This window comes from Diadema setosum, chromosome 17 (assembly GCF_964275005.1).
Source record: "Diadema setosum chromosome 17, eeDiaSeto1, whole genome shotgun sequence".
Taxonomy (NCBI): Eukaryota; Metazoa; Echinodermata; class Echinoidea; order Diadematoida; family Diadematidae; genus Diadema; species Diadema setosum.
In genome coordinates, this window is record NC_092701.1 from 2,118,846 (window position 1) to 2,235,589 (window position 116,744).

The window sequence follows — 116,744 nt, forward strand, 5'->3', positions numbered from 1 at the left end:
ACTCGTCTGTGTGCCTGCGGAGGAGAGTTAGGTATAAAGGTGGTCTTACTATCATAAAAGTTTTCATTTTTGAAGTGTTTCGAGCATACCAGCTCAGATTAGGACACGTCTGAATTTTTCTCCTTGTTCCTAGTTTACCCGCCAATAACATATATTGAACTGGCAACGTCGTGGTGCCTTCCCAAAACTATCTTGTATAACTCCCTAAACCCACTGTAGAAATTGGAACATATCACACTAAAACTGTATTCATTTGCAAAAACGTATCCTCCCAGCAAGGAGGTTTTATACATGGAGTTCCAACTGGCTGTAATTATTCAAACAGTTGTCAGATTTCTATTGATGTACAAAAGAATTCCACAGGTGCACTTGTGCCTTTGATGATCGATGTTCCAAGCCGCCGTCTTGCTGAGCAATCTGAAGATTCATTTTGAACTTATCATAATGTTGGCCATATTTTGCTTATTTATTTATTAAATGAAATGAAATTTCACTTAATAATAAAGCATGTAAAACAAAAGTCAATTCCGTTCAGAAATTTGCGCAAAAGTTTAAATCAGAGCTGTATTATGTGAAAATGTTTAAAACTGTACCATCCTGGAAAGCTGGTTTTATCACTTTTCCACTTAATTTGCCCAAATGAAACTAATATGTAATAATCTTCAAGTATAATTCTTTATTGATAGATATATCAGATTAGTGCCCGCGTATGCCCAGTCGAGTAATTTTCATCTTCATTTCAGCATTTTTTCCTCAATTTCTGTTCGCGCATCCTCTTGTCTGTACTACCTACCTTTTATAAGAAGGGATAGCGAAAAGTAATTACCTCACAAAGACATTATCTTCCTTTAAAAGTGGCTGGTGATTATGCAATGAGACACGAGTCAATTGTCTTCGTATCGGCGCGGCAGATCCTGTTTGCACATGCTTCAAATATTTTTGTGCGGCGGCTTCGAACATAGATCAAAGGGAATTTGACCCCGTTTACAGTGCGGGGCCGGGCTGGGCCGCGGCTCGGCCGCGGCCGAGCCTCGCAATAAGCCAGTTCGGGGTTAGCTCATGGGCACATCGGTACAAATGACCTTTCTTCTTTCTCAGTTGATTAGGCACTCCACGAGTTTTCGAGCGAGAGAAGGTATTTTAGCTTACCCCACGCAACAATTTATGGAATTCATCAGTCATGTTCAAACACTAAGAATGAACTTGCGTAGACCAGGTGACCAGAATGATCCATCATTTAGCACTTTGGAAAGCATCCATTTCATTATTTTGCATTGAATGCATCAACAATCTTTTTCTATTGATATTGTCAAATACCACTTTTGCTGTCAGGTGGATGTGCTGGCAAGCACCACTCATAATGATCACTTGAATAATCATTACATCACAGATGCTTATCTCGGTGAATAAAAAACCAACATGCTCTGCGGGTACAGATGACCTTTTTCTGCTCATGCTCAAAGTGGAACCCCGAACTGGCTTATTTTGTCCGTTTACACTGCTGGGCTCGGCTGCGCTTTTAATTCAAACCTTTCAATATTTTGTCGTAGTGGCGCTCTGCTTGTAAACAAACGCAATTTCGTATAGTCTGGTTTTCAGACCCTTTGCCAACTGGATTCCGTTGCGACGAAGCCGCCGTTCGGGCAAAGGCCTTTGCCGAAGTAAAAATCCTTTGCCGGACAAAACCATCTTAGACTATACTAGTTTTCCACGTTCAGGGGGTTAATATCGTGAATAGCGAAATAGTACGGGCAGAGGGTCTGGAAGCCAGACTAAAATTGGCCGCGCATTTGGCCCAGTTTGCGTTTACACTAAGACCCCGTTTACAGTGCGAGGCTCGGCCGCGGCTCGGCCGCGGCCTTGCCCAGCCCCGCTTCAGTGTAAACGCGCAAAAGGCCAAATGCGAGGCCAAAATTGGCCTCGCATTTGGCCTCGCTCTGGAGGTGGTCTCGGCCGCGGCCGAGCCGCGGCCGAGCCGCGGCCGAGCCCGGCCTTTTCTTGGTGTAAACGCAAACTGGGCCAAATGCGCGGCCAATTGCGCGGCCACTTTTAGTCTGGCTTCCAAACCCTCTGCTTGTATATTTCGCTAATCAGGATATTAACCCCCTCAACGTCGAAAACTAGCATAGTTTAAGGTGGTTTTGTCCTGCAAAGGATGTTTTCCTTCGGCAAAGGCATTTGCCCGTACGGCGACTCTGTCGGCACGGAATTCAGTTGGCAAAGGGTCTGAAAACCAGACAATACGAAATTGCGTTTGTTTACAAGCAGAGCGCCACTACGACAAGATATTGAAAGGTTTGAATCAAAAGCGCGGCCGAGCCCAGCAGTGTAAACGGACAAAATTGCGAGGCTCGGCCGCGGCCGAGCCGCGGCCGAGCCCGGCCCCGCACTGTAAACGGGGTCTTAGAAGAGGCCGGGCTCGGCCGCGGCCGAGCCTCGCACTGTAAACGGGGTCTAACTCTGTTGTTACTCCATCTCTTCAATTTCCTTGCTCCCAGTAACATCTTTCATGTGCGATTTCGCATGGATAGATAGTTGTACACATTAGCTCTGTCGATGCATGCAAGCTGTGCAGCTGTTTCCTTGTTATGACTTCTGCATACATTACCATTAATTAGATCTGAAACCGACAAACATAGCAGTTTTAGAAAGCGGTCTCAAACTGCTATGTTTGTCATGTTATTTCATCATAATTATATAAGTGGAAGACGAATGTTTTATACCATGTATACCGGAGAGTTTATCTTTCGAAAGAACTGAAACAGTTTGAAATTACGTTTATACTTCAAATCCCTCTTTAACCTAGCGATGTTGTAATGGAATTACATTTCTGAAATATGTGAGCCTCCTATGTCATCATCCTTGTTCAGTGTGATTTGTTTTTGGATTTCAGAGTATTGTTTTTTATGCTAAAGGATAACAATAAATTCCACAAATCTATACATAGAGTTGTCAATTTATGTTGTACATTATAGTGGGATTCACACAAATAGCGGGACACAAATCTCGATATTTGCGTCGCAAAAAGAAAAAAAAAATCTCACCTATCAGCATCGCAACACAAATCCCGAGAAATATTGCGCTTGTCTCTGAATTATCGGGGTAATTCGTCCAGCGGTAACCGCGTGAACGCTGGATCAAATAATTTCGAGATTTTACATCCATGATTCAAAGCGCACATCACAACACCGTGTGCCGCACCACGCCACTGTGACACGCAAGAACAAAGGGCAAAGAGAAGCGTGTGTCCGTGTGAACGCTTTCATAAAAAAATAAAAAATAAAAAAAAATAAAAAAAAATCGAGATATGGATCATGATCGATACGCCGCCATTTTGTACTTGTGAATGCAACTGATGTGAAATTTTGAAAATTATCAATATACTTAATATATGTCAGTAAGAAGTATAAAGAATGTGTCCTTTTAAAAGAATGACATTTTGGGAATTGTCCTTTATATAGAGGCACCTTTTCATTTCTTGAAAATTCTTTGCACACTCTTCACTTTCAACTCTTTTTGGAAGAAAACGCTACTGCTTTGAAAATTTGTATTAATCATGGACAGAATGTGTCGACAGAGCATGTTTAATTTCAACATAATCTGATAACCGCTTTATTGTTATTGCTCCTGTGGTTTAATCCTGCTTTTTGTCCCATCCATCGCACAGTATGTGCGGCTTGTTAAAGATTAAGCGCTTGAATAGACCCTGTACTTCAGATCCTCTTTTCTAAGTTCACACTTTTCCAGAGTGTGTGCTTTCTTTCAAATGTTTAGATAGGTTAGAAGAGTCCATTTGTATTAAGTTATGCCTCATTTTGAAGCTTACAGTCTTTTTTTCAGAATCTGCACTTAACTAAAAAAAACCATGTGTGGTGACTTTTTTGTTGGTTTCGTGATGAACGGTCACATAATCGTATATATTATACATATTTACATATGATAGGGCGTATGAGTATATAGATGTCTGTTGTATGGTCAAAAGAGTAAATGAAATGGCCACTTCATTTCTTGTAAAAGCGAAAACACCACTGGATACAATGACATTAAGTAATGTAGCTGCCTCCGGATTTTGAGCTCAATCTTTAAGTACTGCGATTACATTTATTCTTTTTAATTTGTTTCCTCAAAGGTAATCTTAGCATTTCATTTCATTTCATTTATTTGGCAGAATATAAAACAATGTACAATATGCAACAAGAAACAAATACATGCCAGGACTCCTAAGAAGCAAATTTATGCTTGTGGCTGGAGCCCTCAATCCAAAAAGGATAAAATACTGTACATACAATCAACCAACACTTTTTTTTTTATATGGACCAATACACAGAGAAGATTGGTCCAAATTGAAATAACACAATGTGTACTTAAGTCATCTGTTATTGACACAAACACATATCTTTGCATTAATTTGTTGGCAGACATAGTACACACACGCACACGCACACACTCGCACATTCATCCTTAGTATACAGAGAAAAAGAGATGAGAAAAAGAAAGGTAGAGGAAGAAAGGAGGTCTAGTCAGTGATGGATACCATCTGTCTAAATACACTCTGTTTAGGAAGAAAGATTTGCGGTGACACCATGTGTATGTAGTCCTTAACCGGATCGTAGTTTGGAAGAAGAGCTTAGAAAGAGGAGAAACGAAGAGGGAAGCGACATATGGGGGTTGTGAGACAGCAAACTCATCACATCCATCAAAAACTGGAACACACGACGCATCAGAGAAGCCATAGAAATTCACACACACGACACTGTTACACAGGATACTGGACTCCACATCAACAACATCTGGCTTCCTCTCATCAACAAACAATCAAACAGCAACAATGACAACAACAACACACTCTCTCCACAGCACATTCCCCCCTCTACTTCTTCCTCTCATAACTCTTCCCCCACCTCTTCACAACAGCGCCCACGACGTCAACCGCGCCTTCCACTCACGACCACACCCATCGCGGCTGGTTCCAGAAGACACCCTCACCGACACAATTCATTCACACCACCGGCGTCCACCCCATCTACTAACCCGCACTCCAATCTCCGGCCACGACCTACTAACAGCCAAGTTAGCCCTCACAGATGTACTCCGCCACTAACACACTCCAAGAACAATAGAACGCATCAACGACCACAGCACTCCACCAACAGCCGACGCTCAGCCCGCCTGCGAGCCCGCCTCGACCGACCTCTTCCATCTAGGTCCGCATTCTCCATATATAGCCCGCCTCCTCTCAGATCACGCTTCACTTCTGACGAAGGACAGTCAACCTGCCCGAAACGTCAAGTTCCTCGGTTCTCCTAGTTATTCTTATAACTAGACTTCTTGCTCTACTTTCACTAGCTGTGTACTTTTACTCAGTGTTTCATTTCTCTTTTCTCTCTCTCTCTTACACTTTTGTCTGTTTCTACACTACTTATCTTTTCTTTTCTTTCTGTTCTGTTCTCTTCTTTCTTCTTTTCTTTTTTATTTCTTCCTTCCATACAACCCAACGGTCCTTTTCAGGACCACTACTTTTAATTTACACATTTCTTTACAGGTTATTTCTCTTGTCTTCTCTCCTCAGGTCTACACTTTCACCTTATCTTAATTTCTCATTTTTGCATTTCTCCCACAGGAACCTTTTCAGGATTTAACTGTCATCAATTTCCTCTCCATTTATTTTTCTTTTCCGCAGCAGCATTTAATTCTAGGATCTACACTAGCTCCCTCTAATCTACGTCTTGAATTTCAATTTGTTCTTTTCTTCTTCTTTTCATTGCCCCCCCCCCCTCTCTCTCTCTCACCTCTCCTCTACTTACCCCTCCTTATTTCTGTTAATCGTCCTTTCTCCATTCATTCGCATTCCATAGCCACACTGTTCGCCGACTTCGTTCTCCTCTTGGTTTCATGAATCTTCACTGCTCTCCCCTATCTCCATGATTCTCCAACATTCAACTCCTTCCTCTTCCTCTTCCCTTCTATTTCAACTTTCCTCTTCTAACGATGTCCGAACATCTTACTTGATTCTCACACTATTCTTCCTTACCACTTTCTGTGTTCCTTTCTCTACTGTCTCCACTAGTGCAACTTCAACTTCCAACCCATTACTGTCTCCCACTCTTCACTTTTTGCCCTCCTCACAACCCCCATATGTCGCTTCCCTCTTCGTTTCTCCTCTTTCTAAGCTCTTCTTCCAAACTACGATCCGGTTAAGGACTACATACACATGGTGTCACCGCAAATCTTTCTTCCTAATTAACTTCACCATGCAAACCTTCAAACAACACATACACTCTGTTTATATAATACTTTAAATCTGGAAACTGTAGTGCTAGATTTAAGGTCACCATCAATAGAATTCCATTCCTTGACACCTGTAAAACGTATGGATTGATAGCAGTTCGAACAAGTCAGAGGGTCCCTTTCTCGCCATTCCTGCGGATGCTCAAATGAGGGGCAAAAACCCTGTTTGGCCATAAAGCAAGTGAGTTTCTGAACTGCATTCTATTTTTTTTTTTGTCTTATCAATGAATGTGCACAAAAAAAAATGTAAGTGAAATAAAATTCCGTCTGAAGGAAAAAAAATATCTCAACTCTGATCTAGTATAAAAGAATGTTCAGATAATCTGTATGATTTTTATACAACAAAAATTGTTTAGCCATTAAAAAGGTCTTTACTATCGATTTGCCATCTTGATTATTATTTCCTCTTTTTCTGAAACATAAATTGCGATCAAAGGTAGACCTCAGCGCAACATTTTAAAGTTTGCATTTCATCTGGTACCTTATGGGGAAATACAATTGTGGACTCAGCCAATCGTGCTACTACTTCAGAACAACGTTCCTAGTCCAAAGGTCAAGGTCAAGTGGAAATACCCTCTGCATGACTTACTACACTTGTTTGATTACATATACGCGGACTCAAAGTATATGTTTTACGAACGAAAGGTAGAAATATTAATTAAACATAGTACCTTTTTGGACACAATAGTTCAGAGGTAGTGAATTTTTCTCAACGGGGTATATCTAGTTTGTACAATATGTTCTCTTTTAAATCACTTCGGCAGGAGTTGAAAAATTTTTACCGCTGGGAATAGAACTCGGGATATATATATATATATATATATATATATATATATATATGAAGACTTTGTTTGCAAAAACCGATAAGTCCATATTTGCCGAATAGAGATATTTGCGATTAAAGGTCAAGAAAAATAAAGAGAATACGTAAGAAAATTTTTGCTTCTTTTGACCATAACTTCAAAAATATTCCTTTATATGTAGTGACCAATATATCATTTAAAAAGTATTATTTTGTACTTTATGGCAGAGACCGTACTTCAAAATCTTCAAAAATGGACTTATCGGTTTTTGCGAACAAACTCTTCATATATATATATATATATATATATATATATATATATATATACATAAAGTATGTGACATCGAGGAAATTTGTTGTCACTAGAAAACTTTAAAATCTATTTTCTCGGTTTGTTTGTTTGTTTGTTTGTTTGTTGTTTTTACAGTTCTATGTTTGTATGTATGTGTGAGCGTTCTTCTTCTCACTTTTCCTTTGAATAAAAATGGAGTACTGCTGATGTCATACATCTCATTAACCCCTGTTTGCAGGAACCTTAAAGACATTAATCACTTTGTTTTGACTATTGCAGAAGGCTGTATAAAAACAATAGTGACCATGCGAATGAAAAGGTGCAAATACTGTTCTAGTAGATGTGTGGAATCAGAATGTAGATGATATAATAAATCATTATGTGTAGAAAGTTTCTTGTTACGTGGCAACGTGCAGCACAAGGCAATTACTTCAATCGTAAACTCTAGCCAGAGGGGAAGCCAAGGGTGATTTTTTTTTCTATAATTTCGATGTTTGTATATTATAGTTTACTCTTTTCAAGCACCACACTCGCCTTGATATTCGCCATATTTCCCATAATATTCAGTAAATATTTAAACATATTTTCAACCAAACTGTATGGCGCAAATATTAGGATTAGCAACTCAAATAGACACAATGAACATGCATTTCACGCCAGGCAATGAACAACATACTCGATATATATATACGTACGAGAAGTACGATAAAGTCATCTTCTCAATACTAAATGTTTCAAATCGAATTTTTAAACAATGTATGTAATTCATTTTTTTTCTTATTCTGAAAAAGATTCGCTCCTTCAAAGTCCTGATAAAAATAAACTCGATTATAAAATCATGACAAAGCATACATTTAGTTATGCTAACCCTAACTCTCTCAAACACACACACACACACACACACACACACACCAGATGTTACTGCATTGTAGACGTTGGATGAATGAAAATACCCCGCCTTACTGCTGAATCCTTCTTTTTTTCTCCATTTCTAATGTAGTTTAAGATGAACTGAACTGGCATATAATCTATGTAAGTATTAGGCTCATATATGTATCTACTAATCCCAATGCTTACGTCCTTCTACAAGATGTTTTTACCCACCATCTCCCTCTCGACCCTGGTGTATTATTGGGTACCTGGAAAAGCTGGGGTAATGATAATGGCAGAATATTCTAGAAGATCAGTGCATGGCAACATTGAAGATGCTACCCTGGATGAAGGAGACTTAGGTATTATTCTATTATTGTTATTATTATCATTATTATTATTATTATTATTATTATCTACTTATTTTGAATGCCTTCTCAATTTGATTGCCAATGGTAACGATGAATGAGAAAATAACATGTAAGAACGTGTCTTCTTGAAGGAGATTGCGCATGCGCCTGGTTTGCCTTATCGTATATTTGGATTTTCGTATTTCTTTCCTTGGTTGCTTTACTTGAGTTTTCTTTATCTTTTTTATGTGTGTGTGTGTGTGCCCTGAGTATGAATGTGGCGACTTGAAAGAAGAGTCTGACTTACCTATCACCATGCGAAGTGTTTGTGAGTTGCAGTTTAGCTGCTGTCAGGCTACGGTTGACTCCATACCATGACTTAATGTACAAGGCTTTCTCCATGTCCACTTCCCGGTTGTGCATCGTGCGCACGCCGACCACTTCTTCTCGAATGGTTTTTCCTCGACGCATGATCCTTCTAATTATCTTCACCTTCCTTGTGCTCAATGTTTCATTACGGCTTTCCTGCCCCTTGCTTTCTGGTAACTTGGCATGATTTCTTTTCAGAAAAGCACCATCTGGTGATTGGTTGTTTTTAGCGTGGGTCTGATTGGAATCTATTCCAGTTAAAGTATGATTCGCGGTATGTTCAAACAGTTGGGAATCATTGATTCCTAAAGTCAGCACTTTTCTTTCACTGTCCCGCTCTTTGTCAGACGGATTTTCGCGTGATACTCTGTTCTTCACATTGTTTTGGCTTCCCCTGTGTCTAGCTTCAACACCATCAACTGAGATTGCATGATATTCAGACACGTCCATCTCGTCACTATGGCATGAGCAAACAACATAACTTAAACATCATTAATGTTGCAAAAGCGGTACTTGGACATGGCACATACAGCGAACGCAAAAATGTATCTAATAGTAATTACACTCAAGTTCTATAACAGGCACGCAATGTGATACAAAGAACATGTCACATAGTAGAATACGAAGAAATAATTATGTGTAACAACGCTCTGTCAGGTACTCCTATTTTCAGCGAATCTTTATCATTATCATACGTGCATGTAGGCTATGATAATCAATAAATGCAAAGAGTAAATCAGGTGTTATTACAATATTGCTGTAACTATCGATGAGTAATCATTAGATATCATATATATTATTATTCATGTTCAAAAATCATTATAGAACAAGGAATTTTTCTTCCATGTTTGCTTGCAATTATTGAAAGTTGCAGAGTAAGCCTAACTGACCATCTCCTCATTGATGCAATGTGTTCGAATGAACCTGCAAGTAATTTCTTGTCCGAAGGACGACCATTGTGTTTTCACGTTACATGAAGTGTAAGTTACAGTTCGTTATTCCGAAGGTTCGTTAGTCTCTCAATAAAATAGGTTTCATGTCTCCTAAAATTAAGTGGGTTTTCTTATTCCAAAAATCTGTCAGTCCGAAAATAAAAATGAAGGTATTTTAATCCGAAGGTTCATCGAACTGAAAATGAAAGGGTTATTGTGATTCCGAATGTTCGTTGATCAGGAATTGAAATAAGATTCATGATTCCGAAAATGGCATTTCTTTTCATTTCAAAATACGATGTTGTAGTAAAGAAAAAAAATGATAGGATATTACACAATGAAAAGTGGAAATGATGTCATGGGAGGATGATACAAAATCCGAACAAAGTGCGTGATGCGGAAAGAAGTGGCGTAGATCAAAAATCTTTTCATGCCTGAATAGATTTAGATATTGACAAAATACATATACTAGTGATAAAGTCTGCTGATGAAAAGCAGTGTAGGGGCTGATAGTGATCCGAACCGTGGTATGGGTTTGAAGACTTCTTCACGCGCCGCTGGCGTCTTGATCGTCTGACGATTGTGTCTCCAGAATTTGGAATGCCTTGCGGCAGCAAACTCACTTGGCGTATTAACGTTCATCCATTGTATCATAGTAATCAGCAATGACAGAAGGACAACCAAGCAGCAGTACTTCACCAGTGATACGCGTCGCAGTAGAAAAAGCCCCTTCAGTTTAGAACCTAAATCAACAGCAAAGGTCATGATATACAACCAAAACAATGGAGGCAAACTTTCTTTATCAAAAAACAACAACATACAAACACTGCTATCATCTTATCACGTACTACAGGACAATATGAATTTCTATCTATGCCCTTTGAGTTTTCAGCAAGTGCCATGCAGCTTTTTAATATGCCAGAGGCAGATCAATATTAAAATTATGAAAAGAAGATAACAAGTGCCACTAAATGATTTCTGAACAGACAAAATAGGGAACATGGCACACTCATAACTAACTATTGGAATAGACGATAGAGTTAATGTAGGTCCTAGTCAAGCTTCAAAAATCGATTACACACAGACAGATTTCTCGCAGTATTTAGGCATGTCAAATAATAATTCATTATTTTTCAAACCAACAGATTTTAGTGAGATCCTTGATATTACACATTCTTTAAAATCAAGTTATACAATAATTGGGGGTGATGAAATGAGCACGTCTCTTTCAAAACAAATTTTTTTGGGTATATTGACACCTTTAGCACATGATGACTCCTCTCTTGTCCTATTTGTATTCTTCCTAGTCTTTCTAAAGTCATAGAAAGGCTTGTTTATGACAGACTTTATGATTTTTTGATACAAAATGAAATACTGAATCAAGACCAATATGGTTTCAGGAAATTTCATTCTACATATATGGCACTGGCCTAATTGTACGACAGAGTGTCGACTGCCTTAGCTGAACAAAAACATGTCATCGGTGTGTTCATGGACTAAGAAAGGCATTCGACACTCTTGACCACATTATCCTTTTATGCAAATAACATAGTTATGGAGTTCGTGGCATTCCACTGGAATGCAACTGATTGACAAATTGCCCTACATCGACGTAAATAAGCACTGAATCGATCAGTTTTTTAGTAGTAGCCATGATAAAAAAAAAAATCATTGGCGTACATACTCGAGCAGGATTTGAACCTACGACCTCCTGATCACCGGACAGACGTCATCTCTACTAGACCACCGAGCTTTCGCCCGACAGCAAGTGTTGGTTCTAATCCTTATAGCATGCAGTGGGTACGGCTTTATTATTCAAATTCATGAAAATTCTTCCGTCGAGTTTGAGTTTGAGTTTATTTATTCTACCACGGTAAAAAGCTTACTATCAGCTAAAGGCTGTTTTTCAGCAAGGCCGTGAAATGATAACAAAAATATAGAAATCATACAATGAAGAGAAATATAAAAAAGCCATAATAATTACAAACGAACGCAAAAAAGGAAAGTGAAAAAAGTCACAAAGTATGCAAAGTGTAACATAAAAATTATATACAATTAACACAAGAAATCAAAATGAGAATTGAGGAAAAGAAATTATACAGAAATACACAAAGGTTTGAAGAAATTGACAATCATAACATCACATTGCAAACACATTCAAACGTTTGAAAATAACAGACGAGCTTCTAACGAAAGGGGGGGGGCAAATGAATTGACACACCTGTTCTGTGAGCAAATATTTGATTATACAAAATTAACACTTGGATATAAGTTGAATATAAATTGCTTCAATTATGCAAATCTTTTCTTTATTTCTGTTATAAATAATTTGATGTCATTAATTGTCCTGAGACTCAAAGGGAGATCGTTAAAGACCTTAGAAGCTGAATATAGTGCGCTTTTTCTTAAAAATTGGTTCGTGGTTTTGGGAGAACAACAGTGGTGTTATCGTTTCGGAGATTGTAATAAGACTGAGATCTAAACTGAATCCTGGAAGACAGTGAATCAGGGGCGAGGTTATGGAGCAATTTAAAGACGATCGTCAAAGCCTGAATCTCCCGTCGATTTTTCAATGGTTTAACATCGGTGATACTATACAGAGCTTCCCTATTGAAACGACCATCAACTCTTAGGATTAAGCGGAGACACCTGTTTTGTAAAGTTTGAAGCTTTGCAAGTTGGGAAGCATGACCATTCATCCAAACCATACTACAATAGTCCAGCTGTGGCTGAATCAATGTTTGGTAAAGTATTAATGAGGTTCTCTGGTCGAAGTATTGACGGACACGTTTTACCGCGTGAAATGTTTTCAAAGTCTTTTTCTTCACTTCTTAACTATTTGGGGTGTCCACGTTAAACTGCTGTCAAGGATAACGCCAAGATATTTGCACTTGGAAACTCTTTGCAATTTACTGTTTTGAATGGAAAGATGAACATTTTGAAACTTGCGTAACAATCCCTTTGAACCGACCAACATAAAATGACATTTTTCTATATTAAGGAGGAAATGATTATCTAAGAACCATTTTGACATCGACTTTAAATCATAATTCATAACCTTTTCTAATACTCTTGGGTCTTTGGCGGCAAAATATAAACAAATGTCGTCCGCGTAGAGTGAAAGGGAACAATTCTTAACAGATTTATATATGTCATTTAGTGTAAGGATGAACAACAACGGCCCGAGAATGCTGCCCTGGGGCACGCCACTGAGAACTGCTTGGCTGGTAGAGTTATTGCCATTTAGCACAGTCAGTTGCTCTCTTTTATAGAAATAATTTTCGAACCAATTCACAACAGTGGAGTCAAATCCAAAGAAAGTCAACTTTTCTAAGAGTATGTCAAAGGATATCAGGTCAAACGCCTTTTGTAAATCGAGTGTGACAATCGCTACGACATAACCTTTATCCACATATTTCGAAATGTCATCGGTCAATGAAAGAAGTGCAGTTTGAGTGGAATGGCCTGGGCGAAATCCGTGCTGATGTTTATTTAGGAGGTTATTCTCAGAGAGATAAGCATATACTTGATTGAAAACAACTTTCTCCATAACTTTAGAGAGAACAGGTAGGACGGAGATAGGTCTGTAATTAGATGGGTTTGAGGTATCTCCACCTTTATGTAATGGGGTGACACGAGCTCGTTTCCAAATATTTGGGATTTTGCCTGCCTTCAGCGACAGGTTGATGATATGGGTGATAGGTTCGACAATGTACTCTATTGAATCTTTCAAAATACCAGTTGGGATCTCGTTCAGACCAGTCGCTTTGTTTCTAGGAATACCGTTAACACACTTGTAAACATCGTCTTGTGATATTTCCTTAAAGCAAAACGTCGATTTAACCCGGGACAAGTATTTCTTCATATTGTTGCCAAATTTTCTACTTTCCTTATATTTCGTAGCTAAACTGACAAAATGATTGTTGAGACTTGATGCTATGTTTGTTAAACCTGTGATTTCATTTCCATCAATGATTAATTTTTTAATAGAGCTTGCATGAACTTTCTTTGGTAAGATACGTCTTATGGATTTCCACATTGCATTCGAATTTCTTTTATTAGACGAAATGTTTTCTGATACATACAAACGTTTTGCTTTTCGTACCGCATCCGTGACACAATTTCTCATTTTTGTGTACAATTTCCAATCATCTTCAGATGTATTCAATGCAACTGATTGACAAATTGCCCTACATCGACGTAAATAAGCACTGGAATGGTTTGAAGATTACTTTATCAAATAGAAAGCAGAAGGTATACTATGAATCTGTAAACTCTGAAGTTTTACTTATACAATGTGGCGTCCCACAAGGGTCTATATTAATACCGCTTCTATTTCTAGTGTATATAAATGATATTACAAATTCCTCTATAAGTTACTGCAATATATTCTGTTTCCCGATGACAACAATGTATTTTGTTCCAATTCTGATTTTCAATCGCTTCTAAGAACTCTAATACTGAATTACCGAAATTATCTATATGGTTTAAGAGCAATAGATTATCACTCAACTTTCATAATAAAGACACGTTTCATTTATTTTCATAATAGGAAACATAAAAATGAAACGCACCATTTAAATTTTATGGTGGATGATATATTATTGGAACAAACAGAAAGTGTCAATTTTTTTTGAATATATGTAAATGAAAATGTGAAATGGAACTCTCATGTGCAATACATCTCTGATTAAGTGTCTCGTAACGTTGGTATACTCCATAAGCTTAAAGGGATAGTACAGTATTGGTAGAGATGAGAATTGGGCTTTTAATTTTTTGGGAGATACCAAGAGAACACTTATGATATAGTACAGAGCATACCATTTTAAGAGGAATTCGAAGTTTATTTGATGAAAATCGTGTTTGGAATGACTGATGCATCCAAAAACAAAGTAAAACAAAGCGATCGTAATAAAGTGTGGGTCCCACACTTTATCAAAATCGCTCTCATTTGGATTTCTCAGCCATTTCAAAACCAATTTTCATCAAATAAACGTTGAATTCCTCATAGAATTACATGTTCTTTCATATTTCATAAGAAGTTTCTCATTATCTCACCAAAAAATGTTAGAGACCTGAAATTAGGTCTCAACCAAAACTATACGATCCCTATTATGTCTCAAAGAGTGTTTTATGCATGCTTTATAACTCGGTGATATTATCGTACATCTCATATTGTAACATTCTTTGGGCAACTTCAAAAAGTCACATTGGCAGTTTATTGCTTCTACAAAAAAGGCTATATATTCCAGGCTAGAAGGCACCCAACATTGTTTTTTTTTTATATATACAATGTTTTTTGATGGTTTCTTGTCAATTCGAGGGTGCTGATTCCAAATCCGATTGATGCCACTCGCGTAACCTTGAGCATTTTCGGCAAAATGCAAAAATTTAAAATGGCCGCCAGATACGCTAATTCGGCCGTGATAAACACAATAATGTGCATTATATGACCATTATTCCACCAAACTTTGTACATTTCTGTTCCTAGAGTTACTCCATCTGCATTTGCAAGAGAATTTTCATTTCATATAGGTTTATTCAGTATTTAAAGCTCATTTATCATTCAAAATGGTCGCCTGTCCTATGCTTATGTACTATGTGAATGGCAAAACATATGCATGGAAATATAGAACAAATTTACTGTATTTCCAGTTCCGTACCTATGCTGTCATGAAGTGTTGCATGTGTAATACAAATATGTTGGGTGTCACTTACAATATAGAGGGCCTAAATGTATATTTGAGCATTTAATATTCATAAACCTTACGATGTTAACACAATTTCTTATATATTTCATTTTGTCTCAACAACGAATATAGTACGTTCACTAAACGTCTCGCAAGAAATCAATATACCATCATATTCTACATGCAGGTTGAGTATAAAAATGTAATACTAACACAATATATCAAGAAGCCTAGATGCATGGTATTTATCAGACAATGTTGAAAATCGAGAGGAAGCTAGAAAGCGAAGCTTCTAATATGCATTCCCCTTGAACCATATTAACAAAATACAGCAAAATCCTATACAGTAAGTGCAAAGATACATGGTTGCAGACAAAAACACATCAGACATTGATGACACAACTAAAAACCCTTTATATTGTAGTTTTTTTTTTTCCAGCAAGGAGTTGGGGGGGGGGGGGGCGGGAAGGAGGAGTCCTGAAGCGAGTTTGAAATGGATCATAACCTCCACCACTTTGATATGATATAATTTAGAAGTACCGCCTTGATATTATCGAGCAAACTTGATTTTCTTCTTCAATTAAAGCAACAACAAAAACTGGCGAAGGATAAACGAAACTGTCCAAACGCAATACCATACAAACTATTCATTAAACATTAACCAAGGAGCAGTGTGAGATACCTCTTTCAGTTCTCTCACAGTTCCCAGGTGTTGATAATATACACTTGGACATCATGATCTCATACAGTCTTGTCTTAAAACTAAAACTGTCATTTCTATTGTCTTTAAAGAACCCTTTAATTGGATGTTTGGCAGCAGGCGACGTCACCCCCAAATTTGCAGAATTCTCAGGCTAAAGATGCATATTAGTCCTGCAATTGCTTTAATTGCAACCACATCTGGTGATGTTCAGCACTTCCTCAGGGGACAGAGGCGATTATTTGCCATAGAAACAGAATGAAGACATGAAGACTTGCTTGATCACCACCCGTTGAAGCCCTATGGCTTTGTTGCCAGGCCAGAGACAGTGTTGTAGGTAATTTGGGTGGTATCAGAGATGACATCAGACCAGCATCTGCACCAACCTGTTTTGGGGTCAAAGCTTTCAAGTTACGGGAGGGAAATCTAGACAAAATGCTTCATGAAATGCCCCCATGCTATCGTGTTTGGATTGTCAGGGTATGCATTGACGGCACTGGTGACACTTGCCATCCTTTCCTTCCAGCGTGAGGGAGAGTAATCGAGTGCCAGTGGAGGAGGGTAGAGTTCCTTAGCCTATGCTTGGAAGGCTTGCCACAGAGGGCTACCTTGAACATAGCTTTGGCAAGATGGTTACTAAGATGGAAGGTATGGGTGTGATGATAATCTTATAAAGGTTGGGGCAAAGTCTCCAGAAGGTGAATTACTCCTCTATTGTCTTGAGATGGGTCAATACTCGGCTCATGTCATCCAAGGACTTTCTATGAGACGTAAAGGCAAGATCGTCTGCAAACTTCCTACGAGAAGTGAATGTTATGTCACCATGTATATGTTAAAAAGACCTCTAGTGGAGTTAGTTTACAGCCACCCTTAAGGAGGCCATCATTCAGAGTCGTAACACAGCTGGTCAGGTTACCTAGAGCAATCCTGAATCTGCTAGTGCTGATGATTAAAGACAAGCTGTGTGAAATTGTTATAACACTGCTTTCAGAATGAGGCAGCACTGTACAGATCTCAGAATCTCCCTAAACATCATATACGCAAACACATTCACTCCGAAAAAACAAAGAAACTGGTGGTAAAATAATCATCTACCATATATAATTCATCTGGGTTAATATGTCACAAATGTACACACAAGTAGTTATGTACATGTATCGAGGCTGTATGCATGGTTGTTTTAATGTGTATGTACACGGGGTGACCAGATTAATGGAGTACATTCTGTGTGATATATATAGATATAGTACATACAGGCTGACCAGATCAGTGGAGAATTTTCTACGTGGTATACAATGTAGCTACAGTACCAGGTACATGCATGTGACAGGAAATACATTATAGCTCACTCAATCTAGAATGATTTAACCTATTCCAGAAAATTCTAGGAAGTGCTTACATATTTAGATGAGTGAGGCACTGTCCCTGTAGCCCAATGTGATTGGTAGTTAATTTTGGCAATGATGTTATGCACATAGTTAGGCAGTGAGTCATCCAGGATTCCTGGAATTTGGATTTGCTAGTATGTTCAGGTATGTAGCCCCAGGTTGGAGAAAATTACAGAATGTACTAGAAAGGGGTGAATGGATAGTATATAAGCCGGAGAAATTCTGAGGTAGGCAGAGTACCCAACACCTCTGCTCTGAGAGTTACGTCACTTCTAGCTCTGAAGCGACTTGTTATAGTCAGTCCTATGTTACCTGCTGACCTGCTATACAACCTGTGTTTGTGGAGATAAGGCCTGGGAGACATTTTTGCCTGCAGAGAATTAATTTGCCTACGTTGGAGATATACTCCATATTTTAGTGTCAACGGACATTATTACGACAAAGCTGTGACGGGCTGGATTCCTTGCTGGACATTATAAAGTGAATCATCATTCAACGCATTAACTGGACGTGGTCGTCATAACGTTTGGATTTTGCACGTTTCGCCGTGGACATATATCGTGGACTTTACCCCGGATTTATAACGTGGATTATTGCAACCAGCGCCTCTGGATTTACGTCGGAGGAATCGTTCATCGGTGCGTCGCGGATCATTCATCTGTGCATCGAACACCGTATCTGGACACTACCAGGGAACTGTAGGGACTTTGTTCTTTAAGATTTGGAGGCATGTAAGTGATTCCATGACCGATTTGTCATTGTTTCTATTGATCATTATTGTACTGATGTGAGAACCGATTACGAGTCTGTACCCACAATATCACTGTTAATAAACCGCCTGAACATTAGTTGATTGTTTCTTTTGTGCGATCATTCTCAGAGTGATTTTGGTCGTAACAAATATGAAAAACTTTTGGGCATTGTTTTCCTTACAGAGATTTGACGACAGGAAGTGAGGTGGTCCCTTGTTTTCCACTTTCCCCTGCCTCATGTTCTTTCTCGGATGAGGGGACTAAAAAGTTTGTATACTATAACTTTTAGATAATGTAGAACAGGACAGGTAATTGAAAATTTCATTTGTGTCATCATCTAGAATTCAGCCTTTTAATTTGGTAAATCAAAGTGAATATAATGATGTTGAACATCTCAAGGCAAGTAAGCATTAAATGTCCATATAAACGATCTTGATGTTGGCGTCAATTCAAGCTTGGGTGGATTTTTCCAAATTCCTAGGGAAAAATTCAGATTGACCTAGCAAATTTGGATGTTTGCATAAAAAAATAAAACAGCTTTTGTTACTGACTACCTTCTGATTTATAATCAGCACACAAATTGATAAACAGTGTACCTGAGTGACCGAAAAAAATAGAAATTTTGCTTATTTCCATGTACACTTTACCGTTCGTATTGAGCAGGGGTATATGAGTGGCATCCTTTTTGAAGTTTTGTATTAAGAAGAATCATAATAGGCCTAAAACAATAAATTTTCTGTTTGTTTGCTTGTTTTGCTGGTGGCACTCATCAGATTTGCATTGCACATGCAAAACTTGATAGAAGCGTAGGTATGTGACTGAAAATTCGTCTTCTATTTCTATGCATATTTTTTGCTATTCATATAGTACATGAGTATAGGAGTGGCGGTCATTTTGAATTGAAAATAAGCTTAAAATACTAAATGTACCTCTTCAAATGAAAAATTTCTTGCATGTGCAAGTAGAATCACTCAAGGAACAAAAATTTAAAAAATTTGGATGGAATAATTGGTCATAAAATTGACATAACTGGGATTATCATGGCCAAATTAGCATATCTGGCGGCCATTTTGGATTTTTGCATTTTGCCGAAAATGCTCAAGGTTACGCGAGTAGCATCAATCGGATTTGGAATCAGCACCCTTGAATTGACAAGAAACCATCAAAAAACATTGTATATATCAAACTAGAAATGTCGCTTCAAATGGCGACTGGTATGCCTCCGCCATAATGCATGATTTTCCCAATAGGTCTAGATAGTACATGTGGACACTGTGTGATTACATTTCCACAAAATTGGCAAAATATTGGAATGACAAGTTTGTCACAAATGTGTTGAATGTTCACCTTCCTTGACGTAGGTTTAATTGGATGAATAAGAGAGCATGTATCTAGGGATTTAAGGACTTTAACTTGACTTTGACCCATTCATACATTTAGGCATTTGAGTAATTTTCAAGGTACAGGTGTGGAGAAAAAGTGCAATTTCTGAATTGAATAGTAAATTGTTACCATTTTCATCTGGCCCTTGACCCTAAAATTCATAAGATAATTACTTTCAGGTAGAACATGCATAATATGTACTAAGTTTCAAGGTAACTTGAGCCACTTCCGAGATATGGAGGAAAAAGTTAGTTCAGCACTTTCACTTGATCTTTGACCTTTTGACCTTTGAGGCAAAAAGAGAAAAAAAAAACTTTGCAGAGAATTTCTATTAGGTTACACACGCATACACCAAGTGTAAAAAAATAACCCTGCTGGCATTGCATAAATATGAGGGTAATAGTAAAATTTTGAAGTCTTGCACTTGACCTTTGACCCCTGACCTTTGACCCCATGAACCCTACATTCTCTAGATAATCACTTCCAGTCAGTACATGTATATACTATGTTCCATCAAGATACCTTGAACAATTTTCCAAGGTACGGAGAAAGAAAAGAAGTTTTAATATTTTTACTTGACCGTTTGACCTTTTGAACTTTTGACCTTTGACCTTTGACCTCATGACCCAAACTTTCACCAGAGAATCTTAATTGGGTAATACATGTATACACTAAGTTTCAAGAAAATATCTTCAGGCATTCAATAGATATGATGGAAATAGTGAAATTTTATGTATTTGACCCTGACCTTTTGACCTTTGACCTTTGACCTCATGACCCAAACTTTCACCAGAGAATCTTTATTGGGTAATACATGTATACACTAAGTTTCAAGAAAATATCTTCAGGCATTCAATAGATATGGTGGAAATAGTGAAATTTTATGTATTTGACCTTGACCTTTTGACCTTTGACCTTGAGCATGTGCACCCAAAAGTTGATAGGCACGACTTCACCCCCTAATACACATACATGCCAAGTTTCATTAGGATACCTCAACAGGTTTCGATAGTTACCTTGTCCACAAAATTCATTACGGACGGACGGACGGACGGACGGACGGACAACCCGAAAACATAATGCCTCCGGCACCACTTCGTGGCGGAGGCATAAAAACAAGGTTAGGTGCACTTTCTATGGAGCCTAGCCTGGACTATATACGTATATGCACCAACTCAGGTTATCGGGGCCATTCAGATCCTTTGTTTGCAGAATTAAAAACACTCAAGGTAAACGACATTATTATTCTTTCTTTTTTTTGGGGGGGGGGGGGCAAAACTCACTCTTTATGTTTCGCTTATATAACGATCAGTTGCCATCTTCTTTTTTTCTCATTATTTCAGGTAAACAAGGACATACATTCTTATCCCACAAGACAATCTGATAAATTTCATTTACATAATCCTAAATCTGTGATGGCTCTGAAATCTGTCAGACACACCGGACCCGGTATTTGAAAATCTCTATCTTCTGAAATTCGAACTTTAAAGTCCATGTATTCTTTTAAGAAAGCTGTAAAAACAATGCTGCTCTCTGGATATCAGTGATCTCAGAATGTCATTGTACTTGTATTGTATATGAAATTCCCTCGTTAAGATATCCCTGTTCTTAATTTATTACATAATGTTATGTAACCGACCATGCCCTATAACCGTTCACCTGATACCTCGGTGAGAAATACTTTGTCATGCTTTACTGATCAGCGATCCAGGTGATCTAACTTTGTGGTCATACCCCTCCCTTCTATTTTTCCTATATGCTATGTATTATCTACGAGGGCTGCATGCAAATCAAGCAACGCTTAAGCTGTAGCCCTCCTTAGTCCAAGAGCATTAGGGTTTAACCTGGACATTTTTGGTAACAAGCTGATTTTTTCAGGAAAGGTCCAGGAATGTGTGTAAAATAACATACTAAAAGTCCTCATAAATCCTCCTTGAGCGTTTTCCGCAATCCAAGATGGCGTCCAAAATGGCCGCCATTTCATGTTTTTCTCATAACTTTGCAAGTAGGTTTCCCAAAAACACACTTTAGATGTCTAATTATATGTTTTGAAGTACAAGGAACTCAATAGAATACATTATAAGAGATGTAGAAGCACACAAGTACCAATATATCCGCTTGAGCTCTTCCGCAATCCAAGATGGCGTCCAAAATGACCGTCATATCATGTTTTTCTCATAACTTTGTTCTAGGTTTCCTAAAAACACACTTTAAATGTCTAAACATTATGTTTTGAAGTATCCCTAGGAACTCATTAGAATACATGTTAAGAGACGTTGAAGCACGCAAGTACCAATAAGACCGCTTGAGCTCTCCCAAAAATCCAAAATGGCGTCCAAAATGGCCGACATTTCCTCTTTTTCTCATAACTTTGCTAGTAGGTTTACCTATAACACATTTTAAATGTCTAAACATATGTTTTGAAGCATAAGGAACTAAATACAATACATATCGGAAGATTTTGAAACACACAAAAACAAATAAAACTGCTTAAGCTCTTTAAAATGGCGTCTGAAATTGTTGCCGTTTCTGTTTTTACACCAAGGTACTACAACACGCACTTTAAATGTCTTAATATATGTTTTGCGACTCAATGAAATGAATCATATACTTATTGGGAATTTTTCAAAAACACGCATTTACCAATAAAACCACTTGAGGTAATCCTGAGATTCAAAATGGCGCCCGAAATGCCCCTTTCTCTATTGTTGTTTTCTCATAACCCTGCAACAAAGTAACCCAATTATGCACACTAAAATGTCTTTATGTTATGGGAGTCAAGGAATCTAGATAAATTCTTATTCGCAAATTTGAGACATGCATATCTATACCAATAAAACCACTTGAACTCGTCCCAAAATCCCAAATGGCGCCAAAGATGGTTGCAATTTCCTGTTTTTCTCATGACCCTGCGACTAAGTTACCTCAATATGCACTTTAAATCTCTAAATATATTATGTCTTGAGAAAGACACTATGGAACATTTTAATGTGTAATTCTTGCGACAAACAGCATAGATTCGTAGTGGTGTTGCATTCTGAAACATCTCATGGAAGCCATCACCACGTTCTAAACTTGACATCACAAGTGTCCTCCGCCCCTTCTCCCCAATTTCAACTGTAGCAGGTGATGTTTCTTTGCAAATGATGCAAACCACATCCATTATCTGTAATAACAGAAATATGTCATGGACATTGTTTTCTTTTTGAATGTGAAACGTACTTCACATAGCTGCTTGGAAATGATTCATGGACATGATTCAGCAATTTCAATAACACATCACAATCACAGTACTGTAGCATGTTTACATATTGATACCTGTGAAGTTAAATTACGGATGAATCAACTCATTGCGGGGTGCCAGAATGTCTGGTAGGAATTGTATTGGGCAGAGAAAATCTCGCAAGGAAACCCGAGAGGAAAATGATGATGATAGCGGCTACTCCACAGAAATTCACTGTCATGTAATATGTGACTTGAAGACTTACTTATTTTGTTATCCCTAGATGTGCACTGCACTTGTACTGTCGCAGCCTGGTGATATATTTTATCTCCTATGACAACCAGGGACGACATCTCATAGCACTTTGTATCCAATGGAAAAAGCACTATGAAATGTCCACCATTATTAATAATGAATGTATACTAGCATATCACAACATAGGAATGACATGATACACAATAAATGCATCTTTTATACAAATACAGCATACATGTACCAATAGGTACGAGTGTCATACACTCTCTGATTTCTATTATACTATAATTCATTTCATCTACATGAAACAAATAAAATGATGCAATACAATGTTTTAGGTATAACGATAGACTACTCCACAGAAATTCCCTGTCAAGTGATATTACACAGTGCTGTGTAGTACACAAATTTTGATCATGTATTTAGTATGTGTACCAAAAATAATAGTTTTACTTCCTTAATGATAACTGAATGTTTCAAATAGAACTCACCTCATGGTAGACATCAACTGCATCCTGTTGGTAAAAAAGGCTAGCACAAAGTTTTCAATTTCCGAGCTTTAGGTGACGAAAATGGACCATATGGCAAAATATGTCGCACTGTCTGTTTCGCATTAAACTGATGGTAAAATGTTTCCCTCGTAATGTCATAAGCGATTATAAGGACACACTTTTAGACTTTAACATTCAAATTGATTTGAATACTGTATGGACAGCAACCACATTTTTAATTGAAATGTTTGTTGAATATTTTCAGGATGACATATCACGGTTTATTAATGAATTATATATTTTTAAACAATTTTGAGATAAAATTGTTAATGACGGCCATTTTGGACACCATTTTGGATTTTTGGAAGAGCTCAAGCAGTTTTATTGGTACTTGCGTGCTTCAACATCTCTTAAAATGTATTCTATCGAGTTTCTTATACTTCAAAACATATATATATTTAGACATTTAATGTGTGGTTTGGGGAAACCTACTTGCAAAGTTATAAGAAAAAACAGGAAATGGCCGCCATTTTGGACGCCATTTTGGATTTTTGGAAGAGCTCAAGCGGTTTTATTGGTACTTGCATGCTTCAACATCTCTTGAGATGTATTCTAATGAGTTCCTCATACTTCAAAACATATGTTTAGACATTTAAAGTGTGTTTGGGGGAAACCTACTTGCAAAGTTATAAGAAAAAAACAGGAAATGGCGGCCATTTTGGACGCCATTTTGGATTTTTGGAAGAGCTCAAGCGGTCTTATTGGTACTTGCATGCTTTAACATCTCTTAAGATGTATTCTAGTGAGTTCCTCATACTTCAAAACATATGTGTAGACTTTTAAAGTGTGTTTTGGGGAAACCTATACTTGCAAATATATGAGAAAAACATGAAATGGCGGCCATTTTGGACGCCATTTTGGATTTTTGGAAGAACTCAAGCGGTCTTATTGGTACTTGCGTGCTTCAGCATCTCTTAAGATGTATTCTAATGAGTTCCTCATACTTCAAAACATATGTGTAGACATTTAAAGTGTGTTTTGGGGAAACCTACTTGCAAAGTTATGAGAAAAACAGAAGAGGCGGCCATTTTGGACGCCATCTTGGATTGCGGAAAACGCTCAAGGAGGATTTATGAGAACTTTTAGTATGTTATTCTAGACATATTCCTGGACCTATCCTGAAAAAATCAGCTTGTTACCAAAAATGTCCAGGTTAAGGCCTATTTTGACCTAATGCTCTTGGACTACCTCTTTTATTCATTGTATCGTTTTGTTGTACATTGTAAAGGCAATGAAGAAATATACTTTGTTAACAAGTAATGTTTATGTATATGTATGGCACCAAAAATATATACAGTACATGACTTGTGTACGTATCTGCATATTATGCAATGATAATGCAGAAACCAATAAATCAAATCAAATCAAATCAAATCAAATCAAAATAGTACTATCAAACGTCCCTTTAAAATCCTATATGTTCATTATAGACATGTATGAATAGCCTGATAATTATGATTTGTGAATTCAAACCGCAGATATGATAACTGCCCTATAATGTCATGACTTCCCTGATGGTCACCTGTTTGCGCAAGATGTTTGATATTGATATTTGATTATATTACTGAGCATTGCCTATATACCTTTCCAGATTAATATTGTAATTCAAGCCACAGTATTATCTTGATATTGCGAGAAACTATTACCACCAGAACGCACTTGAGCAAGGTAGTACAGGAAATCAGTTTGATACACGAATTCTAAATATACTTTTGGAATATCTAGACACGGAATCCTAATAAAGAAGGGTCACCTCGCCAATATGGGTTTGGGCACCGTGGGTTCCATAGTATCATAAAAAATAATGCGACTACTATTTTTTTTTTCATTGGTTACCTATACAGACGAAATGAAACTTTTACCTTTCCATTGCTGTCACAGTCAATCAGGTTATGATTTTTAGAACACTTCTTTTACACAATATTTTTTTTCTAAATACAGCGTGCTTCCAAAAGATTCAAAAAAGATATCATAAGGAATTAATTATTCAAAGGCCACTTGACTACAAAACCTTTGGACTTTGTCGTCTCTGAAATTGTCTCTCTACATCAAGGGCCCCTTTGAGTTGCACCTTTTTATTACGTGTTGACTTAGTTTTTACGATTTGTAAATGCTCTCCGTTCCCCCGCTTGTCCAGTTTCTGAGTAAGTACACGCCCATGGAACACAATATAGATATTGCTAAGTTCAGGAAAAACATTGACTTTACACAAACAGCTGTCTTCATTACTTTGAAACCTCTGATCAGGGGGTTTTACTCTCCGCACGCAACAGAAAAAAAAAAAGAATAAAACTGCTGAACAAGGATTTTAACGATGCATGAACAGCCAGAAATTGCCTACCAGTGATCAGGATGTTTTCATTTTGTATCAGGAGAGTAGAAACCCCTTACTATCATGTAATGCACAATGCAAAACAAAATTCCTAATGATCAACCGTTTTAACTCTGCACTAGCAAACACATTCCTCTACTGATTACTGGTTTCTAATCTGCAAGCACAATGTAAAACCACTAATTATTATAGGTTTTCCCGGCCAATTTCGCACTTTTGTCAGTCCATTTGATAAAAGATTCATTCAATTTAGCGAAAATCCTCGTCACTGCACATTCTGTCATTCAAAATTGCAACTTGTTCGTTCAATTTAGCATTTCGGTCAATGAAATTCGCACATGTGCCTTTCGAATTCGTAAAACGGGCATTCAAATTGGCACGTGCTCTTCAGTCATTCAAATTCGCCAGCACTGGCGGAAAATGGTATTTCAGTCATTCAATTTCGCGTATGGGCAGTCAAATTCCAAACATGTTCATTCAAATTGGCGTAATCGTAATGTTATTTCTGTTTTGAAAAGGTGAGAACCGTGATTTATGCGTATTTAAATGTGAATTTTTGTTTCATCCACACACTGTTAAGTATATATAAAGGTATCTTTGACCCTAAATAACTCAAGTTTGTTGTTTTGTAACTCCCCTCTTCTTCCATCAGAACTATACATGCCATGCTTGCACCAGTACCATAGATTCACTTCACTTTCTTATGTCCAGTCATGGCAGCACGAGTTAGATACAGGCGTATCTCTCAAGAAAACAGGGAAAGAATCATAGATGCATTTGAGGGTAATAACCTTGACTTATTGATGGCTAGAGCTGATCCAAGAACTTTCATTTATTCCTAATGATAATTAACGCAATCTAGCACCCACCAAATGAAAATAATGAAACAAAGAAATAATCATGTAAATTGAAACCTCCTTCTCCCAATTATTGACAAAACAAACTTAAGATCAATGTATCTGTGAATGAAATAATGCTATCGAACATAATAAACACATACACTTATTTTGAAAGTACTGTTGCAAAGGTGATATCAAAATAAAAGCATAAACGTGTCTGCTAAATTGACTGCAGTAAATGCGAAATTGGATGCCCAAGAATGAATTCGAATGAACGAGCGCAGCGTTTACGTGATCACGTGACTATATCGTGCTAAATTGAACGAACGATTTGCGAAATGGTGCTTGTCTTACGAATTTAAACTGAAAAAGTGCTGATTCGAATGATGTAAAAGGTAATTTGAATGCTCCAAAATGAATTTGAATGTAAAGATTATAAAATTGAAATACCGAACATGCCGTCTAGGCTAAATTGTGCTAAATTGAATGCAGCAATTAGGAATTGGACTGAAAAAAGTGCGATATTAGCCGGGAAAACCTATACTACTTTTTAAAGGGTGTGTACAGTTCTGGTTGAGGTGAGGATTTATAGCTTTTAAAGGACAAGTTCACCTTCATTAACATAAGGATTGAGAGAATGCAGCAATATTAGTAGAACACATCATTGAAAGTTTGAGGAAAATCGGACAATCCGTTCAAAAGTTATGAATTTTTGAAGTCTTTGTGCAGTCACCGCTGGATGAGAAGACTACTGCAGTGTATGATGTCACATGCGTACAACAATATATGGAAAATATAAAGAGAATTTCACAAAATTTCATCTTTTGAAAAAAGTACACATTCCCTTGACTCATTACTGACATATGTTATGGGTAATATTATTCCCATTGCCTTTAGAAAGAGGCAAGTCAGGTGCCCTTTATTGTGCGAAAAAGGTGAAAATATGTTGAATTTTCTTTACATTTTCTTTATACTGTTGTACTCATATGACATCATGAGCCTTAGTAGTCTTCTCATCCAGCGGTTCCAACACAAAAAATTTAAAAATTCGTAACTTTTGCATCGATTGTCCAATTTTCCTCAAACTTTCACTGATGTGTTCTACTAATATTGCTGCATTCTCTCAATCCTTATGTTTATGAAGGTGAACTTGTCCTTTAACGCTTTGCGAGATATTCAGAAACCACTCCATGAGATGTCAAAGAGCATGCAATTCTAAGGGGTATCAAAAGTTTATTTGATGAAAATCGGTTTTGAAATGGCTGAGATATCCAAAAACAAGGTGAAACAAAGAGATCCTAATAAAAGGCATGGCCTGTCGCCTTTTATTATCATCACTTTTTTGGATATCTCAGCTATTTGAAAACCAATTTTCATCAAATGTTGAATCCTTCTTAAAATTACATGCTCTTTCATATTTCATAAGAGGTTTCTCATTATCTCACTTAGGAATGTACAGTACAGTACTGTACAGTCCCTTTAAGCTGCACAGAAAATAAACAAACAAACTCCAATTAAAATAACTCTAGTAAATCGAGTAAAACAAAGTCACGTTTCTTCAGGTTGAACGAGAGCTATCATTCTAATCTTTATGCTTTACAATCTCTAGAGACTGAAAGTCACCGATAAAAAAAAAAAAAATCACTTTCCTTTTTCGAAGGTGATATTTTCAGCTGAAGGCACGTGTATGTAGCGCGTACGGAATGAGCACAGTCGTTAGGCGATCATTGTATATAGTTAAAGAAAAAGAAGACACGAGAGGGAAAGCAAATCAAAACAATTCATCGTCTTTTAAGGCAACAGCGACTGTATTTTGTAAAGGACGGCCCGTTTGATTGATTATGACTTTGATTATGAAGGTAAGAAATTCCAATGTAGCCGTGTTTGATAGGAACATATCGTGCAGATAAAGACGAAATGATAATTCCTTACCAGTTTAGGAATCTATATTTCTGAAGATCTCGAAACAAAAAAAAAATGCATGTATATTATGCAGAGCAAGGAGGTTCAAGAGAATGGAGTCACAACCGTCTTATTTCATTTGCTAGATGTTCGATGCCCCCACTCGAAAATGTTTGAAGCATGAGCCAAACTGGATCTGCCGAGCAGATAGGAAGACAACCCTAAATTTTGATTGTAAGACAGTATGCTTAGTGGATGCGTCGTGTAATGTTATTTATGTATGTATTCGTTTGTTATGTGTGACTCTGATTAAAAAAAAAAAAACAGTAATAAAACCAAACCAAACCAAACCAAACAACTGACTCGTGTCTTATTGCAAAATCACCAGCCACTTTCTAAGGAAGATATGTCTTTGTGATGGTTATTACTTTTCGCTATCCCTTCTTATAAAAGGTAGGTGAAATATAATGGTAAAGACACGGGGATGCGCGAATAGAAATTGCTCAACAAAAAATGATGAAATAAAAACAAAAATTACTCAACTTGGGATGCCCGGGCAGTAATCTTTATGTATCAATAAAGAATTATACTTGAAGATTATTCCATATCAGGTTTATTTGCGGGCATTAAGTGGAAAAATGATTAAACCGGCTTTCCAGGATGGAACAGCTTTAAACACTTTCACATGATACAGCTCTGGTATACACTTTTGCACAATTTTCTGGACGAGATTGACTTATGTGATACATGTAGGCCTTTATGCTTTGTCACTATGCTAGATTTCATCTCATTTTAGTAAATAAACAAGCAAAATATAGCCAACATTATGTTAAAGGGATCGTACAGTTTTGGTTGAGGCCTAACTTCAGGTTTCTAACATTTTTTGGGTGAGATAATGAGAAACCTCTTATGAAATATGAAGGAGTACGTAATTCCATGAGAAATTCAACGTTCATTTGATGAAAATTTGTTTTGAAATGGCTGATATACCCAAAACAGAGCAATACTAATCAAAGGTGGAACCCACCTTTTATTCTGACTGCTTTGCGTTACTTTGTTTTGGATGTCTCGGCCATTCCAAAACAGATTTTCATCAAATAAACTTTTAATTCCTCTTAGAATGGTATGCTCTGTACTATTTCACGAATGGTTTCTTAATATCTCGCATAAAGTTAAAAGCCATTTCTCATCTTCACCAATACTATACCATCCCTTTAACGTTCAAAATGAATCTTCAGATTGCTCAGCAAGACGGCGGAATTGAACATCCATCATCGACGGCACATGATGCACCTGTGGAATTCTTTTGTACACCAATAGTAAACTGACAACCGTTTGATAATTACGGCTGGTTTGAACGACCAACGCAAAGTGTGTTGAAAGCGGCGTACACGAATGGCGCGTCAAATAAACAATGCGAGAGGCGTGCCTAGTAACGAAGCGGGGATTGCAGTTTGTAACAGGCATGAGGAAATGACATTTTCTGTACCCGAATGTCAATAGAGTACCGAAGTGTGACGTCGTAGCTATTCATCACCATGGAAACTGGTTCTACACATCCCCACACAGCCAACGAGTCTGTGGACTCAACGGTTGCTAACAATAAACGTACCCAGTTCCAGTCCGTCGCCTGAACCCTTGTGCAACACGTGCAAGGAGCTCTTGTGTAGAACACTTCGGTACTCTATACTGCTACAGGCGACAAATGTTGATTTATTCCGTGCAACAGTTTTCTATGGCATGAATTGTAATAATGTACAGCGCAGCTTACATCTATTGTTCGCTTATAATTAAAAAAAAAAAACCACCAAAAGAACCAAACAAAAAAACATGAACACACTAATTCGGGTATACGATACGGAACGTTGGATATTGCTGGCAAACTAAGGTCGTGCAGCAAGAGATGACGCCAGTGCGACTGTGATTATCAGCTCCAGCCTACTAACATTAACCAGTGATTTAAGAATCGCTGCCTTTGAAAACAAGATTGAGCGACCAACGCAAAGTGTGTTGAAAGCGGCGTACACGAATGGTGCGTTAAATAATGCGAGAGGCGTTCCTATATAGTAACGAAGCGGGGATTGCAGTGTGCAACAGGCATGAGGAAGTGACATTTTCTGTACCCGAATGTCAATACCGCAGGCGACAAAGGTTGATTTATTCCGTGCAACAGTTTTCTGTGGCATGAATTGTAATTGGAACGTTGGATATTGCTGGCAAACTAAGGTCGTGCAGCAAGAGATGACGCCATAGTCCAGTCAATCTAGCGCTTTTTAGGGGGTAACCCACCACTAATTGCAACAGTAGGAATTTCACTGCAGTGCAAGTCGTTGAGGCCTCCTGAACACCATGCTAAAAAAAAAAATCCAGTGGGGCAAAATAGTAAAATTTGCATAATATGCAAATTAGCATCTGTAATGAGAGAAAATTGACAGATCTCAGCTTCCCGTTATCCATTTATTATTTCAAAGATTTAAATGTATAAACTTATATTTTGTAGGCCAATGAACACAATGGATGCCTTTCCGAATTGGTCATACAGCAATAATTTACATAAAATGCAAATTAGAGGTAACTGTAAGAGTACGTTCATAACAACAGTACTCACGTTGGCATAGTGCACGTTTTGCATAGGACGCGGGATTGAGGGGGTAACTTTGGGAGCCTCCCAAGGGGCCGCTTTAAATGTGCACCCCATTTTACTATATAAGTATTATAAAGCAATGTCTCCTGTATTGATTACATTGCATTACTTCAAAAGTACCCTTGCTATAAGGCACGATCGAATTTTGACAGCATGTACTTTTGGAACATATATATTCGCGTTATATGATATTACATGAAGAGTTTGTTTGCAAAAACCGATAAGTCCATTTTTGAAGATTTTGCAGTACAATCTCTGTCATAAAGTACAAAATAATACCTTTTAAATAATATATTGGTCACCACATATAAAGGTACATTTTTGAAGTTATGGTCAAAAGAAGCCAATTTTTCTTATTATTCTCTTTATTGTTCTTGACCTTTAATCGCAAATATCTCCATTTGGCAAATATGGACTTATCGGTTTTTGCAAACAAACTCTTCATATGTTTTCTATATTGCCGAAAGGATAAAGGGCATTTTGGGGGCACACGCAACAGGATCGCCCTCCAATAACCACCCTCTTTATTGTGTAGATCTTGCAAAGCAAATCTTCTTCTATTATTTTCATGACTTTTTATTTATATAGGAGTGTATTTGCTGTGTTGCCGGACCTACTTTTAAAACCATTCACGCTAGAACAACTGTATTTGCGTTGCTAATATCTGTATTTTGTAGTAAAGGGCGTGAGCGTAAGTGTAGATTTAGACACCTCCCCAGAGATTACCTTTGAATGTTCACCTTTTTGACAATGTAGTTATTGTAGAGCAATGTTCCTTTGTTAATTAGTTACATTTTTGGGAAGCAAAAGTGCCTTTGCTATACGGCAAGATGGAATTTTGAAAACATGTACGTTTGGAACATATATATATTCGCGTTATATGATATTATATGTTTTCTATATTGCCGTGAGGGTGGAATATTCTTTGGCACATCCCACAGGGTTGCCATTTAATGTGCATCCTCTTCACTGTATATATCTGGTAAAGTTAAGCCTCTTCTATCATTTCCATGACTTTCCATTGAAAAAAAAAAAAAAGGTGTATTTGCTGTATTGCCGGGACTACCTTTAAAACCATCCGAGAACAACGGTGTTTTCGTTGCTAATATCTGTGTTTTGTCTTAAGGGGGCGTGAGCGTAGGTCTAACTTTGGATCATTCCCAAGGGAATGTCTTGGTGTTTACCCTTTTGACAATATGAATATTATAGAGCGATGTCTCTTCTATTAACTACAATGTATTTTTGAAAACAAAAGTGCCCTTGATGTATGGCACGATCGAAGTTTGAAAGCATGTACGTTTGGAACATATAGTATATTCGCGCGTTAATGATATTCAATGTTTTCTATATTTCCAAGGTTGGTGTACTTTGGGGCACATCCCACAGGATTGACATTTAATGTGCGTCCTCTCACTGAATAGATATTGTGAAGTGAAGAACGACATTCATTGATATAAAAGTGTGTAGCTGTATTGCCGGAACTACTTCTAAAACCGTGCACGAAAGAACGTCGGTATTTGCGTTTATATATAGTATCCGTGTGTTGTAATTACGGGGCTTGAGCGGAGGTGTAATTTTGAAGACTTCCTAGGGGATTGCTTTTGAATGTTCACCCTTTTGACAATATAGTTAATGTAAAGCAATATTTCTTCTTGTAATTATATTGCATTTCTTGAACACAAAAGGGCAATTGCTGTACAACCGTAACAACTATGACTATTGTGAAGGCATGGAAAATTGGAACATATTCGTGCTAAAAGGTAGTGCATGTTTCCTATATTGCCCTGGGGGTTGGATGATTTTGAACACATCCCGCTCGGTTGCCTTTGAATGTGCACCCCTTTGACTATAATGATTATTGTAAAGCAGTGTCTCTACCATTTAAAATCATGAAAAGTAATGTGTCTTTATTCACCACCCGGCAAAACCACTTTCTACGTGCATGTGCAACTGAATTTGCTTTGGCATACAATGCATGTTTTGTTAAGTTGTTTTGGGACCACGACAGTCAGGGTAGGGGTGATCTTGGCACTTCCCATGGGCTTGTCTTTGAATATCAACCTTTTTGACAAGATAGATATTGTAAAGGAATGACTCGTATATTACCTTAATTGCATTTTACGAAAATTAAAGCGTATGTGCTAGACAGGCGGAAGAACTTTGCAGAGGCATGTACCAAATGAACATTTTTCGCGGTTGTATTATACTGCATGTCTCTCATTGCCTTTAGGATGCATGGGGTTATTTCGAGCACCTCCCACAAGGTGGTCTCTGCAAGTGAACCATTTGGACTGCATAGATATTGTAAATCAATGTTGTTATTTTATCTCTGTCCCGGCAAATTTTATAGAAAAAAAAGGTGTCTTGATATGGGAGGAATCCAATTCAAGTCATTTTTTATTTCATTTTTCGACAAGAACAGATAGACATCACTTTTTTTTGTAACAAAAAATAAGGTGCGTAAAACTATGTGGGATGAAAAGAATGCACAATGATTGTAGCACCTTACGATAATACATAGTCATAAAACTCAAGTGATAGTCATAAAACTCAAGGAACGACCTTTTTTGAGACATGCACTTTTGTAACGACTGTAATTGCGTTGGTATTTGCGTTATAAGGGTCATGTTCCCATATACTGTATACGCCGAATATTCCGTGAGGTTATATGCCAATGTAAGTCAGAATTGCAGAGCAATACTATAATTATCTTCTGTTAACCCCATTAAATTTCATTGAAGTTTCTTTGCTAGAGGACCAGAAGGACTGTATAAAGGCATGTACCCATAGAACAGAATTACATATTTGCGTTGGTACATGATTATTGCATGTCTTAGACTGCCTTTGGGTGGGGTAATTTTGGGCATCCTCCACGTAGTTGCCTTCGTATAATTCTTCTATAACTTCCACTGAATTTCAATGGAAATGAAACGAAAAGGACATTATATATAGAGGTGTTTTTGTTTTGTTTTGTTTTGTTTTGTTTTTAATAATAATAAACCATTTTTATAGAGCGCAAATTACATTCAAGTCTCTAAGCGCTTTTAGAAATGAGAAAAGACAGATTTTGTCTTGTTTTTTGTTTTGTTTTTGTTTGTTTGTTTGTTTGTTTGTTTGTTTGTTTGTTGTTGTTGTTGTTTGTGTTTTTTTTTTGTTTGTTTTTTTTTTTTTTTTGGGGGGGGGGGGCTTCAAACAGCTTTATTCACAGCATAAATTCGGGTACCTCCCTGCGAGTCACTTTCACTGTGCACCACTTTTTAAAGATATAAACATTGTAGAAAAATGTCTCCGCTGTCAATGTCAATTCTATTTCACGGAAATAAAAGAGTCTTTGCTAGACGGCCAAACGACTTTAAAAAAACACACACCTTGTACGTTTAGAACAATGGAAATCGCGTTGGATGATGCATGTTTTGTAAATGGTCGTGGGATAATATAATCGATAGGGGTAACTTTGAGCACTACCCACAGGGTTTCCTTTGACTGTGCCATATGCAATATCTCAACACCCTCAAGGATGCAAGAGCTGAATCGTCCAGATTCGAATAAACCACCCTCCAAATAGAGTTCATTCATTACAAAATTGGACAAGTTATAGATGTTGACACTTGTTTAATTTCGTACTTTGATTCTACGTAATCAATGGATATAAGTTATCATTATCTATCGATCTGATAACAAACTCTAATTTGCATAATATTATTCATGTTAGGTTACTAATGCTGTAAAGTTTGTTTTTGGTGAAGAGAAACTGAAATATCATATTTGAACACTCTTGGTATGCTCATATCGTGCAATTTGATGCATTTGAATATTCCGTTGGATCGGTACCTTTGCATATTATGCAAATGAGGCCCATATTGTGTACATAGAAATGTTTCCATCGCACTAACTGACATTGTAAACATAGGTTTCACTACTTTCGGTGTTCAAATCTGAAACCTAGAAACCTATCGTTTTCCTGGAAACACTATCATCATGACAGCTAACTTGCATATTATGCAAATTTAGCCACTTTGCCCCCACTGGATTTCTTGGGACTTTTAGTATGGTGTTTAGGAGCCCATAACAAGTTGAAATGCAGTGGAATTCCTACTGTTGCAATTAGTGGTGGGTCAAACCCTATTTTGACTGGACTACCAGTGCGACTGTGATATCATCTCCAGCCTACTAACATTAACCAGTGATTTAAGAATCGCTGGAACATGGAAATGTTTGCATCGCACTAACTGACATTTTAAACATAGGTTTCAACACTTTTGGTGTTCCAATCTGAAACCTAGAAGCCTAGATTTCATGGAAACATTGTATTTTTATCGTTTTGGCAGCTAATTTGCATATTATGCAAATGAGACCCAGATTATGTACATTGAAATATTTGCATCGCACTAACTGACATTTTAAACATAGGTTTCAACACTTTTCGTGTTCCAATCTGAAACCTAGAAGCCTAGTTTTCATGGAAACACTGTATTTTTATCATTATGGCAGCTAATTTGCATATTATGCAAATTTAGCCACTTTGCCCCACTGGATTTCTTGGGACTTTTAGCATGGTGTTTAGGAGCCCATAACAAGTTGAAATGCAGTGGAATTCCTACTGTTGCAATTAGTGGTGGGTCAAACCCTATTTTGACTGGACTACCAGTGCGACTGTGATATCAGCTCCAGCCTACTAACATTAACCAGTGATTTAAGAATCGCTGCCTTTTAAGACAAGATTGAGCGACCAACGCAAAGTGTGTTGAAAGCCCCCTGCGGCGTACATGAATGGTGCGTCAAATAAACAATGAGAGAGGCGTGCCTAGTAACGAAGCAGGGATTGCAGTTTGTAACAGTTTTCTATGGCATGAATTGTAATAATGTACAGCGCAGCTTACATCTATTGTTCGCTTATTAAAAAAAAAAAAAAAAAAAAAAAAAAAACACCAAAAGAACCAAACAAAAAAACATGAACACATTAATCCGGGTATACGATACGGAACGTTGGATATTGCTGGCAAACTAAGGTCGTGCAGCAAGAGATGACGCCAGTGCGACTGTGATTATCAGCTCCAGCCTACTAACATTTACCAGTGATTTAAGAATCGCTGCCTTTTAAAATTGCTAATGAACTGTGATACATGTATCTGCCTATCAATGTCAAGCAATATCCCCTTTCCCTTATTTTTGAAGGATTTTCAACGCCCTACTCATCATACTGGTGACAATTGGCAAAACTGCTCGCAGACGAAGTACTTCTGTCACACATGAAAAATAGATTAATAAATATATAAATAAAAAACTTTTTCTATCATGTAGAATACAGAATTTTGCCTATTGCATTTTATACTCTCGCAGAGAGCAGACGCGTTATTACTAATCCTATCCACATAGCCTCTCTTTGACAGCGCGGACTACAAGGACAGGTTTAAAGAAATTCGGGACCTCACCAAGGATTCAGTTAGGTCTTGTCCTAAATTAAGTTATCTGATTCGACCAATATCTGTACTTCGCAGCTAGCAGGCCTACATGCGTTTATCGATGTGTTTGTACGGCTCTAACTTTCATCAAGCGACCTTTTATTATCTCATGACAGTCTCTAGACAGACTTAAATAATCATCCGTATCAAGATTTCAGATACTAGCGTAGAAAATAGTTAATAGGTGCCGCCACTCTGTTTCTTATACTTTTGTTACTCTATTTTTTTTTTGGGGGGGGGGGGATTGATGGAAAATTGAATACGTGATTTTATCATTATAATCATGCATTCATGATATACACGTTAGTTTAAGCAGAGCAAGTTTGTGTTACAAAGAAAGCTGAAAAGCAGAGAGAAATCAAAGTAATCTTGCAGTCTGGGATTTCGGCGCAGAGAGACGGAATTTTGTATGGTTTAAGGTGCGATCACACATCGCCGGTTTAGATGGCGGTTCATGGCGGTTCTCAAACCGCCGTGAACCGTGTCCCAATGATGGCGGAAAGCACTTTGACTACGTTCTCAACACGTTTTGAACACGGAGCAAACGCGGATTGACGCGGTAGTAACACGTATCGTCCCGGAAGGTGGAGGAGTCCATACCAAGCCCATGTAGTTGGATGCAATCAGAGCCCTTTCACTTGTCCTCAATGGGTTTCAACAAGGAGCGTTTTGCTTTATTAGGTATATAAACACAATTTGAGTGATGCAACAAGCAATTATCTTCAAGTTTCAACGTGACTTTTCTCTTTCTCTTTTAATTTTTAAAATATCCGTATTAACTGTCATTAAAAAGACATACATATCAAAGCAGAATCCAAAATATTTTCCAAAGTTTCCTGATCATTTGTAGGTTTATTTATCAAGTGATGTACAAGTACTTGCTTGTTTCAACATCTCTCTTTTTTTAATTCTTTCTTAATCAAGTTTTCACATAATTATTTCGCGTGTTGAATTTAAGATCTTGTTGCTTGTTTATCCATGTTTTCACAAAATTGCTCCTTCTTATCTTTCACAGCTTCTTGTGAAATATGAGCCTAGGAGAGTTCCTAAATTGTAAGGGGAATCTTTATGTGATACCCTCGATCCATTACGACAAACTAATATGGCAAACGTGGTCTATGCCGCCCCAGAACTGTGGACAGCATCCCAAGTGATAGAACATGCAAGTTCCATCAATAAGTCAAAAATGTTTTTAAATACTTAACTGTTAAAATAGTAACATAGTGATTGTAGATGATGATTTATGCAGCATGTTACTGTTTCTGAAATTACCTTTTCCTGTTTATCTTTTTGTTCCCCCTCTAAAGCGCATAGAGACCATGCCAAAGGTATTATGCGCTATATAAGAACGGTAATGATGATAATATAATAATAATATCTTTAATAACAGTCAATAAAAAGACATATTATGTACATTATACATTATCAAAGAAGCATATATAGTATTATGTGTATAGTTTCCTCTTTACTTACAGGTTCATGTAACATAATAATGGTGTTTTTTTTTTTCAAGTTTCAACATTGCTTTTCCCTCTACTCTCTTAAGTTTCAACATATCTGTATCAACATGCAGTCTTACAAAAATGGCATACATAATCACGAAAGCAGAACCCAACATATTTACATAAGTCTTCTGTGTGTAACACGTTGCTGGCCATCTTAAAAGCTGTTAAGTTTTGACTGAACTTACCTTTTAATGTAAATGATGTACTATTCAACATACCTAACAACTTTTTGAACATTAAACTTTATTTGTTACTGTATAAGTGTTAAAGAAGTAAGGAAACTGTAGCATTCAATATATTTGCCCGATCTTGCATTATGGGTTCATCTTTGCGTTTATCTCCATTTTTTATTGCTCCGCCACGAAGTGTCGCCGGAGCCATTATTCTCTTTTAAGTTCATTGTTTCTTTTCGCTTGAAAATTATGGCGGTGTTAACACGGTATTATCACGGATCTTGCGGTGCAAAGACGGAGGATGCCGTTCTTAACACGATGAACGGCGATGTGAACACGGTCCATTTCAAACCGCCTAGACCGCCACGAAAAATTAAACATGTTTAATTTTTCTGGCGGTTCCCCGCGGTTCCCGGCGGTTCTCGGGGTTCATGGCGGATGGGTGACGGATGACCACGGTTTGTGTACGGTGTAAACACGGTCTTTGGCGGAGCACGGCGATTTGCTGAACCGCCATGAACCGCCATCTAAACCGGCGATGTGTGATTGCACCTTTACCGAACAATGAAATCCAAAAGTTGCAGAGAATACAAAACTCTGCTGCTAGGTTGGTTACACGTGCTCGACTCAATGAACAATCCAATCCAACAAGTCCAATCTTAAGACAACTGCACTGGCTGCCAGTAAAGCAACGGATTGACTTCAAGATCTTAATCATGGTATTTATGTGTTTGCAAGAACTAGACCCTATTTATCTTCAACAGCTCATAACAAAATATCGCCCAGTAAGAAATATTCGCTCTCAGTCCAAACTTCTGTTGTACACCCCCACAATATCAACACAGTTTTATGGCGCAAGATCTTTTCAACTGGCAGCAGCAGAGTAATTTATGGAACAAATTACCCACGTATCTCAAGCAAACCAAACAAATTACCCACGTATCTCAAGCAAACCAATTACACAGTAGATTATTATTTCAGCATTTGTTGAAAACATATCTCTTTAACATGTCCGTGGATAAGGTTTAATACTATACAATGTTTGTCACAGCTCTGTCACTTTTCATCTTGTTTTGCCTCCTCTCACTCTCTCTCTCTCATGTCTATTTTCCTATTTTCTGTTAGTTTCTTCCTTCAATGTGCATAGAGACATTACTCTATTTTTGTGATATGCGCTATATAAATACGGTTTATTATTATTATTATTAATAGCTGGCGTATTTTTCGATGTGGACGAGCGCACATATCTTCCTTAATACTCTACTATACCTGTATACAATTCAATTTCAATGCAATTCAAACTTAACGCTATTTCACTTTTCGAAAAGAACCTAAACATTTCACTTTCTTTGGTAACAGAGAATAAGGTTGCATAATCAAAACAAAGTAAATTGAGAAAAATGTAACTGTAGAACCTTGGAGTTACAAATACGTTGTCATGAAAATTGACTGAAGTGATATAGACAATATAACAATACGCAAACATCGAAAAATGGAGGGACCCACTAAAAAGACAAAGCTTGTAGAATGTGGGTCCCTCAGGTACAGAATGTTTAAGAGAAAAAATAATAAACTGATGCAAAAAGAGGAAAAAGGCTGGGGAAAAAAGTCAGAAACAAAATCTGGAAGCCCACTAAGAAGACAGAGTTACAAACAGATGCACACACACACACGAATAAACATTAAACGAGACTGGGACGACAAAACTGATAAAGGAAGACTAAAAAACAAGACAGAATGAGACAAGACTAAACATAACACGAAGAAAATACAACGGACAGAAAGACATAACAGATCCAGCGATCCTCGACAGAATTATAGGGGAAAATGGGATGGGTGAAAAGGATACAGAATTATAGAGAAATACATGCACTGTAGGGAGAAATAGATGCAGAAGTAATAAAATCAAATCTACTCTGTGAGTGTCTCAGGACAACAAGGACGAAAAAATACATAACAGTATAGTAATCCAAGTTCTTCGAAAAGGAATTACAATAAGCCACCAAGCTAATTCAATTCTGTGGGATCATTGAATTGTAATAGAAAGGACCTTAATCTCCTTTTAAATGAATATATAGAGGGGGCATTTTTTATATCATTCAGAAAATAAGTTGGGCTAGTATATATTAGTGTGTTCTTAACAAAAATCGTTCGTAAAAGAAGTAAATGAAATTCATTGGGACGTCTAATGGGATACTCATGGAATGACTGATTTCTTAGAAACGTAGAATCGAAAACAGACGTAGTGAGTTGTTGCTGTACATATACATAGATTTCCCAAAATTAAATAAAAACAAATCTTTCATTTTTAGCATCTTGTTAGAGGCAAATAATAAATTTGAGTGGGATTTGAGTACTAACGCACTTAATAAAAAAATCCATAACTAAATTACGATTTGAAATAATATGGTGAGCAGTGGGGAAGTCATCGCGACAAATGTTCGAACAACTTGTGTCATTTGTCGCTATTGGTATGTAGCATTGGAATTGTGGAGGCCATAGTAATCCTTTCCTTTTCATGGTCTTCATGTCAAAACACAATATCAAAACCTGTTCTTGAGTTTTACATTCTAGCTTTACACTCACACCGTGACATCCTTCATTCATTAAACTTGTTCTTGTGTGTATTATTGCTCGCTGATTTTATATTCGCTATCAAAACCTGTAAATGCCTCTTTGCTTCTTTGTTTGTTTTTCATTTGCAGAAAAATCACTCGTAAATATTCACTATTCAAGAGAAATATTCCAAATAATATTGTGGAACTAAACTCACGTCCTTAAGGTTACTCAATATAGGTTTGAAGTTTTCACAGATCTTCAAGCTGCATTTCCGGAACGCCATATTGGATTAGGTGCCTCATCAATCAGAGAAACCCTGCTTGATTTGTGCAACTGTACACTGCTGCATGCTAGCCAGTTGCTTAACCATCAGAAAAATTTACACAATGTCTACAGGGAAAATTCCTGTACTTACCCATATTTATTTAAGTTCTTCGAAAGAGCTTGCTTCCAGTACCTCCTTAATTTCTGATAACGGAATGACGAATAACGAATCTATTGGTGAAATTTACTTCCTATCTACATGCCTCTTCACGATTGACTCTCTTGAGCGTTTAGTTGCTGGTGCAATCGTTACGAAAATTAATCTGTGTGAAGAGTATCCTCGGTTCTAGTCGTTTTGCATTGTTTCAACATTTCGGGATGATAAGCTTCTGCTGAAGCCGAGCGACTCATACTGTCGAGGACGCCTGTTAAGGTCGTGTACTGCGACCTTTTTTTAACATCAAAGCTTCTGAAAGTAGACTTCAGACGTGCGCGTCGATTACGTTCGCCATTTGACGAGTATTGCTACGCACGCACGCTGGCAATGCTGTTACCTCTTGTTGTCGCCAGTCACTGGCAAGATACAGGTATTGTCAATTCGATTTCATGTCAGCATCTTTTGGCTAAAATTCCACTTTTCCAAATTTGGAAATCAAACGCCAGAATCTCTGGTTCCATCACGTGACTAGTCAATCGGGGTTTTCTTTTGCCCATATCCATTCAACAACAACAACAGCAACGACGACGACAACTACAATAACAACAACAAAAATCATACTTGATATCTTGTATAAGATTATATCTAGTAATGTCTAGTTATGTCAGTGTTTTTATTAGTTTTGTTTTCTTTTGTTTTCTTTTGTTTTGTTTTTGTTTGTTTGTTTGTTTGTTTGTTTGTTTGTGTGTTTTTTTTTATTTTTGTTTTTTTTGTTTTTTTTTTTTGTTTTTTTTTTTTTTTTTTGGGGGGGGGGCTCTGCGTGTGAGACCATGCAAGCCATTCTGTTAATTCAATATCACTAAACTTAAAGTAAAGAGCATTCATGACTCGTGCCAGTTACTCAGTATTTCATATTCCACTAATGCAGTTATTTTATACACCAAAATTTTCTTTGAATAACGTGAATAAACTGTTTGCTGCAATTTTTGACTAACATGGGTTTTAGTGCCAATCTCTGTGGAGTATAAATGGGTCTAGCTGATTAGTACATGCAGATTTATGTATACGCATGTATATCACACAAGGCTTTACGCTACTTTGTGTGTGTGTGTGTGTGCGTGTGTGTGTACCCGCATCATAAAGGAAATAATTAAAAAAATAAGGACAATTAAATGTAATTTCAACATAGTGCAATGAAACATGCTTATTATGTAAAAAAATTGTCAGGTATGATAAAATGCTTAAATTACCACGTGTACTGTAAACTAAAAAGTATATTGAGCGCTTCCATAATTTTACAGCGGTATGAATAGGACAATGACGGTTGCAACTGAGTATATGAGGGGGCTAATTGGAATGCCTTCTGAATCATTTCAGCGCGCAATATCCCGTCGTATGTTTGCAGCCTTGATAGGCTCCAGTGAAATCCTACTCAAAGCTAAAAACTCACATTTTGGTAATAATCATTAGTTAATCAAACATTTATTTTGCAACATGGGCCTGCCAGAAAGCGTTAATTGCACACGTCCTGAGGAAGTATAGCTGTGCTCTATTTTCACATAGATAAAATTTGGTCTTGGCAAATTCATTGTTCAGCCGAATTTGGCCGTAAAGACTAGTGGCTATCAACTGGCAACCCTGGTTGCGGCAGCTATGAAATGCATGCAGTTTGCAACACTGGTATCAAGCCATGAGTTATTCTTCCCTTTTCTAAATGAGGATATAGGTATACAAAAATTACACGCACGTACAAACTTTTCGAGTGGGGCCATCGAAACATTATATTTCTTAAAAAACTTGTGGCCGACATCTATACCTGGTTGCACCAAGCAAATGGACCACCGTTATTATCGAGCTTTGTATGTACAGCGGTATGCATGTATGAATGTATGTAATACATAAATATGATTTATTGTCCATGCAGGTTCATGGCGTCAATTCATGCAAGCAATTAGATACCACTTCAAATAAAACTGAAGCTCAAAATTATGATTCTCTGTTTCAGTCTTACTTGGAACTAGCCAACATTGGCTTCTGTCTTGTAAATATTGTTCGCTTAACTGATTTTAATTCCACGATTGGCGATTGCATTCGAAAGTTGTATCCTTTGATTTAAAATGTTGGGTTTTTTTTTCCAACTTAGAAAATTATCGTAATAATAATCATGAAAAAAAAATCAATTTTCATGGGCCCTGTAATGACAACTTTTGTTTGATCATATACACATAGAACAATGAGAATTTGTTTCGGTTCTAATAGATGTGTTAGTTAGCTAAGTTTTACCATTTATACGGCAACTGGCAGTAAGTTATAAATTCCCGTCAGATCTGCAGCATTATTGTCCAATAAGTCTTGTGAACACGGAATATAACCGAAATGATGAAAGATTATCTTACCACAGTGTTGACAAATTACAAGCTAGTGATCAATAGCAGCTTTGCTGTGCTTCTCAGAATAAGGGCCAATCCGCAAATATTAGACCATCGGCCTTGTAAGGAGTATTGGGGGGGGGGGGGGGGTTGGAGGCAAAATATGTTCAATATTTTGGGAACATGCAAGTGAGGTAGCGCGGCGACCGAGTGGGGCGGCAGGGAATGTAAAATGGGTATCCCCCACTCACACGAGTAGGGAGGTTCCGCACCTTTAGGACTGATATTCTACGATCTAGCGTTTAGTTTTAGGTGGCATGTTTGGAAGATTGTGAATTAGAAAATACGAGAATTGAATATTCAAGGGCAATGTGAATTGCTTCATTGTGGTATCTGTCGCTTGCTTTTCCGAGTCTTCTGAGACTTCACTGTGTACTAGATCTATGACTATAGACATTCCCCCCTTCTACATGAGTGAGCTTTCCCATTTCTTGAGCTGAAATTCAATGATGTGGAACACTTTTAGGAGAAAATTGGGAGAAGTACAAAAAAAAATGATAATAATTGTGACCGTGCATCACAAAACCAACAAAAGTCGCACGCCTGGATTTTACGTTAGGACTAGTCAATCTGGAATTTTTCACATTTTCTGAAAGGGCGATCCTCCTTCATTATTCTTAATGTTCTGACAATAAAACAAATAGGAAATTATGTTTGTATCAGGGTTTTTTTCTGCAACACTTCTCTTTTGTAGAATAGTGTGATTAGGTATGTCTTAGAGGACCCTTGAAAATCCATTACACATTCTTTACTTTCAATTCCAATAACTTTTGAGGATGACGCTACTGCTTGAAAAGTTAGTATTGGTAATAGGTAGAGCGTGTTGATATTATAGCACGCTTGATCTCAGCTTAGTCTGATAATCCCTTCATTGTTGTTGCTATGGTGTTAAACATATCTTCTTCTTTTTTTCATTCATTGCACAGCTAGCACGGCGTGGTATTATAAGGCATTTGAATACACCAATACTTCGGAGCCTCTTTTCACTTGTACAGAGTGTATGCTTTGTTTCCAATATTTAGGTAGGTTAGGAGAGTCCATTTGAATTGAGTTATATATAATAGCTTGAAGTCTGCTCTTTCATAATCTGCTTTTAACCCAAAATCTATCCCTAGAGACTTTTTGGTTGGTTTTGCGATGCAGGATCACAATTAATATGTAAAGGGCATTGTGAATTTCTAAATAAATGCATCTGTTACCTCCTTTTCTGCGTGTGCGTCTCCACTGCGTATTAAAGTCTATGGAAATGGAGGATGGGGGATTCTCAATCCCACACGAGGAAACCTTCGCATTTTGAGATTTGAAATTCAATGATCTTGCTGCACACATGGGGAATAATATCAATATTTTATTTAAATGAAACATAAATATTCGTAACAATGTGATGGCGAAATAGTGGTATTTCTGAGTGTGCGTCTTTCACTGTGTAAGTTCATGGAAGTGGAACGAGCAGGGGTAAGGTATTCCCCACGCACACGAGGGAGCGTTTGCATTTTTTAGAATTGAAATTCAGTGATCTGGTGCACACCTTTGAGAGAATATCAAGAAAATTTACGAAAGAAAAGTGAGGAACAATTTGAACGCCTAAATCATGGTATTTGTGACACTTTATTTTTGTTCTTGATTTTGTCTTTGTTTTGGTTTGTTTTTCGCGTGCTTGTCTTCACTAAAGATTATGTACGTGTATAGCAATCGCCGGCAATGACATTATGAAGAGCCCTGAATAAGATGGTCACAGATGATTATCACGATGTGACCACAAAAAAAAAAAACTAACAAACAACAAAACAAAAACAAAACAAAACATAATATAACAAAAACAAAAACTGTGAGTATGACGACATTGATAATGTTCTTTTGAAAAATATTGGAATTATATTGTTGATACGCTGGTACATGTGTTCTAACTATCCTCAAGTAATGGTATTGTCTCGTTGGTAATCTATGTTTTCAAGGTAATTCCAGTTGATGATAAAGAAGATAGGGAAATTAACATTATTAATACCCCAGTATTGCCAGGTACCCTTTTATACACCTTGGTCGAGAGGGACATTGTGGGCAAAAACATCTTGTCCAAGGACGTAAGCACTGGACAGGATTCGAACTCGGGTCCTCCGATTGGGAGTTGAGAGTCTTATCCACTATGCCACAGCGCCCCCACTATTATGCCATTATAGGTTCTCTAAGAAATACATATGTAATCATTATACTCATGACTTATTTCAATATCTATTTTTTTTTCTTATCAGACGCATCCATCTATAGAAATCCTTACCTTAACCATGAGTGAAAGGAAGTGCTGCGGGAAGTACATCTTTTGTGGTATATTCAGCATGAAAACGTCCCTACATAATTAGATTCCTGTCCGTGCAGGTGCTGAAATTGTGGACATTCTTCACCTCGGCACTCTTCCTTCATTCATGGGGTGATTCTACTAGCTTCCCTTTCAAAAACATGTGGGGGGCAATTTTGCTGGAATCCCTTCCAAAAACCCTGAAATAGGAGGGTAATCTTGATGGCTTCCCTCCCAAATAGGGAACAAAATCCTAACCCTTTTTCCATTCTTAAAGGAGGTATCTCTAGGAATCTGGGACAACCTAGATGGTTGACCGCCTGAGTGTGTGTGTGTGTGGGGGGGGGGATATGTTTCACAGACCACATACAATCAATGATAATTATCTCAATCACTGGCATCGAGTCCATCAGAACTGCTACAGTTTCTGTTGATAGCAAGGGCACAACTACAAGTATCTCATTAGTCCTACTTAAAACCATGCCTTCGTACTAACGTTTGTTTGGTCTTCTTGTTTTTCGTTTCTCTTCGTCACTGCAAAGAAAATTAATGTAGTTTAATGAAACTTCCTTAATCAATTGAAAGTTTAATGAATTTTAAGACAAAGTATTTTGTAACTTTCATTGCCACATTACTTCGACATTATCTATCTTCCAATATTTTTACAAGTAAATGTGAGCAGTTATGTCTTTCATATCAGAACAAATCCAACAAACAGTATTTAAGGGCAGTAAACTTTCGCAATTTCAGGTTTATATTGCATTGTCCCATTCTTGTTACATTACACATTTTATTGATACGAAACTTGAAACATCAGGTCTATGATGGAGTATCGATTATAGCAAGGTTAATTGTCGGCCCGGTCTACCTCGCTTTAGTGGGTTTCCCCCCTATATTATATAATTTTTCTTTCCCAGCCATATCATGAGGTAATCTCGGCTGTCCCGACGACCTCCCTAAAAGTGATTTCTTAAATAGAATCTATTATTTCGGAAAGAAAATTATCAGCTGTTAAATAAATCTGCAACATTTTTGAGGATCACACATACGGTGTAAAATTCGTATATTATACTAATATCATATCTAACTTATATGAAGAGTTTGAATCTGATTTATTTTTAATAAGGGATAAAATCTTGTCAATGATACTGCAAGAAATCAACAAGAAATTCTTTTAAGATATCAAAATTACAATGCGTCATACTACGAATTGATTATTTCCTGTTTTCAGCGGATTAAATATCTCAAATTTAGCTCTTTATGTGCCACGTCCACACACCTGATTCATTCAACGGCATGCCAAGTTCGCATATTCTGCTCAAACGCACAAACCCACCCAAACCGATCGATAAATCACCAAATGCCACAGTAAAACGAAAGGACGATTCCATCCTCCTGTCACAGGTAGCTTGATCTCAGTGTGGTGATTGACTATCAATTAGTGTTCGCTACTGGATTTACAAGTAAATTGTAAGTTTCCGTCTCTGTTTTGTGTGAAAAAGTAATGCCTCTAATTAGAATTTAGAATTAGAATTTAGAATTTAGATTTAGACCATTAGAATTTGATTTGTAGATATAGACATAGATATGTCATACTATGTACATTAAAGCATAGCTTGGCATTTTCTCTGCAGCTTTGATCATTACATGCCCGGGTTATTATACAGAAATGTATTAAAGTTACATAGATTTGAAAAACAGAATGTTTCCCCAAAGCATGACTATGTTGCGGTCTCAGCACAAAGAGGGTTTACACCATGGCACATAAAGAGTTTATAAAATGGCTGCATCTGATTTTGCATTTAAACTCTGTATTTAAATATATATATATATATATATATATATATATATACATATATATATATATATATATATATATAGATATAGATATAGATATAAAGAGAGAGAGAAAGAGAGAGAGAGAATAGAAATCTTTGCTCAAAGTTTTCACTATATGTATATATATATATATATATATATATATATATATATATATATTACATGTATACATATACAAATGTATATATATACATATATTTATATATATACGGGCAAAAAGTTGTAATGCTTTATGACATGATTACTAAACTAGTTCACAATAGGCGCAATTGAAATATAAAATATGTGTTCATAACACAAGTTGAAAGTTTGAATAAAGTAACAAAAGTGTGTACAATTTCTTACAATTTATGATTATGATCATAAAGTTTACTTTTTTAGACGTGGACAACGACCAGCTTTGACCTCGCTTTCATTTTCTTTCAGAATAAATCTTGATTATTATTATTTTTTTTAGCATGCACAAGACTTTTGCAAGTAACGGTATGCTGCACACCTACACACCCAAAACACACAAGTACATAAACACACAAACACATAAACACACAACACCCACACGAACACACACACACACGCACACACATAAACACATAGACACACACACCAAGTGCATGGAAGATGCAATCAATGCGCAGTTGCTGTCAGGCGCCCGTCAAGTTATCGGCACAAAGAAAATACTCCCCCACCCCCCCCCCCAAAAAAAATAATAATAATAAAACAAAAAAGTAAAAAAAAACAACTGCAACATTGCTCATGTAATATTCCGTACTTTTGTCCAGGCTTGGTATGGAGCTAGAACACTATGGCTAAAATATCATCATTCAAACGTGCAATGATATATCATGTCAGTTTCCTATGAATGCGTCTTATAAAACTCGTCAGTAGCGTTTGTAACTCTGATGTGATGCTCGATGTTCCATCTAAATGAAAAGATCTTTGATTTGGTTAATATCGGGTAAAGTAGCTTTCTTTTGATTATTTACCATTACGGCCTAAAAATGAAGTTGTCTTTCTCCAAATGACAACACATAATAAAACGATCTTTTCACATCGCTTCAACAAATGTGTATATTACTTGAGAATCGGAGTTGTGGGTTGATTTTTTTCCTCTCTCTCTCTCAAGGTAGACATATGGTTCTGCTGATATGATAAAGTTCATATGGGTGAAGTGCTATCATAGCTCCATTTCCTCATCACTTTCTATTCTTTTGTGTGTGTTTATACGATATTGCACGACTTCGAAACAAGAAATCATGAATGACTTCTTTGAGTGTAAATCGACGACAAATGGTTTGTACACATTTAACCCGTTGAGGACGAGTCCCGAGTATACTCGGGCAGGGTTCTATGGGAAATGCGTGTTGTAGCAAAATCAGTCCGTCCTCAGCGGGTTAAACTCATGAACCTAACCGGAAATCTGATATCAATAAAGGCTATAGTTGGAACTTGGCTTCTGATGGTTTCTATATCGATCATGAATTTTCATAAAAAGGGACGAGTATATGCAATTATCGTGTATGATATTTCTTAAATGTATCTTGATTTATAGGAATTAAAAACATTGATTATAGTCCCAATATTTTTTTTTTTGTATTGATGTTTGAAATATCGCGCAGCTAGAAACCAATAACGACATTCTCAATTTGTAATCGAGTATGAATGATGGAATCGAAATGATTTTTTTTAGCAACATAAAAGAGAATCTATAATTTGGAAAATATTGGAAATAGAAAAAAGACATCAAAATACCTTTAAAGTTACAATTGATATGTTACAGTTGTTAGATCAAATTTTATAATTATATGGATATGACATGACTTTTTACCAGTCTTAATGCTTGTGACTGGTCGTAACGACGTCATAACGACGTCATACGATTCGCTACTGTGTCGATCATGAATATTCATGAGATTGAATTTAATATGCAAAAACTAGTGAAAAGAAGGAAAACATTGATAATTACAGTATTTGCGCGGGTTTAAACTTTAAACTGTGTCAGAAATTGTAAATTTTATTGTTATCTTATTCGAACTAATACAACCTTGTGTTATGGAGACATATTTTCATATTTTATGTGACGTCTTTTTGACGTCTAAGATCACAAAGCAATACGATGATCATAATAATTAGAAATAAAGATGTCAAATGAGATATACATATTGTAATTATGATGGTTTTAACAAAAATAAAAAGATGTAAATTAGAGATAACTAATTCCATGTGATGACATGACGAAATGAGGATTCTATATGGAAGTTTAGGTAACACGTTTAGCAAAATAATATAAAATTGGATGTTCAAATAAACAAATGCTGTTCCTCTACGCGAAATTGAATGTTCAATTGTGAAAATCTCTTGCTCAAAAACGTTATTGAAAGTGCTTACTAACTCTAAGTTAAGTGCTTATCGAGCCCATTCCCCGGGCCCATTCCGCACTGATTTAAATACACATACTTGGAAATCCACGCCTAAACACGGAATGAATGCTTAAACCCTACTTTACTTATGACCATTCTTTGATTGAGGTGCCTAAAAAGAATTTGAAAGCATAATATGAAATCGTTTGACCAGATACATGCATTGTTTCAAACATTCAAACATTTAAATGCACATAGAATAAAATAATTCAAACTCATAAGGAAACAGCTCTCTAGTGAGTGGGACTCCACAGACACCAGGAAACACACAGGTACACTTCCTACCGCCTTTAGCCGTGAAGAAGACCTGTATAAGAGTCGAAAGCTTGGCAGCAATGAAACGCAATAAGTGAACCACTGCAACGTCTGCTAGCAGCGGTCCTTCTACGTCCGTCACGAAAATACTTACAATGCAGCACCCATCATGGACGAGGCCGATCCCACTTCACGATATATATTATATATATTATAATATATATATACAATGTTTGTGTGTGTGTGTGTAGGGCTATAGGTGCCTAAAGTAACTCCCGCAGAGTTCGTTTTGTTCGTTTTGTTCATTTTCTTCTTCTTCTTCATTATGCTATAAAGGGCGGCGTGACACTCTCAATGATAAAATACATCATTTAACAAAAAAAAAAAAAATTGGTATGCGATGTGATATCAATATTCAAGTCTTTACCTGTCGTGTTTGCAAGCTGACATTTATGATGATTGCACTCACTATCATGATTACATAAAAGATAAATATTGTATAGTGATTATGTGCAATTATTATAATATTCTTGGAATTCAGGAAGATGATGCAATTATTGTTATTATTGACGCAGGTGCTAAATTTGTTTGTGTCGTTGTTTCTTGGTATAGTTTGCTACAGTCTATCGTAGGTTAAGGGGGTGACTTGGAATGGGAAATGTTTTTTTGATTACAATGCCAATTGAGTCGGTTTACATTAATATCACGCTTTTATACGATTTTTTGAATATGATTTTGTATGATTGTACAGATATTTATCTTTTATGTACTATTTCGTGTTCTTTTTAACATTATTTGTGTGTGTAAAACTCTCGCACTGAATTTTCTGTAATGTTTTAATGGGACGATTAAACTAAATTGAATTGAATTGAATTGAATTGAATTGAATTGAATTGAATTGAATTGAATTGAATTGAATTGAAGTGAATTGAAGTGAATTGAAGTGAATTGAAGTGAATTGAAGTGAATTGAAGTGAATTGAAGTGAACTGAAGTGAACTGAATTGAATTGAATTGAATTGAATCCTGGTCCAGGGTACATTATAAAGATTAATGTTATAGTATGCTACGCAATATACATATTACAAAATACTCAGGCACAGACATACATATCAGGCGTATACACAGAATGATGAACCATTTTTGCTGAGTGAGTATAGGAGTACTATTGCGTTCTAAGTTTGCCATTCTTCGTTTATTCATAGCGTATTTAAAAATCACTTCAGTTGCCAATGTGTGTTTATCATCTGCAACATATTTTTTACCTGTGACGTATGTACATAACTACCTACAGTTATGGTACCTCAATTTTGTAAAGATTTTTCTTATACACAAAAATAAGTAATGAAGAATTGTTAGGTCAAAATTCTTAGTTCCAAGAACCGCACATGTGGTTCTTGATCGGGCAATCATTGTACAGTACACAGTATGCAATTACAAATGTATGTGAAAGTACAAACTTAAACATGAACAACACAATAAATGACATTATCCATTGATGCCGTGAATAAAGTCAATTTAAGTTCCCTAGTTTGAAAAACACACACACACACCGTATCATATCGTATTTTTGCAAGACCTATTCAAATTTTGGTCTTGACAATATTGACATCAGTTTACATCGTTGGACGATCAACACAATTGTCAAGTGATTCCTTTTGCCTTTACACTTATAGCGATGGCAATAGAAGCCACATACACCCCAGATTGCAAGTTTAGAAATGTTTTACCTCATACTTGAAATTCACCGCTCACTGATATTGCTTTATACAACTATGATGGAAATTTCTTTTGATATATATATATATATATATATATATATATATATATATATATATATATATATATATAATTATATATATATATATATATATATATATATATATATATATATATATATATATATGTCGTCCCTGACAGAGAGTGTGTGTGAGTGAATGTGTGTGTGTGTGTGTGTGTGTGTGTGTGTGTGTGAGCTGGAAGAAGCATGAGAGAGGGTAAGGGAGGAAAAGGAATGAGATGGAAAGAGAAAAGTGTGACATAAATCGGAAAGTAGACGAACATTCATTGCTCTGATACTTGACACCCTCTTCTGCCCACAGTACAAAGATTTCGATTGAAAGACGAGGAGCGGCGGAGGGAGGTGGAATGGACGAAATTCGAAAAAAAAAATAAAAGTTATACTCTGCTATGCACATAATATAATCTTAAATCATTTCATGATTTTATTAGACTTAATGTGTATCATTCGTTTTCAAACCATTTCTTGAAAATGACAAGGTATTCATACTATCATTTTTCCCACTATGAACAAAATGATGCTTTCCAACAGTTTTTCTGATTCGATGAATTTATTTAGGATGAGCGAAATCAGACGTCCGAGGAGCAGAGCTAATCACCCTACGCTTCTTCCGTCTTTAGAGGGCGGTATCCCACAGGTCCTTGACGACGTCCTCTCCATTTCCTGACAGACACCATGGCAACCATAGCAATAAAGAATCCAGCTGTTCCAACTAGCATCATGTTGACGGGCTGAGACAGCCAAGAAGAATCTGAAGGTGCACATAGATGATAGAATACTCTTAATGATGCTGCATCTCATAAGTGGGTTACGAATAAAATTGCCTCTATCCTGCATGCCTAACGGAAAAGGAAAGAGGGGGACACAAGGCTTTAACCATAACTTTACGAAGAGTATGCTCATAACTTATGAACTTATTTTCCTATTTTCATCAATTCAGTTGATGTGTTCTATACAACAATATTTCTGCATTCATTGAATCCAAGTATAAGTTTTTGGCAGGTTTCCTTCTAAGCTGAGGTGGCCCCTGCCGTGAAGAAACATCATTTCTATGAAACATTATTTTAGAATTCCGGTTATTGGCTAAAGGATATATACTGTCCTTGTAGCTACGATTCAATTTGAGAGAAGGACTTTAACTATCATGGCAAGCAGGCGATGCAAAATAACGTACATTTTTTTTTCTTTGCAGGCAACATGGCACATGGATGTTGCCGAGAGAGTGAAATATAAAAAGTAAAGATACATTGATTTATTGTTCTGTATTGTGTTAACCTCTGTCAACGAGATTATGCGTTTGGCAGCGTTTACTTGTTTATTTGTCTACCAGCCACCAAATATAACTCGAATTGCATAAATCGGATTTGAATAGAATTTTTGAGACATGATTGTCATGTTGCAAAAGAATAATAATAATAGTAATAATAATGATAATAATGATAATAATAATAATAACAATAATAATAACAATGATAATTAAAATCCACAATTCTTTGGTCGTAATCTTGATCACGATCCGCATCCAGGATACAGGATGCGTGAACAGTTCTAAGTTATATGAGGGCACTTGTGACCCTGTGGACTTCCAGCAGGTTGATTCTTCGAGTGCTTTTGTCTTTTACCCGTATCTTTCATTAATGCGTAATGGAGCCTACCTCTGTCACGTGATTCCATGTCCTGCTGATTTGACAGTGGTCCGTTGGAGATGGTATGAGGCTTGGAACTCGTCCCTCTAGATCCAGAGGCACTGCGACGTGACCGATGGACACATCCTTGTGCACACCGCGAGTTGGGATCGGTGTTGTCACACACCAGAATATCGCAGTGCAGATAAACCTGCAAACGTCATACATCGACCAAATGTGTATAATCTCTTGTTTTGCATTTAAAACGAGTCTCTGCTGTCTAATGTATAGTTGTTGTAACATTCGAAATTAAATGGGTGTCGTAGATTTAATTGGTTGACAAAGAGTATTGTATGCCACAGCAGGAAATGGTTCTGATGAACTTTCTACATGAGGACAGCAGTGACCTACGAACAACCTGACGTGGCCAAATCGCGTTTAAACAGGACTCTTCAATGATACTGGTACATGTATGTTTCTACGTACCTGACTGAGCAATCTATACATCGTTTTCCTGTTTGCTAAGACATTCTGCTGTTTGAATTACAATATTTTTCACCATTAAATGAAATCAGCTGTTGTGACTCTTGCTGGAATTTTCACGGAGTGACTGTCATTTCTGTATGCGTACGTACTTACGGTGCTGTTGGTGTGTTTCTAAGGATTCGATATTGGCATAAATCTATTGACTCGAAAGAAGTTACTTCTGCCCGTCGCCGAACGATTACCAAAGTAATTGATGATGGCTTAAGTAAGGGTTAGAAATGAAGTGGTTGGAATGTGATTTATACAAATTAAACAGAGACGGAAAGCTCTGAATAATGAAATAGGTATCAGTCACAAGCCCCTGGGAGCCGGGGGTGCTGCAGCACCCCTGACTTTTTGGAGTAGGGGGGCGTAGCACCCTTGTGGAAAATTATGAATTGGGGGAGTGCGGAAGCACCCCCAATTTTTATTTTTCACAGAGAAGATTGCTTGCTTTTTTTTATTGGAAATTGTCCAAAGATTTCACCCAAAATATGTAGCAGATCGTTGAATTTCAGTTCTGAAAATGCAAAACCTCCCTTGCGTGGTAGGGTGACATCCCCTCCCACACCCTTCCCCGCTTGGTCCCTTTTCATAGACCTGTGGTGCACTTTTGAGTTTCGAAAATCCCGAATATTTCATCAGTACTTCGCTGTATATACCAAATCTGTCACTTCAATTTTTAAAAAAAGCAAAAGTTTCCTTTGTGTGAAAGGGGATATCCCGTTCTGATTAACCATTCCCTCACTCTGTTCCCCTCCACATGTTTAGTTTATTTTTTGATTGACAATTTTCAAATTATTCCATCAAAAAGCGTATTTCCATTGTATTTCTAAAATGCAATTTTTAAGCCCCCTCGCATCATGCGCATGCATGGGAGGGGTCGGAAAAACCCTTAACCGCCCATGTACCCTCCCCCTGCTCTGCTCGACTCCATGCATTGACTATAGCTACACTTTGGAGATGACAATTGTCCAAATATTCCATTAAATGTGCATGTGCACCAGATCGTTAAATTGCAATCAAAGAAATGCAAAGGCTCCGTTCTGTCTCTGAGGGTATCTCCTTCCCACAGACTCCCCTTCCCTTCTATAGATTTCAGTATTTTCATGTAGGGCCTACACAGTAATGATGCACACGCGAGACAACAACTGATGAGATACCGTAATTTAGCCATTTTCATTTTTCTGAATATTCATTTATTTGCTTACTATTTTGATTCAAAAAGTGCGCACCAGATCGCTGAAGTGCAGGTCTGAAAATGATCATCATGGAGATCCATGATTCTCCAACATTCAACTCCTTCCTCTTCCTCTTCCCTTCTATTTCATCTTTCCTCTTCTAACGATGTCCGAACATCCTACTTGATTCTCACACTATTCTTCCTTACCACTCTCTGTGTTCCTTTCTCTACCGTCTCCACTAGTGCAACTTCAACCTCTAGCCCAATACTGTCTCCCACTCTTCACTTTCTGCCCGCCTCACAACCCCCATATGTCGCTTCCCTCTTCGTTTCTCCTCTTTCTAGGCTCTTCTGCCAAACAGCGATCCGATTAAGGACTACATACACATGGTGTCACCGCAAATCTTTCTTCCTCATTTACTTCACCATGCAAACCTTCAAACAACACATAATGTAAGGTTAGCCAGTGTGAAAATTCACATGACATTTTATTGTGATATCTGCCACCACTCCATACATTTGCTCGTGATCGGTGTAACGAATTTCAGTTTCAGAAATGTCATGAATGTAGAGGTTCTCTGGCGTGGGAGGAGGATCCACCTCCTCCACCTATTCAATCCACATGCATCTAGAGACTAAGTACGCCTTCACAATGAAAAGATTTACACACAAAAGAAGAGGTGAGATTCCACTTTTAGCCATTCGCATTTTACGAGGAATATTTACTTTCGTCCTTTTTGGTATTGCAACTTAAATTGTACACTAAATCATACAATTTCAAATCTAAAAATGCAAGAGCTTACTTGTGTGTGTGTGTGTGTGTGTGTGTGTGTGTGTGCGGGCGAAGGGGGGAGGGATCCTCCTTCTAAATACGCCACCTTATTTGTGCACTATAGATTGCTGGATTTCACTAAAGTGCAGAAGTTCCCACACCCTCCATCCTTTGTTACACCTCTAATGAACCGAGTACAAAGTGAAGGACACACAAGTGGAACAAGAAATGACAGATAACACGATCAGTCATTCACATGGCCCTGGATATTCATTGCCCCCCCCCCCCCCCCAATCCACTGGTTAAAAAAAAAAAAAGGTAACTCAAGGGTTAGTAAACTTTTTAGTGGGTCCCTCCATTTTTCGCATTTAAAACAACGGTATACATGTATTTCGCTTTGATCACTTATGTTTCTTTCTTGCAATACAATGTATGATTACTTTAGGTCCTCAATTGTTATAATCTTTTTATTTCAATAAGTTCTACTTACCTTATTTTCTGTTACAAAATGAAGTGAAACATATGTTTTTTGTTGAAAAATGAAATAAACTTTGAACTTTGTACTTTGAAACTGCTTTGTTTTAATCGACATGAAAGGGTGATCAAGAAATAAGATATTTTTCTAAGATTTCTTTTAACCATAATTAAAGAGGTATATAGTGTGAAACATTAAAAAGCCCGGAGACGACAAAAGATTGTGATTCAGCGTGATTCCTGGTTGGCATTCTGAATATAAGCAGGATGTGCGCAGTGTATTCCGAACGGCAAAAAGAGTCGCTGCAATGTTGCGCAATGTGATGTAGAATGTACACCTTTGTACCTTACGCTTCGCTATATCAAAGCTAGATCATTGGTTTTGCAGTGTTGCTTTACATACTAGTCTTTATTAAAATTCTTTACATTGCCAATTATAACATGTGACCTGGGCTATTTCCTAATTTTTCCATGTATATAAAACACACACACACACACACACACACACACACACATAAGTTAGGGGATGCTCTAAAGTGCAGATTTTGGACATCCTTCCCCCGCTTGGTCACTTCGACGCCCCCTCGCTGGTCATACCTCCCCAAACCATGAACATAAACTGACACCCTTGACTACCAGTGGTGGATCAATAGGGGGGAGGCACATCGGGCGCCCCCCCCCCCCCCACTGGCGTAGCCAGGGGGGGGGGCGATGGGGGCGGTCGCCCCCCCTAAGATTTGGACCGGGGATTTGGGAGGCGGAAAAAAAAATGCGTGTATACTGTATGCATGCACATGAAGCCGGTCTCCTTTGCAACCTTTCATCAATAAGATATTTTTTTTGAATATTTCACTCAAAGTGTGCACCAAATCGTTGAATTTCAATTCAAAATATGCAAAATCTCTCGTGCTTGGGAGGGGGTATCCCCCTCCCAAACCCTCCCCCTCTGTGCCTCTTTCCCTATCTTAGTAGTACACTTTTTAGATTTACCAAAAAATTATGAATAATTCTGAGTGCACAAGACTTATCACTAGGTTCCCTCATGTATAAGGGGAATTTCCCCTTTTAATCGACCCTTTCCTCCCTCAGTCCCCCTCCCCATCATTTTTTTTTTTGTGTGTGTGTGTGATTTCCCAAATGTTGATTCCATCAAATATGCGTATACGAGATATCTCAATTTCAACCTTAAAAAGGCAAAAGCTCCATCGGAAGGGAAGGGTGGAGATAACACTCTCCCACGCCTTCTCCCTGCTCGCACGCCCCTCCCCCCCCCCCCTTCCGCCATGCATAGAAGTAGACTGTGGCTATACCCAGATCGCTTTATTTCAATTCTAAAAATGGGGGAATCCCCCTTCCCCTAAGCTCTACCTCACTAGACTTTATATATACACACAGATGGTGCACATTCGGAATAAAAGCTAAATTCCGTGATTTTAACACTTCGATGAAAAATATTGCACCAAAAATTTGCACCAGATCGCTGAATTTCAGGTCTGAAAACGCAAAATCAACTTCGTGTGGGAGGGGATATGCCCCTATCTACACCCTCGTGTGCATGCTTTTTCTGTTTGATTGCTGAACAGACAGCGTTCATGATATTCAGCGTAAGAATAAATACAAGAAGATTATTTAAATGATACCATTTTATAGGCAAATTGTTCAATGATAATCTACATCAGAATATACTGCTACCTTAAACAAGTGTTACTGTTTCACGTCGATAAAACGCGCAAAAACATGCATCAAATTGCACCATTTGCAACATCAAAATGCAAAAAGTTCTTACCGTGGGAGGGGGGACACCCCCCTCCCACACCCTCCCCTCCCCCCTCGCTCGCTCCGCTCACTCGGGTTCAGTCGCGTTCATGATATTCAATGAAAAGAATTAATACAAGAAGATTATTTAAATGATACCATTTTATAGGCAAATTGTTCAATGATAATCTACATCAAAATATACTGCTACCTTAAACAAGTGTTACTGTTTCACGTCGATAAAACGCGCAAAAACATGCATCAAAATGCACCATTTGCAACATCAAAATGCAAAAAGTTCTTACAGTGGGAGGGGGGACACCCCCTTCCACACCCTCCCCTCCCCCTTCGCTCGGCCCGCTCGCTCGGGTTCAGTCGCGTTCATGATATTCAGTGAAAAGAATTAATACAAGAAGTGTATTTAAATGATACCATTTTATAGGCAAATTGTTCAATGATAATCTACATCAAAATATACTGCTACCTTAAACAAGTGTTACTGTTTCACGTCGATAAAACGCGCAAAAACATGCATCAAAATGCACCATTTGCAACATCAAAATGCAAAAAGTTCTTACAGTGGGAGGGGGGACACCCCCCTCCCACACCCTCCCCTCCCCCTTCGCTCGGCCCGCTCGCTCGGGTTCAGTCGCGTTCATGATATTCAGTGAAAAGAATTAATACAAGAAGTGTATTTAAATGATACCATTTTATAGGCAAATTGTTCGATAATCCCTAAAATATATTGCAACTTTAAACAAGTGGGACTGTTTCAACTCGTTAAAACACGCAAAAACATGCATCAAATTGCACCATTTGCAACATCAAAATGCAAAAAGTTCTCATCGTGGGAGGGGGAACACCCCCCTCCAACACCCTCCCCTCCCCCTTCGCTCGGCCCGCTCGCTCGGGTTCAGTCGCGTTCATGATATTCAGTGAAAAGAATTAATACAAGAAGTGTATTTAAATGATACCATTTTATAGGCAAATTGTTCAATGATAATCTACATCAAAATATACTGCTACCTTAAACAAGTGTTACTGTTTCACGTCGATAAAACGCGCAAAAACATGCATCAAATTGCACCATTTGCAACATCAAAATGCAAAATGTTCTTACCGTGGGAGGGGGGACACCCCCCTCCCACACCCTCCCCTCTCCCCCCCCCCCCCTCGCTCGCTCCGCTCGCTCGGGTTCAGTCGCGTTCATGATATTCAGTGAAAAGAATTAATACAAGAAGTGTATTTAAATCATACCATTATAGGCAAATTGTTCAATGATAATCTACATCAAAATATACTGCTACCTTAAACAAGTGGGACTGTTTCAACTCGTTAAAACACGCAAATAACATGCATCAAATTGCACCATTTGCAACATCATAATGCAAAAAGTTCTCACCGTGGGAGGGGGAACACCCCCCCCCCCTCCCACACCCTCCCCTCCCACCTCGCTCGCTCCGCTCGCTCGGGTTCAGTCGCGTTCATGATATTCAGTGAAAAGAATCAATACAAGAAGTGTATTTAAATTATACCATTTTATAGGCAAATTGTTCAATAATAATCTACATCAAAATAAACTGCTACCTTAAACAAGTGGGACTGTTTCACGTCGATAAAACGCGCAAAAACATGCATCAAATTGCACCATTTACAACATCAAAATGCAAAAAGTTCTCACCGTGGGAGGGGGGACACCCCCCTCCCACACCCTCCCCCCCCCCTCGCTCGCTCCGCTCGCTCGGGCTCGGTCGCTTCGCTCCCTCGCAGACTAACCGCCCCCCCTAAGATGAAATCCTGGCTACGCCCCCCCCCCCTTACTTTCGAAAGTGAAGAATAAAGCTACAAACCGCAGTTTTTGGACTGTAAGGTGTCAAAATTTTCAAGCTCGCTCGCTCCGCTTGCTCGCATTTAATCGTTACGCATTCTCGTGATGTTGCTGCCAGTAATTGCCAGCAATTGCGCCCGGTGCGCCCCTCCCCCTTAATTTCAAAAGCGAAAAAATATAGCTACAAACGGCAGTTTTGGGACTGTAAAATGTCAAAATTTTCAAGCTCGCTCGCTCCGCTCGTTCCCATTTAATCGTTATGCCATTCTCCTGATGTTGCTGCCAGTAATTGCCAGCAGTTGCACCCGGTGCACCACCCCCCCCCCTTAATTTCCAAAGCGAAAAGATTTAGCTACAAACGGCAGTTTTTGGACTGTAAAATGTCAAAATTTTCAAGCTCACTCGCTCGCTTCGCTCGCTCGCATTTAATCGCTAGGCCATTCTCCTGATGTTGCTGCCAGTAATTGCCAGCAGTTGCAACCGGTGCACCCCCCCCCCTTAATTTCCAAAGCGAAAAGATTTAGCTACAAACGGCAGTTTTTGGACTGTAAAATGTCAAAATTTTCAAGCTCACTCGCTCGCTTCGCTCGCTCGCATTTAATCGTTAGGCCATTCTCCTGATGTTGCTGCCAGTAATTGCCAGTATTTGCACCCGGTGCACCCCTCCCCCTTAATTTCCAAAGCGAAAAAAAAAATATAGCTACAAACGGTAGTTTTTGGACTGTAAAATGTCAAAATTTTCAAGCTCGTTCGCTCCGCTAGCTCGCATTATGCCATTCTCCTGATGTTGCTGCCAGTAAGTGCCAGCAGTTGCGCAGTTTTTTGACTGAAAAATATCAAAATTTTCAAGCTCCCTCGCTCGCATGTAATCGTTAGGCCTTTCTACTGATGTTGCTGCCAGTAATTGCCAGCAGATGCCCTCGGTGCACTCCTCCCCCCTTAATTTCCAAAGCGAAAAAATATAGCGACAAACGTCAGTTTTTGGACTGTAAAATGTCAACATTTTCAAGCTCGCTCGCATTTAATCGTTATGCCAAACTCCTGATGTTGCTTCCAGTAACTGCCAGCAGTTGCGAAGTTGTTTTTTTTTACTGAAAAATGTCAAAATTTTCAAGCTCGCTCGCTCGCATGTAATTGTTATGCAATTCTCCTGATGTTACTGCCATTAATTTGTCGTTTCACACCATCATTCCATAATCCATGTAAGGAAAAATTTACAATGTTGCTCACATTCCGTCATGTATTGTAGTCCCCAGTAAGTTTGCAGACTGACAGCGCACGCACATACACACATACACACATACGCACGCACGCACAAGCATACACACCCTCAAAAATTTCCCCTCCCCTCCTCTGCTCCCTCCCCCCTCCCCCGAATAATTTCTATATATGGACATGCATTAAATGGATCTTCGGGTGCTAGTTCCTCGCGCGAGGGTAATATCGGTAGAATGTGTTTTATTTCGCCTTCACTGCCCCCCCCCCCCATTCGTAGCATGAAATAATTGCCGCCACTGTTTGCATGGCTTATGCTAACATATCCCCTCTCTCATACATCATGTACGACAATATCAACGCTGCATAATATGGTCCGGCAACCTAGCGGGCGGCTCAGGGGTTCAGCACTCCTGTGAAAAAAGTTGCTCCCAGGGGCCTGATCAGTCATGTTCTTCACGATATAAATGGAGGGGTTGTGGACACACTTCGTCAAGTTGATACAGTAGGCCTAGTTATTCTGTATCCCATTGTGATACGTGATAATGAAATGATGCCATATTATACCAAATAACATGCTGGTATCAATAAAGCTATCTTGTCTAATATAATGTAGCGAACTTCACACATAAAACGATGATAAAATTCGGTTTTCAGGAAAGGATTTGGGTTTAGGTTAGGTATTTTTGGCACCTTCGACAGGTTGTAACAAATGGTTATGAATAGTAGTTAGCTTACCTCTGGGTACTCGCCGATGAAGGCAAACGCTTCAATGGAGAAACCCTTGAATAGTGCCCCCATTGAGTTGTAGAAGTCCACTGTCGAGTCTTCGGCACAGCTATTCAAATACACATACAGACAAACAAATAAGGAAACACAGTTGATTATACACGGGAAGTCGAAATTTCAGAATAGCTTCTAGCAATCCCAATTGCGTTATTCTAACTCATCATTTCTTTCTTTCTTTTTTCTTGTGTCTTAAATCATGCTATTTATTGCTCGTTATGTTAGTATCCCACATATGATTGCTATCATGTGCCTATTCTATAGCAGGGGCGGATCCAGGAATTCAGTAAAGCTGAGGCGCCTTAACAAAATTAAAGGGGGCGCTTGCCTCCCCCAATTTTTTTTCGATTTATTTCTTTCGTTTTAATGAAAAAAAAAAAGAGGGAGAGCGCGCCCGGTGCGCTCCCATCTGGGACCCGCACTGCTATAGTCAACGTTTAACATCAACGTAAATCGGACGAAACATTTGAGTTTGTACATACCCATCCTTGATGAAGGTGTATGCTGTTGGGTTCATCGGGTAGACATCTGGTGTCGCCCAGCAGCGGTCTGTCATAAGAGTAATGTCCGTCACCGCTGTCAGATTAACTGCAAAATAAAGCTTCTCTCCCAGCAAAACCAGTGCCTCCAGGTCTGAGGATGGAGCGCTGAAGGAGTCATCAGAAAAGCGACTGAGACTCAAAGAAAAGTTGCCGTAGCCAATCTCTGTAAACTTCACAACGCCGAGCTTTGGTTTGAAGGAACTCCCCAACAGACTTCGACGGTTCAGCTCACATGTCACAGGGATCTTCAGGCGGAAGTCTCGAGTGATCAAAGATCCATTCTCTCCAGTTGGCTTGAAGTAGGTCACCACGTTGGAATACTTGATAACGGCATCAGTTTGCTGTAGAAATTCAAACCAATAAAATACAAACATAGTAATTTCTAGATACATTTTGGGGTACGCCAAAGTCAAAAAGTATAAAAAGTCTTAGCAATGTCTCGACAAGGATCTGACTGTTGCCGCGTTTTTACTTCATAGCTATCTTATTTTCCTTCAAGATATATTCCACTATATGACCAGTTAGTGATTTTTTTTTTTTTGTTCGGCCAGGTCTGCATTCAATAAGGTTAATGTTCTCGAACCTGAGATTAAAGGTCATAATTGCTAAACTGTTCCATGCGCTCAACATCGTAAAGCACCCCACCTACCTTGATACATAGAATGTGATAGCACACACAATTATAATTCTATTGACACTTCAATAGACTTCTTGTCATAAGGACTTGCAAAGGCATCTGATTCTGTCATGGTTTGTCTGAATCCAGCAAAGATGTGTACGTGAAAATCATTCCTTCATACTGAATAAGGTGATTTTTTTTTCTGACCTCAGACTGTGTGTCGCAATCGTTGTACCTAGTGGTTACAGCAACATATTGGCTGCTGTAGTCGTAGCCATTACAGCTCTGGTCTTCGAAGTGGACGTCGCTTGCGACACCGTGATTTTCAAGGAGAGATTTGTCGAGGAATACCGTCATTGAAGTGCTGTCACATGAGACACTAGCTCCTGAATCACAGATCAAATAGAATATGAAACATCGAAAGATCGTACCTAGGTTGCGCATACAAAGTTATATGAAAGAGCCCTGTAGTGGGAGCTATACTGACCATCACATAGCAACCACCCCCCCCCCCCTCCATCCCTATACCCACCGTGTAGTGCTGTCAGGTGTCAGGTGCAGCGAATACTGGCAAACTGGTATTTCTTCTCCTCTGACTTTTGTGCATTACTTTGTCTTGTAATTGTAATTTCAATCGAAAAAGAGTACAAAAAATTAGCACATGATAATTCCTGCAAAGACCATATTTTTCTAACCTCAAAAGTGCGAATCTTGCTTGAAAAGAAACCACTTAAACGATATTTGATCTCTGTGTGTGATCTACTATGGATTCATTATGTCTTTATGTAATGGAGTAAGTATATTAGCTACAGACTCTAATGGTTCTTTCCCCTTCAGATCTGCAATGACTTTTGGCTGATTATCCGTTGGAAGAAGACAAGCGTCTTGAGACAAGGTGTAGTATAGCGCCGGCATCCAGCTCTGTCGATGACTATAACGAGCTGGAATCTGAAAACCAGTCAACATATCACCAGCAGATTGGGTCTACCGTCTGCAGCAGCCTCTTATTCCGGCCTGGATGCAGAGAAACGGAAAGGCTGCAATGCGGCACTCGCTCATCTTAGCACAGGAGTGTTGGAGAACACCAAAGGCTATCCAGATGATGACGGCAGCCTACAATGTCTCTGTCCTTGTAGGACACCAGGAGTGAGACATGCACAACTTCATGCAAACAAGAACGATAGAGATTGAACAGCACCTTCCATTGAGGTTCATCCGCCGTATATTGGACATCTTTTGGAAAGACAACGAGCCGAAGATCGAAGTTCTTTCTCGTGTCGGCATATATAAAGCATGTTCACGCTCCTCAGGCAATGTAGGTTTCGCTGGCTAGCCATGTCCAACGTATGGAAGCCTGATGGCCGAATCCCTGCAAAAACATCTTCTATGGACATCTGGTAACTGGCAAGAGAGACACTGCCCGACCGTTGCTGGGCTCCAGAGATATGGTCAAGAGGGACTTGAAGGCTCTGAGATGAATACAGAGCACCATGGGAGGAACACGCCGCTCATCACTCGAGCTGACGAAGTGCCTGGTTGTGCAGCTGAGCCGAAGACAGGCCAGGAAAGAGTGCAGCGGAAGAGAAGCGGACCCGCAGAAACGAGCACTCTACTTCTCACACAGCACAGAAACAATCCACAACTGCGACTTGTATGACAGAGAATGCCTGTTCATCCATGGAGAGCTCTGTTCAGAACCTTTCTAGTATGATGAAAAATACTTGACCAACTTCTTTCAGAAAAAAGCAGAGATCATAACAGCGTTACCCTATAAACATACTACGTCAGGATACTATAAAAAAGAAAAGACATTTTCTGAAATTACCTTATTTTCGTTATGATTATCTTTATCCTGCAGTGACATTTACATAGCCTTCTCAACCAGCGATGGTGGCACCAAAATTTTGAAGATACATAATTCTTAAAATGATTGTCCAATTTTCTTAAAACTTCCGTGATGTGTTATACTAATATTGTTGTATACTATAGTCCACATGTACATAAATATTGGTGTCATTCCCCTATAAGAGATGTACTTTTCTTACCATCTGCATTCGGAGCTGCAGTTGTACCTGAAATGACAAAGAGCATATACAAAGATATTTATGTTCAGTAGAATGCTCCAAACAAACCCGGATTACTGCCTAAGATATAGGAGAGACAATATGCATGAGTGAAACAAGACCATTACACTTTCAAATACATGTAATGCAGTGTGTGCAGTTTGAAGAACCAAACAGATATAATAGGTGAACTCGCCTAGTACCTCCCTGGAAGAGCCTGCTCTGTGCATCATACACTACTTTCTACTAAGGAAAACGATCTTTATCGTTTGTCGAGTATAGTAGAACTGCCGACAAAGAAACTAATTAAACGTACATATGTATTACATTTTGTATATTTTGATATACTTTTAATGTATTTAATCAGCCTGGACCAGTAAAGATGAATGGTGAAAATCTTGCATGTATACACTCCCTCCATATGGGTTTAAAGAATTGCTTTGTAAACTCGTCGAATTCTTTCTGTAACCGTTCTTGTGCAAAAGATATTTCAAAATTCTTAGTGCGAAAACGTTCCTTCAACTTCCAGAAAGTGAAGTCTTGGGAGAGAGAAACGGGCTCCTTGTTACGGCTTAGTGCGCCCTGTCTTTTCATTTTAAGCACGAAAGAAAACAACTTTATAACCGCGAGGCAGAGTACTCAATCATTCCTCTTAACTATTTTAACCATAGAAGCGAGAGTGTGCAGGGCCGGCGGAGCGTTTACAAATTTTTTTTGGGGGGCCCACTTCCGAGTTTCATAAGCTAACAAGCAAAAAAAAAAAGAAAAGAAAAAAAAAACGGCCTTAAGCGCAACTTCTGGTGCCACTTCCGGGTTTCTTCAGCTGACAAGCAAAAAAAAAAAAAACCAAACAAACAAACAAACAAAACAAACCTTACCGCGCTCACACTTCAAGATCTCTATCTATTTCTTTCTAGTGCCACTTACGCACTTCCGGGGTTAAAAAAAAAAAGAAAAAGAAAAAAGGTGGGGGGTTCAAAGTGGTATCACCTTATGTATTCCTTTGTATGGTGCAAAAAACTGGGGGCCGAGCTCCCCCCGTTCCGCCGGCCATGGTGAGATGCGTGTGAGGTATCATGACCATATTAAAAACTATCGATTCCGGTTATCAGAACTTGAATAATAATAATATTGCGCTTGCAGAGTGCAGAGACCTACCCTATAGGTCCTTTACAATACGGTAACTTGGCACACGTCAGTAGTTGCCTTTCCTTTTCTTATGGAGCCAACACTCCAACGAAGACAACAAAAAAGGGGGTCTTATTTCAAATAGTGTGAATAAACGGAAGCCGTAAAGTCTTACCTAGGGATAGGGGGGTTTGCCAGTCTCTGGTTGTTTCTGAACAAAGCAGATGAGAAAAATATGCCGTGATACAGCGGAGCTATAAAAAGTTATAAATTTTCAGCAAAGACAAGGAGCCCGTCACATCTACAAACAGCTTTCAACATACTAAGGGTAATAATCTGGAAAATGGCCAACATAACGAGATTGCAAGAACTTCTGAAACTGGCAAAATAACGAAATCGTCTTGTTATTATTATTATTATTATTATTATTTATTTATTTATTTATTTATTCAGCAATTGCAAAACAATACAAGTGACAACAGAGAAACAACTAAAACAAGCAAAACACAAGAAAACAAAGTGTCAGGCTTTCCCTGTTGAGCTTCCCGTAGGAAGCTCAACAGGTACATGTGGACATGCACCAATCAAAAAGGAGCCCAGTCTAAAGCAGGAGTTTATAGAAGGACAATTCCGTCATCCGGAAAGAAAGTCTGGCATGATCAAACAGCATTTGAGATGTGCCAAGTTGTGTAGGGTGAATGTGGAAGACTATACCCAGATCCCCCCCCCCCCCCCGCCCCAAAACACACACACCACCACCACCACTACCACCACCACCGCGTACTGGCAAAAGAATATAGTGCACAAAACTCTAGAATTTTGTTTTCATTGCGATGTAGATGAAGATAATTTAAATGCGTTGATTGGGTGTAAGTGAAATGAAAAATGATAGTTATAATGAGATTATGAAAAACGTTGATTTTAAGATAACAGGAATGCATTTAAGATTGAATTAGACTTACTTTAGACAATGCCTTTTAGTTAATTTACAAATACTGTTCAGAAATAAAACAATAAAAAATTAGATGATTTGCAATATTTGTTTGAAAGAGAAATCTGTAAAAGAAATGATATCAAAATTTACCAAAAGCGAATGATGACATTCTGTAAATGGTTTGTGTTTGTTTTTTTCTGTCAAAAATGTTTTCAAGGAATTTCCTTTTCTACTTTTTGTAATGTGATATAGAATGTTGAATCATGGAGAAAAAAGATAACATGGTGGGGTTAAAAAAAAAAAAATCAATCAAATAACCTATGCCCGTCAACCCTGGAAGGCATGCCAACAAAAGAGTTGAAGGGATGGAATAATTTCGTTTGAGACCTGGCTTCAGGTTTCTAACTTTTAGTGATGAGATAATGAGAAACCTTCCATGAAAATGAAAGGCCACGTAATTCCAAGAGGAATTCATCCTTTATTTGACTGAAGTTGGTTTTGAAATGTCCGAGATATCCAAAACAAGGCGATCCGAATAAAAGGCGATACACATTTTTTATTATAGGATCGCTTTGTTTACTTTGTTTTTGGATATCTCAGCCATTTCAAAAGTGATTTTCATCAAATAAAGTTTTAATTCATATTAGAAAGGTATGCTCTGTAACATTTCACAAGTTTGCAAGTGGTTTCTTAGTAGCCGGCAAAAAGTTAAAAGCTACATCCTCATCTTTACCAATACTATACCATCCCTTTAAAACTCGAGAAGAAACCTGCTGATATGATAAAAAAAAAAAGGTTCCGTCATTTTGATAATAGAAAACATCTATCAATCAGTGTTATCAGATATGACAATACATAAATTCTAATAAATCAATCGGTAGGCCTAATAAATTTAACTGAACTGATTTTTTTTTTCTCGGCAATTTTAGTGGAATTGGGCTCGTAGGACAATACTTTTCCAAATAAATGTCAATTTTAATGGTATTTCTTGGAACTTTTAAAAGAGTGTGCGAAAATGGTCAATGTGACACCCCGAAAAAAAAAAGAAAAATGATAGTCATCAATGGTCATGTTCCAAATGATGTATAGAGAATAGATGACATACAGAACAAATCGAATGAATATTACATAGGTGAAATAGCAAAACGAATTATTCTTACCAAACTGAGCAACGTCGAAACCATCGCCTGAAAAACAGAAGATAGAAATGTGACTTTTGTTAAATACACATCTCATTTCCAACGTGATGTATACCGTAACTTCCTCCTTTCTAATGGCAAGCATCCAAAGCATTTTCTTTTTGTCCGAGATGGTAACTTGTATACCATTAACTTCATGACAATGACTATATGAATAAATCATTAAAAACCAGACAGTTCGTCAATCATATTTTCTTCTTGAATATAAAGACTCAAACTGTTTAGCGTGAGAAATGAAAATCCCGAGAAATCGGACAATACAGTGGTTCAACACTTTCATAATTTCTGCAGACTTTTACGATGAAATTTGGCCTGCATGTTTAGTCTCAGGTCAACTATATACTTGAAGCTTGATTTTATGAACATGTTCATCTCTGATAATAAAAAAAAAAAAAAAAAAAAGAAATCGCGATAAAACCTTAACTTTAACGTCCGGGGGAACGGAACCATTGGCCCTACCCCACCCCCATACACACACACGTACACCCACACACTCACGCATGCACACACACAAGAACTACTACAAATAATCTGACATGAAATGCCTAAGCTCATATCAAACTGCATCTTTAATTCTCTATCATCCATGGTTGCAGTGGTCAATTCCGAAGTTATTTGCAACTTGTTTCATGCAACCAGACCGAAATGACAATAACATCAACAAGAAAAATAACGATAATGATGATAATAACAGTAATAATGATAATGAGAATAAAAGTGTGATACATTGTACTAGTACACGGGATAGATTCTTGAACAGTGCTAGCACTGTTCTTCCAAAGAGCCCTGCAATTATTACTGATGGACATAATATTATGTTGAAAGAGCCACTCTTGGCGCATAATGACAGACAACCATGAATCCATTACAAATTACTAGATGTAGACTGATAAACTGAATGGGAATAACAGAAGTAATTTTGAATATATTGCAAACATTTACCAAAGAAAATTATTCAATGCTAAAAAACAAGAACAAAACATGATGTGGGCGGACTCTTTCGTGGACAGTCTGCAATGATAACCTTTTTCTCTGGAGTGTCATAAACTTACCATTGACGCCATGATTGTTGATGCTCGACACAAGAAGAACACAAACGAACACAAACATCTGCGCCATTATCAGGGTTATGCTGCATAGGCCTATCGACTCTGAAATATGTTAGTAGCTCTCTGACAAGGCATACTTTGCTGATACTTTTATATAGGTGTTTCGTCGGATTTCTAAAATATATTCTCATTGATCGCAAGCATAACATGTTTATCAAAAAGTAGGATGTCAGCGCATGCCCCGTAGGAAGACCAATCGCGTCATTTTCTGACGTAATTGAACACTTATCTTATCATCGTTTCTCTAAAGTGCGGAATTGATTTAATCCAAATCTGCAATGCACCAGTAAACATTTCATGATAAAAGTCATAGTTTCAGGTAACCAGTGCAAATATGGTTTGCTTGTGCCAACTAAATTAAAGAAAAATAGTTGAGGAAGGTCGACAAACCTTGACTTAAAAAAAAAGAAGAAAAAAAGCAACAATTACTTCATTGTCTCGTCTTCTTACGAAACATAAAAAAGTAGGCCTAATCATCAATGTTGACAAACAGAACGATAATTTAAATGAAGAGATATTAGAACGTGCCCTGTTTCCGAGAGTCTCAAGCTTTTCTCGCCAAAAGTAAATATCTTTTGATGACTGTAAACTATTATCTGGAAATTATCGCCACTGAAACCCGCTGAGTGCTATCTTAGTGCAAACGCGGATGTTGGTCGAGTAAACGAATTAATTGTGGTTTGCACTCGTCTTATTGTGAATCAGTGTTTTTTGTTTAAACTTCAGATAAATATCATTTGCGAAAAAAAAGTCAAGGTATTCAGCATGCTTATCACAGAAGTCTGTTCAAATGTTGTGATTCCTCAGGAAGCCCAGTTTGTGTTTGGCGCTATTGTCGGGTAATGAATTAGACCATACTTGATGCTGGATTGTCACAGATCATTCCAAGATGAAGAAGAAAGTCGTCTGTGTTATGGTGTTCATCGTCATGGCAGTCCATGGTAAGTTTGTTGGTTCCTTCAGTTTTACGTGTGTTTCTCAGATACAGTGTGTGTCCGCTGCCGGGCAGTGAAAGTGTGTCTGTCAGATGTAAATTGTGTTCGTGTGCTTCAAACTTACAGCCGTATAAAACAATGTGATAAAAATGAGAGTGAACTGCATGGCCCAGCTACTAAGCAGCTTAGTTGAGCTTTACGCTGAAAAGAACCTTATCGCACTTTCGTGTTAATTTCGTGATTTCCATCAAATGATTAAAATGATACCTTTACACTTTATTCCACCCTTCGAAATTGGTTTTGTCATCTAGATATAAGATATCTTTAACATGTTTCTTGACCAGTTGCGCGTCTCCTGATACAATATCTGATTATAGGTTCAATTAAATACTCAGTAATTATTCAATTAAACTATAACGATCGGATACCTCAGAGAACATTTTTCGATCAAAACATATGCATAAAACAACAAACAGCGCATGAATCTCAATGAAATTGATTAACGACAATACTGGAAATTGTTTAAAGCTGTTTGCATTGCAAGACATTCCACTGTATAATCATAAAGCACACATTCCACATGTATACGCATATTGTTTATGCTCTTCTATTTCTGTAGGCACCTATTCCAAGATTCGAGTCTTTAAAAATGAATTTGAGTTCGATATTCTGAAGGTTCTGTCTTTGATTTCCAAACTGAAATATGGTTCATTTATCTAAAAATGACAAATGACTTGTTTCTCCAAAACGAAAATAATTAAGTGAAAAGAATATAGGCCCTATATATGTAGTACAGTTGTAATTCATGACGCATTTATGATTTTGCGTAAAGTCGCAGGAAGAACGGTAGTACATGTTGAGTATTTTCGGGCGATGCATAATTGCCTCAAGCAATATGGCGCACAAGAGTTCCTAAGATGGATACAGAGGGGATGTTGATTCTTTTCTAATCTAAGCAACTGTCGTCTAAACGAACAGTTTAAACAGTGGCGGGAACTGCGAGTCATTCGTTAACCTACTCTCTAAAAAAAATCAAGTGAAAATATCCACTCTTAAAGGAGTGAATACAAAAAAAAAATGAAATTAGAGTGAAATTGGAGTGAATTTTGAGTGAAAATGTTCATTTTCACTCATTTTGGAGTGACCTCAGGGATCACTCGAAGATTTTGGAGTGATCCCTGACGTCACTCTAAAAAGAGTGAAAATGAACATTTTCTCTCAAAATTCACTCCAATTTCACTCTAATTTCACTCTTTTTTTGTATTCACTCCTTTAAGAGTGAATATTTTCACTCAATTTTTTAGAGAGTAATTTGAAAAGACCATCCAAAGTCACAAAAGCCACATTGTTTGTGCAACGAGGATAAAACATAAACAAACAAAATAGAACATCAACATAATTATATTGAACAGCATATCAACATAATAATTATGACCTCTTTTATTCACCTTTGCCAATAATGCAAGAAAATATGAGTGAAATGAATCACATCATGATAGCTATCCCGTAACAGCTCATTTTGGCCAAGGATATGATATAACCAACGAAATTTGTGTAATATGCGGATGTACGAACCTTATTCAATTTTTGGAAGAACAAACCCTATAAAAATAACAACTATGTTTCAGAATAACGAAACGTCGGAATTATAAACCTTATAAATAAAGAAAAATCAACACCCAAAACTGCGACAAAAAATGTTTGAATCAAGGTACTCCATTTCATTTTCGAATGAACGAGACAGAAATATGCATCCTCCCATAGTCAATGGTCGCGGAACGGCGCCCCCCCCCCCCCCTTGTTTTTTTCTCTTCAAGAAAATAAAAATAAAAATAGCAAAAACAAAGTTGGGAGGGGTGCCTTTGACTTTGACTGGGCTGATTTGAGCCAAAATCGGAAAATGTGTATGGAAGCGGGTCAAACAGACTCTCCAAAACAGTACACCTCCTAACGAGCCATGGAGCAACTTCCTGCTCTGCAGTTGTCAGTGATGCAAAGCCTATGAATCTTTACAGTTTTGGTGCTGCTATCACTGGGTGAGAAGTCTACAATATTTTCTGACGTCACCCATGGAAAACGACGTGAAGAAAATAGTTTTAAAAATCGACATATTTTCACTTTTCTGTCATTTAAAAACCAATTTATTTACCACAATCAGAAAAAAAAGGGAGGTTTAAATATTCCCTTAGCACATCTTAGTAACAAGTAGAGGGAATGTATTATTTCACAAAAAAAAAAGATTAAATTTTATAGAATTTGTTACATTGTTTTTCATACATGGCGTTACAAAATGCTGTGGTCTCCTTATTCAGCAATAACAGCAAAAATTCATAACTTGCGAACGAATTGCCAGATTTTCATCAAACTTTCACTGATATGTTCTGCTAATATTGCTGCATTCGCTCCATCTATATGTATACTCAAATAAGATTCTTTCCCCTTTAAAACGCTGAATTGGACTGGCTCGTCGACTCCCAGAGGTGGTCTTTGCCTTGAGTCCGTTACTTATCTTATTCTTTCTTTGACCAATTTTCACAATTAGGATCTTGATGAAGCCTTGTAGCTACTGCCCCTTTCACACTTTGCCGGACCATGGCAAACGCATTAAAAACGAATGTCGATTTCTGGCATCCGTTGATATCCGTTAAAATGCGTTTCATGTCGTTTTTTATTCTTTCGAGGGACGTTTGTCTTCCGCTGATTTCCGTCAGAGCGGCCAGAAAACTTTGTGCATGCACACAGTTTTTTCTCGCCAAAAACGGATAGCGCGATCTGACCTTTGTCCGATAGTTGTACGTTTTATCCTGTATCTGTACTGTGCTTTGTCGTTTTCCACGAGTTTCCATCTGCTAGGCCTCCTGTAGAGTCCGTTGCTGCAAGAAATGGAACGGGTGGAACGGCTATGTACAGCACATTAAACGCGTACGCACGGTTCTCTGACGTTAGATGTACGTCTCATGCGTCACCCATTTGTTCCTGTCCTGTGTGCATGCGGTTCTTATTCGTTTCTCATGCATTTGCGCGCGTTCCACTGTCCTGTACACAATCGCCCTAGGTGCGTTTTGTTCGGCCGCTAGACCGTGTATGTACGCTCCTCTAAAACGGAAAATTTACACTTTGCCCACCGGATTGACGATTTGAACAACGGATGAGCAAAATCTCGCCCGTTTCTTTTACGGTGGACCTATCCGGCAAAGTGTGACAGGGGCTTATTGTTTGATGAAAGTCTAGCGGTCGCCAGTGTTGGCTGACACAGGGATCACCCATCTTTTATAGACCACTTGCCATCACATGTTAGGTTTATACGATGAGTGTCAGGTGAAACTTCAATTGATGAGTTATTAACCGTTCGCTCTCAAAACAGATAGTAGGTGGACGATGCAGAATGCAGGTGCAGTTTATACACTCTCTCCCTCTCCCTCTCTCTCTCTCTCTCTCTCTCTCTCTCTCTCATCGGTCACTCGTTGGAAGCAAAGTTTGTTGCTTCTGGTCACACACCGAAATATATTGGGTCGCAATCTAATGAATCCGAATGTGTTGGTCGACTATCGGGTCATTGTCAGACATGTCGGGTGGTGATCCCAAGAGATAAGATCGCCTGATGTCTGACACTGACTGATAGTCGACCAACTCAAGTCAGATTCATAAAACTGTGATCAGATACACTTCGGAAGCAACAAAGTTTGCTTCCAACGGACGACGAGTGACCTATGAGGGAAAAAAAAAATCTCTGTGGAATGTGGGTATTTCCCTGAGTGTTGAATTGTGTTGGATGGATGTTGAATGAGTGTTGAATTTGTCATGAGTGACTCTCGAACACATCGAGCAGACCGCAGATTGAAATCAGATGAGCCTCCGATTACGGTTAATCACCGGACATTCCACAGATTTTCATCGGACGTCGACCAGATATGCCCGATAGCTGCACAACATAAATTTGACACACATCAGGCTGACTCGACACTCATCCGACACTTAAGCCAGTTCGCAGTTCCACTTTGCGCAGAAGAGCAGCAGAAAGGTCATTCCTACAAATAAGCATGCTAGTTTTTTAATTCACTGGGATAAGCATCTGTGATGTAATGATTATTCATGTAATCCTTATGAATAATGCTGCTTGCCAGCACATCCACCTGACTGCAAAAGTGGTATTTGGCAACATTTGGCAACATCAATAGAAAGAGATTGTTAATACATTCAAAGCAAAATAATGAAATGGATGCTTTCCCAGGTGTTATCTGACGGATTATTCTAGTCATCTGGTCTAAGTTTATTCTTTGGTTGGACTGGTTCAATGAATTCCATAATATTATGTGTTACGTAAAGTTTACGCGTTATGTCGCTCAAAAATGAGTGAAGTGTCCCTAACCGACTGAAAAAAATAGGTCATTCGGACCAATATGCCCATGCATGAAGTAACTCCGAACTGGCTTATTCGACCTGCTACCGGAAAGGGCGTCCAATGGCGAACTAAGAGCTTAGCAAATACCACTGACCATCGGAGGCTCACCTGATTCCCGAAATGCCAAAATTTCGGCGTTCCAATGAATTCCGATGAAATCTGAGCCAACAAGCGGAATTTGGGGGCCCTGATTTCTAGCAAATCCAATAAAGATCTGGCATTGGTGGGGGTAATCGGATCGAAGGCTTGTAGCCGCCAGATGTCTGTCATCTATTTATCAGATATTGATTGGAGGGTAATCTGTCACTGACCCAACACTTCCGTCAATCGCAGGACACCAGTCCGACTAATTGGTCAGTACCGTGGTAATCAGACTCTAGACCAGATACTGGGCTGATTTGCGCCAAAATCGGGAATTGTGTATGGAAGCAAGTCAAACAGACTCTCCCAAACAGCACACCTCCTGACGATCATGACGATAGTTAAAGTAAAATGCCAATTTCATGTATCTCTGAAGTCTTTAGATAAAAAGGAAGCTGAACAATTGAAAACAAAAATGTTTGTATCAAAAACAGATACTTATTTTATTACTTTTTATTTTAGTTTCGTAAACTCAACTGTGCTTCCCAATTATGAGAGAGCCCTGGGTCTCAACAGTAGCGTTAGGGGTGACAGGGACCAGAGTATCCTCCGTTGTTGAATCCTCTGGAGCCGTAGGTGTATAGAAGTGTATAAGTATGATAGTCCACTGGTATTTTAGGTAAGGGCACAGCTGGCGAATCTGCTGGCACTAGAGGAATAAATTCAAATGTACGCGTGGATTAAGTAGATGCAGCAATATTAGGGTAGAACGTTAGTGAAATGATTTTGAGGAAAATCGGTCAATCAGTTGAAAAGTTATGAATTCTATGGTTTCGGTTTGATGAGAAGTCTACGTCATTTTGTGACGTCGCCTATGGAAATCGAAGTTAGGAAATCATAAGAAAAAATATCGTTTTCTATACGTGACGTCCCAAAATGCTGTAGTCCCCTTATCCAACAGTAGCGGCAGCGAAACTTTAACTTATTAATAACTTGTGAATGGATCGTCCGATTTTCCTTAAGCTTTCACTGATGTATTTAACTAATATTGCTACATTAATTTCATTCATTCCACATTAGAACACGGAAGGGGAAATTCCCCGTTTATACTGCGAGCGGGTTTTCATCGACTCCCAATCTTCACAATCAGGATGTAGCTAACAGTTTTTGTCCAGTAAAAGTCTGCCAAGGCGCCCGTGTTGGCTGACCGTGGGATCACCCACCTTCAATAGACCGTTTGCCATCGGATGTCACTAGGTTTATACGATAGAGTGTATACGATGAGTGTCAGGTGACAGTTGAGTTGATGAGCTATATCAACCCTTCGATCTCATAACTGATAGTAATCGGACGGTGCAGAATATCGTTTACCCTCTGATGAGTGTTGCACTTGTGCAGGGCTACTCTCAAACTCGTCGGGCAGACCGCAGATTGGAATCAGATGAGCGTCCGATAACTGTTAATCATCGGACACTCCACAGATTGTTGCCGGACGTCGACCAGACACGCCCGATACCTGCGCAATATAAATCTGAGACATAACAGACTGACTCGACACCCATCCGACACTAATTCGTGAAAAGCGTCCTTTATCAGACGATCTTGCCTCATTGGAACACGCCCGACATGTCTGACACTGACCTGATAGTTGACCATCACAAGTCGGATTCATCAGACTGTGATCCGATACACTTCGATGGGTGACCGGAAGCAACAAACTTTGCTTCCGAGTGACCGATGAGAAAAAAAAAGGAGATGTCTATGTGGAATGGGGGCATTAGTTCCTTCATCGGATGATTTCGCCTCATCGAAACACGAACGACATGGTGGTGTCTGACACTGACCTGACGGTCGACCAACTAATAACAGGATTCATCAGATTGCAATCCGATACACTTCCCTCGGTCACCTGAAGCAACAACAACAACAACAGCAAAATCGCTTTCGAAGAGTGACGGATGAATGAAAGTTCCCGACGATTAAACAGTCATCGGGGAGGTTAACTTGAATCCTATTTCTGGGGCTTTCTTTCCGCCATTGGTGTCACCCTCTGTGAGCCTTGGTGCGAGTCTCTTGAACTTGTCTAGTCAGATTTCATCGGAACACTGAAATTTGAGCATTTTGGGAATCAGATGAGCCTCCGATAGTCAGTGGAATGGGGGCCCCACATGCATGTCTTATTTCTTATCTTTAATCTTACGCTCTCCCCTTTTCCCCTTTGTATGTTTATTTATTTATTTTTTTTTTTTGGTAATACTCCAATTCGTTTTCATGTTATCATAGTAAACGGCGTCATTTCTTTATAACGTGGTCATGTCCTACAATAATAGGTGTTTTGGACTCTCATTGCATAACAATCGATTCAATACTGCTAAGAGGCTTTTCAAACACTGCAATGATGTACATGTAAAAATTATAAAAGGAAACGTCAGAACAAAGAAAAAGTGAGGTGTGGTCTCGGCTGAATGCCAACTAGGGAGAGAAAAGGACAGTTCACTGGATCACTGACACACTTGCAATCTAAGTATCACGGATGTGTACTTATCTTGTTTAAGTTAAATCATTATTTGTCGTCCGTATCGTGTCTAATTTACTTAACGATAGCTGCACCTGCAGACTGGGGGGCAAATCAGGTGCTTGATCCACTTGATTCTAATGTTTGATGTGTGAAAAGGACAAACGCGATCCCTTTGTCTACACATGATTATCTACAGTCTGTATAAGGGAAAATTACCGAAACATCTCTCAATCGACCTTTTATTCTTATTCTTTTTAAGAGTGTAGAGAATAAGATGAAGAGAAGAGAAGCTTTAAGATAAAGGAAATAATAATCATATATGTTATGCATGTATGTATGTATATAGGTCCTACATACATATGAAGAGTTCTAATGTAAACGACATACGCCATTTGTATTTATTTTAAGTAAAGATCACCATCTTGATAAAGATGATTAATTTTCCAATGAAAAACTGTTCTCGTTACATTACTGTGGGGATCAATTGAGTATTCCGCTTGAGTCATTTGTAGAAGAGACATGTGAACATCATCTTCATTCATGATAACGAATAAGTTTCATAAATTCATTATACTGTTCATGTATTCATCTTTTCTTTTAAAATAGTGCGTTTCTCCACGTTGTAGTGCTAGGAAGTACCTTGAGTGAGTACTGAAAGGACCAAGGTCACCATGGTAACCGTTTCTGCCGGTCCCCGCAGTGCCTCTGTGGGGAGCTGCGACTATTCATTGACAAACACAATCATGCCAAATCCCAACACTAATAAGCTACTGTAACATACTCGTTACACAGACCTCAGTAGAGAGGATCATTATGGGTAAAGTGCAATAAATTACAAATAACATGAACATAGAAAACAGTTCATATTTTGATGAATTCATAACAGAGAAAATGTGAGATCAAAAGAAAAGAAAACTATAGATAGGAATAAGAGAAGAAATGAAGACGAAACAAATGAAACGCTATGAAATCACTTAGTAATTTATCGTCTTGTTGTAACAAAATGAAGGCAATATCAGGTTATGCGCTAACATGGCAAATGATTTTGCTGTAACGATTCTCATTTTATGGAGTAAAACTGTAAATCCACAGTGTAGCTTCAAAGGTCTGTAATCATCTGCGTCTTGAGATAACATAAACATTTCCAAGGGCAAATTAAAACAACTAAAGAAGAACGTATTTCTGATTTCCACATGTATTGGTAAAGTTGTGCGAGTTTACTCTATTAAAGATTGATCAATCTCGACAATGAACACGAGCTAGAGATAATGGTCATGATGGCTGCCACTTTGTAATTTTTCCTGCACGTTTTGTTTGGTTTTATTATGCTGAAGTGTTTGTTATTTACAAGTATTCAAGTATTTAGATTTGAAACAAAACAAATATGATAAGCCGTAGATAATTGATGTTGACTTTATACTTCAGGGATGTGGTCTGCTAGATTTGTTACCCATACACGCATCGCATGAACTTGTGAGTATTATCAGAGTCGGCTGAAATGACCTCCATAAAGAGAAATACAATAATTTCCAAGGTTGAAAAGCACATACGTATGATGAGGCACTTAGAATTAACTCTTAATAACAGATCACATTTATGGGTGTTAAAGGGATGGTACAGTATTGGTAGAGATGAGAATTGGGCTTTTAACTTTTTGCGAGATACCAAGAAAACACTTATGATATAGTACAGAATATACCATTTTAAGAGGAATTCGAAGTTTATTTGATTAATATCAGGTTTGGAATGACTGAAATATCCAAAAACAAAGTAAAACAAAGCGATCGTAATAAAGTGTGAACATGGGTCCCACACTTTATTAGAATCGCTCTTTTTTTATATCTCAGCCATTTCAAAACCAATTTTCATCAAATAAACGTTGAATTCCTCGTAGAATTACATGCTCTTTCATGTTTCATAAGAGGTTTCTCATTATCTCACCTAAAAATGCTAGAAACCTGAAATTAGGTCCCAACCAAAACTATGCGATCCCTTTAACGTGGACTAAGGTTCCCTATAAAAACATTGGAAAAGATTTAAAGATAACAAAGTCCAAGATTATGATAAAGTTTTCAGGAACTGAATACCTAAACATGCAACGATGCGTGTGGCAAAGCGCCATTTTTTTTTTCTTATTTTCCATACAATCTATCTTTTTCTTTTAATATTTGATGCTGGTCAAACATTTAAAACCGCATTTTCTAACAAAGCAGCCGACGAGATGAAGTTTGTTTGAGATTACAATTTGTGTACACATATCACGCTCACTATTGTTTTAACGCTGCACTTAGTTCGAAATTTCTAGTCAATATCCATCATCATCCATTTTATGAAGTAAAGGAAGTAAAAATTGGGGGGAGAGATAAGAAACTTGTAACAACAAGAACAAAAATTGTAATGATCATTTTCATACAAAGTCATCGTATGATTCTAAACCATAACCTGTCTTTTTAGTGTGTCCTTATGAGATCCACGGACATTCAGAATAGATGATAGATTCCAGTAAATGCAAGAACATTCATACCTTTTGCCCCGTTCTTCACCCGTCTCCCTCCTTCCCTCGCCCTTCTCTCTCTCTCTCTCTCTCTCTCTTGTAATTAAATTTTCTTTGTCCTGTCGTTCCAGGTATTCTATCCATTACGTGGCTTATGGAGAGAAATTCTAATTAAAAAAACTCAATATTTCACTTGACACCGGGTTAAATTTCTTCATAAAGGTTCTTTATAAAATAAAACTCACACAATAGTCATATCGAAATAAAGTGTATACAAGTGCATTATCACACTCTGGCAGATATCGTACAAATTCTCATTGTCAGTGATTGTTGTATATTTTGCGATAATTTTGTATGATTTTGACATGGAAAATGAATGAAAGAAAGAATGAATGAATGAATGAATTGATTGATTAATGAGTGAGTGCATTAATTCATTAACTAATCAATTGATTAATTAATTTTACATGAACACTAAAAACAAAGGGGATTCTATTTTTTTTCTTGATGCCTAATACGTTACCCAACAATTTTGTGCTCGTCGCACTTGATCATTTCTTATGTTGTTTCAGATCGGATAGTAAGGACGATCGTTGTAAGTAAAAATGCACCTAATTTGTTCACATAAAAGTCTTACTTTGAGATTGTCTGAAGTTTTCTCTTCCTCTGTTTCTGTCCACACACAGTCTGTCATGCAGTGGACGTCGGTGATACCATTCCCACCCCATACTGCGGTGGGTTCCTCCTTCTTCATACACAGACTCCATCATATCGACTCCAAGCCCCCAAAGTCCCCATTGGCTTCGCTGAAGCTGATGGAAGCTGTACATGGCATTTCCACGCTGTACCAGGTGCCGTGATCAAGGTGGACATCATTGACCTGGATCTTCGCAAGAACGAATCGCTTCGACTTTATGATGGCCACAGAAGCCTTCTTGGTGTGGGAGTGGATGCAAAGTACCTCGACAACGGAGAATTCATCAGCAAGTCAAACTCACTCTCACTTCGACTAAGCAGTGGGCCAGTCTTTGAAGGAATGGCCATTTTTCTAGTTTCCCTTCAGACCGTGACTACCGGTAAGTACGGACAGAATTTCACCAATATATGACCTTGTGATATATCTGATTTTACGTCTCTTTGATAGCAATGTTTGGTATGGTTATATATGACATGATCATTCCAAGAAAATGTAATTTCTTTTAGTATCGATTTCTAAGAATATCGATTAGTACCTTTAGCAAAAGGAAATAAAAATATAGCGAAAGCTTGCGATATGAACGACTATAGTTTTACAGTATGCAGGAAAGCGAAACACTCAAGAAACATGCTCACAGTCAAGTGAAGAAGTCGGACATTTCAAATAACCCATGGGTTCAAACTATTTAAAACAACAAAAGTCTGTCATCGCAAATTCCTTTCAAAATTGTTTTCATCTCTATGCTTCACTGTTTTAACCAGGCTGAAACTGAACCTACAGTGTGTAGGTCTTTCATCAGTGCGTATAGCCTAGCCGAAACATTTACATTTTATATTTTTATCTCAAAGTTTTCTCTATCTAGTTATTTGCTGTAGAGGTAGGCTTGGTAGAGATTTCTGAGAATAAAAGGGAAACCGGTTTCGGCCTGTGCTATAGACGAATGCTTGGACACACTTTTTGTTTTCGAGGGTGATAATCTTATACTTTGGGCTAGCATACTTCAGTTACTTATGATGGAAGCACTCATGCAGTCCGGGGCGTCAGAATGAAGAACCCCCAAACCCATTTAGAGGAAAAGGGAGAGAGAAAAAAACAAACAAACGAGCAGAGCAAGACAAAATGCAGCCTAAACAATGACACAAGATCGACATAATTATACTATTTAAACAAAAAGACGTTTTAACACATGACCTAAATTCTCTTTTCAGCAGGAAAGGTAAACCTCTTGTCGGCCGACCCGTCACAATGCGGGGGTACGATCACACTGGACTATGGTACACAGACGAAGAGATTTCAAGCAAACAACCATCAACCCGGTGGCAACCCCGCCTATTGCATGTGGCATATTGTAGCCCCCTCGTCTATGGTGGTAAAGCTCCATTTCGTGCAGATGATTCTGGAGCTATACGACAACTTCGTAGTGGTGGACGCTACCGGAGCACGTCTAGCCGAGTTTTATCATGTTGACGCCACACCACATGATGTAATTTCAGACTCGAACCAAATGACGTGTTTGTTCGCTGCAAGTGCAGTGCAGAGCTCATCTTCAATTGACATCGAAGTCACTTTTCAAGGTATCTCTGTTTATAGTCATCGTTTTGTTTTTCTCTTTGTGCTTAGTTATGCAATATTACTTTCTATGAAGATCTAGAGCCATGACTTTGACAAGTTGCTTTGTGTAGATTGTAGTGTATTAACAGCACGCATATCATATATACAAACAAACATGAAAAAGTATCGTCAAAAAGCGCAGAGTATATGTAAATATACAGAGTTAACCAGGGGTAAAATACGTCATTGCATATAAAGCATTTTAATGCCATGAGAGAGCAATGCATTGTTGGAATTAGTCTGCTAACCACAAGATACTCAGTTTGAACCAGTAATCTATCTTTCCTTGCCCTTGGTTCACAGAGATGATATCAACGTTTGACCCGAATGTCACTCACGCTTTAAGTGGTGGTCACATCAACCTGACTGCCAGTACGCCAAGCTTCACATTTCTTTCCAACAACTTTTCAACCTTGACGAGTGTCTACGTCGGGAGCTATTGGTATGTCACCAGTCCTCCTGGTACGAGGATCAAGATCGAGTTCTTGAGTGTAGACACGGGGTCTGGAGTCTTCTTGGACATTCGCAGTGGGTTTAACACCCCTCTGACAAGTCTGTCCGGCACTCTGTCCTTAGACCCCGTCATCACCTTGGACAATAGTCTGGTGGTCTGGCTTTATTCTCAGTGGAGGAACCCGGGGAGAGGCGTGACAATCAAAGTCAGCTTAGCAGGTGAGGGTACGTGAGGGGTCAAGGGTGGACGAGCTACATGATTGAGCTTAGCAAGGGAGAAGCTAAAAGTGTACACTGGTATATAGGGGATAGAGCCAACAGTTGGAGAGTAGTATAGGGAGCATTTGCCTAATAGCGGGGGGGGGGGCTTGTATGCTGGGGAAGGATCCATGAAAAAATATTTTTAAAAAGAGCAGCAACAGGTGTAGAGTGGTGGAGAGAAGCAACAGTAGAAGACTTAGAGGAGGAGTTCCCATAGAGGTGAAACTGAAAAGGGATGTGCCACAGCAGAGACATTGGTTCCGGGGGTGCCACAGAAGGGAGATTGGTATAAAGGGAGGTGCAACAGCGTGGAGATTAATTGGCACGGGAGGAGCCACACCAGAAAGAGATTGGTAGGGGAGGAGCCGCATCAGGGAGATAATTAAGGGAGCAAGGTGCCACAAAAATAAATTGCTAGGATAGCAGTCACAGGGGCAGAAGGTAGGGCCTACATTGTATAAAGGGAGTCACAGGGGCGCCATAGACTGGAAGAAGCAACAAAGGGGAGTGTGTGTAGACGAGGAGCTCCCACGAGGAACAATTGGTAGGGTATAATAGGAGTCAGAGTACGAGAGTGAGCAGTAGGGAAGGAGTTGCATAAAGGGGTTCAGACTGGTAGAAACAGGAGCCGGTACCGGTAAAGAAGCAGCCATATCTTCAGACATATAGGATGGCGAGTGAAAGGGAGAGAGTTACAGAACGGAAGAGAGATTGTAGCCACTGGTCATATTCTGGTAGAAAAGATTTGGAGACGGCCAATTGTCAGGAGTATAGAAGGAAAAATGACTTTTACCGCTCAACAGATCTGTACGTTTCCCTGAATATTCTAGAACTTTATTCATGGGTGACTTATTCTTTTGTTTTCCTGCATTATGATGCATGTACCGACAAACCATTCTGTGACAGTAGCGAGAGCAGAATCTTCGAACCAGCAGATTACAGCTCACCAGCCTTTTTCTGTAAAAAAAAAAAAAAAAATGAATAAATGAATAAAAATAATATGCTGTATGTGTATGAATACGATGCAAATCTATGGATGGGATTTTACACAAAGTCTGAGCTACATCATAGTCTCTTTAATTAGCAAGTATCATGACAACTGCATTGATTCGTGCTGTTTCAGCATAAATTTTACATTAATTTTTTTCTAAATGCTTAACTTCGAGAATTTTAGCACTCTTCACCATGATTTTCCTCTTCTATTCACATCCATCGGGTACGATTCACATATTTCTTTCTGCTGTTCATCCTCTCGGCAGGTAGAAATATAATTAATTGACAGAGTTTCTTAGCGAAAATTGTCCTTGGTCAGGTTTGTCAATGATTTTTGTCGTTGCTGTTGTTGTTGTTGTTGTTGTTGCTAGAACATGAGACGTTGGATCCTACATCAGTCCTGTCTTCGTGTGGAGGCTCTGTTTCTCTCGACCTTGGCAACTATCAATCGATACCTTTCTCATCTCCAAACTACGGGAGCACTCTCCGACAATACACTGTCTGTTATTGGTACTTTACCAGCCCGTCAAATACCCGCATCGAACTGCAATATGACGACATCCAAACAGAGAATGGCTATGTATATATCTTTGACAGCCTCAACTCACCCTCGGTTACCGTTTCTAGCATCTCTGGGGAGGGCGTCCTTCAGCCCTTCCACTCGTCGACCAATGGCTTAACTATACTTTACAACGATTTAGCAGATTCCCAGAACGGACGCGGATTGCTTGCAAGAGCCACAGTCATTGCTGGTACATTGTGATATATATATTATTTTGATTCTTTTGCTTAAAAAGTGCATAATTATATCTTATATATACAGATTGATTTAAATGTACATAACCGACATAATTATATCTCCTTTTAACATCAACTTGTAGTTTTGATAAAAAATGATGGTGTTAATGATATGTTACGATTTAATACATTTTTATCATTGTGGTGTGCAATATGTGTATTTACCCCTCAACAGACTTTATGCAAGCAAATAAGTTGACGAAATTTGAGAAAAAAATTACTCAGTTCCACCAGAAGAACACATGTTTGATGTCGACAATGAACATGACTTGGGTCAAACGATGAAGTCATGATAGACTCTGACTACGAAGAAATTAGAGACAAGTGATAAGAAAGATTGTTCATTGATTTTGGGTACTGAAATGTATATCCAACTCATTCTTGGTATATGTATCTCTCATCAGCTCTGCCACAGGTGCCATAATATTTCGGTGACAGAAACTTTCTGTCACCAGATGTTGCTCAAATCACATTAATAGGGGATGACAAATGATTCATAAAGAAACTCGTGTCATGATTCGCTATTCACAGCTGACACCCCTCGTCCAGAATCCTCCTGTGGAGGTCTCCTCACCCTGGACAACATGACGTCATCTAGTGCTTTAAAGACTCCATGGTACGATACGCCCGTTGGTATAATGGCCCACACCACTTGTTACTGGTATATAACGTCGCTCACAGATGAACAAGTGTCTCTTGAATTCTTCGACTTGCAGACAGTTGACGCAGTAGTAGAAGTGTTTGACTCTGGAACCTCCTTGCACAATCAGCTGGCCACACTGAAGGGTGACTCGGCCTCAAATCAATTTCTCTCGTCCGCAAATGGGCTTACGATAGTCTTCACTGATTTCCCTTCGACCAGCTACACAGAGCGCGGTTTTTCTGCTTCTGTGAATTTGGAAGGTAGGAGACAGCATTCATAATCAATGTGAATATTTCACCCTTACGTTCATTCAGCTGTCGCAATGTTAAAACCAAATGGTTTTATTCTAGCTAGATCGACTGAATTTAATCCACATTCAGATTAAAAAAAACACAAAGATGATAAAAGATATGTAGGGGGAAAAAGGGAGCAAGCAACAAAAAGACATAGATGATTTAGCAGCTGGAAGAAAAATGGGATCAAAGCAATACGCCGTCAAGTGACTTATTGAAATAATCTTCCTTCATCCTAACTCTCTTCCTCTCTTCTAGACAAGTTTAGCTGGGACGAAACAACGGTCATGTCGTCTTGCGGAGTGACGGTCACCTTTGAACCTTCATCGACCAGTTTGACTTTCTCAACCCCGTTTTACCCGAACAATTCACCCGATGGATATTTCGACTGCCGATGGTCATTCAGTGGACCTCATGACATGACATTTGTTCTCGAGGTCGAAGATTTTGACACGAGCCAAGCAACCTACTTCTTCGTCTACGACAGCGAGGCTGTTACAACGAGCAAACTAATTTCTGAACTTTCCGGAAGTGACATCACCACCACGATGATGTCATCAGAGGGCGCTCTATCAGCTAGATTCTATGACTCTTCCATGACTGATTCTGCTAGAGGAATCCGAGCAAAGATCGCTCTTGCAGGTAAATTCTTCGTCAGCGTTCTTTACATTGGTTTATATGACTTAGTCCATTCAAGGACAAGAGCAGGAAAAGAGTAGACTTTTGATAAAGAGAATCGATAAAATCTCAAAAAAGAATAAAGAATGATTATAAATTATATATGTCAAAACGAGGTTATTAAAATCACTCAACGACTTTTAATTTTCGCGTTCCTCTGATTTCCAACTCCTCATAGGAGATTCTATAAGATATCATAAGCAATATTGCTTGAATTTGCAATCCAAATTCAGTCCTACGATTGCAAGTATTCGTAACTTTGGTATCAAAATTAGAGGTCCGAAAGTCATGTTTGACTGAACTTTTTCTGATGACAAAACCCTGGTGACCAAATTAGATCCACCTTCCTGGAGTGACACGGGAGCCTTGGACAGCTGTGGGGGTGGTGTTGGGCTGAACTTTGACACACGAAGCTTCTTGTTCACTACTCCTGACTACCCATCCACATTGGGTAACCACTACGACTGCCGCTGGTTCGTCACCAGTCCTTCCGACACCGTGATCTCAGTCGAGTTCATTGACTTCGAAACGGACCCAAATTCCTACTTCATTGTGCACGATGGGAACAGCCTCTCCGATCGGGAAATTCTACGAGCTTCAGGAACGACCTTACCAACCGCTGCCAACTCGTCTGCAAACGCAATGACACTGCAATTCTATTCAAATCGGGCCTCCAGCGGCCGTGGAGCGTCACTCGTAGTCACGGTGGTTGGTGGTAAGATCTAAAGATGTTTGTTTCATTTTTACTTCAGGTGAGAAGAAACATTGTAACTACACTCTTTCCGCAACACCAATTCTCCCCATTCTTATTGTGTAATTCTGCATGAGTATGTATATCCTCTTGGAGAATAAAGAATGATAGATAAGACCAATTAATGAGAATAAGTTATAGATGAGGCATTGCTACATACATGTAGGTTTTTGTTCCAACTAGTGCCACTTGCCGGTGCCTATATAAGCAGAAACTGACGGGTTCATATACTCCGCTGGTTTCTTCTTATGCTCTCGGTGTTCAACAATAAGCCAGATCCATCTGCCATGTTTTAAACTACACTCTCTCCGCAAAACCACTTTTCTTCTTTCTTTACTTTGAGTTTTGTTTTGAATTGGCCCGTCATTTTTCCACCTATTATCCTTATATTTATACGAGCGATCTAGAAATCAGACGCCCCCCCCTCAAAAAAAAAAAATAAAAATAAAAATAAAAATAAAGAAAGAAAGAAAGAAAATAAAATAAAGGACATAACCGATCTCTAATATCAACCGCTTACTTCCTATTTAAGATTTTATAAAGCATACTGAGAAAAAAATTGTCTAAAAAGATTACTTCTGCTCATGCTCACAGGTGACAAACCAACCAGTGATGTGCGGTTGGTCGGGGGAAGCGGGCCCCATGAAGGACGTGTAGAGGTGTATTATAATCATGTCTGGGGAACTGTCTGTGATGACCAGTGGGGAGTTGAGGATGCAGCGGTTGTCTGCAGCTATAGGCCTACCACATCTTTTATATCATCCCTTCTAGCTGTCTTAGCTTACAAGAGACTGACAAGATTTTAACTCACTTGCTATCAATGATTTTACACTACAAAGAAAATTACAAGAGCCTAATCAGCTGGGAGATTCGATTAGGATAGCTCTAGAAATTGAATCGAAATTGGTTACTCTGATCTTTTCACTTTGTGTCTTGTTTGTTTTCGGATTGTTTACTTTAGTGAATGGAATGTGAACTAGAGTGTCACTTATTTCTAAAAACATGTGCATTGTCATGACAATATAACTATCACTCATTAAAGGGGATGGCTAGTAACTGATCAGTGGGAATCAGTGGGAATGCTGGAGGATGATTGTTCTAATCCTTGTGGGATTCATTTAAGAGTACAATATATATCTATTGTTGTGTGAAAATTATTTGCTTCAGAATGGTCCCACATTCAAGTAATGTGCAGTTTAATGTTTCCAGGTTAGCGTGCCTGGTCAGTGACGGGGCATTAATCTGCACATTACTTGAATATGAGACCGTTCTGAAGCAAATAATTTTCACACAACAGTAGATATATAATGTACTCTTAAATGAATCCCACAGGGATTGGAACAATTATCCCCCAGCATTTCCACTGATTCCCACTGATTGGTTACTAGCCATCCCCTTTAAGCATGTAGGTCTGTGTGAATTTAAAAAGCGAATTACATCAAACTTGTATATCCTATTCTTGCATTGGAAGAAAAATCATCCGAGCTTCCTTGATGTAATAATTACCCACCACGTTTGATTCTGATTTGAATTATTGTTCAAACTTTCTGATTGTAGGATGCTAGGATACCGGACAGTAATCGCGGCTTGGTCCCATGCACACTTCGGACCAGGTACAGGTCAAATCTGGTTGGATGATCTACAGTGTACTGGTGATGAAGATCACATCACGTCTTGTACGCATCGTATGCCGACAGGAAGTAATAACTGCGGTCATTCGGAAGATGCCGGGGTCACTTGTGGCGAAGGTATACATTCATGATGACACAAACACATGAATATGCGACCAAGATGAATAAAAGCTTATGAATCAAGTTTGCATAATGCCAATGAAAGTCTACATTTTGTGGAATAATGAAAACGTGTCCCTCCAAACAGTGCTAACAGAAAGATGTATAGAAGTGGTTAAGAGATGTATACGAGAATTAATGACGACCAGTCCATCTCTACGATCGAGGAGTATATGGCTCCCCTAGCCTGTCAAACAATCTTGTCTCGCTCCGTTATTGCCTCCTACAATTTTCACTTGTAAGAAGGCTATATAACAAACACTGCTGTCACGTATTAATCTTTCTATATCTATGGATAACTATAGGAGCTCAGATCATTTGTGACAGTAACTCCATGACTGTCCTCGTCGACCGAGTTCTGCTGGCCCCGGGAGATGGAGCAGGGGATGTGTACCTCGTGGATGAATCCTGTCGTGGCTACGACCATGATAGCGTCAAAGTTGCCGTGTCAACCACATTCGATCGCTGCGGGACCAAAATGGAGGTACCACATTAAAATTTTACATCATTCGTCTTTGCATAATTTTGCTTTCACTGTTGCTCCCCATCACCTGTCTTTTTAAGCGCTAACTATTATGCAACAATGTGCTTAGCCGATATTGCCAGCTTAGCCGATATTGCCAGCGACATTTTTATGTTGAGCAAAGGACACCATGTCTTATGGTATCATGGTATTAAGTTACACTCAGAGAGTGGATCTATTGAATGGAACCCATCTTTCCTTTGCAGTGTATTCTTCTGTTCATTGATTTTCAGTGTCGACTGCATGGAAACAACAATGAAAGATGTATATAAAGAACACCCACACACCATGAGATGTTGAGTTATTACAAGGCTTGTTCCCCTGTGCTATGGTCTTATGATATGCAAAGATGCATTCTTTCCTCTGTATTATGATGTCAATAAAGCTACGGTCACAAAGGTCGTACGAATGTCACTGTTCGTACGAATTCTGGAGTTCGTAGGGATTCGTAGATGGGGCACAGATTCTTACGGCCTTAACGAATTTCGTACGAACGCTGTTTAATTCGCAAGAACAAATTGTGTACCTACGCCTTACGAGTCCCTTACGAACGCCTTACAAACTCGAAGAGTTGTTCGTAAGAACGCCGTACGAATCTCTGTTCGTAAGGCATTCTTACGAAAGACGTAAGAGTCCTCTATGAACAACTTAAGGCGTTCTTACAATCATCGTAAGAATTTACGGCTTCAAAAATCGTCTCTCGACACTGCAAAATCTTGCGTAGCTGTTACGATGTTTGTACGACTCCTTACGAAGATAGGGTTTCGTACTAAGTTTAAAAAAAAATCTTGGACAAGACCATCGACCAGGCTACGAACTTACGAACGGTCTACGAACGGTCTACAAATGTTGGTTTCGTACGGCCTTCTTAAGAGATCTTACGAAATTGTCTACAAATCGTTCGTACGGCGTTCGTAGCAGTTCTTAATGGTATTTGTAACCGAGCCTTAACCCTAACTAGGCCGGGGGGGGGGGGTTGGCCTCCGAGACCCCCCCCCCCTCGACGTTTCGCGCGATGTATCGCTATCGCGTGAAGCTATCGCCGCGACGTTTCATGACTTTTTTCTTTCGAGTCTCCCGCATCTTATGACACCAAATTTGCGATGCCCGGGTGCGCGGTTCCGAAGTTGCGCATAAATATGCACGTGCATGTCAGACCCAAAATTGCTCAAAAACGTGAATTTATGAACAATTGCAAACTGTGTTTACAGGCAAATTTCATAGAAGCATGATTATTTTGGGGGTTTATTGATCAAAATCAATTAATAACGCATTTTCTTGTTCGGAACAATGTCACGGACAAATTTCATCGAAAAAACAATGAAAAACATAAAGTCGAAAAAACAATGAAATACATAAGAAATTAAAAAAACAATAAAATACTTAGGAATTTTTTGTTCTGATTGTGCAATTTTTTTCTCTTACATATGCTAGACACTAAAAAGAATATTTACACCCAAAATGTGCCTGTTTTGAGCTTTATTTAGTGATTTATACCAAATTGTCTGATTTCATGCATCATTATGCATAAATTAGCATAATTTAGTGTAAATGATAATTTTTGAAAAAATTAACTTCATGGTACTTTAGATTACATCATAGGCAGTGCGTGTGCCAATTTTCGTCGCGATCGCGCGGTCGACGGCCGAGATCCGGAGGGGGGGGGGGGGGGGGGGCTGGGAGGCCCCACCCCGCTCTATCATCTACATAAATAGCCCGGCCTAGTTAGGGTTACGACTACGAAAGGCCCGGTAAAGCAGTCTGCCCAGCTGCTCTTTACATTCGATAGACATTTCATGTGAGAATGATACGATTGGATATCATGGTGCAAGGTTCTTGCGTGATGAGATAAAGTGGTTATAGAATGGTCATCAGGGCCATGTGGAGTAAATCTTTGACATTAAATAAACTGATTTTCATTGAAGATTTTAATGTCTGCATCAGGATGAAAGTTATTGCGTCAGTCGGTGATTTGATAGAGTGGAATCAAAAGCATGTTAAAACCATCACTCAGTAAGCACGTTAAGCCAATGTATTTAGTCTTGTAATATTCGTGAAATCATTGAAGTACCATCTTGAATTCCGAAACGATAATCATTGGAGAAAAGTGAAATGTTTCCACGCTGTCATATCGACTCTCCTTACGACTTGTTTTGTTTATCTCTCTGCACGTCTTGTTACAGGAAACTGAGAGCACGTTTACGTTCTCAAATGTGGTGACTTACTTTGTGCCCAAGTCACTTGGCGGAGAAACGATCACTAGAGAAGAAATCGCCCATGTTCCAGTCTCCTGCACCTTTAATCGACATACCATTCTTGGAGGTAGTTCGTTCCAACCACAAGTAGGCGTGGTTTCCTTTAGTGAGACGGGATATGGAAACTTCTCCCTAGAACTCGCCCTCTACGCTGATGAATCTTTCGACTCCCAGAACCAACCTGCTGAAGACACCAAAATTCCTCTTGGCGAGTCCGTCTTCTTCGGCGTTAACCTAACTGCAGTAACCGATCTGACATTGCTCATCGAATCTTGCTGGGCCACACCTCACCCTTATCCATTTGACCGCAGCAAATATCTCATTATTGATAATGGGTAAGAAGGATTTCACGTAAAAACTACTTAAAAACACTGGATCTATTGTCAGTATCATAAGCTTCATTGCCTTTTTAGATTTCATGTAGTAACGTCAAACCACTCTTCTTCTCCTACAACTAGTTTGACTACAGCTCATTTTAACACATTTATAAAAGAAAACCAAATAATTTATAGTAAGCATTACTCTAACAAAAACGGACTTGTTTGACGCATAGGATAACGTATAAATCCCTATTATAAATTTATTTTGACATTTCGGTACACATTGATTATAAGGGGTCATACCCCATCGACTTGTAAAAGGTTTGATTCTGTTATAGAGTCATGAATTTAGCCAGAGATCTCTCCCAGGCTAATGTTGACAGGAATCTAAAACTTCACACCCACGGGGCCACATTTAAGTTTTAAGGCCTACACTCATGCACGCTACTTTACTTCTCTGATACCTCACAATTTCTTGTTTGTATTCCATTTGTTATCGGCCAACTTAATAATCGAATATCCCTATTAACTTCCCGTTGGGTTGATTCTTATTTTAAATCTGATCGTAACAGATGTGCAGTGGACTCTACAGTGCAGTTTTACGATGACGTCATAAGGAATCCTCTCTTTTCGTCCTTCTCCGTGGCTTCATTTTCCTTCGTAGGGGACAATGAGCAGGTATTGCCCGCCGCTTTTTTTTAAGTTGATACAATATACTTTGTAACAAAACTCATTTCCTTTCATTTTTTTAATCATTTAAAATTTTCATGTGAAAATTCAATTTGATTCACTTTCTCCTCCTCCCCCACACGCACAGATTAATAAATTAAAATGTTCTTGTTGATAGCATTGGCTAAAATTCTTTAACTTGTGTTTATCTTATTTCCATTCCTTATTTATGAAGATGAATTGTGGCATAAACATAGCATAGGGCCTATCTGTGTAGATTTGTCATAAACTAAGTATATACTACGAACAGCTGACGAAGGCAAGTATTGCAGGTTATATCTTGAATATTTTTCGCATTCATTCGAGTGTTTAAGTACTGTCTCCTGTAAGTAGAAGACCTTTTGTTTGTTTATTCACAAATTGATTCACCATTGTTTGCAGTAAGTGCCAAAAGATGTCTTTCGATCACACAAGCACCACTCTTTCGACCACCATGAGCAGCTCACAGTAATAAATATTATTGGCATAATAGATCTGTAACTAAAAGCTCTACGAAAAAAAAAAAACACGAAAAACTAGCAAAACTTCCATAAACTCTGAAAAATCACAGAACTTATATATTTGATCCAAAATCCTCTTAGCCTGTTAAGAAGAAAATATAATCAAAAATGTTTATGTAATTAAAGCTGAAATGGAGAGGGCATTGAAATCCCCCCAAAAAGAATGTCAGTTTAATCACCGTAAACCCACTCTATTTGAAATCTTTGTTTCTTCTTTTTCTGCTTCTTTTTCTTCTTTTTCTTCTTTTTTGGGAAACATTGAAAAAATTAGGCCTTCTCTTCTCTCCAAAGACCCTGGCTAGGACACACATTACAATGTATTGTTTTTCTTTTGTTTTCCGTTATGATAAGTTTTTAGCATACATATAGGCCTACATTCCAGGTGTACCATCACAGAATATCATGCCTATTACACGGCGAGTATAATAGTTATTTCCCTTGGGGCAATGTCTGATAATGTCACATGTTGGCAGCTAATCAAAACGGTCGTATCATTGTTTCTCAGTGTTCACTACCGGGTGTACCCCTCCCTTTCTTCCCCTCTGTCTCAATAGGTATTCATGCACTGCCAAGTTGTGGTATGTGACAACGAAGATCCGGGCTCCCGGTGCGAGCAGGGGTGTGTGGGTACAGTAGGGCGTGGCAAGAGAGCTTTGGGGGCAGGTTCCAGGGGAGCCAGTTCGCTACCACACACCATATCAAATGGACCTCTTACCCCTGAGGGCTCTTCAAGGAAACAAGAACATGGACTTACATCTTCCGAAGCTCATTCTGGTAATCCATGATTTCAACACTACTAGTAATTATATTTCCGTCTGTATAACACCTGTAATAGATTATTGTAATTCGTTTGGTTGTTTGATATTAGTCATTTATCCAATTTAACTACACTGTACTGAATGTACGTCATCATTCGTGTAGTAATTATTGTAGCTCATATATCGTGCAATCTTGGCTCTATACGATTTGCTCCATTGCAAGTAAGCCGACTCAGAGCCAGGCCGGCACACTAATATATTTTCCTACGTAAAACGCTTGCGTTTGCAGTGTGTATGCGATCTTTATTGACGGACAGCGCGCTGGCGTCTAGCGCCCAACACTTTCTCTATCTCCGATCTCACACTTTATCTCTTTGTTTCTGAATTCATAAAACATCAAATGACAAAGATATATTTTAGGTGTTATGTAAAACAAATGATTAATGCTTTTCATTCGTCAAAGGGACAGATATTTCATTCGGTAAAAGATGAAATTAGTGATCCATTCAACTCGGATGCGCCTCGTTGAATGGATCATTTTCATCTTTCACCTCATGAAATATTCTTTCCTGTCCATTTCACTCATAACCATTCTATTAAATTGTACAAAGTCGAACTTTCGCTCTTTATTACTCCCTCCCCCCCCCCCCGCCCTCTTCATATGCATCACACATGATGTAATTATGGTATATTAGGCCTATGTACACACATACTACACGGGTGTATATAGTATAAATGACATGGAAAGGGGAAGACAGCATTGATCAGCGGTAGCTTGGATTCAACTCCGGTCTATTTCACCAGGTTTTCGATGTTCTACAGACCTTCATTTGGGCTACACAAAAATGATACATAATTTATGACTCATTGATAAAGTGTACATGATGATAATGGAAAAACAAACATTTGATGAATTTCTATTAGAAGTTTGATATAATATATCTTTATACATGTAGGTCCTACATTAATACACTGTATACGAATCAAAACTGATCACAGATTTTCATAAAAGCTTTCCAAAATCAAGAGAGTATTCCTATATGAATAGTAAAACACAAATCATGATGTATACAACTTGATAAATATCATCATAAAATCATGCATAAAATCCAAAGGGTATAACAGGCGTGTTTGCGTTACATTTTAGCAAATAAGTCCTTTCAAACTCGAAAGATCGTGACTAAAGACAGCTCATACAAGCGAAGATTAACCAGGCTATAGATCACGCGGGTCTCACAATTGAATTGATTGATCTCGTCTGTTTCTTATAGTGTGTGTGTGTGTGTTTTTTTTTTTCTGTCTTACTGCTCGTTACCGGGATGGTGAAGGCCTCAGTATGTTATGAACATCACATCCTATATGCCGGATCATAAATCCTATTTTACTACAGTATCTACCTCGTTATGACCAAGAGGTGGAAGATCGCTCTTTCCATCTCCCTGTTGTTTACACTAACCGATCTAAAACTCTTTATCTACCGACGGTGGACACTAAAATATGTCCGCAGGCTACCGTGTTTTTTTTTTTTTTAAGTTATCTTTTAATGGCCTAATCGGGAACTAAGATTCAAAATGGACTCTTTAAAGGGATGGTACAGTATTAGTGGAGATGAGAATTGGGTTTTTAAGTTTTTGCGAGATACCAAGAAAACACTTATGAAATAGTACAGAGCGTACCATTTTAAGATGAATTCAAAGTTTATTTGATGAAAATCGGGTTTAGAATGGCTGAAACATCCAAAAACAAAGTAAAACAAAGCGATCGTAATAAAATATGGGTCCCACACTTGTTTTGGATATCTCAGCCATTTCAAAAATCAATTTTTCATCAAATAAGTATTGAATTCTTAATGGAATTACATTCTCTTTCATATTTCTATTTCATAAGAGGTTTCTCATTATCTCAGCAAAAAAACAAAACGTTAGAAACCTGAAATTAGGTCCCAACCAAAACTATTGTATACAATCCCTTTAACGTTTCCTTTTATTTCGATCTTATATTATATTATTTTATCTTATAATAATATTACCAGAAAAAAAAAGAATATAATGTCGAGCCCTGCATACCGATAAGCGACCAACTTCTTCTCCTTCTTCTTACATAACGATACTGTCCATCACCCGAATTCAGAGGCAACCGAACAGGGGGTATGGCGATATTAATGGTGTATCTAGTTCTAAGCTCAAAGTTAATAACTTTGCTCTTCAGTCCTGAATGTGGGGAACTATACAATATACCCTCTAAAAAAATCGAGTGAAAATTTTCACTCTTAAAGGAGTGAATACAAAAAAAAAGAGTGAATTTAGAGTGAAATTGTAGTGAATTTCGAGTGAAAATGTTCATTTTCACTCATTTTGGAGTGACCTCAGGGATCACTCGAAGATTTTGGAGTGATCCCTGACGTCACTCTAAAACGAGTGAAAATGAACATTTTCACTCAAAATTCACTCCAATTTCACTCAAAATTCACTCTTTTTTGTATTCACTCCTTTAAGAGTGAACATTTTCACTCGATCTTTTTTAGAGAGTAGTGGCTGTATGATTATTTTAGGCGAATTTCTGTACGATAGGTACATGTAGCCTGAGAGTAGTTTTTCACTCAAATTGCTCTTCTTATGTGTCATTAAATGTTTTGGATGGTATATTCATATCTTTTTTTATACATGTACCTCTCCATAATTTCTTGTGTTTCTTCTAGCATTCTACTGTCAGTGTTTTCTCTTCTGTTGTCAGAGAACAGTGGGGACGTAAGACAGATGTTCCTTGTTGGAATATCCGGCATCTTACTTGCAGCTGGGTCGATGATGGCATACATTACTCTGAAGAAAGATCGACGATCTGCGGGATATCGGCGCCTGCCCACGAAAGAGCTGGATGAAGGAGTTTAAACGAGTCATACACGAGTTGTTATCTCTTCCTTCCCGAGAGGGAGAGAGAGATAGGCCGTCATTATCCATAGCGAAATGTTGCACGTCATTATATAGATTCTCTTTTAGGTACCACTTATAGTTTGAGCACATTTTCTTACAATGTCGGAATGTATGGCTTAAACAGTTAGACTAAGAGCAGAAGAATGGAACGGAATTGTTTTTTTCATTTAAACAGGACTGCAATAAAGAACTGGATCTTTAAATTGTCATAGGTTTTATCAAATATATAGATAGTGGTTGCAATCACACATCCAGATAAGCTGAGGAGACTATGACATGTATGACATCAACTCTGTCGACTTGGTATTATGATTCAAAACCTTTCCCCCTCCAACGTCATTACACACATCATAAACAGACACGCACACGCGCGCACACACACACACACACAATAATGTATGCATCGTACTGTGACACCATCAAAATTCATGTATAAGATGCTAATTTTCAATAATGTGAGCCAAAGTTCGTATCAGCTGCTGCAACTCATTGGCCGTTGAACGTTTTTTAGTTTGTATCTGATGCGTGGGGGGATGGGGCGGAGTGCTCGTTGTGACTGTTTGGGCAAGGGTCATTCCCCCCCCCCCTTCTTGGAAATGGAAGAATTTCTGATGGAACCCTATGAAGTCGTGAGTTCTTTTCTTGTGCGCATGTGTGTGTGTGTGTTAATTCTTTATTTCTTCTTACCCAAAAGTTTGGGCGCCATGCTCCCCCACTCCCCGTTTCGAAATCCCTGTTACTCACAGGAACTTTCAACGCTTTGATTTTAGGTCCGGTTTTCTTGAAATCTACCATAACGGTTTGTAGTAAAGACAAACTTGAGCATGGCGAGTGACTGCACCGAGTACAGTCAATGAAAAAAAAAAAATACATCGCCTATATATTATGAGCATAGAGTGCGAATCTTCATTTCTTTTAGCGTATAGTTGACTTCGAGGATCTTATTTTCTTAGCATTCATAGCTTAGGTTACATTTGCTTCATGAAACAACATTCCACAAACGGAAGACTTACGGAAATTGTTAATTACCGTCTAAAACATAATGCATTGCAGTCAGCACGTGTTTACTGCTCTCCTTTGCTCTGCTCTGCGATGTGTGTGGGTTCTTTTTTACATTGTCATATAGAAAAACATATTAAAATGATGTGCCCATTTTAATCAAACCTATTGGAATAAGAGAACGATGAGAGTAATTATTTTACCAAATAATTTTCGTTACAAAGGAGTCTTACGTAAACTGAAATTAATATTTTGCACGGTATGTATAGCACACTCTTTTGGGGTGTATGCAGCCTAAATCGAACATTCTTTTGGAGGTCTAAAAAAAAAATTCACCAAATTCGAAATAAGCTGGTTTACATGGGAGAGAGAGAATTACTTTGAGGATAAGCACTCGTGTGAAAAATTGTGGATTTGTAACACTTGCCGATTTGCCCATACAGACACAATGTACCCGATGGAAACGGGGATTGACGGCTCTCCACCATAATAGAGTGATTCTTTCGAAAAGAAAAATAAGAAGAAGAAGAAGAAGAAAACGATTATAATTATGTTCATTTTCTACACACTCATAGAAAAATATTATTTCATGATGGATTGTAAGTAGTGCATGTTTATCAAGCAAACTAATGTTCATATCCATTTTGCTTGGAATAAAAGTTATAGAATGGAAGTTGCAATAGTTGACGTGGGAGCACAAGCATGATAATATGTGTTTCCTTTATTTACCAGTGATGAGTGGAGCATTGTGTATTTAGGGATGATATCCTTCCTGATTATGCTATTTCTCAGAGTAAAATCAGTTAGCTCTTTAGACTGGACATAACTTTACTCGGGTCTAAGCAAGCTTCCATCAGAAAATTACGCCACGTCTTGTAAGGCTTGTGAGGCTCATTCTGTTACATTCAGTGACCAAGATTCTGTGCATGTCATTTTTTTTTTCTTTGTAATAAAGATAATCACTTGCTATTGGGTATGTGATTACAAATGGATATTGCAGCATACCTGTGTACAAAAAATTTACATATTTCTAGGTGGTGAATTTTTGTGTGCAGCCTTTGACAGAAGTGGGTACTTTCTTTTGCTATCCAGTGTATAAGTATTATATACATTGTACATGCATATGTAATTGTATATACATTATAAATCAGGGATCGAGACTTACATTTTTTTTCTCTCTCTCTCTTGGCGGCCAGTATGGGCCACAAAACTCTTTGACTTTTAAATTTTGGTGGCTCAAATTAAAAGCAAATCTAAAATGGAATTTTGAATTTTAGCTACCCAATCGCCCAAATCGGCCCAGAAAAGATATTCTTTTTAACTTTAGTGGCCAAAACTCGATTTTAGTGGCCCCGCAGGCCAACGCCAATGTCGAGCCCTGCATAAACAAGACTCGACAAAAGCTGGGTGGTCCGGCGGCCCTGGGTCACCAGAAAGAGATCTCGGCCACCACTTTAAGATATGATACGAATGTTTTTGTATGATACATTTTGATGGTCTGATATTGGGCCATCGAAAACTGTGTTTGCATTACAGTGTATTTTCATGTGTTTGTATCACACAGCAAAGAATAACTCGCGGCTCAGTGCTTAATAACTGCACGTAGTTAAGTTACTATAGAATATTGAATAAATTCCTCACGATCGAACTCAGTATATTTTATATTTTACAGAAAAATTCGGCTAAACTTTGTTTTTGACTGCCAAATATAGGTTTTCCCATCCATTTTCGCACTTTTGTCATTCAATTTCAAAGATGTATTATTCAATTTCATCCCGAGAAGCACGTGGAACGCAAATCCTAACTTCAATTTCGTCAATTGTCATTGCAATTTGTTATTCGTCAAAAATACAATTTACGAGAGAAACTAAAAATATGTCGGCTTAAAGTTGGTTCACCATCAAAATAAAGAATCGACAACATCTGACTAATTTGAATGAAAAATTCATGAAATTGTGTGAACAAAGACGAATTTGATCTTCACATTCTGCGATCCGTCAGCGGGAGGGACGAATTTGAATGACAATCGACGATTCTGAATGCTATGTCTTCGAAAATGTTTGACGAAAAACGAATTACAATGACAATTGACGAAATTGAAGTTAGGATTTGCGTTCCACGTGCTTCTCGGGACGAAATTGAATAATAAATCTTTGAAATTGAATGACAAAAGTGCGAAAATGGACGGGAAAACCTATATTATACTCGGATTGCTTGTGTGTGTGTCTGTATCTGTGGTTTTGTGTGTGTGTGGGGGGGGGGGACACTTGTGTGTATGTTACCTCCTGAATGTAAAATATGAACGGTTACAGAACAAAATGAATAAATGACTGGAAAATCACACCGGATAGAGATATCCTCAGTATAACATTGACTTACCCCATAATTACATCCCTGCTAGATCTCTACGCTCATCCAACTCCGGTTCTCTGATATGGGCACACGTGCCTTTAGCCATGCTGCTCCCACCTTATGGAATAATTTACCTTCAGCCGTAAAAAAAAAAAAAAAAAAAAAAAAAAAAAAAAAATTGTTCGTCATCAGACTCCTTTAAAAGCAGTCAAAAACTCACTTGTTTAAAGCCTCAATTTGATTACTCATTACATGTATTTGATATTTGTATGTCCTTTATCTCCTTCACTTTCTCTTCCTTCCGCGCCTAGAGCACTCTGCAGAGTGGATTTGGCGCTATATAAATCATATCAATTATTATTATTGATTATTATATGAGACGAATATGAATGAAAATTTAACGAAAATGATTGACAAAAGACGACATCGATCCTGCTGTTTTGAGTGCTGCGAGTGAGACTGACGAATTTGAACTGTAAATGACATAAATGTATGCCAAATGACTACATTGAATGGACTTTATCTGAAAATGAACGGCGAAAGACGAATTTGAAAGTAAGATTGGCCTATTCCCGACATCCTGCGACGAAATTGAAGTAAAAATTTGTGAAATTGAATCAAAAAAGTTTGAAAATGAATGGGAAAACCTATATTATCTTTACAGTTGCACGTATGTATGAATACCCTATGTTGAACCATAGGCCTAAATCACTCAGTATTATTTTTTGAATATGCGGTGTCATGGGACGTTATGTTTATGTTTTATCAAGTTATTTCACTCATAATTTCTTTTTACTTCTTAGCCGAAGTAATACATAATAATAAGTACATTGCATTTGAAGCACTTTATTACACCTGCGATTTTTTACAAACTGAAATCTATATGGATAATTTAATTGGTTAAATATTTGGTTAAGATTTACTTTTGGGCCACTTTATCTCATTGTCAGACCACCAGAAATCAAAATTTGATGATTCCGATGGCCCGAACGAGCTACCACAAGAAAGAAAGAAAATGTATAGTGACAAACCGTAATGTAATTTACAAGGAGGTACAAGAGATGAAGCTAGGAGTCACAATTGTTTTATTCTCTCTGACCATTTGTTCGATGCAGCCAATAATTATGTATATATATATATATATATATATATATATATATATATATATATATGAATCATGCGTCAAACTAGATTGGTCTCACAAATATGGAAATTGATGAAATAAGAATGAAAAAATTCTCGACTGGGCATGTCCGGGGACCCCAGGTGATTTATAAAGAACTATATTAGAAGATTATACGTGTACTCTCTAAAAAAAATCGAGTGAAAATTTTCACTCTTGAAGGAGTGAATACAAAAAAGAGTGAATTTCGAGTTCAATTGGAGTGAATTTCGAGTGAACATATTCATTTTCTCTCGTTTTAGAGTGACGTCAGGGATCACTCCAAAATCTTCTAGTGATCCCTGAGGTCACTCCAAAATGAGTGAAAATGAACGTTTCCACTCGAAATTCACTCCAATTTCACTCTAAATTCACTCTTCTTTTGTATTCACTCCTTTTTAAGGAGTGAATACAAAAGAAGAGTGAAATAAATTTACTATTCAAAAATTATGTCACCGACGGGACAAGTAGGCGTCCACTCGGTATTTAAGTAAATACAAAAGAAATATAAATATCAAAGTGGGAGAGCAATTTTCTAAATCTGTTGTTCAAATTAGAAGACTGGGGGAGAAAGAACGACGCATTATTAGCGATTCTTTTAAATTGAATAGTAAATTTATTTATTTATTTATTTTTTAGATCTGAATAAAATTACAAAACAATATATTTTGGAATACAAGAATACAAAGAATGAAATTAAAATTTAAACCTAAAACAACGCAACACTGTGTTCAAGGTAGAGAGCTAAACCATCTCCATCGTGATCCAGGCGTTAAAACAGGAGACAGACAACAAAGTCCCTCTGACAAACTCCGTGATGGCGAGAGTATGCCTCAGCCACCGATATTAACTGGTGTTAAATGTGGTTTAATTATCCACAAAACAAACGAGAGTGCGGGGTGTCCGTTAACGTTGGACTCGGATCAGCTCAGTGGATGAAAGCGTTCTTTTGTTATGATTTCTTCTATGACAACAACAAACAATTGCGCATGCGCATTAACAAAAATACACAGAAATAAGCAGTAGTAAAGGGGGCATACGTGTTGAAATATTTTGTATCATAACATATATATACATGTATTTGTAGTTATTCATTTCCATATTCTAGCATTAAAAAGCAGAGTAATACAAGGCCAGTGTATAAAAATTCTTAAGATATGGGCTGTATAAAACAGAGAGAGAGAGCAGTACTTTAAAGACAACAGATATACAGTGTATACATGTATACATGAATACTGAGGGATTTCCCATTCAGCTGTATCAACAAGGACACTGCTGTTCTTCCATGGATTCCAAGAGAATACAATTCACATGAATAATCAACTCAGTAAGATGCACATATAAAATGACTCAATAAGAGTCAGTATGCGATATATGAAATTGAGAATTACAAGAAATCAGAACAAATATTCAACTTAAAAATGGTCTAAAGGATAAAAACTTTTAGACAACATAAGAGGGACCGGTCATGTCATACTTGTACATATGCCAAATATACCAAAGAAAGAATGCGTGGTGCACCGTTAAGCCTCTTACTAACCACACTTTGACATATCTTCACCATGAGAAAACATGATTTAACTTCAAAACAATTACGATTCCTCAGACCCTCACAGAATACAACATAATCATTTTCATAGAGTTGAGAGTTTTACTTTCTCAAAATACATTATACACACTGTATTAGAATCCATATCATCGCACAATTTGAAGACGTAATTCTCCTCATTGTAGTCGTAATGAAAGTTTCAGATCGGACAAAATCAAAAAGTCTTTGTGCGCACAGGAAACATGGATGATTTAATAGAATACATTACAATGCTATCAACAGTCCTGTCTCTGTTCATGATGGCTATATAAGACAACTACAGAGAGTGATGCATATACACATAGATGTACATAAAAAATGGCGAGTTCTGACACTGCTTTACAAAATTCTATTATAGAATATGTATCTGAAACTACTTCTCTTTTAATAAAACATTTCTAAAATAGTGCAATGGTTCCGGCTGCAATGTTTTCATTTAAACCTTCAAGAGATTTATTTATTTTTCATCGCAGACCGTATCTATTGCCCTCCTCTTTTGAACGTTATATCCTCATTAGCTCTTTGCACAGGCTGTTGCAGATCAGACAAGGAACAACGCTAGTGCAGAATCCTAGTCTGTCTTACAAATTTGCATCAAGACATCTTCACAGTTTCGGCTCTGGGTAACCTGAATAAAAATCTCATATATCACGCACTGCAAACTCATGCTTCAATGAAATTGGTATCTTATTACAGGTGTATTTCAGTTTCCTTCATCATAAAATCCTAGGTTGGACCATGAATGTCTACGTATCAAATCAGGGAAAACAGGAGCATGCAACAGTGAACCCATCTTACCTCGTTTGCACATGTTTGTACCACATGTAGGCTAAATCCTTGTCACACAGCCTCTGATAAAAGATGCGCAACAAGTATGTTTGATGAGGAGAAACAGCACAGACAGGCATGGATGGCTGCAGTTAATGACATTCTAATATCGTCGGTTGAGAATGATAAGGGCGTTAAGTTGCCTCTAAACCCATAGTGTTCGGGACAACTTAAGGCCCTTCTCATTCTCAACAGACGATATATGCACTGTTACAGAAATAGACATACCAGCGATGTGGTCTTTCTGCCATGCAGCCGAATACTGTTAGACAACCAGGGAAAAAAAGCATCGAAGCCCTCGAGCCCCTTTTCCATGAAAAGGCTGTCACTCCAAGAATGATTCAACATGGAGTGAAACTAGTGAAAGCAAGGACTAAGCACCTCAATTCACACTAAGTCCCTGTGTTTGTAGTGGGCCAACCACTCTATGACCTTGCAAAAAACAACAACAACAACAAACATAAATATGTGGTTATGCTATATGGGCTCCACATTGTACAGCGTAATGATTTTATGTTGCTGCATGGGTCAGGATGGCCTGGAGCCCTGGAAAAAACCCTGATTGTTAAGACAGAATCGGCAGCCACAGCTCTTCTAAGATCATCCAATGCAAAGAGAACAAGGCATGCACATCAAGCTACCCTTGTACATTGTAGTGCTTCACAGCCTTCTGATGCGAGCCTATGAACACAGTGGAACAAAGGTTACTCTTGAGGATTAGGTCATGGTAGCTTCCCAAGAGAGTCCATTATTCAAATTCTGCCTACCCGTACACAAGTATCAACAGATCATATTTATGTTCATACGGACACAAGAGGAGCAAAATTTGGAACTAATGGTTACTACCCTGGGGAAGCTGGTGCCACTGTACTTTGCTGTATATCGCCAGGAATATGGTAGGTGGATACCAATATTTGTCCGAGACCTGTAAGGTCAACTAGATAGCATCCAGAAAGAGTTTAATAAGGGGCATTGGCCAATAACTCAAAACAATCAACTCAAAACAATCATGGGTATTCATTATTTCCCATCGATCAAGCACACAAGCGAGCCAAAAAATGGGTGAAAGGAGTTGGTGGCATTATTGGTGCCACAGAGAACCCCCATATGCTGGAACGCTGGATCATGACTGGGCCAGAAATTACCCATGTTGTTGAAAAGTTCATGAGTGAGAATAATTTTAATGATGATGAGCTCCCCCATCATAAGGAAGGATATTTCCATCTAAGAATTGATTTCTACACCATGCCAAAGATCTGATGGAGGTGTTGCTGAGCAGTGGAAACCCTTTTGATGAGCACAGTGGATTTCTGGTTATATTAGACAACTTAGACAACAAGGTGTAAGTCTCCGCCTGCTGCAGAATCTGTCCACAAAGTTGAGTCTACTGAACAAGATCCGTACAACAACTTCAGTGAGCATGTGCCTGCCTTACCAATGACACACTTCTCACAGCATCGATCAAATGAAACAACTTGCTGTTGTTCCATTAGAATTTCAGGAAATTGGCAGAAGTTCTGGCAAACGACAACATGAACGAACTATTCTCATTCCTGTCCAATTAGATCATAGCAGAGTATTTCCCTGATGACAAGAGTGTCTATGTCACATCAGGTCATCAATTGCTCCATGCTGAGAACAGTTCACCTATGAATCAGTGCAACCATGAAGAAGCTGGCAAACGTGTTGTAGACATCTGCTCCATGCCCTCTAATCTTTGTCACTTGGAATGGTGTATAATGGAGACACTGATGCTGTCGTAATCACTCTGAGTAATTTCCATACATCAAAGCTCTGAATCCGGCTACTGAAATCTGGATCTCGATCAAAGTGATAAAGACATCTAAAATGATCTCCCTGAACAGTATCGCCACAAACCTGTGTACAACAACGTGTAAGACCATGGCCCCTTTACACGCATTCTTAAGGAGGACAGTACAATGTACATGTACTTCTTCCTTCAAGTTCGAGGGTAAGCGATCTTGCTGCATATTGATGCATGAAGTGCCGTCCCTAATGGAACAATTTGGAAGTATTGTTGACAATCCATTTGAGATATCGCCTAGATTGACAGAAGTGGCAACGAACTTTGTATACTGACAGTAGGCCCTACTTGAAGGAATCACATGAGGACATTCTCACAGAAGACTAGGGACATGGAGAGAATTCCTCCAAGCAGAGATGTCTTGTATCAACATCTGAAGAGAAGTGTCTTTCAATTGAGCATCTGGGCAACAGCCCACATGTCTATGATGCCTGTCAACAACCCAACGGACCATGGATAGAAGGAAGAGGATGGCAAGCTGCTTCCCGTTTGGACCACGCTGCCCCTTGCCAACGATGTTTTCCACCTGGATGTGAAGTGCACCTGCCTACATGCCTGCTCTTGTGCAAATGTGTTAAAACAAAGCTGAAGTGCACATGCCAGAATTAAGTAGCTGGACTAGAACAATTGCTGATTTCAGCACAAAAATAGGTATTATAGTGTACGGTATCTTCAAATTAAGCGAAGCTGTGAGAATCATGTTTGTTTACCCCGACTGTTTTGACAGTCAGGAATGGATCATAAAATTTTCTGATTTTCTTTGCTCTCCTCAAGTTTTTAATCAACACAGTTATTTACAAAATGCAGGAAATGGGCATTTACTGCACGAGAGGAAAACCCCGGGCAAAAGTGTTCAAGAACTATCGAAAGAAAAGGACAGTGCCAAAGATAGAGTGTAATGGATGTCAGAACACTAATATTCACAGACAAGGAATTGACAGTAACCTTCAGACATAAAACTGCCCTACACATCAGAGATAAGGTCAAGAGCATGTTTCCTATAAAGTATAGCATCTGTACGGGTTAAGTCTCCCCTTGTAGGCTGAAAGCATCAGGCCAAATTACTAGCAGGCTTAAACCAAGATATACTTTAATAACAACATGATTTCTTTTTGAGAATAGGTCCGGAAATGGGTCTATATTAACATACCTAAAGCCCTCATAAATCCTCTTGAGCATTATCGAAAATTCAAGATGTGGTCCAAAATTGCTGCCTTAATAAGCTTATTCACAGATTTTGAAACACAAAGCTACCAATCAAAATATTTGGGGTCTTCTTGAAAACCGACCTGGCCACAATTCTTATTGTGTTTCCCATACCTTTGAAAGTACACAACCAGAATACAATATCTAAATGCCAAAATACATGTTTTGAAGCATATGGAACTCAAAAGAACATGTATTCATGGATTTCAAAGCACAAAAGAACTAATAAATTGTTTAACCTCTGCTAGAAATCCAAAATGGTCCCGAAAATCGTGCTTAAAATTACCCCCATTTCCAGATTTCCTGAACATTTTCAACTAGGCAACCCCAATATACACTTTACATAATCACAGAATTCGAAGAATTATCAGATATTTTAAAATATTACGAGGCATGTTTATCTAGTTCTCTCCAAAATACGCAACTTAACACACAACTTATTTCAGTATCATTTTTTTTTCTTTATTAGACGTGTCCATCTGTACAAATCCTAAGCTGGATCCTGAGAGAAGAAAAGTGCTGCAGGAAGTACATCTTCTCTGTAGTACTCAGCATGAGAAAGTTCCTAAATCATTCCTGTCCATGCAGGTGATGAAATTGTGTACGCTCTTCAACTCGGCACTCTTCATTCATTTAGAGGGTAATTTTCCTAGCTTCCCTTCCAAAACCTTGTCTTCCAAAAGCCTGTATAGGCGATCAAAATCTTAACCAATTTCCCTGGGGGTGTCTCTAGGAATCGACAACAAGCACCACCTTGGGGGGGGGGGGATCTCTCAGTGACTAGGGGGTTGATGAGTTGTATAAATTAGACTAGGTTCTTACAGTGTAACTGTAATAGACTAGTACTAAGTACTCTAGCTAGGCCTAGGGTTACTTTAATTTACTGTTACTTGAGATGGATATAACCTGAACTGTCAATAGCAAGGAGTTAGCTATAGAAGTCACGCCAATATTTAAGTTGCAAGTCGAGATGAAAATAATAAAGGTCCACCCTTTGTGCAAATTTAGTGCAGCATGACAGATACAGTACATGTAATAAGGGCAAGATCTGTGCCAAGATGCAATCAGCATTGAGCATTATACATGAATTCCTCCCTGTACTACACTTTGGAGAAGAAAAGTATAAAAGCAAGCTTGAATACATTATCTTCTGTATATACACAGACTCGAGGCAGTCTCAGATCAGCTCTTCTGCATCTTTGAAGATATTGAAATGAACTGCAATAGCCTGCTAGCACTGAAGAGCTAACATGTAACCCCCACAGAGTTGAGTATCATAGTGTTGAAATATGATAACTACTGGTAGTTGCATGTAGTGGTTTTATTTTTGTAATAATGGTTGCTAAAAGGTGTATACACATTGTGTAGTACAGATGTACTACAATTATTATGATATGGTTCCAATACTAGCAAATGCCTGTATCAATGCCCTTTTGGCCTCTCCCTTTCTTAATTTGACTACACGTGTACTACTCTTTTAGATTGTTTTAGACTTTGACATTTGAGCAAATCTACAAATTGGTTATGATAGACAGATGGTCTTAGAAGTAATAGTGATTGCGATGAGGAATAAGAATATTTTCAAAATTCAAGAAATCACAATAAACAAGGTTGATGGCATAGCCAAGGAAGCAAAAGAAAAGAAGAAAGCATACAGTCTACACATGTGAAGTTACAGGCAAAGTGGTACCATAGACTCCACTCTCATTATAAAGAAGTCCTTGGGACCAGCAGTTTTCTTTCATTAAATCGAAATTTTGTTATATCCGAACAAACAAACATTAAAAACCGTAAAGCATATAATGGTGGGGCCTAAATTTTTACTCTATTGTAACGGGAATTTTGTTATAACCATGTTCGTTATAACGGAAATGCACTGTACTGGATTACATTGCTACATTCTTACTAGAATATGTGAGCCTTTTATGTCATCATCCTTGTTCAGTGTAATTTCCTTTGGGTTTTTTAGAGTATTGGTTTATCTGCTCAAGCACCACAATAAATTCCACAAATCTATATTATGGCTTCATTGATTTAGGTACTGCATGATGTGAAATTATGAAAACAGTCTGAAATTCCCTTTCAAGAGCATGGATAGAATATTCCTTTTTTTATTGATTTTCAAAAACAAATCATATATAACATTAAAACAATCAAAGCAAAAAATAAAAATAAAAATAGAAATAATACAAAACAAAACAAAACAAAAAAAGCAGCCATTCCAAGTATTTCACAAATAGCAGTTGTCACCCATTTTCACAAATCATCTTAAAGCAAAATAATGTAGGATTACGAGAGATGTCCCAAGCAAACCATAACCATCAGCCATAATTTTGAATTATACATAATACAAAATTATGGCTGATTCTGCAAAAACATGTAAAATACATACACATTGTATACCATCAAAACATGCCAAGGTTAAAACTACTCATACAGACCAATGTGAGATGTCGTCTGCAAAACTAGAAATACTATTTACAGATCAAATCTCCATTTCCTGAAATGAATCGAAAGTTTGTTATTTCTTTTAGCAATATTATACTCATGCTCCTTGTTGGCTGTGACATACGATTTATAACCTTTAAAGCTTGGTGGTTTATTTTGAAATTTACAAATATAAACATAATATTTAAGTAAAAGAAAAAGATATGTCAAAAATTTATCAGAATCAAAACCAAACATTTGTTCAAATAATGAAACATTTAGTGGCTTATTGATTTTCTGAGAGATAGCTTTAAGAGTGTCCTCCCAAATGGGTTGAACTGAAGGACATTGAACAAAAATATGAATATAGGTTTCAGGGGCATTCTTACAAAATGAGCAATTGGGAGAATCTTTTCTTTTAATTTTATATAGAAAGTTATTCAAACCTATAGCTCTGTGAAATAGCTTAAAATAAAAAGATCGAATACGTGTATTTATGGTACATAAAAAGTTGTTCACATGAACCTTTTCCCAATTGATTTCTTCGGACTCTTGGAGGTCACTCCAAAATACAGTCTGTCTTTCTGGATAACATGTTTCTTGTATTATACTGTAAGCGAACTTTGGATTTTTTGAGTCTTTAAAAGTTTTGCTTTAATTTCCTCAAATATTTTGTCTGGAGTTAAATCAGAGGAAACAAACCAATCTTTTGGAATATTTTTCAATAAAAAATTGTATTTCCGCCTGTCCTTTTTGCTAATATCGTAATCCAAAATCAGTTCTTCAAATAATTTATAACCTGGATGGGGAGGGTTGAGTAGATCACTTATAAAGACAATACCTTTGTCTAACCAATCTTCATACAAGAAGTATTGTTTGGATTTTGAACGAATACTTCTGTTAAACCAAATGCATTGACAAGAACCAATTGCAGAAAAAGCTGTATTAAATTCATCTTTAACAATTTTTTCTCTAAAAATGTACCATGTTTGAAGAGATTCGGCTAATTGACTTGAGCCTAATTTGTTCAAAATACATGCAGGGGGGATGTGCTTTCCACAATATGTGACCCGCTACAACAAAATGGTCCTAAAGTCGCGCACGGTCGAAGCCGTAAAAATCGAGTTTGAAGTTAGAGCATCAAAATTGGTCAAAACTTACGATTTTCTGAATTTGACATATTATTAGAGTCTGACATGTCTTCTATCATCTGTCGAAATTTTGAAGCAAAATGATGAAAGGAAAGACCAAAAAATAGCGTTTTTCTGGGCCATGTTTTTTGGCGTTTCAACGAAACAGAAACTGGTTCGAACATTTGGATTGAGCGCCACACATAGGCTCCGCCCCTAACAACGACCAGAGTGATCTCATTGGTCAGCTTGCTGCTTGCCGCTAACCGAAGCGTGAAGCTCGCACACTGCCCAGTCGACTAGTGCGTGCGGGCGGGTTGCGCTATGCCTGAGCATTTCGGAGGTCGCTAGGGCTTAACTTCTATTGTCCGGAGATGAATACTGACTTGCGTGTCTCTTGATTGTGATTGCGTCGCAAGGAGAACTTTTAGGGCGCTTTTCTCGAAACAGTGATTTCCCAGACGTCTTGATATGCTCTCATTTAAACATCGATATCTCCGCAGCCGATTATTTTTATAAGACGTGTTATATATCAATTTAAAGCAGAAAGATTAGGAAATTGTGTCATGCAATTTTCAAATAATCGACCTCACCCGACTTTAGGATCATTTTGTTGTAGCGGGTCACATATATCTTTTCTACCACTAAAATCATCTAAAATACATAATTCAATAAATTTCCATATACTTTGATAGTTATCATCAAGAAGCATTTTGACCCATGTCATTTTTTGTGCAATAGAAAACATGTATGGATCAATCATTTTTAAACCACCCAAAGAGTAATCATTACACAAGAGGTGTCTTTTGACCCTATCACTTCCACCACTCCATATAAATTTATATAGTATTGTGTTTATTTGTCTAAAAATTTCTTTGGTATTTTTATACATAATACCTAAAAATAATACAGAAGTTGAGGCAGCAATAGGGTCTTTATAACACAGATCTTCCCGACCAGAGATAAATTTCTTACACGCCAACAATTCAAAATATTTTCAATGGATTTAAGCTTTGTCTTGTGGTTAAGATCATACAGAATACTTATGTTCAAAGAAAAATGAATACCCAGAGTTTTAAAAGTAGACTTATTCCATTTAAGACCTTTCTCCGAAAATGGAAATTTTTGAGAACCCTTTAAAGAACCAATCCAAATTGCTTCTGATTTAGAGATGTTAAGCTTACAGCCAGAACTCTCAGAAAATGAACCAATAGTATCAAAAAGTGATTTAAACGAGTTTTGTGAACCGTCAATGAAACAAGTAGAGTCATCTGCTAGCAAAGAAATTTTCAAATCATTTTCGCCCACTGGGATACCTTTAATATTTAGGTTTTGTCTAATAGCAAGAGCCATAGACTCGATAACCAACAAAAACAGGTATGGGGATATAGGACACCCTTGGAAAATACCTCGTTCCATATTTATTGGTGAAGTCAAATGTCCATAATTTGAAACATAGCTTTTCCTACCTGAGTAAAATACCTTTATCCAATCAATAAATTTATCACTAAACTTAAACTTTCTCATTACCCGATACAAGTAATCATGCGAAACACTGTCAAAAGCTTTCTGAATATCAAGGAGAAGAATTGCTCCAGGAATTTGCTTTAAATCTGTATATTCTATTATATCAATAATTAAGGGAATGTTATTTCCAATATTCCTTCCTTTTAAAAAACCAGATTGATCTGGATGGATCAAATCCGAGAGACATTTTTTTAAACGATTTGCTAAAGTTTTGGCTAAAATTTTATAGTCTACTGTTAAAAGAGAAATTGGTCTGAAGTTTTTCAAAAAGGAATGATCTTTATCTTTTTTGGGAATCAAAGTAATGACTCCATTTCTTTGTGAACTAGACATTAGTCCATTCTGCAGGGAAAAATCAAACGAATCTAAAAGTAAATCAGAAATGTCTTTCCAAAACACGATATAAAATTCTATGGGTAGCCCATCCAAACCTGGTGACCTGTTATGTTTCATTGAGGTAATTGTATCATACAATTCCTTCTTTGAAAGTGGTTTATCAAGAAAATCCTTATCAACTTCATTTTATTGGGGAATTTCAATAGAATTTTAAAAAACATCTTTTTCATCACCTAAATTGTTATCACATTGTTTTGAGTATAAGAGCTGATCTGATAAAATGAATAAATTTCTTCCAATATAGTGTCCTGCTTAACAATCTCATCATCATCATTCTTTAATTTAAAAATACTTTTCTTCTCTCCAGACCTCTTTTCTAAATTACAAAAATATTTTGAACTTTTTTCCCCTTCTTCAATCCAACGAATGCGCGAGCGAATAATTAAACCTTTGGTTTCTTCATCCAAAATGTCATTTAAGGCCTGGGTTAAAAAATCCTTCTCATTAAGAAGCTCATCATCATTTAAGTCAACACTCAATTTTTTTCTACCTCCTCTATTTCCCGCAGAAGTTCTCTTTTTACGAAATTCTTTTCTTTCTTTTTACGTGCACAGTATTCTATACAAATACCGGTAATGGTACATTTAAGCGCATCCCATAAAATATTTGGATTACAATTACTTTTAAAATTAATAAGTTTAAATTCTTCAATGTTGTCCCTAATGATTGTACAAAAATCTGAATCTTTGTGTAAATACTGACAGTTCAATTTCAAAAAATCCTGGACCCCTTAGTGATTGGGCACCTTTAAAATTTAATGTAACGAGGGAATGGTCAGATTGAATACCTGGACTTATTTTTGATTGCGAACAATTAGTAACAAAGTTATCAGAAACAAGAATATAATCAATCCTGGATAACACTTTAGGATTTTTTTGATGTCTGGTGTATTGTTTAAGGTTTGGATTAAAAGTACGCCAAATATCACAAAGATTAAATTCTTCCATAAGTGTTGTTAACATTTCACTTGATTTGACATTAGAGTGGGTGTCCCTACCCCCTTGATAGTCCAAATGGCCCAAAACAGCATTAAAATCCCCAGCACATATAATAGAAGCGTATTTAAATTGGTCTACTTTGTTAAAGACTTCAAGAAAAAATTGGGGTCATCATTATTTGGACCGTACAAATTTACTAAAACTAAAGGAACTTCATTAATACTAGCAGATATAATCAGGTATCTTCCATTAGGGTCAATGTAAGAAGAGTCAAGGACCAATGAAACCCTATTTCGAATTAGAATGGCTACACCTCTACTGTTTGAAGAATGGCTGGAAAACCATGATTTTTCACCCCATTGTTGCATCCAAAATTGTTCATCCGATTTTGAAGAGTGGGTTTCCTGAAGAAAAATTATATCACTCTCAATGGATCTTAAATAATGAAAAATTTTGCGTCTTTTTACATGATCTTGAATTCCCCTGCAATTAAATGTTGCAAGTTTTAAATCCATATTTGTAATGTGGGGAAAACAGTCCATTTCTTATTACCTTTATACAGGACTTTCAATAAGTTTGAGAGTAAGAGCACCTGAGACAAAATAACTGCCAACAAAATAAAATTATGAGATACAAACACATACTGAATAATAATACTTGCGGCTGCTGTGAGATTAGAAAAAAGTGGTATGATTAAAAAAAAAGAAAAAACAATTGGGAAAAAAAAAACAACAAAAGGATGGGTGCACAAGATAGGGTGGCACCGGGCCTCAAATTGTGAAACGGCCCGGGCCAAAAGTGCAACTTTTGGAGTGGCCTCAATGGCCACCGGCGCATGGGGGCGTAAACACATATCATAATCGTGCCCTTCATATTACATATGAATTGGTACAAAATAAAAATGAAATACAAAATATATCATATGAACAGTCAGTACTACAACCATTCAGGTCCCCCCTCAAAGAAAAAAAAAAATCTTTCCTTTTTTTTTCTGCTAACAATATAATGGAATCCACATAAGTTATATTAATTAAATGTAATTACTATTCCAAATAAAATAAAAATAAGTTTACCTTATTTAGTTTTCCACAGTAAAGATATCAACGGAAGAAAAAAAGGGGTATTTCACTTTAAAATACACCAATAAAATCTTTTACAACAAACTTGCATTATGAAGATCTTAATCTTAAAGATCAAAAATTTGAAAAAAAAATATTAAAATGATAATAACATTTGAAAAAATAATAAGAATCTATTATGAGTGTAATGTATAATCAATTGTATTGACTTCTTCTCTTTAACCAGTACTAAACTAAAATAACAACAAAACACACCCATTATACAAGTTACTGACTACTGTACCACTAATTCTACTTTGTATACAGTGAAACAAACGATATCAATTAGAACTCGATCAGAATGAAATAAAAAGCTTGCAAACAATAATACAGCCAAGTGCAGACAACATTACCAGAAAATGGAATAAAGTCTTGGAGTTTTCAAATCGGCTTCCTCCTTTTTTTCTCTCAAGAAGTAACATTGGTTCAGTATATTCTGCAACAGTATATCAGTTATCAGTAGTTAATGTTGATATTCTTCTTGTGTACCAGATCTTCCACATGTCTCTAACTGGACTTCCATCCTGAGATGCCTTTATAATCACGAAAAACAGTTTAAAAAGCATACAACAGCGAATATGAAAAAAAAAAATCCGATCTGGTGCTCCTGAAGCATGAAACAAGACACCTTGTTTAACTTCCTCTGGGAACGTCGGTATTTGCCGTTGGTGTTACGATCCTGCCCGAAGAATCTCTCGCCTTCAGAATGGCTGGGTAGATAAAAAAAGGCTTGAAACCTTTTTCCTTGAGAGCTTTGAATTTGGTCAGCTGAGCCTTTCTTTGGTCCAACACCCGCTTAGACATATCATCGTTGACAAAAATCTTTCTGCATCTCTGGTCTGGGCCTGAAACAAACTTTATCAGCTCCTTCTTGACTCGTTCTTTTACACGATAAGTGTTGAACCCGATATGAATAGGGCGAGGGCGAGAGTTCTTCTGGTTGCTACGGTATGTAGGTGTGCGATGGATTCTGGAGGTCTCATCTTCAATGTTTATGTTGATCTTGGCCTCAGCAAGTAGGAGCTTAACTGATTTCAAACTCGCGCTAGCCTCAGGGGCATCATCTCCTTCCGTTTCTGGCAGGTTGAAAATAACAATGTTAGATCTCCGCGAGCGGTTTTCTAGGTCGTCGATTTTTTCTTCTGCCTTAGCTAATGCAATTTCCAGTTTGCTTACTTTGTCAGATACCTCGCCAATCTCATGCTCGAGAAGGCCGTGGCTGTTTCGGCAATCCGCAGCCAGCTGCTCAAATCTAGCGTGCATACGGGCTTCAAACGCCCGGGCCCATGCCGGGGCTTGTTCTTCATCGTCCGGCATCGCTGTAGGTACACTCAAGTTTTCGTTTGGAATCACAGAAACATCA

The 116,744-nt window shown here is 38.0% G+C and overlaps 2 protein-coding genes and 1 pseudogene across 2 annotated transcripts; 1 reads left to right on the forward strand and 2 right to left on the reverse strand.

The window, feature by feature from the left end:
- Positions 1-52,913: 52,913 nt before the first annotated feature.
- On the reverse strand, positions 52,914-69,346 carry LOC140240867 (oncoprotein-induced transcript 3 protein-like). The gene is made up of 8 exons (XM_072320641.1): positions 69,325-69,346; positions 67,406-67,441; positions 66,085-66,111; positions 64,247-64,425; positions 63,361-63,761; positions 62,831-62,930; positions 54,371-54,551; positions 52,914-53,466 (listed from the first exon to the last, which is right to left on the reverse strand). Exons 4-8 carry the CDS (start codon positions 64,394-64,396, stop codon positions 53,315-53,317), a joined length of 984 nt encoding a protein of 327 aa, XP_072176742.1. The 5' UTR covers positions 64,397-64,425; positions 66,085-66,111; positions 67,406-67,441; positions 69,325-69,346; the 3' UTR covers positions 52,914-53,314.
- LOC140241093 (scavenger receptor cysteine-rich domain-containing protein DMBT1-like) lies at positions 65,530-98,217 on the forward strand. Its single transcript, XM_072320860.1, has 16 exons — positions 65,530-65,728; positions 71,351-71,413; positions 81,589-81,978; positions 82,811-83,173; positions 83,514-83,882; positions 85,289-85,669; positions 86,247-86,618; positions 86,910-87,293; positions 87,667-88,044; positions 88,675-88,819; positions 89,638-89,828; positions 90,176-90,354; positions 92,577-92,983; positions 93,541-93,646; positions 94,752-94,971; positions 97,689-98,217. The coding sequence occupies exons 1-16, from the start codon at positions 65,530-65,532 to the stop codon at positions 97,841-97,843; spliced, it is 4,302 nt and encodes a 1,433-aa protein (XP_072176961.1). The 3' UTR covers positions 97,844-98,217.
- Positions 98,218-110,323: 12,106 nt separating this feature from the next.
- LOC140240724 (uncharacterized) lies at positions 110,324-112,821 on the reverse strand (annotated as a pseudogene).
- Between the last annotated feature and the right edge of the window lie 3,923 nt (positions 112,822-116,744).

Bases quoted from the DNA above. Each gene is read 5' to 3' on its own strand.
- LOC140240867 (XM_072320641.1), bottom strand. From the start codon at position 64,396: ATGACGGTATTCCTCGACAAATCTCTCCTTGAAAATCACGGTGTCGCA. The intron at 63,762-64,246 runs GTCAGAAAAAAA...GAATTTCTACAG, and splicing joins ATTGCGACACACAGTCTGAG to CAAACTGATGCCGTTATCAA. The intron at 54,552-62,830 runs GTAAGCTAACTA...TGACGTTTGCAG, and splicing joins TCATCGGCGAGTACCCAGAG to GTTTATCTGCACTGCGATAT.
- LOC140241093 (XM_072320860.1), top strand. From the start codon at position 65,530: ATGGGAGGAACACGCCGCTCATCACTCGAGCTGACGAAGTGCCTGGTT. The intron at 85,670-86,246 runs GTACATTGTGAT...CGCTATTCACAG, and splicing joins AAGAGCCACAGTCATTGCTG to CTGACACCCCTCGTCCAGAA. The intron at 86,619-86,909 runs GTAGGAGACAGC...CCTCTCTTCTAG, and splicing joins TGCTTCTGTGAATTTGGAAG to ACAAGTTTAGCTGGGACGAA.